General features: G+C 38.6%; 2 protein-coding genes across 4 annotated transcripts; one reads left to right on the top strand and one right to left on the bottom strand.

Annotated features, from left to right (window-relative positions):
• Positions 1 to 23,451: 23,451 nt before the first annotated feature.
• On the bottom strand, positions 23,452 to 92,969 carry PDHX (pyruvate dehydrogenase complex component X). 2 transcript variants are annotated; one of them, XM_082748947.1, is made up of 11 exons: positions 92,850 to 92,969; positions 75,260 to 75,340; positions 62,905 to 63,005; positions 56,844 to 57,043; positions 53,957 to 54,055; positions 44,500 to 44,680; positions 42,788 to 42,935; positions 35,529 to 35,587; positions 31,396 to 31,554; positions 27,170 to 27,234; positions 23,452 to 24,574 (listed from the first exon to the last, which is right to left on the bottom strand). In XM_082748947.1, the coding sequence occupies exons 2-11, from the start codon at positions 75,318 to 75,320 to the stop codon at positions 24,316 to 24,318; spliced, it is 1,332 nt and encodes a 443-aa protein (XP_082605073.1). In that variant the 5' UTR covers positions 75,321 to 75,340; positions 92,850 to 92,969; the 3' UTR covers positions 23,452 to 24,315. The 2 variants fall into 2 exon arrangements, with proteins under 2 accessions (XP_082605073.1, XP_082605072.1); XM_082748946.1 differs by lacking the exon at positions 92,850 to 92,969 and adding an exon at positions 92,391 to 92,643.
• APIP (APAF1 interacting protein) lies at positions 92,764 to 113,658 on the top strand. Of its 2 annotated transcripts, XM_082748948.1 has the most exons (7): positions 92,764 to 92,991; positions 102,829 to 102,929; positions 107,974 to 108,022; positions 109,114 to 109,231; positions 109,581 to 109,716; positions 112,547 to 112,714; positions 113,337 to 113,658. In XM_082748948.1, exons 1-7 carry the CDS (start codon positions 92,935 to 92,937, stop codon positions 113,434 to 113,436), a joined length of 729 nt encoding a protein of 242 aa, XP_082605074.1. In that variant the 5' UTR covers positions 92,764 to 92,934; the 3' UTR covers positions 113,437 to 113,658. The 2 variants fall into 2 exon arrangements, with proteins under 2 accessions (XP_082605074.1, XP_082605075.1); XM_082748949.1 differs by lacking the exon at positions 102,829 to 102,929 and having other exon boundaries at positions 92,781 to 92,991.
• Positions 113,659 to 131,244: the final 17,586 nt, after the last annotated feature.

Here is a 131,244-nt window from a genome sequence, read left to right as displayed (position 1 = left end):
TCTGCTTCTCCCTCTCCCTCTGCCTGCTGTTCTGCCTACTTGTACTCTCTCTCTTTCTCTGTCAAATAAATAAATAAAATCTTAAAAAGATCTATTTAAAAAAATTCAAAATAGAATTACCATATGATCTAGCATTTTCACTTCTGGGTATATACCCCAAAGAACTCAAAGCAGAGAATCAAAGAACTATCTGTACACCCATGTTCATAGCAACATTATTCACAAGAGTCAAAAGGTGATAGCAACATGTCCATGGAGAGATGAACTGATAAACAAAATATAACAAATGCTTATACAATGGAATATAACTCAGCCTTAAAAAAGGAAGGAAATCCTGACACATGCTCCAACATGGATGAACCTTCAGGAAATAAGGTAAGTGAAGTAAGCAAGTCACAAAAGGACAAATACTGTAGGATTCCACACATAGGAGGTACCGAGGGTAGTCAAATTCATAGAGACAGAAAGTAGGATGGTGGTTGCAAAGGGCTAGGGGTGGGGAGGGAAAAATGGACAGCTATCTAATCGGCACAGTGTTTCAGTTTTACATAACAGAAAGAGTCCTGGAGATGGAGGGCGATGGGTCGAGATGGATGGAGATAGATGGAGATAGATGGTGGTGATGTGGCAGAGCACCCTCAATGTACTTAATGCCACTGAGCTGTATGCTTAAAAATGGTGATATGGTCAACTGTCTGTTATGTGCCTCTTACCACAATTTGAAAAATTATCCAAGTATGCTCAACAGGAAAGTAATTCAAGAGGCAGAGGTTAAACAAAAGATCAACATAAAGTATTTCTACCCAAGTGCGAAAAAAAAATGTTTGTTTTTATTAAAAAGCATAAAAAATTTTTTTGAAAATTTACAATATGGCACAAGAAACAAGTGTTCAATTTTAGAAAATTTAAAAACATAGGCAAACAAAATAAGACAATACATAAAAGATCTGTGGTTTGCCATCCAAAGGTAACTGCGGCTAACTTTTTTGTATGTCTCCTTTACATATGATGTGTGTGTGTGTGTGTGTGTGTGCATGTGTGTATGTATATAAAATATACCAATGAGAGTTGTTATGTGTGTACAGATGCAGCTGAACAGACAATGGGGAGTCCTTTCTGTCCTGCAAATGAAAGCTACTTAATCTCCCAACATTTTATGAACATTTTAAAAAATTTATTTGAGAGAGAGATAGAGTGTGAGAGAGAACATAAGAGTGGGTGGGTTGGGGTAAAAGGGAGAAGTAGACTCCCTGCTGAGCAAGGAGCCTAATGTGGGGCTCGATCCTAGGACCATGAGATCACAACCTGAGCTGAAGGCAGACACTTCACCGACTGAGCCACCCAGGCGCCCCTGAACATTTTCAAACAAATAAGAAGTTGAAATAATTTCATAGTGACCACCGTATATCCACCACCTAATTCTTCCATTAACATTTTATTATGCTTATTTTTTTACATATATATCTATCTATTCTCTCCATCCATCGATCTTCCTTATTTTGAATGTTGCAGATGCCAACTTCTATCCTATTACCTCCAAATACTTCTTTGTGCATATTATTGTTTTGACATATAATTTATATACAATGAAATGCACAAATCTTAAGTGTGCATTCACTGAGAATTGACAAATACATATAGCCATTTAATCCAGACTTATCAAGCTATAGTTCATGACCATCACTCGAGAAAGTTCCCTCCTACCCTTTCTCAGCCACCACTGCCCTCACTCCCCAAAGGCAACTCATGCTCAGATTTCTTTCCACCATAGGTTAGTTTTATCTGTTGCAGAATTTCATGCAAGTGGAATCAGGCTTCTACACAATATAAGTAATATGTCTTATTCAAGAACTCAGATAGAGAGGATGAGGGACAATTTAATTCCTTCTGGTCTCCAGTGAAGGTGGGACACCCATTTGATGCTGATGCCATTCCTGCTGGCTACTTAATGTAGCAGCTAGCTGTGCGCAGGACTTACCACAGTCTATGAGATGGATGACTGTGCCAGGCCACCATTCACTGGGGTCAGAGGAAAATAGAAATCATGAGTTAGGTATTTACAAATGAAGTGTGGGAAATAGCAGCTGCTCAATTCTACTGGAGAACATCTATGGAGTAGTCATAATGGCCTTGTGCAGTGATTTTATCATTAATTATACAGTATAAATCTACAACCATTTATTTTATTGTTTGGCAATACTTTAATTTTGCAATAAATTCTTTTTTAAAGATTTTATTTATTTGAGAGAAAGAGTATGTATGTGTGTGTGAGAGAGAGAGCATGAGCAGGGGGAGGTGCAAAGGAAGAGGGAGAAGCAGACTCCCCACTGAGCAGGGAGCCTGATGTGGGACTTGATCCCAGGACTCTGGGATCATGACCTGAGCCGAAGGCAGATGCTTAATGGACTGAGCCACCCAGGTGCCCCTGCAATAAATTCTTCAGGTAACAAGAAGTAATAAATTTTTAACTAAAATGAAAGTGTATATTTAGTGAAAGATTAAATACTAAAATTCTGGGTCTCAAGATAATTGATGATAAGGTACACAAAATACGTTTGGCATCTACCCTCCATGAAGAGTGTCACAGCGAAATCACCAACCACTTGGAAATGGGAAGATACAACCGCTGCTGAAGCCCCAGCTACTACGTAATCCTAAGTGGGATTTAAAGGAGAATGTGCCCATGTGGAGAGATAAAAGGCTACTCCTCATCTACACTGCATGTGCAACAACATCGGCTGAGATGTGCCCACTGCTCTGGGCAGGGGTAGGAATTTGAACTTCAGTTGTGATTTTCATGGGCTGAGAGTCAAATCAAAGCCCAGACTACTGTGTTGCACTGAACTTGGAAGGAAGCATAAGTTAAGATATGCCCTGCATTGAACAAAAGCTGCTGGAATCTGGAAGACTCTTCTAAACAAGGATTGCCTTTGAGGTTCACTCCAAAGACTGAACCACCACTGGGCACAGCCGGTCTCATAATTTTGAGTATGTAAAGCACTGCGATTCCAGTCCATGGGGACTAATGCAATTTGTGAAAACAGTACACCCACAATTGGCAAGGAGTTCAAAACTTAACAAGATCTCGGGGCGCCTGGGTGGCTCAGTGGGTTAAGCCTGTCTTTCAGCTCAGGTCATGATCCCAGGGTCCTGGGATCGAACCCCACATCGGGCTCTCTGCTCAGCGGGGAGCCTGCTTCCTCCTCTCTCTCTCTCTCTGCCTGCTTGTGATCTTTCTCTCTGTTAAATAAATAAAATTTAAAAAAAAAACTTAACAAGATTTCTTTTCTACTAGATGCATTGTTGGCTAATTGCTCTCAGCCGTTACCTGGAAGAGACACACGGGAAGAAGCCTGTGGAGGCGCACAGAGAACCAGGTGATTTAATTTTTTCTCACATTTCTCTTTCCTTGGTAGTTAATTAGCCAAAACTCCTTTCTCTACCTCATCTCTTTGTTGAGGTCGTATCAGCAAATATCTGGTCCAATTTGTGCAAAACTACCTGATTAATTCATAATGCAGAAGAGCTTATCAGCTTGCTTCTATCTACTGTTGCCCAAGAATGATTAGCAATGAAGTATTTCAAACATACAGAAGAATAGGTCAATAAAATCACCTAGGTTTAACAGATGTTAATACTCCACTATACATGCTTATTGTAGTATTTTAACAAAGCTCTTCAGTCATTACTGCCCTATTACAAGAATGTTTGGCCTTTTGCGATAACATGTCGTATGAACACATCCTTATGTGAAAGTCAGTCAGATTTCTCTGAAGTACTTGCCTCGCTGTCAGCCCCGTGGTCTTTGCTGTTCCAGTATGGCCCCCTCTCATCTCAGGGATGAGACCAGGTGGTGTAGTGGTTGCAGCGTGGCTTTAGGGCCACACAGATCTGATTCCCAATCCCGGCAACCAGATTTCCAATCGGGTGGGCAGATGTCTGTACCTAGTTTCACATTTACAAGATGGGACTAATACTACCTATGTTGTAGAGATGCTGTGAGGTGATGTTGGTAAAGCATGGGAAGAGTACCTAGAACAGGGTAAGTGGCTGTTACCAGCTTGTGTATCTGTTGTATGTGCCAAGCAGCCCCATTCTTCTTGGGTCCATCTCTAACTGAGGTGGTATTTACCAGGAACCAGCCAACCACCATCCAGATAATTAACAACTTCTTATTTGTGGACTAATGGACACCAGCTTTCCACATGAGCCTAGATTTAGCCAGTAAAATGGCGGTCCCTTTTTTTCCTTTTCCTTTTTCCTTTTTTTTTTTTTTTTTAGCAGTTGGAGGTGACTTTGCCCCAATGGTATGATCTCAAAAATATGATGGAATTTTTAAAAAGATTTTATTTATTTATTTATTTATTTGACAGACAGAGATCACAAGTAGGCAGAGAGACAGGCAGAGAGAGAGAGGAGGACCATGTATATGCTTCGTTCCTCACCGGGCAGAGAGCTCGACATGGGGCTCGATCTCAGGACCCTGGGATCATGTCCTGAGCTGAAGGCAGAGGCTTTAATCCAGTGAGCCCGGGCATTATTTATTTCTGTGAGCATCTTCTAATCTTGTCCTTAGTGTATCTATTATTTGTCATTAAAGCAAAATGGCTTTAAAAGACTACATAGTTTGGGTGCTGGGTGGCTCAGCTGGTTAAGCGACAGCCTTCAGCTTAGGTTATGATCTTGGAGTCCTAGGATCAAGTCCTGCAACCGGTTCTCTGCTTAGCAGGGAGTCTGCTTCTCCCTCTGACCCTCCCCCCTCTCATGTTCTTTCTCTCTCTCTCATTCTCTCTCTCAAGTAAATAAAGTCTTTAAGAAAATAAAAGACTACATTGTTTAACATAGTGGTTCTCAACCAAAGCTGAGCCTCAAAATCATCAGGTTTTTTTTTTGTTTTAAATCGTTCTATCTATCTATCTACCCCAAGGTCCCCACCTAAAACATACTGGGAGTCCCTGAGAATGAAATCTTCATCTCCTGGATGAAGTGGAAGGGATTAATGTTCCACCCAGGTGAGGATGTTATAAACCCAGGGTTGAGAATCACACTGGGTTAACTACTTGAAGTGGTACCTATTTAAAGGGTAACTGAAAATTTTGGAATAAATCAGGAATTAAAAAAAAAAATTTGCAAGCAAGATGCTGCTATTCCAAGTCTTCTGTTGCAAATGACATCTTCCACAGGAACGAAGCATACACATGGTCCATCCAAGAACAATGTAAATCAAAACACATGTCCACAGCTGGACCAAAAGTCTTAGGACCGTCTGACTGGATTCCATTGGAATGAGTCTGCGTGACACCATGTCAAAGTAATTGTGCACAATTCCCCTAAAGAAAGCTACATGAAGGATAGCCAAAGCACAAAAAAGTTGGATTTAACTCAATTAAAAAAAAAAGGATAATGCACACACTATCTTTTGCAAACAAAAGCACATCAAATGTCAGAAAGTGATATAAGACCACATCATTTTCCAGACTTATATTGACCAGTGCTTCCAATAGTCACCTTTCCTCCCTCCTTCCCTTATTCCAAATAGCTGTCTGCTCTCTCAGGTAATTGGGCAGAGAAGTGCATCTAAAGATGGAGGCCATTAGGAAATCAGGCTTTCCTTTATTTATTAGTTTCCATGGCAAAAACAAAATAAAAGACAATTGTGTTTCAAAGCAACAACAGTAAAAGAAGCAACATCTCACTCAGGCAGACAAACGTCAGAGGGAAAGTAAAAGCTACACTATTCTCCATGCCTTTCCCCAAACCAAGGGGCATGATTTCTAATGGCACTGGCCACAGGTAGACACTTAGTCCAGACACTGAGAAACTACTCCTGGAAGCTACTATTTTTTGTATTTTCCTTGGGGATTCTGTTGCTAAGCTTCTCTTTCATTTGACTCCCAGAAATCTCAGGGGCTTTCCAGGCCACCTAATTCAAAGTAATCAGGAACCAGAGTAGGGTCAGGATGCTGGCTAACTTCTTTCAACAAACAGGGACCTAGAATGCGGTCTACTGAGGTATTTCACAGCTCTATCCCTCAAGACACAGTCAGCAGGTAAAATGCCCCAGAAGATTGGGTTTTGTAGTACCCGAAGCAGGGAACTCCATGGCTAGATCCCTCTTTTTCTGAGCAGCCAAGGCCACCACATTCATTAGTAACACAGTGGTCTACTCCTGCACTGCAACCTCATTCTTATGGGTCCCCTGTGCCTCAAATTCAAGTGCCTGGTCCAGATCAACTGCAGCAGTTTGCTTTCCTTTTCTAATAAAGTCTCCAGTATCAAATTGTTCGTTTCCTCAACCACCCAACACAATGACAGTATTCTTCTTGATGAGCCTCCATGGTCCCCTGTTAGAAGAGTGCGATATCAGGCAAAGGTAAAATGGTGAAAGCAGTAGTTTCTAACCCTCCCCCCCCTTTTTTTTTAAGGAAGGAAATTCCCTCAGTGGATAATCCACTTAGAGCAAAAAATGATTCTCACCCTTGGGCTTGCCCCTACATTCATTCATGTTGGTACTTTTTATTTAGGTTTTTATAGTAGGTAGGTTCCCCTCTGCCTAAAAACCCAAGGGAAAACACCCAATTCTTTAATTTACTCACTCCCCGCTGCTATGCTTTCTCAGGCTACTCATTTCCTTACCCAGCTTCATCTTCAGCTTCAAGAAGCTGGAGTTGGAGGAAAGGGGGAGGCAGGCCAATTAGAGGTTGTCCTGACCTCAGGGGGAGAGGACCCTGGTCATCAACACCAGGGCTGCCCTAGGCTATTTCAAAATGTCAGCAGGTTCAATTCCAGAAGAAAACACCATTTGCTTCCCAACAGGCTGGGGCTCAGTGAGGCATAAAGAATAAATTAAGTAAATTAACCAACAAAATTTGGCAATTGCCACTTCCTGAGAACTTGAGAAAGAAACGGTAAGAGGTATCCTCAACCTTCAGGGCCATGAGGAGACCGTCTTAATGTAGTAAAAATAAAGGAATGACGTAGTCTAGAGATTTGGAGAGGTCTTCCTCTCTGGTCCTGGGGGTGCCCATGTCCTTGGCTCTAGGAGACTATCCAACCCGCAACACTGACAGCTCAGAAAAGGAGTGTTGCTCTTCCCCACTTACCACTTGGGGCTGTGGACTGCTTTTATTCTAGTGGTGATTTTACATGCTTCTCTTCCTGCCATGGCTGTTGTACACTGTGACCCATCTCGATCTGTATATCCAGGTTTGATTACATGGAAATGAATTCTGAGCATCATCAAGGAGCCACAGATGGAGGAAGAGGCAGTAAAGGAGGGCCAGAATGCCTACTTTGGTTGACAAGGATAGTCATGATCTTGGGGTGGGCTGGGGGGATTTTGTGTAGACAATATGTGAGACAGGACCATAAAATAAAGGCACCCATGTCACTGGCTGGCTAGAGAAACCATCTTCACTACTGGGCCACCACACTGTATATGCTCATGAACCATACTGTATATGCACATGAACCACAGGTCTTTTTTTAAGCTCTTGCTGGCAAATCCACTTCTAGCTCCTCATAGGCAGGCTTCCTTGGTCACCACTGAGCCATCAGTTATCTCCAAAGCAAAGTTCCCTGGCCCTCAAAGTACGGACCTCTGACCACTTGCTATTTATAATATTGCTCCCTGAAATCTGTCTCCTTCTAGCTCACAATGCTTGGATTTTGGCATTATATTCTTAAACTATTAAGTCCCCCACGTTATGGCCATTCAGAAAGTCTAAGCAGGCAAGACTAGTTCTTTTAGTAAATGGCCAATTTAGTCCATGGAAATCTGTTCCCTTCATTGCCTAGGACCTGTGGATAGCTAGTTCTTAGTCTCTCCCTAATAGCCATTTGACTTCAGGGAAAGACTTGCCTTTTCTCTGGATTTTAGTTTTCTCCTCTTAACAAATGAGAAGCTGGGTAGATAGTATCAGTCATATTTCCATCAGCTGTATATTCTATGCTTTGTAACCCTGAGATTGAAGATTGGAGAATTCACGTATTCCCAAAGAGCATAAAAAATAATAGTGCCTAACACACACTTTCCATGTATTAAGTCATTTCATTCTCTGTAGAATCCTATAAGTATTATGACTCCTCTATTTGTTGGGTGAGGAAAAGGCCTAAAGAGGTTGAGCAGCTTAAATTGTGTCATGAAGTAGCAGTACAATGGGGTACGAACTCAGTCTGGCTCTAAGATATGTTCTAGAAACCATGTCAGATATGGGGGAATAGGCAGATTTAAGGACCGATCTTTCTTGATGTTTCTGTCATTAGGTGGGAATCATAGTTATCTGCCAGTCGGTAGCAGTTACAAGGAGCCAAGAGCAGAGCTAGTCAGCATCCTCTCTGGCACCTGCTGGATTTTCCTGCATTATTTAGGGCACACGTTACCATAGACAAACACAAGCACTTTGTGGCAGTGGTATAAATTAGGATGATCCTACCAGTGAAAGCCTAGAATCATGAAGATAAAATGAGCAGCTTGGGATCTCTGCCACCTACTGAACTGTCAGTGTACTGATGCCATTTGGGGTAGAAAATATTCAGAAGATCCTCGATGAAAAGGGAACACAAGAGACCAGGCAAAGAAAGCCACTCCAAAGACTAGTTCAGGGAAATAAATTGTGTGTCTAGGGGTCTGGAAACACAGCCACTCTGAGGTTCTGACTGCCCTATTCTGATGTCCTAGCTGTCCTCCTCAAAAGCAAGGAGCCTTAGCACCTTTCACAGAGGTCAACCCCAGTCCAGGGAGATCTTTGCACAGGAAAGACAACAGGCTCACTCATTTTAAAAATAGGTCCATTAAGAACCCCAAACTCAACAAGACTATCTACCAGGAGAGTTCTTGCCAGTTCACTATAGGTTAGTAATGAAAATTATAAGGCTGTCTTGATTCTAAACTCATTGCCAGTAGGGCCCACGGTCTTGAATTGGGCCTCTTTTCAATGCTTATTTAAACATTGCTGAGTGTTGAGTGTTGAATGTTCTTTAGTTCTGTGCCCTTCAGGTCTTTTCCATCTTTAATCCTCTTGGAGCAGGGTGGGGCTGAGCTGGGAACTAGTGTAAGTCAGCTTGCAACCATCCTTGTGCAATCTAGCACATCCACAAGGTAACAATGCCTCTTGGGGGAAACTAACACAATGGTGCTGTTTGATACAGCTTCTGGCTGTTCATGGTCACTGATAGGTCTATGGCCAACTGGGAAAGAGTTCTATACATTTTTTTTTTTTTTAAGATTCTATTTATTTATTTGACAGAGTGAGCACAAGTAGGCAGAGACACAGGTGGGGGTGGGGGGGTGGGAAGCAGGCTTCCTGCTGAGCAGAGAGCTCGATGCAGGGCTCCATCCCAGGCCCCTGAGATCATGACCCGAGCCAAAGGCAGAGGCTTAACCCACTGAGCCACCCAGGCGCCCCAAGAGTTCTATACATTCATACTTTCTTTGACCTTATCTACCAAATGGCTATGTGGCATACACGCTATCATGCGGAGCGAAATCCCTTTCTTTCCCTGGAGCTAAAATCACACTATTATAAGAAGCTATGTATTCTTGCCGCCATGTCATGATTTACCTACTGTACTTTGTAACCCAGAACTATGAATCATCCTTCCTAACTTTTCAGCTAAGAAAACATGTTCCTTTAGATACAATCTCTTCTTTATCTAGGTTTATTTGTTCTGAATCCTGATGCATTCTTACGGCATTATTTCTTACCAAAGGCAGCCCTCCCTCAGTGTTTGTTTAATGATAATTTTTATTTCAAGTTCTTCATGAGTAGTAGGCTTGTCCTTTCTCAAGGTTTTATATTCCTGGGACTCTCTGAGTCAGTTGTCCGATTTCTGGTATCTGTCAAGAACAGGCAAGGGGGTCATATTCCCTTGCCTCTCTTTCATGGGTCACTGAACAGTGCTAAAATTCTGAATTCCTTGGGAACAGAACTCAGAAGAGTTTCATTTATTCCTCCATTCTCTTATTCATTAGTTTTAATTTAATTTCTAAGCAATGGAACAGATAATTTATTCATTCCAACACGAGTTGAAGAATCATCACGTGTCTGGGGACACAGAGATGGTCCGCTCTCAGGAAGCTCACAATATGGTGAACACAATCAGGTCATGATTAGAAAAGCAGTATGTGCTCCAAGGTCTGCAAGGCATTTATAGGTGTGCAGATCCCAGAAAATCCATCCAAAAGCCAAGAGGTGCTGCTTGACCTGAACTTTGAAGGACAAGTAGCAGTCCTTTTGGAAGAGTCCAAGCAATGGGTAGAATGATATGCAGCAGAGGGACAGAATTAAGGGACTGACAGGAGAGTCACAGCCAGAGCATGAAGGGCTTTGTCCTTTGGGCTAAGAAATTTGAACTTTATCTTAAAAAAGAGAAGGAACCATTAAAGGGGAGAGGCAACAGAACTGTAACATAGAATGGTATTTTGTATGAAAGAATGAGAGCTCTAAGTTCACAAAAGTTAGTAAGATTCTGTGTCCCCATGTACTTGATCTGACACTGCTCCTTGGCCCCTGGGATGGCATACAGAGCATGTGGAGACTAGTCCGGGCTCAGCGCCAGTTCATGGTGCCAGTCTGCCTCTCCAGGAGATTTACAACCATGACCTTCTTCCCACTCTGAGAGAGCTGTGCTTGTTCTGTCCTCGGCCCTGTACAGTGATCATCTGGGAAGCCTCACTGGAACACAGCCTGTTTGCAGGAGGTCACGGAATAAGGAATCCAGACGGTGGACAGCAGTGCTAATGGCACTTGAGTACAGGAAGAGAATGTGTGTGCAGAGGCGGAGACAGTCAGCAAATACAGGGAGGCAGGGGGAAGAGGTGGGGAACATGGGGAAAGGGCAAGAAGGCCCACTGGTTCCCTTCCAGGAGAGTGGTGCTGCACGGAATATGAACCCACTTCCAAGTAGGAGAAGCTAAGGTTCAAAGAGAGAGAGCCTGAATTGTCTCAGCACAAAGGTGAGGCAGGAGCAAATGAACAAAACAAATCACATGGGTTTGCTTGCTTCTTTTGCCAATCTCTGTTCTCCGGACCCAAAGCCGTCTGCCTGTCACATCAGGTTAAACATTCTCCCTGGGAAATCATGCAGTTGCAGAGCTTAAGGAAGCCCACAAATGGAAATGTCATTACTTAATAAAAAAAAAAAAAAAAAGAAAAAAGAAAATAAAAAAGGCCCAAGTCCTGCCCTAATCACCTCCTGTTGCTGTTCCTGTCTATAGCAGTCCGCGCGTGCTAATGCATTCCAGGCTCACGAGGGGCCTTGGAAAATGTTCAAGGGAACAACCGGATGCCTAAAGATCCCTGGAAAATTCTTCTCACGTTTTTCTCTGGACACTGACTTTTTACATTTTCCTTGAGAAATTCTGGGTATGGCTAATGAACATAAACGTGATGGGTGCGCAGAACTGTTTAATTTGGTTTCGTGAACACTGGCTCCCTGTCCACAGCCAGCCATGGTTTTTTTCCTCTCACTTATAAGCTTTATGATGGATTTATGATGGATTTAAAAGAAAAGTTGAAAACTTTCACTTGAACTGAGGTTCCTCAATTTTCATTTGTAAGTTCATTGGCCAGGATGGGACAAGAGCGATTTCAAGATTGCGGGCCCCGTGACTCTCAGCGGAGCAAAGAAGAAAGTGTTTTGTGTTGTTTACTGTCCTCAAATATACCCTTTCTGCTCGGACGTCACCCCCAGTTCCTCTCCTTTGGGCCACATTTCCTATTTCACAGCTACAAAAAGACATGTTCTGGATACTGTCTTATGAAGGTAAGTTTCCTATGTGTAATGCAATAGGTGCACGTCTACAAAACATACGTGAACAAGGGTTTTGTGAGCACCATTTAAAACTATGTGAAGGGTATTTTCTAGGGAACTTTCTGTGGATGTTTCCAAAAAACAAAAAGCCCTATGGAAAAATATCCATCTCTACTTCATGTGGATTTCAGGTTTTCATGGACTAATTTCAAAAAACTGAAGGAGGCCACCCATCTTTCTCCTTTTATCAAGCAAGCTCCACATCGACACGAGAACCAATCATGCTTGGCTGTTAAGCTTTGCTAAACAAAGATATTTGCAATGTGGAGTACTGAAACAGAAAACTTCCCCATGAGTCAGTAGCCAACCCCAGCAAAAGACCTCATGGTTCCAACTAACCAGCCCACAACCTTTCGTATCCAGTTCTGCTTTTTCAGTGGTTTCTACAGTCGAGTTTCTAGTTAGGAACTGAAAAACTGGTTTGGTTTCAACTTCCGTAGGCTAGAGAGTGGTGCTAGCCACGATACACTGGGAGATCCAGGATCTCAAACACGTGCATGCTTCCCCACCTGAGGCCCCCACTCTAACCTCTACCCCACGGGGTTCCAAAGGGATATCACATATGAGCAGAGAAGGCGGCCAGGCAAGAAAGACATCTTGTTTGTGGGACTCCTGGCTCGAACCCTGGGCAGCTCACTTGGAGAACAAGCACTCTCACCAAAGGAATAGTTTCCAATTCTCCTTAAGCATCTTAATCACCTGGGGAGGTCTGGGTTTTGTGGTTTCAAGTCTTGCCCTGGACTGATCTTCAGGGGTAGGGCCCTGGATTCTGTATTTTAAAAGGCATGTTGGTGTATGTCTCCGCTGTTCCCACCACCACAGGCATGAAGGAAGGACAGGCCAGAGTTGGAAGGTGGAAAGCCAGGGGTGTGGAAAAGCTGCCTTATACCAGCTTGGGAGAACTGACTGTTAAAAACAGCAGACTGTTTCAAAACAATTTTGCAAGCCCTTACTAAATATTAAATTATATAAGCTTAACATTAAATAATTATCAAAACCAAAAATAATATCCACAGCTCATCACCTCCTACTCACTTCCTATTATCTATGTTCTTGAGGTTTTTCACATCTATTGTATCTGTACTAATGGTGGGAAATGCTACATAATGGTGCACAGCCACGTGCCTCTTCCCTGCTCTGCGTTCAATGACATCACATTGGTAGCTTGAGATCAGAGCATTTATATAACAGGCGAAAGCTAGATATCAAGGCTTGACTTATTATGTCCAGGCTTAAGATAGAAAGTGTAAATAATGCAGATTAAACTTAAAGATATGTCACAGGTAGAGGGTGTCTGGGTAGCACAGCCAAAGTGACTGACTCTTGGTTTTGGCCTAGGTTGTGATCTCAGGGTCGTGATATCGAGCTCCTGTCCCACCCGGTACTCAGCAGGGCATGTGCTTCAGATTCTCTGTTCCCCTCCCTCTACGCCTCCCACTTTTGCGCACTTCCTCTCTCTCTCTAAAATAAATCAATCTTAAAAAACAAATGTCACATCTATAGCTGGTATATTGTGAAGAGCACAAAATTTGAGGAAATATTCTTTCAGTATCTGAAAATGGTCCGATTTCAGTAAAGAAGTGACTCTCTTCATTGACAAGTGAAATTCCAACATATGTCTGTTGTGCTTTCATCTTAGTCTTTCATGTAAAGGAAAATACCAACCAACACTCATGCTGGGAATCATACTTCTTCATCAATTGCAACCATAGTTTGGCTACAGATAAAAGAGTTCCATAAAATCAACGAATGCATTCTGTGAGAATCAATGAGCTATATAAATTTACAATAAAGCGGACTGTGTATTCTATTATTATTTTTGAACTGTGTATTTTATTGCACTATATTATTAATGTATTTATACACTATTGTATTTAACAGTACTACATATTCTATTCAATTTGTTAATTGTATATTTAATTATTTGTACCTTAGTAAAATTCATAATAGACTTACACTGGGTTATATGTAACTATACGTTTTCTCCCAGAGAGCCATTGTTAAACATTTCCCAGTATACCGCTGCCTAAGCCAAGAACAAAAACAGGTTGAACAGCTTCCTTGGCTTCTATCCTATAGGTCCACACCCTTATCTCAGCCGTTTAGTTTACCACCCTCTCATGTCAAGAAAAACACCAAGAACTGTACAAGAACACAAATCAAAAGGTTAAAGCGATCTTCCTGAAGACTCAAAGCAGCTAATTTAATCTGCCTAATCCAACGCTTCCTAGGAAGGCTGCCTTCCAAGGAGGGACAGCTTTGGGTTTATCTAACTACACTTGCCACTGGAAAAAAACAAGCAGACGCTTCTCCAATGAAGACATACAAATGGCTATCAGACACGTGAAAAAATGTTCATCATCACTAGCCATCAGGGAGATTCAAATTAAAACCACATTGAGATATCACCTTACACCAGTTAGAATGGCCAAAATTAGCAAGACAGGAAACAACATGTGTTGGAGAGGATGTGGAGAAAGGGGAACCCTCTTACACTATTGGTGGGAATGCAAGTTGGTGCAGCCACTTTGGAGAACAGTGTGGAGATTCCTCAAGAAATTAAAAATAGAGCTTCCCTATGACCCTGCAATTGCACTCCTGGGTATTTACCCCAAAGATACAGATGGAGTGAAAAGAAGGGCCATCTGTACCCCAATGTTTATAGCAGCAATGGTCACGGTCGCCAAACTGTGGAAAGAACCAAGATGCCCTTCAACGGACGAATGGATAAGGAAGATGTGGTCCATATACACTATGGAGTATTATGCCTCCATCAGAAAGGATGAATACCCAACTTTTGTATCAACATGGACGGGACTGGAAGAGATTATGCTGAATGAAATAAGTCAAGCAGAGAGAGTCAATTATCACATGGTTTCACTTATTTGTGGAGCGTAACAAATAGCATGGAGGACAAGGGGAGTTAGAGAGGAGAAGGGAGTTGAGGGAAATTGGAAGGGGAGGTGAACCATGAGAGACTATGGACTCTGAAAAACAATCTGAGGGTTTTGAAGGGGCAGGGGGTGGGAGGCTGGGGGAACCAGGTGGTGGATATTGGAGAAGGCACGGATTGCATGGAGCACTGGGTGTGGTACAAAAACAATGAATACTGTTATGCTGAAAATAAATAAAAAAAATTAAAAAACAAAAAACAAGCACGGAACCTAAGAGATGGCAGTTTGGGCACTATAGCCTAATAAACATCTTCCCCCTTAAAGCCATATCAGATGGTTCCTTGGGAGCAGAAGTAAGGGGACTACGAAGTCATCCAAGTAGGGAACAAGAGGAATTTGAATTTTCCCATCAACTGTAATACACGTTTGGGGTACATAACAAAAGGATCAGTGAGGATTTCCACTTGTCACCAACCGGAGTACACAGGCACACCATGGCTTCTTCCATACTTAAATTATCATTGCTTGTGATGTAAAAATGTCTTTCTAGGGGCCTCTGGGTGGCTCAGTTGGTTAGGTGGCTGCCTTCGGCTCAGGTCATGATCCTGGAGTCCCGGGATTGGGTACCACATTGCGTTCCCTGCTCGACGGGGAGTCTGCTTCTTCCGCTGACCTCTCTCCTCTCATGCTCTCTCTCTCTCAAATAAATAAAATCTTTAAAAAGTGAAAAAAATAAAAACGTTTTTCTAAATGTGGAATAAAACTCAATTACCAAACCAAGATGTACAGAAATTTTAAAAATTCTGTTACTTGGGGGCATCGGGGTGGCTCAGTCAGGTAAGCATCTGACTCTCGATTTCAGCTCAGGTCATGGATTGAACCTCGTGTCTGCCTCCAAGTCAGACTCTGTGTTGGGCATGGAGTCTGCTTGAGATTCTCTCTTTTCTCTTCCCCCTCTCTCTGCCCCTCCCACCTTCATACATGCTCGCTCTCTCTCAAAAAAAAAAAAAGAATTCTGTTACTTGGTAGTTTTATAACTACCAACATATAGTACATCTTTAGTCTCAGATGTAGTGTTTAGCAATTTATCAGTTGCTTCTGAACATCTTGTATATGGTACTGCAGATGTAAATACAGAGACCTTTTTCGACCTTCAAACAGAAGAGGACTCTGCTACCAGATACATATCTATCCACCCGAAAGGGAGACTGGTCTCAGAACTCATCCTCTAGAGAGCATAATATTATGGGTGAGTCTTGCAGAATGTTAACATTTTTACTTCATCAGTATATTCTTGAAACCAAGGCGCAACCTGAACTGCTCCAACCAGATTCCCCAAGCCCTTAAAAAAAGGTTGTTGAAGGTCAGACGTGAGAAATCCAACCAGTCAAGAATCCTATAACATGTCAGCCTATGTTTTGAACTAACAGCCTTGAAAGCGATTATAAGTATGAGGGGTGCTGTGATAATACTTCAAACAAAAACATATCTAAGACACTTGCAAAACAAATCTGGGAAAAATCAAGAGGTTTCTACTTACCTAGTATCTGGCATCTTACCTGGTATCTGCATTGAAAGAACATGTACTTTCAAGTGCAAAGACATTTATTTATTTATTTATTTATTTATTTATTAAAAAAAAAAAAAAAAAAACAAGATTAGATAGTTCTTTTTCCTGTAACTTGTTATCTCAGAGAAAAACTGAAGAACTCTGGTTATCACTCAAAAACTTGCCCTGTAAATAAGAAGGGAGAGGTGTCTTCCTGTTTGACTAATTACTAATCCACATCAGCCACCACCCCTTCATGAATCAGAAGATTAAAGGAACACATCACTCATTAATATACAAATCTAGAGGGCACTAAACATCAGAGTACTGTGGCTTTAGCCAGACTCATTTGTATGATATTCCTGTAGGAGATGCTTCTGAGTTCAATAAGCTGTCTTCACTATTATCAATACAGAGGCATTTCTGCAACTCGTATCTTTGTCATGTGCTAAGCTCCAGAATTTCCCAATAGATGGTTTTGTGTTTTTTTTTTTAAAGAACTCTTTTGCAAGTCTCTGGGGCCAGACTGCCTGCCTTGACTCCTATCATCACTTCTTGCTAGCTGTCTGCTCTCAGGCATGTTACCTAATGTGTCTTCTGTGAAGTACTGATAGGACCGATTCCTATCTCAGGCGGTTGTGAAGATTTAATGAGTTAATAATACTTTGCAAAGCATTTGGGAGAATGCATGGAACACATTAAGTCACCTATTTGAATCATATTATTATATTTTCATGGTCAGCGTATGTGTAGTTGGAAGAATGGAAAAAAGGTCCATACCCACTTAAAGAGTATTAAGTAAGCAACTAGAAAAATTTTATTAAAATATCCACCTGGAAAATAAAAGTCGTGTAGAGGATTTCCCAAGTAAAAGAATACTCTGGGTTTTACTGATATGTTTCTTTTATCAGTTTTCCCATTTTTAAAACATTTTACAAAGCTGTTCTTCCCAATATTTCTCAAAGTCATGAGGATTCCTTCAGGAATTGAGGACACACACATACCAAAGCCCTATTCCCTAAAGAATACTGAGTTTCCAATTTGCCCAATTCATAGGCTTATATATTTTCTGCATAAAGGAATAATGGCTTCTGAAAAATGGCCAATATTGAAAATTTTTTTCTTTTTTTTTTTTTTAAAAGATTTTATTTATTTTTCAGAGACAGAGGGAGAGAGCGCGAGTGAGCACAGGCAGACAAAGAGGCAGGCAGAGGCAGAGGGAGAAGCAGGCTCCCTGCCGAGCAAGGAGCCTGATGTGGGACTTGATCCCAGGACCCTGGGATCATGGTCTGAGCCGAAGGCAGCTGCTTAACCAACTGAGCCACCCAGGCGTCCCCAATATTGAAATTTTTAAAAGGAGAGTTTGAGTCTGCTTTCAGGAACAGATAGATCCATAAAACTTAACATATTTTCATTCTTCTGAAGTTATATCAAAGCATTAAAAGTATAAGAGAATACCTGGAAACTTAGTTCTGATTAGCATTTAATTAACAGGTTGAGATAAAATACACTTATTACATGCCAGCTAATTAATAGATGGTTCGCTGCCAAAACGAAAATGCCCACAGACTGCATAATGTATTAAGTAATGGAATCAAGTTAACTTGGGGGGAGGGAGAGAGGAGGCTTATGGTGCTAGTGGGCAAATCAAGTTGGCTTCAGATCCCACTAATTTGATACTCAGCATCAAAGATACTGAATGGTAGAAATAAAGCTTGATATTCACTTGCACCCATCGTTTTGCTCAGCTAGCTGGAGAGCCCAAAGATGATCATGATTCTCTAAAAATAAATTCAACAGATGGTCCCCTTTGAGATGTGAAACAGCGAGCCTGAAGATACCTGAAGAAGTACGTGTCCTGACTGATGACTTACTCCATTATCAGAAGGCATCTGCACATACATCTTCAAAAAAGCAGAGGCTGGGCAAGAGGTAAAGGAATGGAGGTAATATTAAAATACATTTCAATTAAACAGCGCTTATTCCTAAACTAACATTTCTTTAGGCATGATGACCTTGGCAAAAACATCTTCTTGTAGATAAAGGGGTGTAAAGCTTTCTCTGCTCATGAACTGCCCCCATGGAGTAGCTTTCCTTCCAACTAACTTTCTAAGCAATGTTGGAGTTAACATTACTAGAACAATATGTACAGGTACCTGGGTCAGAGTCATACAAAGATGGACTGCTGACACCCATACATTAGGCATACAAAAGCGGCTAAATATTTAGCTACTGAAATTAGAGAAGTCAGAGGCAAAAAGGACGTGGGTTAAAACCAGTAAAAACCTGCTTCAGATGTTACCTCCTCTACAAAGTCTACCTCTCAACCCAGCCGCTATGCACATACTTTGAATACAGAAGCGACCGAGTTGCCCATCATTCATCTGGTTTAAGCTGATTGAGCGGATGGGCCATCAGCTGTAAATCCCGAGTGCTGATGCACAGATGCTCACCGCAACTGAATGAACACTGAATTTCACACTTTACTTCTGTTTCACACTTTAATAACTGTCTCGCCTAGAAAATAGGCGAACTTATTTGAAATGAAGCAACGATATTTTCAATATTACCTCTCTTTCAGGTAATTTCTACCCACAAAGCAGGTCTTACATAGACTGCTATGCCTGCCTAAGCTGTCTTATTATTTAGTATGATTTCAAGCAGTGACATCGCATTTTATTTCCCAGCCTTTCTGGTTGGGATGATTGTGCCAGTTATTAATTCACTGTCTCTCAGCTTCAAACTTACCCTTCAGTGCCTGGTCTAAAACAACAAATACAATTCTTGTAAGCGTTTCTCCTTTTACAGCAGGAACAACGTTAGGCTTTCTCAGAAGATGCATTAAGGAACAAGTGGGTGTCTTTGCCCCTGACGTATGTCCAGAATGGCCCTCCCAACACCATGTCCCCATGGCCGTCTCAACATCTACATACCATGTGCTCCAGGCCTCCCACCCACTGTGGCGCTCCGACCCCCTCAGTGGATCAGCCCAGTGGCTGAGGCTCATCTGTGCCCCAGAGGGCCACTTCCTATTTCCCTGGCGCATGTGGAGAGATCTGCCCTCGACAACCCAATGGACTCTGCCCGACAGTGAACTGCAACCAGGGGTCCCTGACTGACAAGATCGATACACAAGACTGGACCCTGACGGAGATGGCTGTCAACACAGAAGTCTGGAGCCTCCAGAGGAAAAATGGGTAACTACTTTTGCTTTTGAACTTGGACTAGATTCCAAGGTATTTATTAAAAGTGAAATGCTCTATATTTCATGTTTTTATCTTTAGAGGAACTAAGCTCCTAGTTTTTTAAGTTTCTATTTTTCTAAGCCTTCCATTCAGAGAGAGAATATAATACTTAAGTTCATCATTTCAGGTTAATAGGCATTGTCCATATTAAAACAAAATTCCCTCAGCACTTTGTGCATACAATTACCAGAAAGACACCAGGAGAACTACTATAGAAAAACTGTGAACTGATTTTTAGAGCGGTCATGTAGCAAACACATCAGTGTTAGGGCCAAGGAGTTACTCCAGGTGGAAAATGCTATGTGTTAATATGGAACGGTCTCAGCAACAGTACTACACCCTACAAACTGTCCTGCGCTGCAGCCAGCTTGAATTTGGGTGCTGCATGGACCTGGGTTCAAATCCTAGTTGTGGCACCCGAGCTGTATGCCTCTGGCCAAATGACATACTGAGTCTGTTGCATTGCGCTGTCTGGCAAGGATGAAGCTCAAGTCAGATATATTTACCTTAGAGAATTGAGAAGATTAAACAAGATCAGCAACTACCATGGTTAATTTTCCCTCCTGATTTCTCATTTTCTAGGTAAGAAGACTGAGCCAATACTGAGGCAGGAAACAAAGTTTCTACCAAGAGCACAGTCATTTATAGATAAAGCTGAAAGCAGGCTAAAATGTTCTTGATTTAAGTGTGCAAACTTGGGCAGCAAATTATGTTGCCATAACCAGTTAAAGACCAGTAACTCTGTTGAGGAGAGTAATGTATCAAGTGCTATCCTATACCTTCCTTTACCAGACTGTGGATGAGCCACTGAAAAGAAGTATAGAGTAAGGGCAATTTATGTGATTCAACATTGAACAACTTACATTTATACAGTACTCTATGTTTTATGAAGTGCTATGACTAATATTTCACCTGATCACAAAAGCCTTCTCTTCAGAAGACCGCTTTTTGGGATCGCCTGGGTAGCACAGTCGGTTAAACATCTGCCTTTGGCTCAGGTCACGGGTCCTGGGATTGAGTCCCACATCGGGCTCTTTGCTCAGTGGGGAGCCTACTTCTCCCTCTGCCTTCTGTTCCCCCTTCTTGTGCTCACATACTCTCGCTCTCTGACAAATAAATGCATAAAACCCTAAAAATAAAATAAAAAAAGATTGATTTTTAGTGATAAAAATTCTTTCATAATAAAAGAATTTAATCAAGAAATTTCAGAAAGAATAAATTTTATGTGTGAGTAAAGACAAATCATGACTTATTCATGATTTTATGAATAATTTCTCAACTTTTAGAAGTCCAGGTTTCCTTTAGTTATATATGTCATATGTAGTAGAGGGTAAGTTAGAGGTTTTAAAGTATCTGCTTTCCTGGGAAGAATAGGCAGCTTGAACTTGTTGCAAAAAATATAGATGAGTGATAAAAAGTGAAAGTAAGCTTTACATACAATCAAAGAAATAAAAGACTGCTACTAACAGTCTAATCATCATTTTTCAAAACACATTTTTATGCCTTATAATTTCATTCAATATTACAAGTCTAGACAAACCACATCTTTCCTCCAACACTCACCTCTCCCCATCTTATGAAACCAATGGAAGCACCAGAAAATACAATGTAAAAGTCCACAAAACTATTCAAAATTATTTTATTGGAAGACCACTGTTTTTTCCATATATAAAAAGTTTAAATGGAGATATACCAACTGGCGATGTGGGCCATGGGGGACTGTGTTCTGGCCTGGGAAATTACATCCTTCTTGCTACAGCAAACACACCTACCCCATACATTCATAATACACCACAGCAAACTGACATGTACAATATTCTTCATTCTCTCCCTTCTTTAAAGTCCCCTGACCTAGTGCAGAATCTATTCAACTCACACTCTCATTAATGCAAAAGCTTCCAGATGGTTCCTGCTGCCTGCATCCTCGTACTGTTTTGACCTACCTTGCACATTGTGGCCACACTAACCTTACAGTAGTTCTGCACTTTTACTTCCTTCTTCAAAAATCAACAGAAGTTTCCCATTAATAAGGCATATTTAAATTAATGGTTAATTCTTACCTGCAACATACTTGGTTCTTTCACTGACTCTTCACGTCACCTGAGACAAAGTCCATCGTGAGGCAGTGTATAATGAGGACATATTTCCCTTGAGCACGAAGATTTAAATGCCATGTTAATTTTTCTCCCACTCTCTAACTACAATCCATTAACTTACAGCACCACCTATCTTTCAATTAAAAGGTTAGAAAACTAGGTTTACTTTTAACACAATTCTCAAATGTCTGGCCTATATAAATCAGTGGGAATTAAGTCCAAAATGCAAAAAAGAAAAAAAATTCCTAAAAATAAGTTTCATTTGACACCATTTGTAAGGTACCCATTCCAGTCCATAGAAAAGACTTATATATGTTTCAAACAAACAGTTGAGCAAGCAGTATACTGATGCCACAAAATCTATCTGTAAATGTCAACTAGAAATTGCAATTGGAGAAACAGAACCATTTGACTTATGTCACCTTTTCCTTAGAAGTCTTCCCAATATTTTACCTTTTCCCTGTTTAAATGAGAAAAAAGATGACCAAACATAAAATTTCATTTTTATATTCTCTGTGTGATAACTATCAGCAGTACAAATAAATATTATCTATATATACACACTATATTTATTTATTTGTAAATAAATAAAAATAAACAAATAAAATGGGGGAGGGAGACTGCCCACGCAGCGCATAATTTGCTCTCTGCAGGAACCCAAGCCCAGTTTACCATACCTCTTTCTCAAATCAGTGCTATGGCAATTTCCTTACATAATCAGTATAAATATTCGAGAAAATGCTTTTAGTCCAGAACCAAAAACCATTTGTACCAAAAGCTGAGAGGTCAACCCATGAAAAATCAGAATGTCTTAAATGTACATGTCATTTCTCCTGTGCATTTTGCAACTTTATAAGGGAGGCTGTGGTGGGTATCAGCACCCATTTCACTGACAGGAAAACAGAGGCACTACTGTTGATGCACAACACAACTCCAAGCCAAGGCCTGTTTATGGCTAGCCTGCGTTCTGTTCCTCAGATATAAAAATTAGGAAAAAACACTGGGGTGCCTGGGTGGCTCAGTTGGTTAAGTGTCCGACTCTTGATTTTGGCTCAGGTCATGATTTCAGGGTCATGAGATCAAGCCCCATGTCAGGTTCTGTGCTCAGCTTGGAGTCTGCTTGGGATTCTTTCTCTCCTTCTCCCCTGCCCCTCCTTCCTGCTCATACTCTCTAAAAAATAAACAATTTTTTTTTATTAGGAAAACATTTCAGTTAAAACCAAAAGCATGTAACGTATAAAAAAAAAAAGTTATTTTGAAAACAGCACTTGTTTATAATTTTCAGTGTAACTGTTAACGTAACAAAAGTTTGGAAGACTACTTTGGAAAAACAGCTTGTTGAAACTGAATAATGAAGTTAAGTATATTCTTAACAGCTGATATACTGGGGCTCTAATTGTTTTAGAAGCTCTTTGTTTCAGGCCTAAGTCATACCACACACTTTATACCACACGGGTCTTTTTTTTCTGGCGACTGCAGGCAGCAGAAACCAACACAAGCCTTTCTGGGACTGGTTACTTAAATTACCACCCAATTTCAGTAGAGTTAACTTGCCAACTGTAGAAAAGTTGTTAAAAGAGAGAAATGAGCTCTTCTAATTTTTACAATAATTAGTGAAAATTTCATACTGTTGATGGAGTAAAAAGGAGAGCTCTTGCCTACTTCAAAAGTTTTCCCTTCCACTCTCTTTCAAAGTTTCACATTCCTTGTCCATTGTTTTCCTAATGTCATATGAAGTTTAAATTCTTTCTCTCTTCCTGTAGAATTTCTTATAAGTTGTTCCAAGCAAATTACCAACCTACTTGAAGGTTTCACTAAACTTCTGTGTCCTAACATTTAAAATACAATAGAAATTTTTATATTTTCTCACATTTTATTGCACAATACAAACGATTAAAATGCACTAAAAAACCCCCAACATTTTGTGTTTAAAGTAACAAAAATTTAAAATGTTTGGTATGAAATAGCATAATTTATTATACTGCAACTTAATATGAAGGTGAATAGTTTATTACAGAAAATTTAGATATTTTACCTATAGTTTATTACTGAAACAAATCTTTTGGTCTCTCTCTCTTGCTCTTATTTTTGACTTTTTAATTCTTCCTCTTTAGAAGTTCACAGTGTCATAGAAGTGAAAAATAAGACTGACAGAAACCACTCTAAGACCTATGGCTTTATATACATAAAAAATTCAATAATGTTGCCATAACCCCTAATATAATGTGATCCTTACTATTATCTAGAATAAACTGTACATATTAAATTGTTCAAGTAATAGCAGTGTTTATAAAAAGCGAGGTCCCATTAATTAAATCGATGGGCTTCTCTTTGAAGATCATGTCTAATTTCAACATTAATTAGTCCTAACAATTTTTCAATTTTACAATTTATCATACATTCTCAAATAGTCTATAATGCTCAAATGAGCCAAACATTTAATTTACATTGAGTTTAACTCCATTTTAGTTCAGCACCGAAGGTTAAAAAGTGATCTAACCAAATGTTCTCTTTCATTAGTTACAGTTTGTTATTTATTTCTACACCATTAAACCCAAACTGAAAATGAAGACAACTCGGGCCAAACTCATTCACCTTGAATAAATAAACAACTCACCCACTTCACGCTTACACAGCTATTTGTTTTCCTACAGTGTAAGTTCTGGTAACAGCTATATGATAAACTAAGCCAAAGACCAACTTCGTATCTTGGAGGACTAGGCCAGTCGGATAGGATTCTCCAGGTTTGCTTTAAAATTTTCAAGAAACCTGGTAGCCAATTCATCATCCACCACTCGGCTGTCACTTGACATGGTGACTGTTAGAAGCTGGTGCTGCTGCAGCCTGGGATTCCCCTCTTCGTCCTGCTCCAGCTTGAGCACAGGTCGGAATCTCCCAACAGCCAGAATGCAGGCCTGAGGAGGGTTGATCACCGCAGTAAATTCGTCGATGCCAAACATGCCCAAGTTGGAAATACTAGGGGAAAACAAAAGCTCTGAGAGCGGCATGTCCTCTATCAAAGAACCCTTTCCCAGAAGTGTATGTTTTGGCCCTACTGAAAAACTGTGACACTAAACCTTATAGCAAGTTATTCAAAGACCAAAAACAAAGATGCCAGGTACAATGGTATCAAAGAAACAACACACATATAAATAGTGTATCTAATATAAACATACATTCAACATGGACTGGAAGTCCTTGAGAGTGGATTAGGACAAGAAAAAGAAATAATAAAATTTAAGAAGAAAAGGAATAAAGAAATAAAAGTCATTATTCACAGATGAACAGACTGTATATAGGAAATTTAAAACTCTACAGATAAACTGATAGGATTTACAAGTGAATTTAGCTAAGTCACAAGATAAAAAGGTCAACATAAAAATCCAATTTTTATATATACAGATTGCTGTAGTTAGAAAATGAAATTATAAAACAAACACCATTATAGTAGTAGCAAAAAGCAAGTATGAAGAATTACATCTAATGAAACAAATTTAAGACCTCTATATAGAAGCCTATAAAATGGAACTCAAAGAAACCAAAGAACTAAATAAACAATGGTTTATACTATGTACACTGCCTGGAAGACTCAATGCTGTAAAGACTGAATCCTCAAACTGATCAAAAGATTTAATGCAATCCCAATCAAAACTCTGGCAAAGTTTTTTGATTTTGGCTCAGGTCATGATCTCAGGGTTGTGGGATCTGGAGCCCTATGTCAGTACCTCTGCGCAATGTCTGCCTGAGGTTCTCTCTCTCCCTCTGCCCTTCTCCCCACTCATGCTCCCTGCTCTCTCCATTAATAAAGAAAGAAAGAAAGAAAGAAAGAAAGAAAATCTTAACACACACACACACACACACACACACACACACACACACACACACACACACCCAAAAAGCTCCAGCAAGGTTTCTGTGTGTCTGTATATGGAAAGTGGTAAGTTGATTCTGAAAATTCATTTGGAAAAAGAAAGAGACATAAAAGACAGTCTTGAGGGTGAACTAAACTAGAAGATTTTCCTTACCAGATATTAAAAGTTATAGCTAGTGGTACTGAGCAAGAGATGGACAAATAGGTCAATTGAAAACAGAACACAGAACAAACCAAACATACACAGTCACTTTCTCAGTGTTATGGAGTAAGCTTTTCAATAAGTGATGCTAGGTCAACGTAATATCCATATAGGGGAAAAAAAGAATCTTGACCTTTATCTTCCCACCACACACTTTTAGATGGATGGTGATCTACATGTGAAAAGTTTTAAAGCTTCTAGAAAATAACACAGAAAAATAACCTCATGATTCTGGGACAGGCAATAACTCCACACATAAAACAAATAGTACCGGCTATTAAAAAAATACTAATAAATAGAATTTCATTATGGTTCAGAACTTGGGTTCATTAAAAACACCATAAACAAAGTTCCAAAGGCAAGGGACAGAGTGGGAAAAGATCTGAAGTAATATGTATGCTATAAAGGTCTGTGTATCTGAAAATAAGAATTCCTACATATAATTTTTAAAAATGGACACAAGACATCAACAGGTACTTTATCTGATAAGTTATCAGATATTCAAAAGGTTATTAAATGAAAACAGTATTAAACATCATTAACTTGCATTTCCCTGACCACAAAGAGTACCACTACACACCCCAACAACTGTTATAATTTAAACCCAACATTACTAAGTATTAGTGAGAATATGAAGCAATGAGAATTCTGATACACTGTTGCTAGAAGTATAAATTTGTATAACCATTATGGAAAACTGACATTATCCATTAACACTTTTAAATCAGGTATTTCACTTGCAAGTCTATACAACAAATATATTCTCCATAAGATGCTAATAATAAGAATGTTCACAGTGCCATTATTTGTAACAGCATCAAACTGTAAACAAAGACAAATGCCCAACAGTAATATGGCATACGTATACAATATACTATAAAATACCATATACTGCAATAATAAATAACTGTTTCATACTGCAACATGGTTAATCTTGCCGACATTAATACTGAGTAAAAGAAGCCAGACACTAAGGAATATATATTATTTATATAAATAAAAGGTAGCAAAAGAAATCTACGGTGATGATTTTCAGAAGAGTGGTTACCTTGGCAAGGGGGATACTTAGGAAGGGGGAAAGGGAAGCTTCTGGGATGCTGGTAATGGTCTATATCCTGCTTTGGTTGGTTACACAGGTTTCTCCACTTCTTGAAACATTCATACTGTACTCAGTATATTACACCGTGTATAAGTGACACTTCAAAATAAAAATAGAGCTGATGATAACTAAAGGCTCTATGTGTTAATATTTTCCTTCAAAGTAACTTAAATAAGAGATCATGAATAGAAAAAGTTGAGGTTTATAAATCTATTATATTTATAAATATATTTTTTTAAAGCTTCAGAACCTAGAAGTCATTCTGAGAATAACTGAATGGGTTAACTAGCTAATCCTAGTGGGTTCCTATGAGCCCTGACAGGTCGCTTCAATTAAATAAAGACACAGACTCCTAGATACCTGTTTGATGCTACTGATAACTAAGAGTTTAAATATTACCTGAAAGATCCTCCTTGGTACTCTTCAGGTAACAGTTTTCCATCTCTTGCTTTCTTCGACAGGACCTGGGAAAGAAAAACACAAATACAGCATGACAACCAACAACACATTACAGGCTGTTGCCACTTAAAATATTTGTAGAGGGTATACACTCATCTCTCACGTGCCTTGATTTGACTTCACTTTCTCTAATACAATTAAAAAATGAACAAGTTAGAGAGCAGATAGTCGTAAGAAGCTAAAGCTGTAAATTGATACTCTACAAAAACTGCTTTCCTTTAAAAATTCTTCCAGTACTAGAATTACTCTGTACCTCACTACCATGCAGAATGCTTCAGTGTTTTCTATAGAAACAGTGAAATTTATTGTGTCTATAGTGTTTTTTTCTTGTAAGACACGGTATTACAAGAAGCCATTCTTGTCCACCTGATTGCTTTTACATAATCGTTCAATGGCAATAATCCCACAACCAATGTATTAGTTTTCATCTTTCTTTTTCACATATACCATAGCTACATAACTACAGACAGTTGTAAACATTCTAAAGATGTTACGTCTGCCACAATTCAGTCACGTCCCCAGTGTTTTAATTTGGTTCGCTGGTTTTTCAATTATTTCATATAAAATTTCAGAAGTGGAATTACAAAGTCCTAGTACATAAACATTTTCTTGGTTCTTAATTTTACAACTGAGGCATTTCCTGAATGAGCTAGTCCAATTTGCACTGCCACGAGAAATAGAAGAATGTGGTAATTTTTTTATCACTTTAGCAAAACTGATTTCTAAAACCGATAGAGGGAAAGACAGACACTCTGAGAGTGACCTTAAGTAGTTAAATTTTCCTTTACTTGCATTTGCAATTAATCACACTTACGTTAACTTTTATTTTTTAATGCTTCAAAAACAAAGGAACGGAGATTGAGTCATTACATATGAAAAATTAATAATGAACTAATTCATGAGTGGAAGAGAAAAATTAAACTATTGTCATTTTGGGAGATAAAATAAATCTGATGCTTAATTTTCGGTACTATACAGCTAACATAAGTACAATTACAATCACCGTTGAAAACTGTTCAATTTTAAACCAGAGAGGATTTAATTTTTGAAAACCAAAAACATCCTTTAAAAAGTCATTCTAAATGACTTTTAAAAGTCATTTAGATCATTCTAAAAATGATCTCAATGTATCACTGTGACTTTCTTACAGTTGTAGTTATCTGGATGCAGTTATTTATAAAACTACTTGGATCCAAAATGACAACTGAAAAGATGAATTTAGACTTGTGTGGTCCTTGGACTATCAGAAATAGACAGGACAATCTACAAATGTGTTTTTTCTGCCTTAAGCAATGTGACTGCTCACATGATATAAACAGACATGTATCATATGAACTCTGAAAGGCATTTCTTTAAAGGCACATGATCTCAACAAACCTGCTGTTACCAGGCTAAAAGCAAATAACACAGACATTCTTTAAAAGATGGGATTGCAAGCCCACATTTAAAAAAAAAAAAAAACAAAAGTAAGAAAGAAAGAAAAGAAAAAACAAACAAACAAAACTCTGTAGATCCTAAACACATCAAGCAGGATATTCCTACCAATGAATTCTAAAAGCTTAGAATAAGAATAATTCTGAGGAGGATTATTGGTTTTGAAAATCGCTAATTCTCACTGGGATTTCCCAGCAATGCACACTTAAAATCAAAGCATATGCTATCCCAAGCCTCCAGCTGAAAGGATGTAATACAAGATGACCAGCAAATACACATTCTTTATTAATTCATTTAAAAAATTTACTGTGCAAACAGAGGAAAACTTGGCCTCTGTCTTTTAAGACTGTTATAATTAATGAAGAATTAAGAATAACATGGGTTCTAAGGCTTGTTATTGTATTACTTTTTATTTAGGGACTAGAAACTTGAACTCAGTTGAGACATGACTTTGGCACCACATAATGACATCCTTGAGGCTTGTTATGGTCAGGAAGTAAAAACTTAGTGCAAATATTCTTAACCTGGGTCCACAGATGGAGTTCCAGAGACCCACAAATTCCTTAAAAAATTAATCTTAGTAACATTTTTTATTGAAAATTTAAAAAATAAATTCACTGAGCATCTATGATCTTCCTTCCACGCACTCTTGCAGAATTGGTTATACGGCAAGAACAAGGCCCTCAAGGTCAGACAGAAGGGAGCAGAGAAGGACCAACAAATAAACAAGGTAACTTCAAAGACTGATCAACTGCATACAATAAAAAAACAGGGTAAGGCCAGGAAGCTACTTTAGCTATGGAAGCCACAGAAGACCTCAGAAAGTAGCACCTGAACTGAGAAATACCCAGATTTAAATAAATCCTCTCTTCTACTGCTTTTTAGATGGATTACCTTGGGCAAACGTGCTAAAGCTTTTACTAAAACTTCGTTTCCTCAACTTCAGATGGGGAAATTAAGGTTTCCACTATAACACGGGGCTAACAGAATTAAATAAAGTGTTTAGCCTAATGGTTGGTATATCCCAGGAACAAGAAAGAGTGGAGTGTTAAACACCAGCAGCAGGGTGGGAGAGAGAAGCAGAGAGAATGGGAAGCACAGGGTAGCCAGAGCGCAGGATTGCTGGGAATTAGAGGAAAGCCTCGAGGACCACCAGAGGCCCTGGAACATTCCAAAGGGTTAAGACTGCCCTTCTCATCGCTCAGAGGCTGCTCACGCTGCCTCCTTACCACCTCAACCTAGGTTCTTCCAGGATACAAGGAACAGACTATGCATTATCATATTAAAATTAATAAATTGGTCAATATCAAAGAAATCATCTTGAAATGGTTAATTTAAAAATTTTTATGTATGAAATATGCAAATATTAAAAATAAGAAAAATATATAAATATTTAAGAAAATTCTAACTCTATAGTTAAATGTGATCTCATTTGAATTTCACAAAAACACTAAAATACATGAATTCTCATTGCTGTTGAAAACTTTTGATGAACAAAAGGCATATAACTATCTTATTAACCAATCTAATTACTTGACTTTTCAATCAGTCAAATTAATACCACCACCCAATTAAGAAAAAGTTACATTTTTATCTATAAAAACACACTGCAAATCTTTTCAAAGAGGAGTGAAGATCTAAAAATGTTTACTCCACTAAGGTCACCCTTAATTATATCTGACTTGAAAATTCAACAGTATGCTTTTAAAAGTAGATTAATTTGTGTTCATGTATTTTGGGCAAGTTCATCGATATGTGTATATACTGTCAGCTCTCCAAAGAAATCTTATCTTCTACTTTTAATTCCTCCTTATAACTTTTCATCTATTATATATACAACTGGTCTTTGGTAAATGAAAGAGAAAAGAATCACTTATCTAAATGAATCTGAAATTTTCAGTTCTAACACTATAAGAGCTGATACTTCTGTCAAAAAAGTACCTTTGGAAATTATAGTGTTTGTCAGAGCTGACCTACTGTCTGGTTCCTGCCAATTCAATGGAATATTTTGGGGGAAATTGGACTCCTCCATATTGGGAGCTATAAAAACTGCTTTTAAAGAAACTTGGGAAAAACTCCATACTTTTGCTTCTATAATATTAAGTACTTTAGTGGTCTCAATTCTAGAGAGGAAATGAATGAAATCAAATTTGAAGAATAAAAAGCTGTGAATAGTGAGGTCTCTCCATTACTACTTTCATAGGAATATGGTTTCAGCTTTAACTTTAAAACCATCTAAAATATCCTTGTTAGAGTTGAATTCTAGACTTTGGGAAATAAAGCATTCACCTATAACTTGAATACAGTTGATCCTTATTTATCAGTATGTTTTTTTCTGAACTCTTGATGGTTAAATGTTCTTCTTTTTTTTTTTTTTAAGATTTTATTTATTTATTTGACAGACAGAGATCACAAGTAGGCAGAGAGGCAGGCAGAGAGAGAGAGAAGGAAGCAGGCTCCCCGCCAAGCAGAGAGCCCGATGCGGGGCTCGATCCCAGGACCAAGGAATCATGACCTGAGCTGAAGGCAGAGGCTTTAACCCACTGAGCTACCCAGGTGCCCCGATGGTTAAATGTTCTTAAAGTGGGTCATACCTAGGTTAAAACTTAAAAAACCTTCATATATGACTGATGATCATTTGGAAATACATCACAGTGTGACTAGATGATGCCACAACTTAACCAGAAAGTAAATACTAACATTCCAAAAGCATAATATTTCTTAAGACATACCTTTACAGAGTCAGCAATCTCCTGTATACCCTTAGCAGCAGCATCTTTTATGATTGGTGTAATTAAACCTTTATCTGTTGCCACAGCCACTGAAATATCAATAAAGGGCAACTGCTTTGGGCCCTCTCCATCCCAGCTTACATTAACATCTGGCATTTGCTAGGGAACAAACAGAAAAAACATGTCATTCTAAAGAAGCAGATTTATTTGTTTGTTTTAAAAAGCAGCTTTAGACCAAGGTGGTTACAGAGAAATAGCATTATTATGCATTTTTGAAAGTGAGCATAGGTAGACAGAAGCAAATAAATGAAGATTTGGTTTGAAACAATGGTTCGGATCTCTGTGTTAAATGGCTTCTATGTTTGGGAAGAATAGGCATACCATGTTTTTTGAAGCAAGGTTGAGGAAACGCTAATGTACGTGTTTTGATCTCTTACAATAAATAATGGTTAAAAAAAGGTCTCCCTTTGTTCAACCTGATTGCTAAAAAGCATTCGACGTTTGTTATACTTCCTGTCTCTTATGCTGACCGAGATGGCCTTGAGGAGAAGAGGGAGGGAACAGGGTAACAATTCAACCACATTATTTCCACTGGGAAGGTAGAAAGCCCAAGTTTCTAGTATAGCCCTGGGAGATCCATCCGGCCTTTAATAAGTGACTTCCCTCTTGAAGAAAGACTTCCTAGGCTTCATGAACATAAGATAAATGTATGAGCATGCTTGTACTGAACATACACAAAACTACACAGAGGATGAAAAGAGCAGAAGAAATCAGTAAACGCCTGGTATGTACTGTACAAATATTGTAGAAAAAATGATGGTGAAAAGCAGAAAGCACAAACTAATTTCTCTTCTCAAAAATTCTTTGCTTTAGTAATAGCCCACCTAACTGTACACTGACCACTCCCTGGAGATGCATTCCCCACTGTACTCCAGCTTCTCATCATCCTGCTATGCTCGCTCTCACTGCATTTTTTTTCTTTTTTTTTTGGGAGAGCACACACTCGAGTCCTGGGCGGGGGTGAAGGCAGAGGGAGAGACTCTTAAGTTGGCTCCATGCCCTGTATGTCGGGCTCAATCTCACATCGTGAGGTCATGATTGGAGCCAAAATCAAGAGTCTTGATGCTCAGCCAACTGAGCCACCCAGGCCCTCCTCCACAGCACTGCTTTCAGCTGCTCTGTGCACGGAGTTCTCCATCTCTCAAGGCTCAGCTGGTTCATTCAAAGTATGCAAAGCTCATTTATGTCAAAATAATAAACAGTGAAGTCCCAAACCCCGAGAAGATTTTAAGTTCTTCATGGAGAGCACTAAAGTAAAAGAAGAAAAAAAAAACCCTCCCAAGTGAGGAATATCTGGCAAATAAATGTAATTTCAGAGCTATGCAACAAAAACCCACGGGATCTGGCCTCAGTTGTGGTCAGAGGAACATTCATACTCTTAAAACCTCTTTTTCATATTCAAAATTATAATAATTACACATTCCCATTTCCTAACAAAGTATTTTCAACCAAAGTCTAAAATAATTCCGATCTAAAGCAGAAGGAAATAATGGAAGGAATACATAAGGCAATAATACAAATGAACTGAGACCACAAATGCGTAATAATAAGAGCAAGACAGAATTGAGAACAATGTGAGTGTTGAGGATTATTATATTAAAATATTGTATGAAGCAAATTTAAATGACTCTGGGCTAGCAAGTTTTTGGGAATCCAGATGAAATGAGTGATTTTTCTGGGAATATATGTTTCCAAAATTGATTCAAGAAAAAGCTGAAAATTAAACGCTCAATAATTATGGGGAAAAATGAGGCAGTTGTCAAAGCTCCCTCCTCAAAACAGAACTAGGCTTCAGATATTTTTACTGGTGGATTCTATGAAGCTTCAAGAAATAAAAACCGTTATAATACTGAAATATGCACAGAGAAAGGTGAGATGCCTAAATTATAACCATTACCGCTATTTCTGCTTCTGTACTTTCGCTTGCTAACCCATGAAAAGATGGAAAAATACCAGCAGACTTTCTATAGACACTCTGTAACCACACATCCCCCTCCCAGAATTGAACCTGACAGAATGGCTGCCCCCGGACCCCGCCCCCGGCTCTGGGCCAAGAGATAACAGCCATCTGACGCCCGAGAAACCCCCACCCGGAATTGGACGTAACAGAATGACTGCTCCCGGACCCCCCCATCCGGCTCTGGGCCGAGAGATAACAACCATCTGGTGCCCCGCGTCTTGACAGGAAGACCCTGGTCAATCCTGAGGTGACACATACCCTAGTGGCGCCAACTCAGCAGTTTGAAGAATGACCCTTTGTTTGAAGAGCCCTTTGCCCTAACCAATAATCCGTTCCCAGGCTTTTCCCGCTCTGTAGCGCGCCAGTCATATTATAGAGTTCCTTTTTGATTTTCCCGCGGTATGTGGTGATTTGTTACAAGATACTATGATGTATGCTAAGTCCCCGCCTCCCCAAAAATAGTGTATAAAAAGTGTTGTGATCCTGAGCTCGGGACCTCTTAGCATCACCGGCAAGGAGTGCGCGGAGGTCCGGGTTCGAACTCGTAATAAACGACCCTTGCTGTTTGGCTTTGACTCTGGACTCTGGTGGTTGTCTTTGGGGGGTCTCAAAATTTGGGCACAACAAACGGAAGGGAGGAAGTACCCAAATTCACTTTAAGAAGACATTGATTTTAAAAAAGAAAAGCACAAAATATAAATTATAATTACTTACAGCTCCTGATACAAAATTATGAAATGAAATGTAATAACCACTAGAGATTCACATAGGGAGGACAAGAATGATTCATAATTAGAAAATCACTAATATAATTCAAAATATTATTTGCTCAAAAGACAAAAGCCATATGAACACTTAGATATGAAAGGCTAAGAAAATGCAGGACTTTAAAATTCTCTATTATTGCACTGTTCAAGAAATAATAAATTCCTTATAAATATATATATTAAATATAGCACCTAACACACAGTGAACCAGAAAAATAGCCTAGTCATAGAGAGAAAGGACAGAAAATGGAGAAGAGCAAGAAAGCAAGAAGCCCAGGTTCCAGATCCAAGTCCAACTCTAGCCTCCTGCTCCTCTGCCACTTTCCCCACGTCAGCATGCGGGACTCCATCCCTCCCACTGCTTGGGCCAAAGTCCTGGTCCTTTCTCTCACACCCCACAGCCAACCCATCAGCAAATCTTTTTGGCTCTACCTCTGAAATGTATCCTAAATCCTGCCTTCACTCCAGCTTCACCACTAGCTGCTGTCTTAGCCCAAACCACTGTCCCATCCATGGCCTCCCAGGGGAGCGCACTGCTGCCCCCTGGCCTCCCTGCAGGCTGTGTTCCACAAACCACCAGAATAGTCCCTCCTTTTTCTTTTCCAAGTTTAAGTAGGATGTCAATCCTTTCTCAAAACCCTCCAAAGGCTCCTCCCCTCTCCTTCATAATAAAATCCCTAGACCTTACCATGGCCGCCAAGGCTTTACCAGCTTCTGGCAGCACAACTCCTCCCTCTTTCTTCTGTTTAATCCCTTCAGCTACCTCCTCTCCTCCAGAAACAGTATCCCCTGCTGGCCACCAGGTCTGAAAGGCAGTGGCCCCTCCCCCCAGCCTCCGTGGGCAGTTCCCTCCGCCTGGCACACTCTTCTGATAGCTCTCTCTTCCAGGCCTTGACTCAGTTACCACTGTGACAGAGAGGCCTATCTTGCCTAACTGTGTGCACCATGACACCCTGACTTACTCTGCAGCAGGGTTGCTTTATCCTCCTCCACTACACTTTCACTATCTGACAACTACTGGTCTCTCCCAACTATACTATAAGCTCCAGGAGAGCAGAGAACATGTCCACCTTCGTTCACTACCGTTTCTCTAAATGCCTATAATGTACTCAGCACGCAACAGGGGATCAGTTAGTATTTGCTGAATAAACTATAATTAGTTATAGCCCCCTTGATTCTTAGTTTCGTGTATAAAACTGAGGGAGTGAGATTAAATGGTATAATATTTTTAGCAATGAAATTACTTAATTTTCGTGACTTAAAAATGACAGTTCTATTTATCATATAAAAATCCCAAGACATGAGACCATTGTATAAGCCAAAATGATTTAGGGTCTGCTACTTACTTTAAGGGTAATGGCTGCTGCCTTGATGATAAAATCATTCACTGATACTTTAATGTCATCTGAAAGAAAAACAAGCATATCAAAATTAGCATTCATAATGAAACTTTAACAATGGCCATTATGATTTCCAACTTGTTCATTAACGAATTATAGTGAAAAATATTGTAGGTTTTTGTTTGCTTAGTCAGTTAAGAGCCCCCTCATTAGGGGTGCCTGTGTGGCTCAGTTGTTAAGTGTCTGCTTTCCACTCAGGTCATGATCTCAGGGTCCTGGGATCGAGCCCCACATTGGGATCCCTATTCAACGGGAAGCCTGCTTCTCCCTCTCCCACTCCCCCAGCTTGTGTTCTCTCTCCTGCTGTATTTCTGTCAAATAAATAAATAGAATCTTTAAAAAAAAAGTCCCGATTAGAAAAACTTTTATGAGATTCTGTAGAAGTAATATTGACCATAAATGTAAAAGATTACTTCTGAATTACAAGTCTTTTAAACTACTCAGATATACTCAAGAACTTGACACATTATAACCAGTTAGAAAGAAAAGAACCACTTCTATGTCTCTAAAAACACAAATGGTCTCTACCGTGATTCAACTGTCTCTCACCCTTTCCAAATGTCTTCATTCTGCATATGTTTTATGATACACTGATTATAGTAGAACAGTGGTAACATTACAGTCATTTTAAAGATATCTGTACCTATCTATGTATCTACCTGAATCTAGAGAGAGAGAGATTTTTTACTAATGAAGTGTGTACCAAAAAAATTTAAGACCACCAAGCTGTTTTTTCACTTAACAAAACAGGATATATAGCAAAAGCCAAAGATGAAGCAATGCTGGCACAGATCCTAGTGCAATGAACAAGACGAGGTTTTCTGTCTAGTTGTATGGTGATTCCATCTGAATCAATTTCCTCCCAGTATACATAATTATTTCAAGATAAAGCTAAGCTACCCTCCCTTCCCACAGAGCTGATCATAATGAAAGCATCTGATATACACTTTTGCTTTTCCCAATGGGTAGGAAAGTGTTGAAAAATGTAAACTACACTTGATTTTCTATTGCAAAAGCTTCTAGAAAAAGAATTTTTAAGATCAAGATTAGTCAATGGTATGTGGCAAGATACACAAATCCTGTTACTATAGTATCATGGAATTTTACATGAACAATAGCTCATTACAAAGGCATGCTGGGGATTTCAGAAAGACATTAGATGAATTACCATAAACCCAAATACTGCCAAACAGTCATGGTAACCACCACCTGCTCATCTAATTCATAGCTCTTTTAATTCAGATTTCCAGAGATATAAATATTTTTGTTTGCTTGTTTAAAACCCTTTTAGGAGTAGAAATATAAGTAGTTTCCCAGAGCTTACAGAATTTTAATGATAACATATAAAAGACATGGCCTGCATAAATTCAAATATGTGGACATATTTTATGACCTCATTATGCCTACCTCTTGTGTCTCCCTCACCCTCCCTCGTACTTTATATCTATAGGTATCTACAGTGAAGACTTCCCAAACCACCCCCCAGCTAATGATTCCCTATATACTGCTGGAGTCCCCATGCTCACCTAAATTCTCTGCCCTCATCATATCCAACATTTTCTACTTTGGAGCTGATCACTTTCTTCATTGTCGAACACTTTTTCTTACTGTCTTCTATGTCACGGTACCCTCCTGGGTTTTCTTTCTCTCTACCACTCACTCATTTTCTGTCCCTTCCTCTTAATGGTGGCATCTTCCCAAGCAAGAACCTTCTGTTCCAAGGTTTTGATACCATCCATATGCTGATGATTCCTCCAAATGCTACCTCTTATCATGATGCATCAGAAGCTTGACTTATATGTTCAATTTCTCACATAACATTTCTAACAGGCATTGGAAATCAAAAGAGTACAAAGGAGATTTTTTTTCAAGATCTTTTACTGTCAACTCTTTATTATGGAAATTTCCAAATAGTAAGGAGACTGTTGGTGACATGATTGAGAAGAATAGGAAGTAGTTTCTAAGGGAATATTAAATATTTTCATTTGCAAATCATTACAAAATATTGTAAACATACTTATCTAATGTTACATAACTATATAAGAAAGAAGATTGGAGACAAATAACGTGGGCTCTTCGGAGACCCCCTAGAAACTTCCTAGCTGCAAGGACATACCAAACTTGAACCATGAAAAGATACTAAATTAATCCATCTCTCCATTGAAATAGTACTGTTTCCTGCCTCATGAAAGGAAGAAACCAGAAAAATTATTCCCTTAACGATCTCTATACCATGACTAAGCAAGTATGCTTAAAGCTTGTAAGGGGAGTTTTAGGATAAACTTTTTGAATATTGTTAATTTTCTGTGAGGCAAGCTTTCCATTCATTTCCTTTAACTTTTAAAATCTCTCAGGCTGTCTTCATATGAATTCTTCAAAGTCTGTATTTAAATTGAAATATCAGTCCTGTTGTTACTTAAGATGTAGAAAGCCACAAGAGAATGTTTTTCCCACCCTAATAGAGTAGGGGGAAAAAGCAGGAGAAGTTACAAAATCGAAACTTCTTTTGAGTCTGTTAGGGAGTCGAGGTTACAAGACCAACAAGTGACTGAAAATCAAGGGTGATGATTCCCCTCTGAAGAAGGATAAACACATGTCAGAGTGCGGGAGTATGGGACAAAGCATGGAACAATGTCCATGAACAGATGGGGATATCAGCAGAGATGGAAACTCTAAAAAACATTCAAATGGACAGTTAGGAGGAAAAAATACGCAATTAAAGATAAATCATTTTTCGTTAGGCTTCACTGACTAAACATAGCTGAGAAAAGAGTCAGTGACATTGAAATTAGGTCAATGAATATTATTCAAACAGAAACACAAAGGAAAAAAAAGGATGAACAAAAAAAAGAACAGGGAATCTAAGAGCTTTGGACAATTCAAACAGTTGAACATTTATAATCAAGAGTTCCAAAAAGAAAACACATGGAGCAGAACATACTGTAAAAACTAATGGCTCGGAGTTTTCCGAAATTAATGAAAGAGAATACATCAAAAATCCAAGAAGCTGAGAGAAACCCAAACTGGATAAACGCAGTTTGTTTTTGAGAGAGAGCGAGCACGGGCAAGCAAGTGCACAAGCCAGGGGGGAAGGGCAGAGGGAGAAGAGAGAATTCCAAGCAGACTCCCTGCTCAGTATACAGCTGAACCTGGGGCTTGATCTCAAGACACTGAGATCATGACCTGAGCTGAAATCAAGAGTCAGATGCTCAACCTACTGAGCCACCCAGGTGTCCCTCATTTTTAAAATTCTTTAAAACACAGCTAATTTGCTAAAGAAAAAAAAAAAATCAAACATATATGCTGGTGCTTACACCATAGGCAGAAATAAAACATGATAATAAGAATACGAAGGGCAGAAGGAGGAAAATGTAATGTCCTGTTGTAAAGTTCTTACATTATACATGAAGGGATGTGATAAAAATGTGAAGGTAAATCATGATGAGTTAAAGAATTATATTGTAAACCTTAAGGAAACCACCACAAGAGAAAGAGAGAAAGTAAGATAGAATTAAAGTGGAATCAAAATTAAAAAATAACCAATCTAAAAAAAGGCAAGAAAATAGGAAAAAATTGGAAGAGATGGGACAAATAAAGACAAAGAACAAATGGTACAAAGGACAATAGTACAAAGCGAAAGAAAGGATGAAATTATTAAATGAGAATGGTCTAAATATTTAATTAAAAGACAGTACAGGATTAGACAAAAAACAAACAAAAATAATGTGTTATCTGCAAGGAGTCAATTTAAATATAAAGACACAGATAAGTTAGGAGTAAAAAGATGTTAGATATTAAAAACATTAAGCAAAGAAAATTGGAGTAATTGTAGCAAAACCAGATAAGAAAGGCTTTGGGGTAAAAAAAGATTACCCCAGGAGTGGACAGGGATATTCCATGACAGATCTATTCATCAGGAACACAACAAAACCCTAATGGTGTGATGTGCCTCCAAACAGATCTCCAAATGATGTAAAAACTGACAGTGCTCACAGGGGAATTAGACAAATCCACTGGAGGTTTCAACACTCTTCTAAGAATTGATAGAACAGATAGGAAGTCAGTAAGGACATAAAAGACATGAACACTACTACCAGCCAACTTCACCTGACATTCAAAAAACACTCCTGAAAAGTAGAACACACTTTCTTTTCAGGGGCTCCTGGGTGACTCAGGAGGTTAGGCACTGACTCAATTTCAGCGCCGGTCATGATCTCAGGGTCATGAGTTCAAACTCCACGTTGGGCTTTGCACTCAGTGCACAGCCTGCTTCAGATTCTTTCTCTTTCTTGCTCTCTCTCCCTTTCCCTGTCTCCCTGCTTGTCCATTCTCTCTCTCAAAATAAATAAAATCTTTAAAAAAAAAAAAAAAAAGGTAGAGGGGCGCCTAGGTGGCTCAGTTGGTTAAGCATCTGCCTTTGGCTTAGGTTGGGATCCCAGGGTTCTGGGTTTGAGCCCCGAATAGAGCTCCCTGCTCCAGGGAGTCCGCTTCTTGCTCTCCTTCTGCCCTTCTCCCTGACTCATGTTCTTTCCTGATTTGCTCTGTTTTCTCTCTCTCAAATAAACAAATAAATAAATAATCTTAAAAATAAAAAGTAGAACACATTCTTTTCGACTACACATGAAACATTCATCAAGATAGACCATATTACGATTATAAAATCTCAAAAAATTTAAAAATATTTCAATCATAAATACAGTGCTCTCTAAGCAAAATGTAGCTAAGCAAGAAATCATAAAAGAAAGGCTGAAAAGTCCCCAAATATTTGGAAACTATACTTACACCTCTAAATGACTCATGGATCAAAAAAGATATCTCAAGGAAAAATGGCAAACATCTTGAACTGAATGAAAAGAAAAATAAAACACATCAAATTTTGTGGCGTTCATCTAAAGTACTGCCAAGAGGGACCCTGAAAGCCTTATATGCTTATGTTAGGAATAAGGTTTATTATATTATATTGATCTCAGCTTTCCCCTTAAGAAACCAGAAAACAAAAGAGCAAATTAAACCGAAAGCAAACAGAAAAAAGTAATAAAGGTTAAGAGCAGAAATCAATGAGAAGAAAATTATAAAAATAGAGAAAGTTAATGAAATCAAATGCAGATTATTTGAAGAGATCAATAAAACTGAGCAATCTTCAGCCAGATTGATCAAGAAAGTAAGAAGACACAAATTACTAACATTGAAAACGAGGGCCTTACTTCAGATTATATAGACATTAGAAGTATAATAAGGTACTGTTATGAACAGCTTTATGCCAATACTGCATACCCCCTTATTCATGGTTCTGCTTTCCACAGTTTCAGTCATCCATGGTCAACAGCAGCCCAGAAGCAGATGATCCTCCTGACTTACCACCAGATGGCCAGCAGTAGCCTAATGCTATGTCACAATGCCTACGACATTTACTTCATGTGATCTCATCACATGGGCACGTAATCTCACAGAATCATGAAAACAGTGAGTACAATACAGTATTTAGAGACGGAGAGACCGCACTGACTTAACTTTTATTACAGCATTATCATTAAAATTGTTCTATTTTATTATTGTTGTTAATTTCTCACTGTGTCTAGCTTTTAAGTATGTAAACAGAGGAGGAACCAGAGTATATACAGGGTTTGTACCATCAGGGGTTGCAGGCCTCCACTGGGGGTCCTGGACTGTACTCCCTGCAGATGAGTGGGGACTACTGTAAATTTCATTACTTAGATAACATAAACAAATTCCTTAGAAGACAAAAACTACTAAAGCTCATTCAAGAAGAAACAGATAACTTACACCTATTTTTAAAAATTCATATTTAAAAATCTCCCCACAAAATCACTGGCCTAGAGAGCTTCAATGGTGAATTCTACTGGGCAGTTAAAAAGGAAATAAACCAATTCTACCCAAACTCTTTCAGGAAATAAAAGAGAAGGGAACATTTCCCAATTCATTCTGTGAGACCTGGTAACAAATACAGGAAAAAAAAAAATCTTTACGGGGTGCCTGGGTGGTCTGGTCATTAAGCATCTGCCTTCTGCTCTGGTCATGATCCCAGAGTCCTGGGATCAAGCCCCACATTAGGCTCCCTGCTCAGCAGTAAGCCAGCTTCTCCCTTTCCCACTCTCCCTGCTTGTGTTCCCTCTCTTGTTGTGTCTGTAAAATAAATTTAAAAAAATATATATCTTAAAAAAAATTCTTTAAGAAAACTACAGCTTTTCTCATGTACACAGATATAATGAATCTCAGCAAAATTTTATTTTTTTTTAAAGATTTTTATTTATTTATTTGTCAGAGAGAAAGAGAGAAAGTGAGCACAGGCAGGGGGAGCAGGAGCAGGAGCAGCAGGCTCCCCACTGAGCCAGGAACCAACTAAGACACCTGGGTGCCCCAATTCTTAGCAAACGTTTAGAAAATGAGATCAAGAAATAGGTGAGAAAATTAATGATTTTGGGGAATACAAGGTTAATTCAACATCTGGAAATTAACCAATATAACTGACCAAAATAACAGAGTGAAAAAGGAAAAGATTATTTCAAAAGATGCACAAAGTGATAAAATTCAACATTCACTTACGCTTAAAATTCTCAGCAAATTAGGAATATAAATTTCCTCAACCTAAAATAAGGAATCTACAAAAACCTATAACTGACATTAAAGAATGAATGTTTTTCCTAAGATCAAGAACAAGGCAAAAAGTCTGCTTTCACCGTTGACATTCATTAATGTACCAGAGGTCTTAGTCAGTACAATAAACCAAGAAAATGAAATAAAAGCCATACCGATTGGAAAGAAAGAAAGAAAGAAAAAATTTGTATGTCTCCCAGCAACCTTAGTTTTAACTGACTGCTGGGAGGTACACTGCAAATTTCATAACTAGGAAGTTCACTTGGAAGAAGAAATAAAAAATTAAAACTTGTATAAAGCACAGGAATATCTTAAGATCTATGTAAAATCTAAAGCATTCTTCAATCAGTTGGGATTTTATACTTTCTAAAATGTTAATAATTACTGCTTTGTTCAGATATCATACTAAAAGCATGATTTACTCAGTACTATGGAACCAGTTTGTTTCTCATAGGAAAAGTGAGCCAATTCTTTTCTCTAGCACTAAAATACACCCAGATGATGATACTGAAATAAAAAGTTATACAATGTACCTTTATAAAGTAAAGGATTTCGTGTGTATTGTATTAAGTAAATGTAACTTTACTAACCTCTGACCAGACTTTGTCTAGCTTTTAAAACAGCTCCAAGGTCACAGTCAGCAGTAGCGTATGAATGAGGTACAGTACTCTTAGATTCAGTTAACCTCTTGGCAATAACTCTTCGAATATTGCTAGCAGGGATTTCAGTGAATGTGCCCTGCAAAGAAATTGCAATCTGTTCATTAAACCATAAATATGGAAATGGAAAAAACAAACTCCATAACTAAAATCTAGTCTCAGTGACTTAGCTTTCGGTAATAATTAACAATTACTATAGGAAAAGTACAAGTAAAAATTCTTAGTATAAGGAGGAATATAAGAAATCCAAAGAGTTTTAATTTTATAGTACACAACTGTAGAAAATAGTACAATTCATGTTTTAGTTATAAATGGGTCATCTTATGTTACTATGTTTAAGATGATCAAAAAGAAATCTCCCAAGTCGTGAATAGTTCTCCCATGGGTGTCTGTGTGAAACAGAAACAGAGAGATAGACACACACTCATACCGCCTGTAAGCAGCTTCTGTTACAAATATCACTTCTTAATAAAACTCAAAGCATACAATAATTCAACAAACAGCAACAGACAATTCTTACTTACAAATGGCCTGCAGTAGAAAAAGGTAATTCAATATATTGGATAATCTGCCAAACCATTTCTTCTTTGGTTTGTTAATTTTAAAAGAAATTACATGAGTATCATATTTCCTAAAAATTCACAATATAAAGTATAGGTGAGATAATAAAATCTTCCTATAACTCTATACTGCAGCTTTTCTTCTCTGTTCCTTGAAGCTTTTACCAAAAGCAGGATGGACCTTAAACCACATGTGATCCCTTCCTTGACCTTCACGCCATTCTGGGACCAGATCAAAATCACCTCAGAGTAATAACTACGCAGCTGAAAATACACCTGATTTTCAAAACTAAACATTTTAGGTTGGCAGAGAACTTGTTCAAACAGAATATATGCTCTCTATATACCATAAAAATTTCAAAGTCAGGTTTATGTTCTTAATTTGAATAGTCTACTTCTTAAAAATAGAAGATCTGATTACACATAAATGTTTTCTATGTGCTATCATGAATCATGAATTTACACTAAAGAATTTTGTTTCCCAAGAAATTTATACTGTTTGCAACTATTCTGAAATTTACTGGGATATACTTCCCCAGAAGAAAGAGGAGGATACATTTGTGTGTTTAGTTCCCAAGTGCCCATTCAGTTTTTCCACAAACCTGATTATCCTGCATTTCTTCTGAAGCAAATGACATGAAATATACTAAGAGAATGAGGTAAAAAGAGGCAAAAATGGAATATTTTGACAATAAAAAAGGGTTGTTACACTGCCTGTATCCGAAAAAGAATGTCTAGCAGTGCAGTCTCTTAACAGTGAGACTATCCATTCTCTCAGTCAGAATCAAACAGCCACAGAAGAGGGCTAGTGGCAGCTACCCATTAATAGTGCCACACCCAAGAAAAGCTACATGAAAAGTATCATAATTACAGAACATACATATATAGCAATGAATTTGGAAGTCAACAACATACAAACAAATCAAGTTTGCGAAAAACAAAACATCTGGAGTATTTCCTCTTTATCACTTTCAGGTACTAGTAAAATGGATTAGTAGAATCACTTGTTAAGAGATAGTAATGGCTCTTGTTTTCTTTCTCACTGAAATCTGGAAAAAACTGAGTCTACTCAAATGGTATTACCGCTGCATTAGGTTGTCCAGGAGTTGACAGTGGTGGGATCATTGGCCGTGGATATGGTGGCGGTGGCGTGGCTGTGGCCTGTGAGGGTGGAGGCACTGTGGGAGTGGCTGGAGGGGTTGGGGTGGGCCTGGATTCAGTAATCTTGCCCGTTTCTTTCAACTGGACCAGTTTGAGAGCATCCCTTAAGATAAGAGATACAGAATCGTGATTAGAAACAAGGAACAGAGTGTTTAGAAAGCAGAGATGAGCTGTGGAGAGAAGGTACTGAACTAGAGAGATGTCAAGGCCAAAATAATGCAAAATGAATGGCTTGAGTTAAGCAAGCAAATCTTATCTGGTCTACTGATTCATATTATTCACCCACTACAATATTTGGACATTTTCAAAAACCAAACAACCATTCAAATTTATCAAAGTACTTGGTGTAGGTATCTTTAAAAAGGAAACTAATCTTTTTTTTTTTTTGAGGGGGGCTATCATCTGATAGATGAACAATTCATAAACCATACTCTTGTTCTTTATACTGGTCAAATAACTTTCACATGGCATTTAGAAAACATCAAATTTATCACAACTTTATTAGGATATTTACTAAATTATTAGATTTTCTAGTGCAGATTGCCTTGTTTATAGCCAGGATATCACACCATTTTGAATTGCTCAATATGTTGTCAGCACCATCTAATGAAATAAACCTAACCGAGAGCATCATTCAGAATGAAAGGTACTAAACTAGTAATAGACTTAACTTGCATTAAAGGTATCTTTGGTTTTTAAAGGGATTTAATTAGATTATTGTGTGTGTGTGTGTGTGTGTGTGTGTGTCAAGCTTTCAATCTATGCTAAGTTATAGTGGGTATGAAGTAATACATTCTCTTAAACAAAATGGCTTTTACAAAAATTATAATATTTGACAATTCAAAAGAACCCTTTCCAAAAACAACATTTTACAGATTAAAAGTGTTTTTAATCTAAAAAAATTTTAAAGGGTTTTACATAATCTAAAAACAACATCATGGTGACACAATTTAAAGGCCAATTACATTCCTTAACCTTCTCAAACACAGTTTAATTATTATTGTTTATCAAAAGAATTATGAGGGGGAAAACCTAGCAAGCTGGGCATATTTGAAATGACAATCAACCTCCCCTAAACAAAGCCTTTTACTTAATATCTTATGGCAACATGGTAGGCAGAATTCTGAGATGGACATGATGAGGGAGCAGGAGGCTGGCTGAGGACAAAGCAAAAGCTGGCACCTTGCGCTCCCCTCTCCACCCGCTCCCTTGGTAATGTGTGTGACATTCCTCAGGCACCCCTGACTGCCATAAACTAGAAACAAATAGTTAACTTGCAGAGATCACAATCCTGCAAGACAGGAGTCTCCCTCGGTTTACAAATGTCCTAGAGATCTACAAACAAAGAAGTTACCTTATCAATAGCACAATTTCCAGAGGCAAATAACTCAGTTCCTCAAACCCTAACTGTTACCCTCCCCTCCATAAACAAAACTTTAGGAGGCTGAGGTAGAAGGGAATATAAATATAGTTAAATCTCTTCTAAACCTAAATCTCACTAACAAAGATGACTGATAGCAGGATTGTGACATCCCACCAAGAATCTCCCAACTATCTTGATGTTAATGGCTGGCCTAAAGACAACATTGACCAAGCTGCAAGGGCAAGGACTCAGGCCTCTGATATCTTGGCACCTTGCAGGCCCTCCTTAGCATATGAAAACTCCTTTGAAACCTCCCTTCCCCTCACCTTTCCCCAACCGCAGGGTACATAACCTGCCATCTCTCACAACCTGGGGCAGGAGTTCTTCCTGCCCACGGGTCCTGTCCCTGTGCTTTAATAAACCACCATTTTGCACCAAAGATGTCTCAAGAATTCTTTCTTGGTCATCAGCTCTGGACCTCAGCACACCCAACCTCACCTAGGTTCTAGAACTTTATCAGACAGCTCCAATATTCTTGTATATACAGAATTTTACCGGGTGTACACAGCCCACATAATCCCTTACGAGTATGATGGATCAGCTCCTGATTAGGTTACATTACAAGGCAAAGGTGATGGACTTTGTAGACATCATTAAGGTTCTCAATCAGATGGCATTAAGTTCACCAAAAAGCAAAAGGTAAAATTACCCCGGTGGGATCAGACATATCAGATAAGCCCTTTAAAAGAAACCAGGAATTCCTAGAAGAGACCTGAAGGGAGAGAGATTCTCCCGCTGGCGCTAGAGGAGCCTATGGGCATTTGTGAAGATAAGCACAGGGCAAGGACCTGAAGGCGGCCTCTAGGAGCTGGCACCAGTCCTTGACTAAGAGCCAACCAGGGGCCAGAGTGTGAAAGACTGGATTCTGATAGATAGACTGAGTTCTGATAGAACTGAATTCTACCAACAACCATGTGCCTAAAAGAAGACTCCAATAGATGAGACCCTAGTCCTGGCCAAAACCTTGATTTCAGCCTTGTGACCAGGAGCTGAGAACCCAGCCATTCTGGTTCGCAATTTCTGACCTACAGAATTGTTAGATAATAAACGGGTGCTGTTTTAAGCTGGTATGTGTGTAGTAATTTGTTTTGCAGTAATAGAAAATTGACCCGGGCAGACATGTTTCAACTGGGAGCACATTATTAGAGGAATCCCCCCACGTGTACTCATACCATTTTTAGGAAGGAGAGTCCATGCTTTATACCTGGTCCAAAAAGGGGCACATGGAATTAACACTAAGTATGAACTAACTTGTTTCAAAATTAATAGCTGACATTTAACAAGAGGGGTCAGATTGACGAAGAACTCTTAAACGTTTTACCATCTTGGATCCCTAATAAGCATTGAAAGGGGAGTAAAAGTGAGAAAATAAGCCTCTTATGCTTGTATTGTGCTTATGCATCTTACACGAGCCCTGTAAGGGAGGTATTATTACTCCCAATCCATTGGTGACTAAGTGGGCTCAGAGAGGTTAAATTCCAAGTATAAGTTAGAATTTCTCAAGCACCTACTCTACTCTAGGTGTGGAGGATAGAGGGTTTAAACAAGACACTATTCTGCAGAACAGTCTATATTAATCAGGCAAACAAACGACAGATAATGACACATTATGAAGAAAATAAAGCAGAATAACGACATGAATGACAGGTGAGAGGAGGGGTTCTTTGAAAATAGGATGGATGGTCAGGACCTGAGGATGTGGTATTTGTATGGAATGATTTGAAGGAAGAAGCCACAAGAAGACCTAGGAAAGCATGTATCTAGACAGGGAAAATACAGTTGCTTCTAACAATAGAAGGCAGGCCAGTGTGGAAAGAGCAGTGCAGAAGGAGGAGAGGGTTAAAAGATGAAACCAGGACTGGCATCAAACCCAGGTGTGGCCAACTCCAGAGCTTGTGCATTTTCTACTTTTCTCATACTTGTGCACACAGCATGCAAATATAAACCAAGGCAGAGTCAGATCAATTTTTTTTTCTCACATGAACAGACTGGGATAGAATGCAGTACATCTAAGATTAACAGTTAAGTCTGAGATTGAGCAACAGAATGTGATCTACCTCATCTAAAGCCAAATGTAGGATCTCCTGACCATGGCCTCCAACCCATGACACAAAAATCAGCACAGGCGTAACTGGAGGCAGTGCTGGTTCTCGGAGCAGGTGCCACAACATGGTGATGGAAATGCAAAGAATAAGGGCAAGGCGGAGGTACGTGGCCTAGGAGGAAATGACCTTATGTACTGTTAAGGCTTTTGACAACTTTGGAAGTCAATTTTTAATTTACTCATATTTACAACCGAAAGCACCATTTTCCAGTTAATTATGATAATATTTACATGTAAAATAAATGGCTGCCAATAACATTTCTGGGGATTTATGCCATAAGCTAAAATCCTAGCCAGATAAACAAAAAAATGAGCAATGAGGGGCGACTGAGTGACTCAGTGAACTGAGCAACCAACTCTTGATTCCGGCTCAGATCATGATCTCAGGGTGGTAGGATGGAGCCCCATGCTGGGCTCCACGCTCAGCAGAGAGTCTGACTGACGATTCTCTCCCTCTGCCACCTCCCCACGTGCTTGCTTGAGCACTCTCTAAAATAAAATAAATAAATAAAATCCTTAAAAAATAATCATTGATATATAAAAAATAAGCATTGATATATTCTGTTGATTCAGAAAAAAAATGCTTTCAACAAAAGGTATCTAGCTTTTAAGAGCTCTTACATGTCATAGCCTAACATTACTAGTCTCTTTCCATTATATAAGGTAATTAAATACATCTAACAAAACCTATTACTAATCTGGGTTTTAAATCAAATTAAAGTTTAGCATAAGAATGTCATGCCCCAAACACACCCATTTCTTTTTTTTGTTAAGATTTATTTATTTATTTGACAGAGATCACAAGTAGGCAGAGTGGCAGGCAGCGAGAGAAGGGGAGGGAAGCAGGCTCCCTGCTGAGCAGAGAGCCCCATGTGGGGCTCGATCCCAGGACCCTGGGATCATGACCTGAGCTGAAGGCAGAGGCTTTAACCCACTGAGCCACAGAGGCGCCCTCCCCCAGCCCGCCCTATTTCTTTCTTTCTTTCTTACTTATTTACTTATTATTTATTTATTTATTTATTTGACAGAGAGAGAGAGAGAGAGATCACAAGTAGGCAGAGAGGCAGGCAGAGAGAGAGAGAGAGAGAAGGAAGCAGGCTCCCTGCTGAGCAGAGAACCCGATGAGGGACTCAATTCCAGGACCCTGAGATCATGACCCGAGCAGAAGGCAACGGCTTAACCCACTGAGCCACCCAGGCGCCCACGCCCTATTTCTTTATATGGGGATCACCAGTTTACTCTCAGGCATGAGTTAAAAATAAACAAAAATAACAGTTGTCTGAATACGTCTATTTAAGAAAAGACTGCTCACACTAAACTGACACATTTTTATTTCACTAACAGCATAACTACTATTTACTATTTTGTCAAGAAATAGGCAATTTGGCTTCATTCTTGTAGTAATTAAGATTCCTGGGTATAAACGCTCTAAAGAATAAAAGTAAGGAGAAGTCAATAATCATAACCAAGTAAACAGGAAATCAATTCTGGCCACTGCTTCACAGTAAACTTTCACTGCTGATTTTACACTTACATACGTCATAAAGTATAAATATTCATTCATGTTTAGTAACAGCCAACAATTTAGTTTCTATAATGCAGAGAATGCTTTTAATGATTTCTGTCCATGAAATAATGAGTAGGAGTCTACATGAAGAATTGGGTGGGCACTGAAAGCTGTAAAAATTAGGAGGAAAACAAATAAATCACATACTTCTGCACAAAAGCAGAAGAAACCCTGGTAGTTCATTCAGGGTAGAACCTTTTCTCCGAGGATCCTTAGAGAGTAATTCATTTGGGTGTGCTATGACTTAGTTTTAAAAAGAAACACCACTGCAAACATGCTACACACTTCCCTGTCACACCTATCAGAGCTTTTCATGCTATGATATAAACACAAACATTAGCTACAGCTATGACTTAAGACATAGATATACAAAAGATACTAGGTTACAGGCAAAGATCTTAAATGTATTCTGTTTCTAACTGTGGACCTGCACTAGCTTTCCTAAAACAATCATATAAAAGGCAAAGTCAGGTCTGTATGCTTTTGTGCAACATACATTCTCAGCAATATGTTTCAGCAATATGTTTGCTCTGCTGCAACATTTAAAATAGCAACCCTAACACTGAGTTTACTTCATAAACACAATAGATCAGAGGCACTTCCACAGCAGTTGGAACTGATTTTTTTAATTCTGCTTGCATTTTTAGTTGACAGTGGAAGGAGCAAAGACGTCCCTCCAAATTTCAAGAATTTGTGCTGAGGTATTTTGGGGGAAGCTTAGCCTGCAATTTTTCAGTCTTATCAGAAGATGGTATTTCTGTAGGTGACAGCAAGCCAAAGTATTTTCCCGAAGTCCACCTTAATATTAAACTTAAAACACAGGCATCTTTAGCAGTATACAAAGCAAAAATCCTAAATAATGCATGCCTTCAGGATCAACTTTTCTCATGAAATCTTTGGTAATGTGTCAGATTTTGAAGACCAAAGGCTGACTCTCTTCTGGTGCAGAGTTAAAGAATAAGGACAGGAAAGAAAACTGGAAGTTAGGAGGAGGAAGATGGCAAAAATATTAAAAATATAACTCTACTTTAATAGTGCTTCCTTTGGGTATACAGCAAGACAATACCATTTTGTTTTCCTTAATAAACATTACATTACTATTATAACTTCAATTCAGGTTTTAAAAAAAAGCGCTATTTGTTCGTCATAGATATATAGGAAACATGTGGCAAGAGAAGGGCGAAGGGAAGGAAGGGCTATTTCATTCCTCTGCTGTCACACCACTGCACTGCCTTCTAAAATATCACCTAATAACCGACTTCAAGATTTTTCTCGGATTATACCTTAACTTTTTATCCAGCTCCTAGATATCCTCCAACACAAGAAAAGTTGCCTTCTAAATGTTTACCTCCTGATTATTTCAATTATAACTACTGCTCTACTACCTATCAAACCTCCTCTCGACTCCCAAAATATCGCCTGCAAATAACCTTCACCTCACTGATCCTTATGCCTGTGGGCTTGTCCGCTCTGATGACAGGCTTCAGAGGTAACACATCACTCAATCCACCAAGACGAACAGTTTCCCAAAGCCCTTACTTGCACTTATGGAGCCAAAATTTCATTATCCGGACCAGAATCCCAAATTCATTCCTTGATTTGCTGCTATCCTGGTCTAGGCTCCCCATCTGATCCTTTATGAAAGCTTCTGGATTCTGTCCTTACAACACTGTCTAGGTCAATAATCTCCTTTCTACTTCTTTGACCTACATTCAAGCATTTTTTATCTTTCACCTGAATTACTTTATAAGCCTATTAATTTATCTCCTAACCTCAAGGTTTTTTCTGCTCCATTGTTATCTTCTACAAATCCATGGAATTAATCCAAGGTACAGCTATGATTACTATGATTACTTTACCAAAGATTTCACCAAATCTTGATCAATGATTAATGAATTAAATACAGACTCTTGGTCCTATCCCTCAGAAATACAGGTAAGTCTATTTGGTTACAAAAAAAGTTGCTTTATCCCATTTTTATGGAAAGCTTACTAAAACACAGACGGGTAGATTAATAAAATCAAGGGACAAATAGGATGGATGTGGGAGAAAAACTAGGCTTAACTGGCTATGAAGATACTTAATTTTAACATTTTATGGCTAAGTGAAACTTTTTAACTCCTTTAAAACTTCACAGTCTTGGGGCACCTGGGTGGCTCAGTGGAATAAAGCCTCTGCCTTCAGCTCAGGTCATGATCCCAGGGTCCTGGGATCGAGCCCCGCATCGGGCTCTCTGCTCAGTGAGGAGCCTGCTTCCTCCTTTCTCCTCTCTCTCCGCCTGCCTCTCTGCCTACTTGTGATCTCTGTCTGTCAAATAAATAAATAAAATCTTAAAAAAAAAAAAAAAAAAAAGAAACTTCACAGTCTAGGATACTACTTTTCAGTCATGGGGCAGGACAGCTGATTTACGCTGCATGTAGTACGGCAGAACTCACGGTATGCATTTAAGAGAACCACATACACGTCTGATGAATATATCGATACAGCTGTAATACAGGTAAATGAGGCTACCTAAGAATCAAACCTGGATTGCTCACCATAAAAAAAATGCCCTGAAATAAACCAATGTTTTATTTTTCTTTTAAAATTATTTATTTATTTATTTGAAAGAGACAGAGAATGAGTATGAGTAGGGGTAAGGGGCAGAGGGAGAGGAAGCAGCAGGTTCCCCACTGAGCAGGAAGCACTATGCAATCATGGATTCCATCTCAGGACCCCGAGATCATGACCTGAGCCGAAGGCAAACACTTAACCCACTGAGCCACCATGTAGGCACCCTAAATCAATGCCTTAATGAAGAGTAAAATAATCTAGTGGAAAAAAAAATGTCCCTTGGTCCAGCACTGCCACTTTATTTCATAACCTTTCTCAACTTAAGAAATGTTATCTGATATTACTGATCACTTTTATCAATAGTAAATGGGGAATAAGCATACTGCTTTAAAATGTTAACTCAATTTGAGTTACTACCACCAATAGAAATGTAACAGAGAGGCACCTGGGTGGTACAGATGGTTAGGCATCCAACTCTTGGTTTCAGCTTAAGTCATAATCTCAGGGTGATGATCTCAGAGTCTCAGCGATCTCAGCATTGCTCTGGGCTCTACACTCCGTGCAGAGTCTGCTTAAGACTCTCTCTTCTTCTCCCTCTGCCCTCTCCTCACACTCTCTCTCTTTCTAAAATAACACACACCACTATAGCAATTTTACATCAATCATATGTCTAAAGGATTAATCTTTGTCTTCACCGCTAGACTAAGTTTCAATAGAGCAGGGACCATCTGCTCGCATACACTTTCTTTTTTTTTTTTTTAAGATTTTATTTATTCATCTGACAGAGATCACAAGTAGGCAGAGAGACAGGCAGCGAGAGATGAAGGGAAGCAGGCTCCCTGCTGAGCAGAGAGCCCCATGCAGGGCTTGATCCCAGAACCCTGGGATCATGACCTGAGCCGAAGGTAGAGGCCTTAACCCACTGAGCCACCCAGGCACCCCTGTTCTTATACACTCTTAAAAGAAACAAAATGTAAACAAATAGAAAAACATATCAGTATTCTTGAATAGGAAGACTCAGGATCATCAAGACATCAGTCCCTCCCCAGGTTAATTGTAAAATGTGATACAATCCCAATAAAAACACCATCATTCCCCTGTACCATCAGGGCAAATGAATTGTTTAAAATTCATTTGGGAAGATAATAAAATAAGAATAAACCAAGAAAAGTGGGTCTATTGAAAAAGAACAAGGAAACTATCAAATTTTAAACCTTACTATAAAGTATTTATAATTAAGAGTGTGGTACTGAACAAATCAGGTGAAACTCATGGACAGTGGAACTAAAAAAAAAATCCAAAAAGAGCCAACCACATATGGAAATCACTTGGATCATACAAGTGACTAAAATCCAAACAGGTAAGAATGAAACTGTTTTTAAAAGTATATTTCCAGGTTTTAAAAATTTAAATGTGATTTAATCTTATTTCAAACAACCGTAAAATATAAAGTTTCATCACTCTGTACTCTATAATTTTCTGCATTTATCACTATTTCTAAGGATCTGGCTTAGTTACTGAATCAGAACCATTTTTCACTAATGTTGTAATTATTCCGAAATAAGTCTTGTATAGAATACAAGTCTGCACTCACAAAAGCAATTGAAAATACAAAAGAACAGTGTACGTCCTTTTAAATCTTAACACTGAATAAGCTCTTCTTTAAATACTTCCAGAAAAAGATGATCATGATAACTAATGGAATTGGTTATTACAAAAAGCACAAACGTACTCTTTGGTGAATATCCCCCGAGGGCCAGTGGCTATCCCCTGGCTAGCATCCAGGGCATGTTTTTCCAGAATATTACGGGCAGCTGGACTTAAACGGAACCTAAGAAGAAAACGTGATGATTCAGAAAATCAATAAACACTCATAATTTGAACCAAATATACCTAAACATCAACAATTCTACTGATAATTAGAAAAATAAAAATTTATAATAAAGTTAAAATTATTCCCATAGTCACAGGCAAATAAACTAATCCATACTAATTTGTTTATTTTACCACCCAAACATTTTCATACAAATTTAATTAGTTACTATTTCAAAATATTCTTTTAATAAGAGTATATATTCAAAAGGAGAGAGCTTCTATTTTAACTAATAACTTTTCACATGTCTCCTCATCAAACACATCAATAAGGAACTAACCACACTGCTCCTTCATTTTTTTGTGTGTGGTAAAATTTACAGAAAATTTACAATTTGCATACAATTGAGTGGCATTAAGTACAATTACCCTGTTGTGCAACCATCGCCATCATCCATCTCCAGAATTTTCATTCTCTCAAACTGAAACTCTGTACCTGGTAAACAGTAACTCCCCATTCCTGTCCTACCCCCCTGCACCAAGCAGCTGGCATTCTACTCTCTTTACTAATTTGACTACTCTAGGTAACTCATAAAAGTGGAATCATATTTGTTCTTTTGTAATTGGCTTATTTTACTTTAATTTCTTTAAGATTGTTCTTTTGTAATTGGCTTATTTTACTTTAATTTCTTTAAGATTCATCCACATCATCGTATGTTTGTCAGTATTTCCTTCCTTTTCAAAGCTGAGTAACATTAACATTCCATTCTATGTATATAGCACATTTTGGACACATGGGTTGTTCTCACCTTCTGGCCTCTGTGCATAAGGCTGCTTGCTATCCATGGCTGTACAATTATCAAAGTGAGTTCCTGCTTTCAATTCTTTTGAGTGTGTACCCAGAGAAGGAATTGCTGGGTCATATGGTAATTCTATTCTTAGTTTTCTGAGGAACTGCTGTACTGTTTTCCAAGTGACTGCACCATTTCACACTCCCACCAACAGTGCACAAGGGTTCATCCTCTATATCCCCATCAACACACTATTACTATTTTTAACAGGAGCCAATCCAGTGAATGTGCAGTGGCAGCTCACTGTGACACTGAGTGGCAATTCCCTCATGACTAGTGACACTGAGCACCTTTTTGCATGTTTATTGGCCATTCATGCATCTTCTTTGGACGAAATGTATATTTGAGTACTTTGCCTATTCTAATTGGGTTGTTAGTTTTGTGTTGCTGAATTTTATCACTCATGTATTTTTAAAAGTCATTATTATTTAAATGAAAGCATTTTTATTTCACATATGTCAGGAGAGTGAGTGGCAAAAACTTATGTTGATTGTTAGACATGGAAAGAGATACACCAAATAGTGACACAACTACTAAGTATCTACTTTTCAGGTAAGATGTTTAGATAAAGCAGCAAATACAAAAGACTATACAGTCAGATAAAGAAAATGAGTTAAAGGGGCTAAGTCCTGAACTTTATAACCAAGAAATGGAGAACAAATGTTGTGCTTGCTGTATTTCAGAGAAATAGCTCTCGGTGATGTGGTCTCACTGCTATCAGTCTTCAGATTTTTAAAAAGAAACTGAAATTTTAGATTTCTTAATGTAAGATTAACTACAACCAATGCAAAAATTTATTAAAAAAAAAAAATCACTGTGTGGGCCAACACTGCATAGTTCACAGGTCTGAGGAGGTTTTTTTTGTTTGTTTTGTTTTGTTTTAAGTAGGCTCCACACTGGATGGGGCTTCAATGCAGGAGGCCTGAACTCACGACCCTGACACCAAAACCTGAACTGAGATCAAGAGCCTGATGCTTAACGACTGAGCCACCCAGGTGCCCTAGGTCTGCTGCTTTTTCTATACTACGGGGCTGCACATTAAGTCTCTAGTGATGGATCTTCCAGAATGATGGAAGACATGCCATGATCTCTGCCTATGGAGAAGAGCAGTTAAGTACCTCCATGACTCTACCTTCTGATTTCCATGGTAAATGAAAGAGAAAATAAAGGGAAGTTAAAGCAACACAGCGAGAAATGCTGTGGGGAGGGGGATGGAAATTTACAACTCAGCACTTCAAAATCACTGACAAAAACTGACACTGGTAATGTAAGGAAAAACATTTTAAAATGCTGAAGGATCTATGTTTTAAGTTCAAAAGCGGTACTTAAGAGGACCTTTCTTAAGAACTTTTTCTTATAAAGAAAAAGTAATCTTGTGCAGAGAATATTAAATAAATGAACCTGTTAAAATTTTCCAAATCCATCAATTAAAGCTATGTAAGGCTGAAGTGAAATGGTGTTTACTAAGTCTGTGTGTTATCCAGGACCAAAACTGAGTTCCAGTCTCTGTCAGACATTCGAATGCAATATAGATGTAAAGGAATGCATGTTAGGGTGCCAATTCTATTTTATGTCAGTTATCCATTTAGAACTGGAATTCCCATTACGGTAACTAGAACACAGTATGAAGCCTGGTGTACTGAATTCCATCTTATAATCCTAAAACCTACTTCAAGCTCAAAATGGACACAGACTATTTGCTTTGTTCTCTACCAGGTGAGCAGGGTTTTCATACTACCTGGAAAGTGACAGGTATTCAATAACTGTTTATTGAATGAACAATGAGAGTAAAAGAATCATCCTAGGCCTCAGTTACCTAAGAGAAAAAGGGAAGATCACCTACTTCCTACGTAAGGTGCAGAAATGTTTTAAATATGACAATAATTAAAATATCCTAAAAGCTGCTGTAATTTTTTTTTTTTTTTTAAACATCAGCATCCAAATAAACATACTCACTGCAGTTTTTCCAGTGTGTGTTCCTTTTTGACGGGAGGAGAAATTTGTGGTTCGGGTGGAGGACAAGGCACTGCTGGTTTTGAAGCTGGTGATGGAGGACCTACATCTTTGGGGATTTCAACATGTTTCCAATCTTCTCCTTCTTCAACTAGCAAACCAATTAGTGAACCTAGTCGTATATTTTTAGATCCTTCTTCAACCTGTATTTTAAAAAGAAAATAATTGCAGAGATGGAAAGGCTCATGATCATATGAAATAGTTTAGGTAATTCTGTACTGATTAGAAAGATCTCTTAATTTGAGCTAAAATCTGCTTCTAAGTCAGCCTGCCTCCTCCTTCCACCCACCACTGTCCTTTCTTACTGCTATACCTGCTATACCGCTATACCCCAGGATACCTTCCTTCACTGCTCTTCCCATCCCAGTTATTAATGCTACATCCTGGGAAAACAAAACAAAACAAAACACGAGAATTTCTCCTCTGACAGCTTTCAAATATCTAAGAGCACTCATTACCATCTTCCTTTTGACGTCCAGCCGTACAAATCCAAACCAGGAGACTGTGGTTTACTTCAACTATTTGTCTTTCTCAGATAGCTTCTTGTTACAATAGCTTAGGAATCCCAAGAGCTCACAATGAATTAAGTACCCTAAATTAGTCCTTTTACTAACATTAACCTAATGTAGAATGTATTCTGTAAACTTAGTCTTTAGAAAAAAGCATATGCCATCACAGAAACAGAATTGGTTAACTACTCTGGTTAATGCTGGTTTCTGTCTTTCCTTACACCCAATTTTCCCCATACATATCTATTTACAAAACCTGACAAATAAAATAAAATCCCATGAATTTTTACAAGTACATCAGAAACACGGTGGTGTCTCAGCTAATCAATCTTTCATAGCTAATGTCAATTAAAAGGGTAAGTAAGATTGAATTCTAAAAAAACTTATATGTATTTCAAACATTTCAGCACATTAACTCATAGACAAAGGACTGATTTTTATTTACTTAAAGAAGTTCCTAGGGAAACTTCAGATGACAATGTTTTTAAAGTTCAGTACTGGAAGAAAATGTCATTCCTTTAAAATTTTTATTATTATCTTTCAATTACATTAAATAAAGCTCATTACAGATGTAATTTAATGAATAATAGAATGAGAGGCTGTAGGATGTTCGCTAATATAGTAATTATAACTAAGAACATAACTCTAAAATGGGCTTGACATTTCTGATTAACATTAAATTTGATGCTTATTAGTATGTATGCTATTCTAAAAATAAATAAGGCATAAACCATGGGATTTAGGAAGCTTTTTAAGTTTACTAATTACTGATGGAGAACAGAAATAATGCTTCAGTGAAGCAAAAAACATATATATAAGAAAAAAGTATAGAATATAGGGGTATCTAATGAATTTCAAGCTGTGAAAAAATAATAAACAGCTCAAGAACAATTTGTTTAGCTGTCTGTCAACACACTAAAATAAAAAGCTTTAGTTCTGTGTACTACTCAGAGTTTTTGTACTATTATGTCAAAAAGATGAGTTAATATGATGTTAAATACAAATTTTGTTAAATACAAAAACCAAACTCAACACAGGTCAAGAACGGACTTCAGAGGAGTGCTCTTTGGTAAGCGTTGGAAAGTCTCACCTCAAGGCCCACCCCAACTCCCCAGGCTGGCGGGACTGGGGAGTAGACAGCAACATGGGACAGTAGGACAGAAGCCTGAGGCACCTGCTTCTCCAAACACCCACACATGGGCTGAACTCTATCCCGAGGGACAGACGCCTAGGATGGAGCCTCTTTCTTTACAAGAGACATTCCATTAGGAGGACATGAATCACCTGCAAATGTACTAAAAAAAACAGCCCACCCAAGCTCAGCAGCGTCCCCCGAGGATGTGAGATGGGGGAAGTCGAGAGACAAGATCTGTACAGCAGAAATTCCCAACAGAGAAATTATTTGAGGGAGTTCACTCCATTTAAGGTGGTGGTAAAAAAACTGTGTTTTGATGTGAAGTTAAAAAATAATCAGTAAGTTAAGTATTTTCTTCTGTAAAATTGAATAGTGTGAGAGCTGCTGAGCACAGGAGTGTGCACTGTGGTGAGGGGAGAGAAGCAGACATATGACTGACTGATTGGGTTTGAAACCTTAGTAGATATTTTCCATCATGGCTTCAACCATCGTATAGTTTAAAACTGTCTATATCCTTTAAGATAAACATTTTAACTTAAATGCACAATGAATTTCGGTCTGAAAGGAAGATACATAAGAAACACTGAAGCTGAAACAAATCAATGACAAGTTAAAAATGCAGAGGGGGAAAAAAATGCAGAGGGGGAGCAAAAACACTCATTAAGTCCTTGACTAACAGTTTGACAGTGAAGTGCCAGGCACTGTTCTAGCACTATGTCAACTCACTGAACTCTCCTAACGACTGTAGGAGGTAAGTGATGTTAATATTCAAGTAGAGATAAGGAAACTGAAGCACAGAAAGATTAAAACGACTTGTTCAAAATCGTAAGACCAGTAGGTATCCAAGCCGAGACTCAAATGTAATCTGACATTACAGGTAGCATTCAACACACCAAGTACCAAATCTGTAAACTGCATTCACAGGACCAAAATTATCATACAGCAGTTCAAGATCATGCTCCTATTTAAAAAACAAGCTTAACAGAGAGGAAGATATAGACCATATTACAGTTCAGTCAGCTTTTAATTCAGAGGGAACACAGACTCATCTACCACTTTAATATGTCATTTATCCATTTCAACATGAAAAAATTAGAACTGAGACTATCTCTCATTTAGTAGAATTTCCTTTGAATTTTGAGGGTTATTTTGTCAATTAAAAATGCTATTGTCAAAAAAAATGCTATTGTCTACAGAGAAGAATCAATTGAAGGTCTCACAATGTCCAATTTCAACCATAAACTTTCAAACAATGAAATGCAACTTTGAAGTTGACTCAGGCAATTTAATGAAAAAAAAAAAAAAGGGTGAATGGGACCTAACAATAAAGTCATACTGAAAAAATACATTAAAAAAAATAGATTCTTTAGAAAAACACCAGTGACACAGTATTAGAGTGAGATGCAGCTAAGAAACTGAAGAACATGAATAGTACCAAAAATATTCTTTGTTACTTTTTAATTTTAGGATGATCAACAAAAAGAAGCATTTTTTTTCCTTTTTAAGTAAACTCTCCCGACATGGGGCTTGAACTCATGACCCAGAGATCAAGAGTTGCATGCTCCACCAACTCAGCCAGCCAGACATCCCTAAAGGAAGGACTTCTTAAAATTTTGCTTTAATATTCGTGGATTTTAGTTTTCAGAAAGAATTCTGGGTTTTTTTTGGTTTTTTTTTTTAAGATTTTATTTGTTCACCTGACAGACAGAGATCACAAGTAGACAGAGAGGCAGGCAGAGAGAGAGAGGGAAGCAGGCTCCCTGCTGAGCAAAGAGCCCAAGGCGGGACTCGATCCCAAGACCCTGAGATCATGACCCGAGCCGAAGGCAGCGGCTTAACCCACTGAGCCACCCAGGTGCCCAAGAATTCTGTTTTTGAAAATGATTTTGAAAAATAATGGTCTATCAATGCTATAAAAATCAATGAATGTTTTGACAGTCAGTACATTAAAATGTCAAAAAATTATGTACATTTAAATAATCTTAAGGTCATACAACCTTTTCATCCCCAAAAGTATCCTGGTTTGTAATAAAGTCAAACAAGACAATCTTTAATAAATTCTTCAAATAGGAGTTCCTGGGTGGCTCAGTCAGTTATGCACCTGACTCTTGATTTCAGCTCAGGTCATGATCTCAGGGTTGTGAGATGGAGCCCTGTATTAGGCTCCACACTAGGCGTGGAGCCTGCTTAAGATTCTCTCCCTCTCCATCTGCCCCCCCCCCAAAACAAACAAACAAACAAAAACCCCAAATATGTCATCCTAATATTCTACTTTATTACCATCACTTAAAATGCCTGCTGAATTAATTTAAGACTAAGCTTATGAATGGATACATGTGTAAAAATTTAAGGTTTTCTGTACAATTTACTAGTAATTAAGTAAGAGTTTAACAACTTTCTCATTAGCTGAACTAAACTGGAAATAAATCCTAAAATTATCTACACTGAGAGCAATTATTCTTTATTAACATTATTAAAAGCTTCTAAGCTTTTTTCTGATTCTAACTGAAACATAATAAATATTATTTCATATAAAATGGAAATCGGATGCAAAACTTACGAATGAGAACAAAGAGATATGAAACTGGGCAGGGGGAGGGGAAGAATACAAAGTCCTTTCAAACACTAGGCAAACAAATCTCCATGAAGAACATGATAGCTAAAATTTCTGATGGTTTAAAAAATGTGTGCAAGCTAAAAACTAGAGCTTTCTATTATCACTTGCCTTTTAATTTGATTAATCTCCAAATCCTTGATTCTGAAAGTAAAGATCTCGTATAAGTATTCTTATTAAAATCAGTTGATATGTACTCATATGAGAACTGTTCCACAATGAAAGACAAAGGTGCAACCTGCATGGAGGTGGGAGGGCTGAGAGTAGAGAGGGGTGAATGACTAAAAACCCCAGGGATATCACCGAATATCACTTTGATTTTTTTTCTCCATAAAACGGTTACATTGTGACATGCATATACTCCCATTCCTATTATTCAAAACGCATGTGGAATAATAATAAAGCCATAAAGCCCTAAAATACACACACAATCTTTTCTTTGGCAAGGAAGTAGCCATTTGTGCAGCTAAAGCCCTTATTAATCATACGCTCCCCTCAGCCCCCTACCTTTTTAGAGCATTAGGGCCCAGAGAAATAGGCACTACTGACCTCTAATACTGCTAGCAATTTGAAATGCATTACTAAGCAGCTAAGTGGGAAAAGCTATCAATTCTGGAAGCCTTTCATAGTCAAACAATCCAGAGCCAGGGCCAAGAACACAGCTTGCCAAAAGCATTCACAATAAAATGTAGCTGGGTTTATTACATATGGTAATTCAAACAATCTTTCCCTTTTTTAAAACGCTGCATAAATTAGTTGAAGAAACTATTCTTGGTATGAATATTTATATTTTCCTCATTAATTTTACTTTTCATTCATATTTCCTCCAAGGAAGTATTTTCAACACTGTTAATAATGTAGATGACAAGTAAAGGAAGTTTGATAATTAGAATTTAAAAAGCAGCATATAAATGATGAAAAGAGGGAAAAGGATTTTCTAGTAAGAAACACGAGTGAAAAACCCTGTCTAGATCTACATCTAATTAGACTATAACATTTGGGTGAAATGTACAAAGGAAGGTGCTGTATCCATTCCCAAAACAGAGGAGAGCCGGTATCTCAGAATTAAAAACATATCAACAATGGACTTCGAGCAGATGTGCAAACCAAACTACAGAGGCATGAATGGATATTTACTGTTCAGTTGCAAACAACCAATACAAATTATTAGATAAACATACAGATTGACATAGGGGCTAATGGTCACCAAGAGCTGAGTAAGTAATTATAATAATAATGAAAGTAGCAATATTTATTGATGCTTGGTGGGTGACAAGTCTTGTAATGAGTGTATATGTATTATCTCAATCTCTACTACTGCTCCATGGTGCATATATTATTATTGACTCTATTTTATTATGAAGAAAAAGGCACACAGAGGTTAAAGAGTTTGCCAATCACGGGGCACCTGGGTGCCTCAGTCAGTTGAGCATCTGACTTTTGGTTTCAGCTCAGGTCATGATGTCAGGTTAGTGAGATCAAGCCCCAGGCTGGGTTCCACGATCAGCATGCAGTCTGCTTGAGATTCTCTGTCTCCTCCTGTTCCTCCCCCTGCTTGTGCTTTCTCTCTCTCCCTCAAATAAACAAAATTTTTTAAAATAAATTTAAAAAGTACAATTAAAAATGATAAAAACATACTATGTAGATATAGATGAAACAACACTATAAATACAGTGGTAAAAATAAAAGGAACTTCACACTTAAGAGATCTTTATCCCGTTGAAGATAATCAAAATAAAAACTTACCACTATTTTGGCCAAGATGCCATCATCACTTGCATCTAAGGTAACCACAGCCTTGTCAGTCTCTATTTCACATAAGGCATCTCCAGCACTCACAGCTTCACCTACAAAACAAGACTGGGTTTGTTTTGTTTTTTAAAATATGAATGTTAATTATGTGGGCTGGAGTGTGTGCTAAGTGCATAAAACATGAATAATGAATACCAAAATATCTGGTAGCTAGCTCTGGGCTGTAGAACTACAAGTAATTTTCACTGTGTATGTGAGTGGGTTTGCATGTGTGTATGGTTTGTTGTATTTTCCAAAAGCTCTGTAATAGACATAAACTACATTTGTTATAATAAAAATAGCAATTACAAAAGATTATTAACAGATATTAAAAATGAAATCACATTTTAGAAACAATAGCAATGAATGCATAGACTCTTTAAACAAATCAATTCCCGACCTATTCCTTTCTTTTTAATATAGTTTGACTATTACTCCACAAGGAGAAAAGTTTTACAATTAATACCACTTCTGGGTTAACACTGTAGCATAAATTCAGAAACCCTGTTGGCACTGCAGAGCATAAATAAATAAAGCATATTAAACAAAAAAAGACAATGTCAAAGACACAACTGAGGTCAAATAAGAAACATTTCTGTACAACAGAAACAATATGGAAACTCAAAAATGTTGAGCAAGACCTGACTTGCTGTTTCTGGATCTAGAAGCAGGTGAGGGTGGAGGGGCTAGGAAGGGGGAAAGGTTAGCAGGGAGAATGCAGTGGTTTCCTTTGGAATAAAGAAAACGAAAAGTGATTTGCTGCAGACATGGTTGCAGATCAGAATGTCCTCTTAAAGCTTGGGCTGGGTCAGTTTTTCTACTCATAGTAGAAGCCAATAAAGGGGGCAATCAAGACCTGTAGAGTAGGATTATGGCTTTAATCAGAACTGTAGGTCTAGGAAGGTAGGGAATAAAACACTACCTCAATACCAGGATCTGAGCCAAGCCACTCTCTGGCTCCATTACTGCATCTGCTGATACTTCCAGTATCAACAGCAAAATTCCTAGACTGGGGGTGGGGAAAGGAAGAGTGGGGGGCAGGTGGAAAAACACTGAAACACAAATAAAAAGTCTTTTAAAAGAAAAAGAAGGAAGGAAGGAAGGAAGGGATAGTTAGTTCCAAAACATTTTAGGAAATTTAATGCTAAGAAAGAAAACCACAAAACCAATAATGGAAACAGAAATTTATTTCAGACGTAATTCATTCAGTGCAACCTGCCAGAGATTTTTAAGTAAGTATTCCGAGGATGTTCAGAAATACAAATGAAGGTAAAAGATCCATCATGAGAACAAGAGATAAAAAACAATGTACAGAAATGAAACAAATGACATCACATATGAAGGAAAAACCTAATTAGAAATCTTGGAAATGAAAAATACAGTCATTGAAATAAAGAGAAACAATCAATGGGATATATTCTAGACTGGACATAGTAAAGTGAATTAGTAAATTAAAGGCAGCATTAAGAACTACCTGAAACTTACTACGTGCAGAGAAGATTAAAAATAGAAGAAAGCAGATTGAGAGAGAGAGAGAGACAGAGTGAGGTTGCAATGTTTGTCTAATGGATTTTCCAAGAGAAGACTGGAGAGAATAATGGAAAAGCAATACATGAGAAGATAATTGCTGAGAATTTTCTACAATGGAAAATACATATCCTCAACATGAAAGAGCTCTGAATGAGTTTAGAGCATTGTAAACTACACTGTATTGACTAGGAAGGGGCACTGGAAGCCTTGTAGCTTGCTGGCAATATTATTAATCTTGACTAGGTGGTGGTAACCTGGTTATACGTGTATGTAAAAATTAATTGAGCTCATATTTCCTAAAATTTATACCTCACTAAAAAAATTAAGCAGAAAAAAAGTATTAAGACTGTATGAATCCACATTACATACACTGCAGTGAAATACCATACAATAATTCTATACAATAAAAACAACCTTAAAATCTATCAGAGGAATATTAAGCAAGATTATGTCAATGGAAATGACAGAGAGCATACTTCTCAGAAGCTGTAATAAAGGTCAGAGACAATGGAGTAATATCTTCAAAAAGTTGAGGAAAACTAACTTTCTAGAATGTTATACACAACCAAACCATCATTCAAGAATAAAGGAAAAGTGGGGCGCCTGGGTGGCTCAGCCAGTTACGTGTCTCACTCTAGATTTCAGCAGGTCATAATCTCAAGGTTGTGGGCTGTGCCATTGAGCCCTGTGTCAGGCTCTGCTCTGTGTGGAACCTGCTTAATATTCTCTCTCTCTCCTCCTCCTCTGCCCTTATTCCATCCTTTCTTTCATTGAAAAAAAAAAGAGAGAGAGAGAGAGAGATACTAAAGGAAAAGGATTCTTTAGACATAAAAGGCTAAGAAATACCACCTACTGATGAGCTATTAAAAAATGCAGTTCATTACGAAGAAAAATGGACACAGGAGGGGGTCAATGGACTACATGAAACAAGTTACTACAGAAATTGATAGAAGGGTAACTATGAATCATTTAAAAGCTAATTTCCGAGGGTTTAAAAAATGTAAAACTCAAACTCTAAAAAACAATGAGCTGGATAAGAAAACGTTTAGTTGATGGTTAGAGCATGCAAAGAACTTTTGATACAAATAGGCAGGAAAAATGCTAAATAACTCTAGATTTTATTACCAAGACTTAAATATGCATCCAAAATACTTAATGATGTACACCCCCCAAAGTAGAAATATATTCTACAGCATTCCGCAAAGCAGAGGAAAAATGAAATAAAAACTATCATCCAACTGAAGACAGACACGTGGAAAAGAAAAAAATTAAAAATACACCGAAATTGTAGAAATAAGTCCAAATGTATCAGTAATTGTAATAAATATAAATAAATAGATTAAAACAACCTACTAAAAGCAGCAGCAATTACCCAAATGAATAAAAAAAAAATCTGGATAAATGTGGCTTACAGAGAATAAAAATATAGGTACAGAGAAACATGTAATATACAAATACACTCCCTCCCACATATACCAAAAATAGCTAATTCAGCAGTATTCATAGGCACACTCAATAAAAGAACATGAAGAAAAATCTAAAACATTACGATAAATATACTCTGGAAGGAAGTTCACTGTACAGAAACTATACTGTACACCAAGATGGTCACATAGATGGTTATATTATCTTCGGTTAAAACAGTTTGGAACCGCCAATATAAACTATTTTAATGGAATCAACATTATCTGTTAGATGATATTTATGAAACACCTAAAAGGAGATTATTGGCCTAGCCCCAAAGAGATTTTTCTACTCAGAAAATATTTATTGAGACGCCTGGGTGGCTCAGTGGATAAGCCGCTGCCTTCAGCTCAGGTCATGACTGGGATCGAGCCCTACATCAGGCTCTCTGCTCTGCGGGGAGCCTGCTTCCTCCTCTCTCTCTGCTTGCCTCTTGCCGACTTGTTATCTCTGTCTGTCAAATAAATAAATAAATCTTTAAAAATATATATATTTATTAAAAATGCTCTAGGGCGGGCGCTTGGGTGGCTCAGCGGGGTAAGCCTCTGCCTTCAGCTCAGGTCATGATCCCATGGTCCTGAATCGAGCCCCGCATCGGGCTCTCTGCTCAGCAGGGAGTCTGCTTCCTCCTCTCTACCTGCCTCTCTGCCTACTTGTGATCTCTGTCAAATAATAAATAAATAAAATTTTTAAAAAATGCTTTAGGGCACTGAGGATACGGCAGTGGTGGGGGGAGGTTAAGATTCTAACCTCAAACTTGCTTACTATCTAGTGACAATTAACAGGAGATTATGGTGGGATTAGGTCAAGTTAGGATGCCAGAGGAACATCCAGGAGGGATATTTAATTTAGTTTTTGCAAGATGAAAAGCTTCCTAAAAAAAGAATATTTATTTATTTACAGAATTATGTGTATTATATACATACTATTATTTATACATATAGATAATCTGAGCCTGAAAAGATGAGAAGACAATCAAGTAAAGCAGTGATCCAAGCAGAAGGCAAAACATACCCAAAGCCCAGGAGGCAAAAGAGAACAGGAAACTTTGGAGGAGCTGGCTAATAGTACCTGAGAGAAGCAATGAGAGGTTAGGCTGGTGAGGTAAGCACAAATCAGACCCAAACGGAACTCTGTATGTCACACAGAGAAAGCAGATTATATCATCTTATACACTTCACAGATGTTTTCATAGTTAAAATAGATTGTAATTCAAAAAGAAAAAAAATCATACCCTTATGTTTCTGTTGTAACCGTGGAAAAAACAACTGAACTAGGCAACCTAGCAATTAAATACATCTTCTAGACACCTAGAAATTCTCCCCATAAGAAAACAGTAAAATGTTTTATCAATTATGCTCACCTACTGCAAATTCCAAACACCCTTTAAGAACCATAGATAGGCGCTTGCACACACACACACACACACACACACACAGAAACAAACCATAGATCAGCTATCAATCAATCTAGATGACTTTGTTCCTATGTTCCTTTGTTCCTTTGTTCCTATTCCAGAACTCCCACAACAGTTGTAATTAATTTGAAATGAATCACAAATTGCATTCTAAAATGTCATGTTGCTACTGTTACTTTTTGTTTTCAATTAAAAAACTGCAGTAATTTCACAAATCCTCATGTCATTATAAAGTATACACCAAACTATCATTTATATTTCGTTTGGTTCTAACATTTGATTTGTGGCATGCTCCTAACAGTTAATAGCTCAGGTAGCCTATTTCCTTTTTATGGTGTTTTAACTGTATATACACCTATTCATGTTAACACATATAGCTGCTATATGAGTATGGCAAGAGAGAGAAAATGGAAAGAAACATAGAAAAGGATCAATCCTTTACACAGTGAACTTTCCCCAGAAACCACAGCAAAGTTTGAAACATCGCGTTACTACATAAGGGCACATTATCCCTAATTTTATGAAACTAAGGTACTAGCTATCGATAAGTGAACATAACGTAAATACCAAAAGAAAATTTTGAGACTAATAAAAAGCCATGATGAGTCTAAATAGCCTCAGTTTTGGCCTCAAATAACAAGTTAGTGCTATAATTGAGAAAAGCTGCAAAGCAGAGTTGTTACAAGGAACTTTTCCAACTCAGACATAGGTCTGATTCTGTGCTCTGACACAAGTAATCTTGACCAAATTAGTTAATGTCTTTCTCAGGAAGGTTTTGAAAGCCTAGCTGTTAAAGAAAGATCATGGAACTAGAAATGTTAGGTTAACTCTTCATATATATCTTCAAACACTCCACAAGATCTTAGATAAAAACATTGGTATGTTATTGAGAACCATTAAGAACCAGGACTCATTCTCACTCTCTATCCCGTACTGTCCTTTCAAAGAGATCATTCAACACCCATTAGTATATAAGGCATCATACTAAGCACTGGTTATCAACACGAGAAGACGTGGTTCTGTCCACAAAGAGTTTGTAGTCCAAAGGAGAAGGCCGAGAAGCCGAGAGAATATCATGGATGGTGTGAGGTGATAGACGGTTCCTCAGCTGCCCTGTTGCAGGAGATGGCAGCTTTGCAGTGTCCCTGCCCCATCTCCTCGTGGCTTATGTCAGCAGCCGAGGTGGAGCGGGCCCGGAGCGAGAGTGCGGGCCCCAGGAGGGGCCAGAGCAGAGGCCCGCCCGGGGGCCGCTCCCCAGCACCGAAGCCAGCATCATCGTTGGATCCTCTGTCCAGATGGGCAGCTGCTGGAGCTGAGGCCTGGAGTTCCAGAGGTTTCCCTTTCTCTTTTTAAATTCTGGGTATGAAGTATAGTCTTGATAAAACACAATGGTCATGCTTAAGAAGTAAATAACAGCCTGTGACTTTAACAAAATAATTTTGTCCTGCCAAAAATTAAGAATAAAAGTCTTTATTCAAAAGGTATAAAGGTGTACATGGTCTTGGTAATGGGGAGAGCTAGCTTTTATCTGTAAGACCAAGTAAATCACATCTCCGTAAGAAAAAAACCTTTTCTCAGTACTAAGCTGAAGCATAATGACAGCTATGATTTGAGAAAAATAATTCAATGGTTTATACAACAAATACTTACTGGTTGAGTATGTAAATGACATTGTACAAGACAGTAAGGTAAAAAAATAATAAAATCGGATAGACCAGCTTCATGAAGTTCTTAATGAGACCAAAGAGTACAAACAAGCAGGCCATGGCCATCCCACCCAATCAGGGCTTACAGCAGTGTGGGAAGACAAAGGAGGGGCCTCTAGTCAGTGTTTGTGAATCCTGTTCACCTCATCATACACACACAAAATATTATTTGCATGACCAAAGACCCCAGATAACTGTGCTCCTGGGCTATCTGAGGCTATGCCCTGAGAGCTAAAGGCAGGAATAGCAGTTACCAGAAGGAAATGGCTGGGCCAAGCCAACCTCCCTTACATCCTCCTGACCCTTTACATTTTATTATGTTGCCTTTCAAGTGCTCAGCACACAGGTAGCTAGGGGTCACCCACTATATGGGACGGGGCAGACACAGAACATTTCCATTGCCACACAAAGTTCTACTAAATAAAGCGGCCATCAGTAACTGCATCCAACAATTCTAAAATCCTGACATGATAGCAATATTAACAATAAATGTAGAAGAGCACAGAAGGAGTGCTGTTCAATACTGAAAGGAAGACATTGCTGACACATGCTATGGCATGGATGAACCCCAACATCATGCTAAATGGAAGAAGCCAGTCACAAAAGACAACACCTTATAGGAGTCTATTACATAAAATGTCCAGGAAAGGCAAAATTGTAGAGCCAGAAAGCAGATCACACTACGGATGGGAGAAAGAATTGACTGCAGTCAGGCACCCGAGATCCTGTAGGTGACAGAGATGTTCTGAAAAACTGGACGGTGATGTCACACAACTCTTTCTACCTAACTAAAAACCATGGAATTGTGCACTTAAAATGAGCAAAATTTATGGTATGTAAACTATACCTCAATAAAGCTGCTAAAATAGTAACAGACTGAAAAAAATGGTGAAGCTATTTATGAAACACATGTTTCAACAGTTTTCCATTCTAGCACCACAAACATGGATACACATCCCCAGAAATAACAGATGTGGGAGCTCTTCTTCAGTAGAATTCAGAGACCCATGTGATTCCCCAAAGGTACCTTGTAATTACACTTTCAATAGGGAAGAACTCCTTCAACACAGTTTTACTTCAGAATTATACACTCTACATTAATGAGATGTTGTCTAAAGACTTATACCAAAGCTACTTGAGAGTCACAGTTTCCAGTCACATGACAGGAGGAATGTCCACATAACATGACAGTCTCTGAGGGCAGCAGCAGCAGCCAACATCACTGAGGAAGCCCGCGCTACGTTCCAGACACCGTGACTAAGGAAGTACTTTGTGCGACTACCTCCACCAACTTTTCTTCCAGTATTTCATGGTATGCCCTGACATATCCCAAGAGAGAAAACAGTGTTTTTCATACCCTTAAATATTCTCTCACAAAAGGGCGGACACACGACTATTTTCTTCCTTTTGTTATTTTAACAGATTTGATTTCAACTGACAAAAAAATAAGCTATATCCATGCTCATTAAACTGAAAATATCTGAAGCACATTTTTCCCTCCAAATAACAAACTTATAAAAAAAAGATGTGGAACTAGAGTTCAGTTTACCTTTCAAGAGATTCTGACATTGTACATGTTACCTATCACTTTTGAAGTATCTTCTCCACCAATTTTAAAATGCATATCCTTTACTTAATCCCAGACTAAAATTAAGTGTTATAACATTCATTAGAAAACTGCTTTGTTAACATTCATTAGATCAACAAAAATGGGAAAAATTTATATATTACTGTATATTTCCAAAACTGACAAAACAAAATGAAATTGAATTATCATAGAATTCTAAAAGTAGGAATATTACCTTAGATTTTAACTAGTTCGACTCCTGGATATTTCATGGCAAAGTGGGAACCCCAAAAGACAAACTGTGATTCTCAAGCCAGAGTTCCTTTCATTGAATCTTTATCACCTTCGCTTAAAACATACACCTTCCCAATACCCCTTCAAAGCATCCTAATAATAGTTGTGAATTAAAGGATCTCAAAGTTTCAAGAAATCATTAAAAGTCTGTAAAGCTGAACTGCTATCCATTAAAGGTTATCAGATCATTAGCCTTAAAAATAAACTAGATTTATAATTAGGTAAACACTGTTTTTTTTTTTTTTTTCATTCAATCCTCTTAACATTTGAAGGTCTAAACTCATTGTTTCAAATAACAGTGACTGCATTAAAAAGCATTAAAAAGATCTCAAGATCAAATTTTTTTAAAACACAGCTAATAAAACAAAATGGTATACATAAAATTTGATACAAGAACTGAAATGTTTTTAATACAGAATGACTGAACCAAGTTATCATAAACGTATCAAGCCCCACACATACGTAAATGTATAGTCACATGTGTACTGTACATAAATGTTAATGAAAAGGAAGACGGTGAATTACTAAAGACCAAAGATTTCAATTACTCTCAATTATTTATAGTATATTAGTAAAGGAACATTTCTCTTCAGTTGGCAGAACACAATTTGAAGAGCAACCTTCAGGGAAACATGCTCCAGGGGCTTACAGCATATCCTGGTTTGTCCTATGTGAAAATAGCACATTGTCATCAAAAGGAAAAAAGAACAGAATGATGAGACCTTATGTCTGCTGGCTCTTCATCATACTCTCTGTATTCTAATGGATGTGAATAAGTTATCAGGCTACCAGTGAGCTAGAAGTCTGAAAGATAAATGTGGTCCAAAGAATCCTTCTTATCTACTTGCCTCAAAATGTGAAAAAATTTAATCTTTTTATAATAACTCTAAAAGGCTGTTCTGTGTCTGAATCATTATGTAATGACAGCAACACTCTGTCATATTGAATGCGGAAACAGCCAAAGCTCTGTAATTCATCAGGAAAAAGACACCTAAAAATAGATTCCAATTGATTACATTATTTATAAAGGTGAAACTTCCTTAGATACTGGTAATTATTTTAAAAGATAGCAGCCATGCAGAGCCAACTGCTCAGAGTACTTTCTAATGAAGTGCTGGCTCTTTCATTTATGTGATCTGTGTCCTCCTCAAATTCTAGAAAATTCTCTGCCACTTTTGCCTTGAATATTACCTTTTCCTCATTCAATTTTTTCTCCTCCTAGAATTACTGCTATTGGATTACTGGGTGATTTTCATTTTATTCCTCATGTCTCAACTTCTAGTTCATATTTTCTACTGCTTTATCTCTCTGGGTTGCATGCAAACTTATTTTCTCAGGTTGAACTTCTGTTCACTAATTCTTTGCTCAGTTACACTTTAATCCAATCTTAAGTTTTTTGTTTTCTTATTTTAGAGACAGTATTTTTCATTCTTAGAAGTTCTGTTTGTCCTCTTCAAATCTGCCTAAACTTTTTGGATTTTTCTTTTCAGATTTTTTTTTTCTTTTCAGATTTCCAATTCCTTCTCTTACATGTGTAGTCATTTCAAACAGACAGTTTTATGTATATAGTAATTCTAATTAACTGAAGTTCTTGTAGGTCTGGACCTGCTGCTTGTTATGTCTCATGCCCTTTGCTCCTAAAAGACTGCTTCCATGCATATTATTAAATTAAAGACTATGAACTCTTCGTAAGTGGGACTTTATCTAGTAATCTTGTACGGCTTGGACTGGACACTGTGTCTTTCCAAAATAATGGCTTCTGCTAGGTAATCCAAAAATATTATCAGCTCAGAACCACTTTATCTCCACTGTGGGTTCCCAGAAAACGCAAGTATTATAAATGTGGACCTCAAAGCCTCATGAGGCAGGCTATGAAAGCAAATTTTCAAGGGAGTAAGCATTTTTTATTCCACAGAGATCTCAAGTCAAACAAATGAATTCACCTGTTATCTATGATATGGCATTCAATTCCATCCATACAATACTGATGACGCTCAAATTTCTATCTCTAAGTCAGTCTTCACTCATAAACTCCAAATCCTACAACGAATCATCTATTCAATACCTTGGCTTCAATGTCTAACAAGCATCTCAAATTTACCATATCAAAGCCTAAACCTAACTTCTTGATTTCCCCTCCTCCTGCTCTCTCCTTCTTCCCTCAAAAACACCTGTGCCTAATCTCATTTATTCTTTCCATTTCCGGTCACCACGGGGCACATGGCTCCTATTCCTACTCACCACTGTGGGTGCTGCTAGCGTTTGATGATTCCCCTTTCTTGTATTTTAAGTACCACCTACCATTAAGAAATTTGCTTTATAATTTTCTATTTAGTAGTGAGCAGAAGCCTTACCCCATTGCTTAGATGGTCATAGTGACTGAAAGTCCTCAGGGACCTTTCCAATGTGAGTGGGAAAAGGGGGCGATTAAATGACTTAGAGTTTGCTCTTGACACTAGATTGCCGTTAGGACCTCTCCATTCCGTGTAATGCCACAACAAGGCTCAAGAAAGCACATAGAAATCACTTCCTATAAAATAACCATGAGTGTGGCTATATCTTGGTTTTAGGATAAAGACCTTCACAACCTGACAAACTGATGACTAGTATTTAATATCCTTCCTATAATCAATATGACATCACACACACTATGCCCTTAATGCAGCCTGAACTACTTACTATTGCCAAAACACATGTCATGATACCTCACTTCCAACACTTTGCCAAAATGTTAACATTACCCAGGATGGCCTTTCACACCTTTTTATTTAAAAAAAAAAAAAAAAAAAAAAACCTACAAGGGCCAGGTCAAATAGTACCTCATCTCCAAAGCTTAGATCCCTGTCACATTTCCTGCTTTTGGCTTTTTCTTCCCCTGCCAATATATTTACTGATCAACCACTAACTGTGTTGCTGGGTGTGTTCCAATTATATGCTAGTCATAAAAGGAAAAGAAGACTATCAAGACATTCCCCACTGAGCAACAGAATTAAGTAGTGTTTCCAACCAGATGTGGTATCTAACATAGCAAGAACCAGTCATAGTCATCTACACAGCCTCACTGTACCACACCTCCTAACCTCCATATTGGTCTAATCCCTAGTCCCAAGTTCCTGCTGTGAGGTCCATTTTGTAACCTATCTTGCTGTGTTACCTAGCACCCCAATCTCCCTCAAAGAACTGAGGCCTCCTTGTAAACTCTCAAGCTTATTTGGCTACGGTTCAGAAGTAAATACTTGTAGTCTTCTTCCCAATCCCCATATCTCTCATCATTGGCAAAAGTGAAACCATGAATGGCTCTATCTCCTGGAATCAGAGGATAACTGTCAGACTGAATTCTCGTCCACTGCCTAAACTCTCTCAATGTTATTTTATAAGTGCTAGACTGGACCACTCAATACCAGAATTTGCCTGGATAACATCTGTGTCCACCAAGTCACATACAAGTCCTTGCCAGGGCTAGTCTCTGGAATCAGATATGGCATCCCAAGTCACGTCATACTAAGCTTTCCTCTTTCAGTTTTTAACACTTGATTCATCATTTTTCAAGCTGAAGCATAATAACGGCTGTGGGAACTCACATGGTCCATTTCTCTGCATATCTAACAACCTCTTTCCTCCACAAAAGTTAAACATGTTGCAGAATGAGTAAAGCAGAGGGAAACACAGCTACATCAAGTGCGGAAGGAAGCTGTCCCCAGTCAATACCTGTACCGGGGAAGGTTACTCTACTGCCACATGTGGCAATGACCAGAGGTGGTGGGTGGGGAGAAAGCATCAACCAGAAATACAAAGTCTCCTTCTCCAGATGGCTTCACATTAATCATTCCTTTGTCCCTCTGTATGATGGAGGCATAGTAATACATTTCACAATCTAGTAGGGCTAGAATCCTTCTCTACTGCTCTTGAGAGTTTTCTCTATTATTCTTATTTGTTCTTGCCAATGAAATTTATAATTATCTTGCTTAGCTTCAGGAAACACACACACACACACACACACACAAACACACAGATAGCATTGTCATAAAATCACAAATTAACTTAAGGGGATCAACAAATTTATGATGTTGACACTAAAAACTAAGTATAAAAACTAAAATTCAGAAAAACATGTCTCAAAATATTTAACCATTCTCTGCTTATGAAAAGATAATAGGTTGAACCCAGAAAACCTTCCCTACATTATATATTACCATGGGAAAAGTTTATTTGAGCAAACTTAAAATAACAAGCGGAGGATGTGATTTATTTCATGTGTTGTATAATACAGCTGATTAGAAAAGAACCCCAAACAACGGAATAACACAGGGCATTAGTAGTGTACTTGCTCACCTTCCTTTTTCAGCCATTTCACAATGTTTCCTTCTTCCATGGTAGGAGAGAGCGACGGCATCAGTATCTTAATGGGATCAGCTGAAAATGAAAAAGGAAAGATTAGCCACAAAAAAATAATGCAACTCATGAGGCATCAATGAAAAGTTCAAATATGCTAAAATCAAACTCAATTTGAGAAAGAAAATACTCTAAAACCTAAAAGACTCTCAAGTGGTCAAACTAAGTGTCTAGTAAACAGTATGGAAACATAAAGCTGTCATTTTTTTAACAACATAAAACTCTTATTGGAATACTTTCAATTCCTTTTTCATAGTTCCCCAGTCATGTATATTTTCAAGCCAGATGCATGCAAGATTTAAAAAAAAAAAAAAGCTAATTTATGTTTCACCTCCTTCATGTTCATCACTATAAAAAAATACAAGTAAAATGACCAAAGGAAAAAACAAATAAGAAAGAAAAGAAAAATACTAGGATTCTGATAACCTACAACAAAGTAATCAAATTAGACTTTAAGAAATTGATTATAGGGGTGTTTGGGTGGCTCAGTAGGTAAAAGCCACTGCATTCGGCTCGGGTCATGATCTCAGGGTCCTGGGATCGAGCCCTGCATCGGCTCTCTGTTCAGCAGGTTGCCTGCTTCCCTCTCTCTCTTTGCCTGCCTACTTGTGATATGTCAAATAAATAAATAAAATCTCAAAAAAAAAAAAAGAAATTGATTATATTTTTTATTTTCCTCTACTATTACACTATTCAAGAATCAAAGGTTCTTGCTGGTAAGCATGAAAAGAAAAGATTCGCTTTGTCAAAGAGGACCAGGAAAGTGAACCTGCATGGTTAAATTAATCTCAGACTGTTCCATACATTTCAATTAGGGATCCAAAAAGGTAGACTCAAACTAGGGTGACCCCTCAGGGAAGCAAAGCTACTTTCTCCTTGGATATCAAAAAAGACACACTATTCTGTATTTGTCCAGATGTGCTTCCCAATAGTCATCCAGTGTCCAGGACCATACTCAAGGAGTATCCAGCTGGTACATTAACATAATCCTATATGAATATATATATTCATATATATATATGAATGGGTATATATGAATATATTGAATATATATTCATGTATATGAAAATTCAAATCCTATAAAGCAGTTAATAGCATATACCAACTCCTAGCAGTAGCCATGGTAAGAAATTACATTCCCTGAAACCTTCCACAGAACCTATCCTCTCAGATCATTCACTCTCTGACCCCAAAAAGCAAAACACTATAAAAGCACATCTAATACATTTCAAATGTGAAAAAGTACAGGATAGGGTTCCTTTTTATCCATTGACATTTTAGGGTTTAAAACAAGGGATCTGAACACTAATGTTAAAGGAGGTTAAATATTTCTTTCAGGAAAATGAACTAATTTACTGTGACTTCAAGCACAGAGTTCTTACAGCTTCATGGTAAAGGAGTTTCGTCTCGGAAGCATTTGGAGAGAAACTTCTATCTTCTCTCTCCACCAAGCACACACACCTGCCTCAGCCCCTTCCTCATTTTCTCTTAAGAATTACGCACTGGGGTGCCTCAGTAAAGTGTCAGCCTTCAACTCAGATCATGATCCCTGGTTCCTGGGAATCCCTGTTCAGCGGGGGAGTCTGCTTCTCCCTCTGTCCCTAACCTCCCACCTGAGCACGCTCGCTCTCCCTAGTTTGCTCACTCTCTCTCGCTCTCTCAGGTAAATAGATTAAATCTTTAAAAAAAAAACATCGGGGCACCTGGGTGACTCAATGGGTTAAAGCCTCTGCCTTTGGCTCAGGTCATGATCCCAGAGTCCTGGGATTGAGCCCTGCATCGGGCTCTCTGCTCAGCGAGGAGCCTGCTTCCTCCTCTCTCTCCGCCTGCCTCTCTGCCCTTTGTGATCTTTGTCTGCCAAATAAATAAATTATATCTTCAAAAAAATAAGTAATAAATAAAAAGAGAGAGAGAGAGAGAATTGCCTGCCGTGAGGAACGTGCATCTCCCCTTCAACTCTTTCCTGTGCAAGGTGTAACTGGCCCTGCCTTTCAAAGGCAGATAGCAGGCCTACCTCTCTTCAGGCCATCAGGCCCCACCGGGTGTGAGGAGCAATTCAGGTATCTGTGTTTGCTTTATACATAGGAACACTCCTCAAACAAAAGCCCAAAGTCTCAATATGCGGTTAAACTGGAAAACACAACTTGCAAACGGCCACAGATAGAAGTCACATCCTCTAATCCAATAAAACCACCACACTGAAACTGGTACTTTGATCTCCAGCTGACTTTTTAGCCTTTCTCTCAATAGGTACCAAACTCAAAAAAGGACAGAAAAGCAGAATTTTTCACTCCTAATACCCCAACCATGGTGGGGCCCTAACTAAACTCTAAGTCAACACACCCATTTCATCCACGAGACAACTACAAACCACTGCTTAAGGGATTTGAATTCCTCCTGCCTAACCCTCAAGGCTATACTCGACTATACTGCACAGATACTTTTCATCATTAATTGATGATCCTTACAAACACAGATCATCAATTAATCACTGGTTATTCATAGTCTACTCACCCAGAAATCCAAACACAGCAAATCAGACATCTCAAATCCATGTGAACATATCTTCGGTCAAATTTCCCAACAAGCCCTTTCCCTACCTTGGGCTTAAAAAAATTCCTGTATCACAAAACCATTTTTACTACTGATACTGAATATTTTGAATGTAGAAGAAAGCAGGTAATCATTAAGTGCATTATATCTTGAAAATAAGGGAGGAAAAACAGCCACAACTGACTATCCTAATTCCTGATAAATCCTTATTTATTATATATTATTAATGTATTATTATTAACACATGTATTTGTTATTAAAATGTGATTTATTGTTAAAACACATTTATCACAGAAGAGACTGGCAAACACAGGTCATCAACTCCTGTGTACTACATCTCTCTAAAACTCTTACCGCCACAGTTTCATTTAATTTCCCAGCTCCGTCTAGTTAAGATTCAAACCATGAATGTAATACAGCTTAAAAACATCTGCACATTTTTTTCTTTAGTAAAATAAGTCCTCGTGGACTAAAATAGACACATTAAGACACTGAATGGGAAAAGAATGCAAACTACTACCCCTGACCTTAGCGCAATGCCGTCTATAGAACACACCAGAGTATCAGATTTTTAAGTGAATTAGAATTCAGGGACATGCACTTAGAGAAAACACAACACACACAAGGCAAACTTAACATTAGCAAACGTTAAGGCAAACAATATTAGTGGTACATCTCCAAATCTGAACTGTAAGAAGCCTATGCTTAATTCCAAGTGCTTGAAGCTGATAAACTAACCCTATTTAAAAACAATAAAATAAGCTTTCTTATCCCTTACATTACATTGCACGTGCCTTTCATTTTCTCATGGCTTGATGTAGAAAACAAATAAAAACAGTTGCCTTCAAAATGTTTGGCGAGTCTAAGCCTCCAGTTTTAATTTTTTTAAGTTCACAGTGACAAATGGGATTTTAAAAAAAAGCAAATAAAAAATTTACCTTCTAATAGCACCATGGTAAGAGGTCAGCCTCTTCTTGAAAAACACAGCTTCCAAAAAAGGCCCAATATATTGCTTCCTTCAAACAGCTCAAGGCTGGTATTATGAGACAGACTATTTCATAATCTCATACATATGAAATTTATATCAAATAGAGTTCCATTTCAAAGCAACAAAATAAATGGACTTCAGTGATTCTACGTCCAGATTCAAATTTCTGACAAACACTAAATCAAGTTTCCAAAACAAAATCTCCCCTCAGTATTTTTATACCTTGGTTCCAATTGCCAAGATAGAATCATATTTATTTTATGATTCTATCTCTTATTATCTCTCACCTATGAGACATTCACATTACCATTATTCCTGACATTAAGGACTATATTATGAAACTTTTGTATTTATTAAGTATTATTTTCCAAATTACCATATCACAAACTCAAAAATTTTCATATTTTAAAAATAAAAAGAACATAATCATTCTCCATGCAGCCACCCCTCAAGGATGAATTGAAATTTCTTCTCTGAATTACGACCATAAAATAGAAAAATTCTGTAATAGATCACCATCCAGACTCTGAAAAGAAGGTGACAAAAACCAAAGAAAGACATTTTGGACATCTCTCTTGTTTGGTAGTACCTCCTGATTGATTACACTAGTTTACTACAGAAATAAAGCGTGCAATGTATTTTCTGATTAATCCAGCCAATCTACCCTTCATACCAGAAAATCACCTCAAAACATAAACATCAATTTACTCATAATGGTACATATTTAATTCTAGTATATTCTCGTTTGACTGGAACATTATATATATCTTTTCAAATGTATTTTTCCAGTGGAAAACAAGTATACAATCATATCAGCTTTGAATGACAGGCTGCACATTATTAATATCTGCCCTTTATGGCTGTTGTCAATTCTACTCAGATAGTTTGGGCTTTTTTCTAGACTTCTTGGAATTTTGGCCTATACTTAATATTTTTAATTTCATTAGAGAAACTAAATATAGCTTCCCTTTTCATTCCAGTAAGCAGTGCATCCCACGACCTTCTTCCTGTCAAGTCGAGGAGGCCGTGAAATGAGCACCAACTGTATTTCCTACAAATAACTGGGCACAACTATGAATAAGAATAAAGGAAATGTGTTTTCTTCTCCACAAGTAATACCAGTTATTTTAACAAATACTCAAAAATACACCCAAATTTTAGTTAGAGTTTAACTCTTTGGTAGTTATTTTAGTCTTAGCCTTTTACTCCTTTCTAGCAAACTAACAAATTATAGCTAATTGCTTATGAAGTCTGTACTTCTGCAGTTAAAAACATATGTAAAAAGTTTTAAGATGACTACAGCAATGTACATTTCCAGTTTATATTTAAAATATGATTTTTAAAAGTGGAGTCTCAAAAATCACTAGAACTGTCCTAATCTTTTTTTTTCCTTCGACAGAATGACACAATAAATTAAAATTTTTTGCTTAGTGTATTGTTGTTTTACTTGTCCTATCAAGCACACAAGCAATTTACCAATCACTGAATTTTATAAGCTTCTCTAAGCAATTCCTGCATGTCTTCAAATCTGCTCTTCTAATCTTTCTGCAGAATAATTCTGTCTTCAACTTTAAATGTGGTATACTAATCTAATTCTACTTCTTGTTCCTTAAAGAACTTCTTTTATGCTAAGAACAAAACACTCATACTTCACATAAAATTGATTATATCAAACCTTTAAACTAATGTTCTATACATCACTTCAAAGAGATCTCCAGATTAAAACAACAACAACAATATATGCAAACTCTTAAAATATAAAAGCAGACCAAATTGCTTTGTGGTTAATATGAAGCAGATCTGAGTTCCATTACTGTGCCTGAGGAAATTAAGGAAACATAGCAGTTTACATATGATAACGCTTCAGCGTCAGGCTCTAGTCCATTTATAGTACCATTATGCAAATACATAAAAAATCGTGAAGATAGACCAAATGAAGAAGTAAATTATCCAATACTTTCTTAGTGTGCCTCCCTGTTCTTCACATTAATTTGCTTCTTCTCTAATAGGGAGAGATGCTGCTCATTTAATCACCTCTCTTTCCAATGCAGGAACTCATTAAATATAATTAGCCTTTAAAATACCTGTTAAAAATAAAACAATTCTGCCATCTGCAGGCTGGATGAAATAAAGCACAATGAAGAAGTACAGGTAATTTAAAAATCAACACCAGGGCACAAAACAGTATTAACACTGAGCTTTGAATAAAGGAGGCTAAAGCAAATTTTTAAAAAAATGAGTGCTTGCCCTATATATCATCTTTATTCAAACAGTGACTTTGGTGTACTACCAGTGTAAGAATAAACTGAAAAGGCCAAAGGACAACAGAAGATGCATGAATAACTTGTAAAAACAGCATTTACAGGTCTTGCCATGGTAAAAGATGGCCCACAAACACTATGTATGGCATAACGCATTTCCTACCTGCTTAGCTTGTACACACACACAGACTGAGAGGATATACTCCAAAATGGCAGAACTGGTTCTCTGGTTGGTGATATTGCATAAGCGCTTTTTATTTCTTTTGGTTCTTATAATCTACATTTTAGCAGTTTTCTCCCGTTAAGTTTATTCAATCTTACTCCCTGCCCAATACTAATCTAACATAAGGGAAAAAAAAAAAGGTAGTGTTGTTTTTTGTTATTTTTGGATACAAACCCACAAGGACAGAAAGGAAGGAATAACAGCACACAACTTTGAAAGTAGGAAAGTAAACGGATGAGTACTAATTGACTGAAGAGATTCTAGAAAGCTGAATCCTAAGCCAGAAGTGGGGAAGGCCAGGCTAATCACCTGTTCATACAACAGAATCCCCCAAAGACCCAGGAACTGGCAGTCCTGAGAATCTTTGGAACTGGGGAATGGGGGTGGGCCTTTGGGTGAATGCTATTTGAGATGCAGATATGCGGATCCCCTCCACCCCCTCCTCCAGTCCAGTGCTAGGTAACAGCTCACCCTCCTTCAACAGAACACTGGGACACTGGAGACTGTTTCTCTGAAGAAAGTAAAAGACCTTTAAAATGGAGGTTCAACTTACACATCTGGAGGCATGCAGAAACTGCAAAAAATAAATTAACTGAGAAATTATCTGATATGACTGACAATAAAGTCACACTGAGAAGCTATGAGATGGCGTGGGATGAATCAGCAATAGTGACAGAGGAAACTAGAGTAAAAATTTAAAAGGCAATAATGTCAGGAAAAGAAAAAAGTAAGAAAGGTAACAATCATAATTTGGGACAATACCGAGTTGTATATAACATTTATTGGGTGTAAATACTGAATATGGATTTAACCAAGAATTGCAAAAATAATTACATTGGCGGAACAAAAGCCTAGGGGATGGCCCTGTCCAGCACTCATCCAAAGGTAGTATGTAAAACAGAAATAGGGAGATGAGCACATGCTGGAATGAAGCTAAGAGACGAAGCTTGGTGCTTATAAGAAAGAAGATGGGGAAGCACTGATAATGCTTATTATAATAATGCTTATTATAATATATATAATGCTTATAATATTATATTATTATAATAATGCTTATTATCAGTGCTTCCCCATCTTCTTTCTTATAAGCACCAAGTTAATAATAAGCACCACTGATAAGCATTATCAGTGCTTATTAGAAAGAAGTAGGGAGATCCACTGCATTGCTATAAACCTCTTAGTACTCTTTGACTATTTAAATTATATGCATCTATTACTGTGTTAAGGTAAATATTTTATTATTTAAGAAAATGATTCGTTAATTTTATAAAAGTCCTAGTAAGCAGCAGCATACCGTGGTGATTCAGAGAACAGGCACTGGAACCAAACTGCCTAGGTTCAATTACAGATCCACTACTTAATATGTCACTCAACTACTCTGTGCCTCAGTCACCTCTTACGTAAAATACAGACTTTGTAAGGATTAAAGGAGATTAACACATACAAAGTCTTTATAGTGAGGCGAAAAGTCAGTCTCAAAAACATTCGCTATTTATTACTAATAGGTAGCATAGAAATGCTTAACAGGGAGGACTCTGCAGACATCCAGAATTGGCTAGATGTATCACAATATCCTGCCTTACACCTCCTTCCTCAAGTAATAGAAGATGGAATGACAGTTGCTTTCACATCCCCGGCCTAAAGGTGAAGGTTTCCTTTCTACTCTCTCCTTTACCTAATCTGGCCTTTGTTCTCACAGTTACAGTCTACTAGTTCTTGACCTCTATTTTAACTGAAGTGCACATCTGAAAACCAAACTCTCATTAAAATCAGCAGCAAATGTTTTATTTTCAGTGGTGCTGCCCATAACATTCTCTACCAAAAGGTAATGAGCCAATTAGGCCCTCAGTAAGTGCCTCTTGAGCTCCTGTTATCCTGGCCCTGGACCAATACAAGACCAGAATCTTGACCTCAAAAGGATTATGGTTTAATTGGGCAGTCTAGATACATACCTAAGTACTAGGGGATCTAGTACCAGTTGACTTCATATGCATTAGAATGGCTATTATCAAAAACCAAGAAAACAAGTGTTGGCAAGATGAGGAAATTGAAATCGTTGTGCATTGCTGGTGGGAAAGTAAAATGGTGTGGCTGCTAGGGAAAATAAAATGATTCCTCAAAGAATTAAACACACGATTACCATTTCATCCAGGCCTCCTATGTCTGGGTATACATCCGGAAGAAGGGAAAGCAGGAGCTGGAACATATCTGTACACACATGTTCACAGCAGCATCATTCACTTTAGCCAAAAGGTGGAAGCAACCCCAGCGTCCAACAACAGATGAATGGATAAACAAAATGTGGTAGAGACATACACTAAAACATGACTCAGCCCTAAAAACGAATGAAATTTGAATACCTGCAAGGAAACAGATGAAACCTGAGCCATTACGCTAAGTGAAATAAGCTAAACACAAAAAGACCAATGTTGTAGGATTCTGCCCTTGTGAGATACTCAGAACAGGCAAACTCACAGCGACAGAAAGTAAATGGTGGTCGCCTGGGGCTGGGGAGAGAGGGGAAAGGGGATGTATCAAGGAACACGGGATTTCAGTTTGGGATGATGAGAAAGTTCTAGACATGGATGGTGGTGATGGTTTCACAACAATGTAGATGTATTTAATGCCATGGAACTGAATGCACAAAAATAATTAAAATGGTGAATTTTACATATTTTTACCACAATTTTTCTAACTTAAAAAAATGTATGCCAGCCAAAGAAGAAAAGGTGAAGGAATGAGCAGATATTTCAGATGAGGAGAACATCATTTGCAAAGAAGGTGGGAATTACAGCTTAGTTTGGCTGGAGTGCAAAATATAATGAAAATGAAAAATAAGCATGTGAATTAAAAAAAATATGTTGGGACTATCACCTTGTGGTTGTCTACAGTACCTTACAGTACTATTGTAACTTAACTTTAATACCTCATTAATGGGTTTGATGTTATTTAAACAGCAATGGAAAACCCTGAAAAAAAAATTCTGAGTAAGAGAAATAACCACAGTTAAAAACAGCTTGGTTACAGTTCCACATAAACGGCTTATGTTCATAAATTTGTATCATTTACAGAAAAAACATTAAAACTGCATATGTTTGGAGATGGTAGCAACTACAAATGTTGCAGAAAATTTAAAATAATAGAATTTTAAGTACAAAGTGAAGCTACCCATGAATTTGTTACCTATTCTCCTTTATCTATTTAGACCATTTGACGTGAGAGACTGAACAGGCACCCAGAATCTTCCATTAGATCGTCCAAATGTTTGGCCTTCATTCTAGCAGTGGTAGAAAGAAATGAGTGGCATTTCTGAAGATAGGGCCTTGTATACTAGAGTCAGGACTTTAGACCTCATTCTGAGTTTAAAGAGAAGAGCTGGAGGTTTTCAGCAGAGAGCTGACATGATCTGATTTATAATTTAAAAGAACTCTGGGGGCGCCTAGGTGGCTCAGCTGGTTAAGCATCCAACTCTTGATCTCAGCTCAGATTTTGAACTTAGCGTCATGAGTTCTCAGGTCCTGAGTAGGCCCAGCGTGAAGCCTACTTTGAAAAAAGGTTGGGGGCACCTGAGTGGCTCAGTCAGTTAAGCATCTGCCTTCAGCTCAGGACATGATCCCAGGGTCCCAGGATGGAGCCCCACACTGGGTTCCCTGCTCAGTGGGGAACCTGCTTCTCCCACTCTCTCTGCAGCTCTGCCTGCTTGTGCGTTCTTTCTCTCTGTCAAATAAATAAAATCTCTAGAAAGAAAGGAAGGAAGGAAGGAGGAAAGGAAGCAGCCCGCAAAGCTGTATGGAGAACAGTCTGTACTGAACCAAGGGTGATGGTAGGGCTATGTCCTGGGACACTCCTGCAATAATTTAGAATAGAGGTAGTGGTAGCCTGGACCAGGCTGGCTGGCGAGGAGTGGCCAGATTACATACAAAAGCTAGAGCCAACAGGAATTTCTGATAGACTGGAAGTGCCATACAAAAGTCAGGAGTCAGGGATGACTCTAATCATGAGTACAAGTGAAATAACAAAAATGAAAATTAGATGCCACAGCTCCAAAAAGAAAATCTTTCTTCCTATAAAAAGTGCCCCAAGAGCCCTATAAACTACATAGATTTGGTTTCTATTCAGCTGTAAAATGCCTATACAAAAATAGGAACATCAGGTCAGTTATATAGACCCTGTGCTTACCCCCTTGAGCCTGGCCCTGGCCTTGGACCACAATCCAGGGAAACTACACTTGACTTCTTCCGAGTCTAACAACTATACTTGTTCTTTTCCTCCCTCATAGCACGAGAACCACCATATTTATAAACACTACAGTACTTGGTAGTCTCAGTGTTCACCTGAAGTGTAAAGTGTGATGACTGACAGGGAGGGGTCAGTCAGAGGGCACAGGAGAGATCTCCCATTCGCCCCTCTAGATCTACTCGTCAGCTTTGCCCATACCATTGTGTGTTTCATTAGGCTTCCCTGGGCACAGGCTTCTGCCTGGGTTCAGCCAATGGACAGGATAAGCAGGAGATGAAGGGAGAAAGGAGAGCAAGGTCAGGGTATTTATTTCCCCAACTCCCTCCCTACGGGGTCAGGTAGGCTGGTTGGATCCTTTAACTGAAGGACTGCACGTCCACCACAGATCCTCCCCTCAGGGATCCTCCTCTGAGGCTCCATCCTTTCTAGTGTGGCAACTGCTCTCTCCCCAAGCCTCTCCATGCTAAGGAGTGGGGAGAGCATCTCACTCTAAACAGCCCCTTAGTATAGCACCATCTCTAAACCCTGAATTCACAGAAATCGTTTAGTAAACTCTCCTCAAATCAGCCATTTTTAGATCGCTATCTATTCCCTGCCAGGACCCTACATAAAGATTTAGGAGGCTGGCACTCAAGTAATGAGAAAAATTTCAAACCACAGGGAAGGTCCCCCCATTTGAATAGTATGAATCCAGATTTCCAAATTACTGGCTTTCTATAAAGGTATTCTCTAGCCATTTGTTTCTAATGGGAACCCCTATAAAAAACATATATTTCTTGTTTTCCGAGAGGGCAAATATCCTTGCAAAGTAGCACCATTCTCTACAGGAAATGACAGACTTGTTTATGGAAATAGGCTGGAGACTAGGTAGTGTTCATAGATAAATTATAGGGAGATCCATGGGCTTCCAGGAACCACACAGAAAATTTTGTATGTACACATTTGTCTCAAAAAGTGGTAGAGCTTTATCATTTTTCAAATAGATTTGCACCCCCCTAAAAACCAAGACTAGGAGATTCCCAAGGAAGCTCTCCTGAATTATAAATACGTCAACCTTAATTCTCCCCTAAAATTTTTCATGTAATACAAGAATACCCTTGATTGCAGCAAAGTATTGAGCAGATCACTAGCTACAGTAAATGTACTGCCTACCAAGTACTAAAATTAAATTAAATTAAATTAAATCAAATCACCATTGCCCCCATTTTGTTTAAGGGCTTTGCTGATTCTTTCATACATGTAGTATCCAATGGTGCATCTGTAAGGAAGCTGGCCAGAACTGTAGGTAGTCAGTCTGTGGCTGCAGAACTACCTCCTCTGAGCAAGAAAAACCAAACACCACACAAGCGGTTTCAGCTTGCAACACTGGTCTTGCAATTAAATCATAAAATTAAAATTCTACTTGAATCCATTTATTTTGCAATCTTGGAACAGGACAAAAAGAAATCACCACTCACATGAGTCTCGCAAAAAAAGGAACACATGTGTAAGTTTGGGCATTTATGCATTTTACTGTAAAAGGCAAATGAAATGAAGCCAGAGACAAGGAGAAACACTTAAGAGTATAGGTGACCCTTGAACAGAGTACAGGAAACCCTTGAGTTTGAACTCTGTAGGTCCACTTATACACAGGTTTTTAAAAAATAAGTATACTGGGAAATTTTTTGGAGATTTGCAAAAATTTGAAAAAACTCACAGATAAATCATGTAGATAGAAATACCAACACATTTTTTAAATAATATTTTATTTATTTATTTGAGAGAAAGAGAGAGAATGAGAGAGAGAGAGCACGAGAGGAGAGAGGTAAGCGGGAGAAGCAGACTCCCTGCCGAGCAGGGAGCCTGATGCAGGACTCTGTCTCTGGTGTCCAGGATCACGACCTGATCCGGAGGCAGTCGCTTAACCAACTGAGCCAACCAGGTGCCCAAATACCAAAACATTTAAAGAAAAAATTACATATATAAGAATATAGTATATAATACATATAACATACAAAATATGTGTTCATCCACTGTTTATGTTATTGGTAAGGCTTTTGTCAACAGTGGGCTATTAATACCTAAGTTGGGGCAGTCAAAAAACATACATGGATTTTCAACTGTATATGGAGAGGTCAATTCCTCTAATCCCCATGTTGTTCAAAGATCAACTGTACATCAATTATCAATTAGAAACTTAGAGATGGGAGAACATTAACATACACTCTTAACTCTCTTAAATGTTTCTGCCACCCTTTATACAGTCTAGACTTGTAACTGTTAAACCGTATGATTATCAGGACTATTGCTGAAATACTATTTCACAGTGTAGCTATTACTAAAATATGTCTCACTTTATTTAAAAAAAAAAAAAAAAAGGACAGGTGTTCACACAGAATACACACCTGGTAAACACAGCTTCAGCGCACAGGCACTGCTCTGCTGATGGCTAAGGCCAAGCCACCACAGACACTGAGGTAGGCTGTGGTTACGGAAACAGGCTTTGGTGTCAGGCAGAGCTGGGCTGAAATCATTCTATCCCCAGAGCACAGCACTAACTGCTGTGAGGACTCGATGAGGTAAGTCATGTCAAGTGCTGAGAAGGGTACATGGTACATAGTAAGTGATCGATGCTACTTGTTATACTCAAACCCACTCCCCCAACTTCTTTCCTGCTGGAAGGGACCAAATTTTATTCACTTGTATGCCTTTCTTGTGAACATATGTTCTGAGTAAAGGACCCCACTGCTTGGTGTCTCAGTGCCTTCAGACTGCTATAACAAAATATCTGGGACTGGTGGCTTACAAGCAACATTTATTTTTTCACAGCCCTGGAGGCTGGGAAGGGCAAGATCATGATGCTGACAGATGTGAGATGGCTGATGAGGGTCCACTTCCCAATTCATAGACAGTGCTAAGCACATGGCATAGGTCATTACTCATAAAAATGCTGCCAACAAACACCACTTAAGGAAACCAAAACTCCAAGTGTGACTTCCATGGACAGACTTTAAGATCCTGGTTGATGTAGGAGTGTGGAAATTACTCAGGAAGTATACTTAATTCATATAGTCTATATATTACCAAATAGTTGCTTCGTTTTATGAAATTATAATTTCTACCAAGCTCAGTGAAAAATGAGGCAATACCATGTAATTCATGCTTTGTAAAACAAATAGTTCAAGGACTGCCACGTGCATTCACCATGGCAAAACAAAAAAATCTATATGTTAAAAGTCAGGAGACAAATTTGGGCTCAGTATTAGGGGAAAAAAATACACCCCAAGATTTCCTAATAACTTAAAGCTACCCAAATAACAGTTAGCTACTGGGTAGCAGAATAATATCCTTGCCTCTCTCCCACCTTCTTTCCCCCCTCGATGTCCCACATCCCAATATCCAGAACCTGTGAATATGTTATGCTACATGGCAAGGAGAAATTAAGGTTGAAGGAGGAGAGAAGATTGCTGAAGAGTTGGCCTTGAGATGGGGAAAGAATCTTGGTGGGACCAATGTAATCACCAGGATCCTTATACATGAAAGGAGGAGGAACTAGGAAACTAAGACGGCTTTCTTGGGATATAGTGTTCTCTCTCTTATGGATGACGTTCGGGCTGAGTTAGACATGTTGCTCATGGTACACAGTGGACTGGGTAAAATGTCATGCTGCTTCAGATGAGGATTGTCTAAGTGAGTTTCCAGAGGCAGGAGTCCTTAAATGAGGTCTAAAGAAAACCCCTAAGAGAAGATATTTGCAAATGACATATCAGATAAAGGGCTAGTATCCAAAATCTATAAAGAGCTTGCCAAATTCAACAACCAAAGAACAAATAAACCAATCAAGAAATGGACAGAAAACATGAGCAGACAGTTCTCCAAAGGAGACATCCAAGTGGCCAACAGACCCATGAAAAACTGCTTAACAACACTTGGCATCAGGGAAACAACAAATCAAAACCATAGTGAGATACCACCTCAACCCAGTCAAAATGTATAAAATTAACAAGTCAGGAAATGACAGATGTTGGTAAGGATGCAAAGAAAGGGGAACCCTCCTATACTGTTGGTGGGAATGCAAACTGGTGTAGCCACTCTGGAAGGCAGCTATGCTCACCACTATACCACCAACGCCCGCTAGGTGTAGCCACTCTGGAAAACAGTATGGAGGTTCCTCAAAAAGCTGAAAATAGAGCTACCCTATAAGCCAGCAATCGCACTATTGGGTATTTACCCCAAAGATACAAATGTAGTGATCTAAAGAGGCACCTGCATCCCAATGACTATAGCAGCGATGTCCACAATAGCCAACTATAGAAAGAGCCCAGATGTCCATCAATAGATGAATGGTAAAGAAGATATGGTGTGTATACATACACACACACACGAATATTATGCAGCCATCAAAAAACCCCTGAAATCTTGCCATTTGCAATGGCAATGACATGGATGGAACTAGAGGGTATGATGCTAAGCAAAATAAGTCAATCAGAGAAAAACAATTATCATCTGATTTCACTGATGTGTGCCATTTAAAAAACAAAACAGAGCATCACAGGGGAAGAGAGGAAAAAATAAAACAAAATGAGACTAGAGAGGGACATATCATAAGAGACCCTTAATGGTAGAAAACAAACTGAGGGCTCCTGGAGGGTAGGGGAATGGACAAATGGGGTAACTGGGCGATGGACATTAAGGGGGGCATGTGATATAATAAGCACTGGGTATTAAGACTGATGAATCACAGGTCTGTACCTCTGAAACCAGTAATACACTGTATGCTAATTAATTGAATTTAAATTTAAAAATGTTTAAAAAATAAATATAGGAGAACTGTAAGAGGCAGAAAAGAAAAAAGAAAACCCATGAAACTGCATGCATTTATTTGTACCTTTTTCGGTAGAGTAGGTCTAAAGCTTTCAAAGATTCTCTAAAGAATCTGGCTTACAAACAAGGTTAAGAATATTCTTCCTAATGCAAGCTGGTGCAGCCACTCTGGAAAACAATATGGAGGTTCCTCAAAAAGTTAAAAATAGAACTACCCTATTACCCAGCAATTGCACTACTATGTACTTACCCAAGGGATACAAAAATACAGATTTTAAGGGATACATGCATACTGATGTTTATAGCGGCAATATCCACAATAGCCAAAATATGTAAAGAGCCCAAATGTCCAATGACTGATGAATAGATAAAGAAGACGTGGTATATATACACTATGGAATATTACTCAGCCATCAAAAAGAAAGAAATCTTGCCATTTCCAACAATGTGGATGGAGCTAGAGTATATTAGGATAAGTGAAATAAATCAGTAAAAGAAAGATAAGTTCTATATTATTTCACTCATATGTGGAATTTAAGAATTAAAACAGATGAATACACAGGAAGGAAAAAAAAGAGAGAGGGAAACTAACCATAATTGACTCTAACCCATAGAAAACAAACTAAGGGTTAATGGAAGGAGATGGGTGGGGGACAGGCTCAGTGGGTGACAGGTGTTAAGGACAATTGTTATGATGAGCACTGAGTGTTATATGTAAGTGATGAATCACTGAATTCTACTCCTGAAACCAGTATTACACTGTATGTTAACTAGCTAAAATTTAAATAAGAATTTGAAAAAAAAAAAAAAACACTCTTCCTAAATTATTTCCAACACTGAGCTTTTACTGCTTCCTGATTTTTGAAGGTAGTGAGTGTCAAAGTGCAGCCCATCAAACACTAACATAAAACATCACAATTCACCAAAGGTAGTTTGTAAAATGAAGATGGCTGAGCTCCACCCCAGATGGAATATCTGGGGGCTATAGGAAAGTTTAATCTTTAACAAAATGAGGAAAGGGAAAACAGGGAATTCTATACACAGCTAAAATACTACCACTCCTAGAGGTATTTTATTAAATATTAAGCTGAAGAAACAAATAAATTGCTCTCATTAAAGATTTGGTTCTCACCAAATCTTAAAATCTCAGGGCACTCATCTTGTGATTCTTCGTAACCTACTTTCTTTCTGAGTCTCAGGTAGCTCTGAATATTTAAGCACTGCCTACTGCACCTCGTTTCATACTGTGGAGTGCCAGGATGACTGGCAGGTAATACATCACACACACACATAATGTTAGCCATATCCCCCTCCGCCCCCGTAAAGAAAAACAGTGCCTGGCATACTCTATTGCATCCTGTTAAATACTAAAAGAATTGTATGAACAGTGTTAATGTCATTACTTAACGCCAAATTTTTTCTAATAACTTCTTGGTATGATTCCCCTCCTAAATTGCCACTCTTTTAGGTGCATATTTTGCTTAAAATATTCTTGTACCCCAAGACTGTGATGCCGTAGGTATTTACAGATTAAGTCTTCTGGGAGTCGTCCCGCGGGGCAACCCGAGGGGCCTGGAAGAAAAGACCTCCCCATAGAGATGGGCCCAGAGAATGAATACGAACTGCTACCAGAGGCATTTGAATTTCAGCAACCTTGGGAAGCTTGACAGCTCTAGGGGAACCTGAGATATAACTGAGAAGTGGCCTGAAGAAAAGCGTTTAGGCCCTGTCTCTGCGCGTCACAAATAACCCAAATTCCAAGGCAAGGTCACAGAGAAGCCATACCAACCAGGGGCCCAGGAACGGAGTCAGGTTCTTCCAGCTCCCAAGAAAACCCTCCGCGGCATGCACTAGGCCATGTCGGCGGCCCCCTCCCCAAGAAAAGGTCTCAGGAACAGAGAGCCCCGGGCACCTTCAGACCCAGATGGGCCCTGAATCAAAAAGCCCCTGGCCCAGGCCCATTACTCAGCTACACAGAGAAGCTGAGCGACCCCGACCACTCACCCCGCAGCCGCTGCGTACTGTGAAGCCATCTCCAACTAGCTCCGCGCCCGACAGACCACCCGGAAGCGCCCTTCACCAGCTCTAGTCTTCGGCACCCGCCGAAGGCCAAGAGATAGCGCAGCACCCGAGGGTCACAGCCTAGCCTCCAGGAGGCCGCCATCTTCCCGGCCTTGTCACGGGCTGCCCGCAGCACAGCCTGATGGCCCCGTCAGCAAGACCCTCCCGGGCCCCGCCTCCTGTCATGTTGGCCACGCCTCCGAACTCCTGCGGCGTCTGTGCATCTCCGAGGCTAGAGGCCCTCCTTAATCCCGCCTCCAACCTCGTTCGCCCCACCTCCCGGCCAGGAGGCCGCGCCTCCGGATCTCGCGTCCGCGAGGCCCTCAGAGACCCGCTTTCCGCCTGGTCCGCCCAGCCCTCGGGCTGCCCTCAGCGCCCGTCCGTTTGCAGTTGCGGCCTCACCACAGACGGGTCTTCCTTAGCCCAGAGTGAGCGCGGGTTCCGAAGCCCGCGAGGATAGGAGGTCGTGGTTCTCCTCATCCGCGCCATGTCGGGCTGTCACGCTCCGGAGGGAGACTGCGGCTCGCGGCGCTGCGGCGCGCAGGTAGGGGCGGGGCCACGCTGCGGTATTAGCCGGGAGGTGAGGCGCTGGTGGCACGCGGCGGCCGGAGCGCGGAGCGCGGACCCGCGGGGCCTGGGACCAGTGCGGACGCGGCCCTCGCTCTCCGCCGCTTCGGCTCCCCGGGCGGACGCGAGGCCACGGCCCTGCCGCGGTCCCTGCTCCCGGGGCTGGGCTCCGACGGCGGGCGCCGGGCGCCAGACACTTTAAAGGGAAAAATAACGGAGGACAGCGCCGGGTGTCTTGAGTGTTTTGAAACAACTTTGGGGACACACAAGCCAAACAAGGCAACGGGAGACACTGGCGTGCAAATGGAGCTAAGGCTGTTTGCTCGCGAGCTTATTTTCTGCGCCCTTGGCGACCAGCCCGACGTTTGGCAGGCAGTGGACGCACTGGAAACGGTGGCCAAATCGGGGCTGTGCTCCAGGAGCCCGCGCTTTCCCTCTCTGCCTGCCTCAGTTTAGAGTGACTGTGGGATGATCGGAGAAGCTTGCTTCCTTGAGCAGGAGTCCAAGGAAAATCCACTCTCGGGCTGCATCTGCTTTTCGTTCACTGGGTATACTCCCCAACAGTTTAATGGAACACCTACGTGCTCAGGGATACGGCAGTGATTAAGACAAATGGCCTGGGGTCTGGAGGAAAACTAGACAGATAAATAACTGCAGTACACCCTGCTTCAGAGGCAGGGACAGCCTCCCTAAAATTAGCCTTCTTATTCCCCATGTTATTCTCTCTTAGGACTGAAGGTTCCAATTAAAAAGTAGTAACACGTGGGAGATTTTATTGCGAAATACTTGTCAGTCTCGTATGAATAAATAACTCCCCAGATGAGCAGAAACGACTCTGAGGAGGGAATGCTGGACAGGGAAATTTGGGTGAGAAGGGGAAGACGTTGGATACAGGTCAGATGGCCAGGCAGGTGTGTGTGGAAAGTGAGAAAAGCAACCTGTTAGAATCGTTGCTAAGACGATTCAATAACGCATATGTTAATGCCCCCAGTAGATAAATCTTGGTGAAATATAATCTAAATGAGCATCAGGGAGAGCCTTTATCAAGGGGGATGAGAATAAATGAGAATTCTCATACCAAACTTGGCAAGTTTAGTTCACTTCATTGTTCATAAAAAATTTGAGCCGACCTTTCAAAATGGGGAACACTTCAGACTTTTCTTAAAACTTTAGAACATCTGACGGCTCAGAGTCTAGAGCAAGCTGACCAGTGAGTACCACCTAAATGTGCTCGCCAGGTTACCATAGCTCCATACTCAACAGATTTGGATATGCACTTCAGTAAACCACTTCCTGTAAGTCTAGTTCAGGCCATGGGCCACCGGTTTGTAACCTGTGCCATAGGACTTTTCTTAATGTAGATGTGATCTTAACCCAGTGTTCATTGAGCAAAGCACTGTGGTAGGTATATTGATAGATCAAGAGCATGTTCCCTGCCCTTCAGGGAGCTATGCTTAGCTCGGAAGTAAACCAGGAACTACTTGTATTTTTTAATTATACCTTACCTATCACAGTGTCCTGGATGTGTGAACCCTGAATAACTCTTGTTCTTTGATATTACAATAACACAAGGTTTTTCAATACCCTTCCTTCTATTTTCCTTGACCTCATCAGATCTCTACCCTCTCCTCTGCTCTAGCAGCCTATCCCCACGGCCATATCCTTCCCTGCCCAACCACTACCCCATTAGCCCATCCTTTTTGGGGTGAAGGATTTTCTTTTCTTTACTCATACAGGTCTCTCTGTGTAGCCTCTATCATAGGATCCTCCATTAAGTAAAAGCAAATAATTGCCTTTACTTAAATGCCTCCCACTCAGAACTCCCAAGGGATGGGGAGGGTGTCACTCAAGGATACACATTTGCGTCTCTACAAATACTATTGTGTCCTACTGCAGCAAGCTCCTGAGCAACTCTGGGTAGTGCCCTGAGGGGCTTCCCTTCACATTACCTTAAGTGACTATCCCCAAACCTTGCCATCTCACCTTGTCCTCTCCTCTAAGCCTGTTTGGAAGAGGACTTTGCCTCCAAAATCACAAAGAAAATGAAGCTATTAGGTGTGAACTTCTTCAGTTTCTTCCTGTTCCCACCTACATTATAATGTAAATGTTAAGAACAAGACATCCACATTAAAATGTAAGGATTAAGAATAAGACATCCAGAATCTGACTGCCTGTGCAAATCTTGGTTCTGCCAGTTGCCATCCAAGTGCTCTTGGACATTAATCTTTTTAGCATAATACAGTTATTAGGAGTAAGTTAAATTGTGCATATAAAGCCTTTGGTATATGGTATAAAATAAATATTCAGTGAATGTTAACTATTTTTGTTATTAATTATATTATTACATATTTTCCGGCATCTTTCTTCCTCCTCCTGTCTAAGGTAAATACCTCCCTGGTCTAATTCCAGCTGCTCTGTCTGGACAAAAATTGACCTATTTTAGGCTTTGCTTTCCTATGTCATTAATCTCTCCCTCTCTCCTAATTTTACCTTTTAGCCTGTAAAGAAAATTCTGTATTAACCAGTTTCCCTATCCAGCCTTTCACAGCCACACTATTGAGAGAGTCCTTAGAATTCTCAGCTTCTGAGTTTTTTTTTTTTAAAGATTTTATTTATTTATTTTACAGAGAGAGATCACAAGTAGGCAGAGAGGCAGGCAGAGAGAGAGAGAGGAGGAAGCAGGCTCCCTGCTGAGCAGAGAGCCCGATGCGGGACTCGATCCCAGGACCCTGAGATCATGACCTGAGCCGAAGGCAGCGGCCTAACCCACTGAGCCACCCAGGCGCCCCTCAGCTTCTGAGTTTTATTCACTACTTCATCCACTGAGATCTGGCTTCTACACCCAGTCTATTGAAACAATTATTATTTAAGGTCATGGTTGACCTAATTTACAAATACAGTTGGCCTATCGAAACCCCAGCCCAAGATGAACCCTACTGACTATCGTTTTTGTGATTGCTCTGAGCCACATTCCTAGAGAAAACTACACAACTACATGGATCAGCGTCGCTTCATCTTCAACGTTTCCGCCTCAGATTGGCACTTACCACTGCCCAGCAACCATCCTGGGTTTCCCTAGTGATTTACTGTCCCACTCCCTGAAATTACTAGTTTATACCTTTTCAAGGTATTTATCTTTTATGTTATCTTTTTTATCTTTTCAAGCCTCCCATACATACCCTGTCCTCACCTTGTTACTCGGCTGATGACTTTGTTCATACTTGAGAAAATAGAAGACATTGGATGTGAACTTACTTTCCTCCCACCAAACCTACTGATCTGCCTAAACATGAACCCATCTTCTCATTTCTCAAGGTGGAAGAAGCCCAATCCCTCCACTCAGGATTTCCCTGCACTCTCACATCCAGAAGTTGTTTCTCCCCCTCTCCCTGTCTCTCCGACCATGAATGCCTTCCCTCTCAGCGAGACTGTTCTCACCAGCATGGCTTCCAGGCCCCTTTGTGATGTGGCCCCTGCAAATACCTCTGCACTTTCCTTGTCAGTACTCTGCTCTGGCCACCTGGCCTTTTTCCTATTCCTTAAACATGTAAAGCACTGTCTTCATTCCACAGCCTTCACATTCACTGTGCTCTTGGACTGGAGTGCTTGCCGCTCCCCAGGATAAAACCTTGCGTGAGAGGGGCGCCTGGGTGGCTCAGTCCAATAAACATCTGTCTGCTCAGGTCATGATCTCTGGGTCCTGGGATTGAGCCCTTCTCAATGGGGATCTGCTTTTCCCTCTGCCCCTCTCCCCTTCTTCTGTTGGTGTGTGCTCTCTATCTCACAAATAAAACATTTAAGAAAAAAAACCTTGCATGTACAAACACATTCATTACACTGTTTTTTTTTTTTTTTTCCACACTTTGTAGGCTTTTAGATCCTCATGTGCTCAGAGAGGCTATCCTTAACCACCTCAATCAAAGTTGATCTTTGCTATGTTTCTATGTTCCTAGTTTGTTTCCTTCTTCCTATGTAAATTTCTTTAGGGCAGGGACTTTGTGAAGTGTTCAAGGCTGAATTGCCAGGAAATGCTTGGCATACTCGGACTGTGCCTCATTAAGGCTTAGTTCAACCATCCCCTTCCCTGTGAAGTTTTCCCAGCTCCTGCTCCCTCCCACCACTAGCTCTCCCCGCTCCCCGCCCCCAGGAGTAACTACCTTGGACTATCTTGTATTATGTATTGCTTTGTCTTTTCCTAACTTCTTTACTAGATTGTGAGCTTCTCAAGAGTAAGGCTTTTTATCTTACTCATATTCATTTCTTCAGGGCTTATAGTAAAAATTTACTGAAAGAATGAATGAGAAGAAGGCTCTATAATACCAAAGGAGAGATACATAGAGCAAATGTTGTGGCACAGGATTAAAGGAAGGAGTGATCACTTCCTGCTGGGATGATGAGAGAAGGAATCCCAGGTGAAGAGGGTAGGGAGTCTGGTATAATGGCCAACAAGCAGGAGTCCCACAACTGGAGTTAGGATAATTGAAAATCCAGCATGAGCAATAACAGTGTGAAGAAAAAAAGATGCACTTGGAAACTAAGAAAATATGTCTTAGTTAACTAGTGCTCCATAACAAATACCCCAAAACTTAGGCTTAAAACACAAGCATGTACCATCTCACAGAGCTGCTGAGGATTAGGAATCCAGGAGCATTTGGCTCAAGGTTCTGGCTCAGGGTTTCTCCTATGGTGACCATGAAACCATCTGCTGGAACTGCTGTCCTCTCAAGGCCTGACTGCAGCTGGAGGTCTGCTTCCATGCTTTCCCGTGTAGTTGTTGGCAGGCCTCCATTCCTCACTGACTTTTACCCATACACCTCTTCACCACATGGCCTTCTTGCATAGGCCGAGTACCATTACTACTTAGCAGCTGGCTCGCTCCCCTAGAGCAAGTGAGCCAAGAGAGAGCAACCAAGCTCAGTGTTTTATAGGCTAATGTCAGAAGTGACCTACCATCTCTTCTGCCCTGCTACTGCAGTCCCTGTTCATGCAGCCCCACCCTGGTATATGATGAGAAGGACTGTGCACCAGGGTGTGAATACCAGAAGGCAGGGACCACTGAGGTCATCCTGGAGGCTGACTACCACAACTAGGTTGAATACCAACAAGAGATTTATATAAACATAAACTGAAAGAAAATATTTGAAAAGGTAAATTGGGGTAAGAAAGCAGAAGGACTTAAGTAACAGACCAAGGATGTTGCATTTGAGCTTTCTGTGGTTGGAGAAATAGGGGTTCAGTGATCAAAGTAGTGTATCCTTTTAGTACCAACAGGAGAGTGGAGGGTAAGCCAGAGAAGAAGGAGTGGAAGGAGAAATTGTAGACAAGGAGACCAAATAGGAAAAGATCACCCTATTCCTCCCCCAAATAGGAGTTCCTGGAGAGTTTTTACTCAATTATTGCAAAATAGAAAACTCAGGATAATGAAAAAGTGAATTTCACAAAATTAATGCATTCAATTTAAAGGACTACCTTTTATTCTGAGATGATCCTACTTTTTTTATGTTAAAAATGCCCTTTCTTTTTGGAGGAAGGTGATAATAGATGGTTAAATGACATAAATGCTCTAACTTATGTCAGTCGCTGAAATTTAAACAACAAATTGCTGGCCTATCTAGGGAAGTGTGGGAATCAAGGATTCAAGTTATGAACATAAGGAAACTGATACCCAGGAAGTGTCCCTGACTTGCCTGAAGGCACTCAGCTAGTGGGAGGGCAAAGCTGAAGCGGCTTCAGATCTTCTCATTTCTTCCTCTTTTTTTTTTTTTTTTTAAGATTTTATTTATTTATTTGACACAGAGAGAGAGATCACAAGTAGGCAGAGAGACAGACACAGAGAGAGGAAATCAGGCACCCCACTGAGCAGAGAGCCTGATGTGGGGCTTGATCCCAGGACCCTGAGACCATGACCTGAGCTGAAGACAGAGGTTTAACCCACTGAGCCCCCCAGGTGCTCCTTCTCATTTCTTCTATTTAGTGTTCCGTTGACCTGAAGAAGTATGGTAAAGGCGAAAGGGAGAAATAGGGCTCTGAGGGGAGGTGAAGTTGCAAAGAAAACTCGGTACACATAGAAAGGAGAACGAGACTGAGAGACTCTGCAAGCCCAGAGACAGAGAAGATGCTGACAGCTTGGCTCTGCCTGCATCCAGTCCTGCCTTAGGCCAGTGTCAAGAATTATAAAAGACTGAAATGACCAAAAAAAAAAAACAAACCCTCCCCCCAAAACAAAAAATCACTAGGTGTCTTAGGGCTATTGTGCAGCTCTGTAAACTGTAGAATGCCGGTAACAGTGCAGATGATTATTGATCAGAGAAGTGACCTGTATTCTGGACATTGGATTTGCTGCTGCCTGGTGGATATTGTCCAGTTTTTCCTTGTTTGTAAATCAAGGATTCCTGATTATTTTATAAGGATGTGTGTTTTGCATTGTCTTTGGACATAGTTGGATCATCTTTCTGGTTCTGTCTTTAGTTGATGGGTTAAATAATATCTTTGACATGTTTATTTTATAGTTGCGGGAGAGTCCTCCAGGTTCTCTATCCCAGCGGTACATGTCTTTCTTATGCTTAATTGAAAGAAAAGGGGGAGAGGGGCAGATTTAGAGTCATTGTTGGCTGGGACCAGGTATCTCGGTGACAGTAGAGCTGATTTCCTTAAAACAACTGGATTGGAAAATTTTTTAAAAAAGTATTGATTCAACAACTTTTTAGCCTTTACTGTTTTTAATATGCAAAAAATACTGTTAAATCTTTCTCCTTCATGGTATAGGACCTCTACTATAAGAAGCTGATTGTAATCCAACTTTAGAAATGTTTTTCAACATTCTTACTCTAATTGAAAACCAGACATAACAGTTAACAGACAAGTAATATTACTGACATTCCAGGGAGAAGTAAATGTTAACTTTTTTTTCTTGTCTGTTCTTACTGAAATATATGTTCTAATATTTATTTCCTTACCATTCTGAACAATTTAGATGACTGCATTTTACCCAATATATTTGTTAGTTCCCACTGCTCCTTGATTATTTTCCCTGAAATTGTAATTTTGTGGGTTTGAATGGTTGAATGAAACTTTATTAACAACAGCTGCCTTATCATTGTTATTCCTGTGGCACGAAGCGGGCTAATTGCTGTAATAACTCAGTACTGGAAAAGACAAAAGGAAAAGGGGAGAGACCCATAATAACAGACCATTTTCTATAATGTTTGCAACTTGCTATGCAAATTGATGGTTTTAAGGATTGGAAGACTGCAGGAGTCTTCTCATTAGCTGTACTTTAATATATAATTAAAATATCATTTGTATCACCAAAAAAGGAAATAGCAAATTATACAGGGCATGGATAATTCTGGCTATATTTTGTAAGGACAGATATAAGGAAAGGCAATACAGCGTTCTTACTATTTTTAATTCAAGAATTTTTAACACATTAGAATAGGAAAGAAAGTAAAACTTCCAGTTATAAAATAAGTAAGTCACAGGGATGAAAAGTACAACATATGGAATATAGTCAATAATACTGTGATAACACTATATGGTAACAATGGCAACTATATTTATTGTGGTAAACATTGGGTAATATATAGAACTGTCAAATACAGTATATTGTACACCTGAACTAACATAACACTGAAAAAAAAAAATGGGAGGAAAACTAACCCTGTGTCACATATTGTCCTGGTGGATGCTTTATCTTCATTATTTTCTCTCTTTAAAAAAAAAAACTTTTTCATCCCATACCTAGAATCCTGTAGCACTGTATCTCCTTTTAATCCTCAGAACGTTCTCATTTTATGGATTAAATTGAAATCCAAAGTCATATAAGCAATAAATGCTATAATGTCATTTTCACTTTATGTCCATTAACTCCTAAGCCTATGCTAACTCAGAACTTCAAAAGCATTTAACATTCCCATGTTCTTAATTTTATATTTTGAAGTCTACTCCATCAAATTATCAATTATACCGAAATACAGTGTATGTGTAAAATATTAACAATGAATTTTGGAAAACACCATAATTTCCAAAAGCCAGTTAAATAGCTGAAAATTTGGTCTGTTCAGTAATTCTCTTTGGACTCAAAGATGTTTTTTCCCTTTACTCAGTGCCAAGATTTAGCCAGGCAAGCTTCCTTGCTGTGCTTTTGTGCACAAGCACAATGTCTTGTTCACCCTTACCTGGAGGGTGTAGCTCCATGTCTGGTCACAAGCCTATGGAGGGATTTTCTATCAGGTATCCCATTCTGAGGCCATCCTAGGTTTTATCTCACGTTTCTCGTGGCTTATAGAGCTATCAAAATTGAAGCTTAAGCTCACCAGAGTTCTGCAAATACCTTCAGGGAAATTATGACTTCAGAGCTTCCCTCCCAGGTAGACTCACCCTGGGTTCTTTTATGGCTACTGTGAAACCTTACTTTCTTGCCAGCCTAGCAATTTGAAATGCTTTAAAAAGGGGCACCTGGGTGACTCAGTAGGCTAAGCAAGCTTTTGCTTTTGGCTCAGGTCATGATCTCAGGGTCCTGAGATCAAGTGCTGTATTGGGCTCTCTGCTCAGCGGGGAGCCTACTCCCCCTTCTCTCTCTGCCTGCCTCTCTGCCTACTTGTGATCTCTCTCTGCCAAATAAATAAATAAAATCTTAAAAAAAATGCTTTAAAAAGAAATTACTTAGCATTTTTAGTTGTTTTCAAGTTAAAGGTTGTATTTCACACTGCCAAAAGTAGAATTCATTGTATTTCTTTATTATTTTCATTTTCTTTAATTTTATTTTTTAAAAATGGGGAAAACATTGATTTTTTTTCCTAAAAAAGTAATCATTAGACTTAATAAAAATAAGCTCTTATTTTAACTAGACTTATTATACTCATCATTTCACAATATATACAAATATCTACTCTTTATGTTATCCACTACCATAATGTCAAATGTCAATTCTACTTCAATAAAAATACATAAAGCTTGAAATTTATCCCAACCTGCATACATTTGTTCCCGGACACACATACCTTCATCAGAATGGGCCCAGAAGTGATTGCTTCTTAGTGAGTCCTTTTCATGTTATTTTCTTGACTTTATACTCCATAGTGAGTAGATACTGCTTTTGTAATAAGAGGAAACAGTGTAATCACTGGAAAAAAGATCTTAGAATAAAAATAAAATTGAACCAACACAAAATATGAACACAAAGCTGTCATAGATCATGACTTAATTGAGTAATGTTTTGTGTAAAAAAATTCGCTGGACAGACAGAAGCATGTTCCTCTCAGCACTAGATTCTGTTTTATTTCAGCCATTGTGGTAGACACTTATATATACTGGCATCTCCCCACCTTGTTATTGCAGCCTGTCCCATGGTGTTGTTCTAAATGCTCCTATTCTGAATAATTCCACGTTGCTAAATAACAGTAGGAGATCCACCTTCTAAGCATTAAAAACAAAGCATGTCTTCAAATAGTTTTCCTCCCTCGTGGTACCTTCTCTATGTTAGATTTTCTTAAACTTCCTTCAGTCTTTTTTTTTTTTTTAAGATTTTATTTATCTGTTTGAGAGAGAGAGAGCACAAATGGGGATGGAGGAGGGGCAGAGGGAGAGGGAGAAGCAGACTCCCTGCTGAGCAGTTGGGGGGAACCCACTGCCAACCACGGGGGACTCCAGCAATCAATCCCAGGACCATGGGATCATGACCTGAGCCGAAGGCAGACGCTAAACTGAGTCCCCCAGGCACACCCTTACATAGGCTTCTTAACAGAGTTGTCAGCTAGAAAAGTCACTTGATAAATATAATGTCTCTTAGAAAAATCATTATCTTCTTTTTAAGGACAAAGAACATCCAAGATACCTGATTCCAGAGCTTTGCAAACAGTTTTACCATTTGGGTTGGGTCACTGGGACTGGAGGAGGAATTAGCTTGAAACATGGGTAAGTTTGGGGCTGATTTCACTTCTGGGAATTGGAATTATCCATATAAGTAGTCGAGTGAAAAGCCTAATATGTGTTATGTCAAAAGAACACCTGGTGCCAGTTTTTTGTGATACTAGAAATATTTAGTTTCTAAATGGAGAAATGAATATTTGCATAACTGAATAGTAAGTGTGCAGAAGTTGTAGACACAAAAAAAATACCTAAGGATTTAAGAACCACAATTTCTTTTTTTTTTTAAATTTAATTTTATTTTTTTTAATTTTTTATTTTTTATAAACATATATTTTTATCCCCAGGGGTACAGGTCTGTGAATCACCAGGTTTACACACTTCACAGCACTCACCAAAGCACATACCCTCCCCAATGTCCATAATGCCACCCCCTTCTCCCAAACCCCCTCCCCCCAGCAACCCTCAGTTGTGAGATTAAGAGTCACTTATGGTTTGTCTCCCTCCCAACCCCATCTTGTTTCATTGATTCTTCTCCTACCCACTTAAGCCCCCATGTTGCATCACCACTTCCTCATATCAGGGAGATCATATGATAGTTGTCTTTCTCTGCTTGACTTATTTCGCTAAGCATGATACGCTCTAGTTCCATCCATGTTGTCGCAAATGGCAAGATTTCATTTCTTTTGATGGCTGCATAATATTCCATTGTGTATATATACCACATCTTCTTGATCCATTCATCTGTTGATGGACATCTAGGTTCTTTCCATAGTTTGGCTATTGTGGACATTGCTGCTATAAACATTCGGGTGCACGAAGAACCACAATTTCTAATCAGAATAATTTGGTCCTCAGTACTTTGGAGTACCAAAGTTAAATAACATGCTGCCAAGTATGTTTATATGGCTAGAATTAGAAAAGGTCCCCGACCTCTAAGTGAACAGGATTTGTTTTAAAGGTTCAGATACATATTTTAAAAGTCCCTTAAATACAGATGACAAGCCATAAAAAATACTAAAAAATACATTTTATTAAGTCAAAAGACAGGCAATATGCCTTTCTAAATGCATCGTATGTCATCATCAATGGACAGCACCTGCTGGTCTTTGTTGCTCAGAGGACAAAACACGAGGCACTGGCTGAAGCAGAAGGAATGAATAGTATTTAATTGTTCATGAGATTTAGTCAGTGTCTTTCCTTCAAGAAGATGAAGTGGTACATAACCTACTAACGATGAAAATGCAAGTTGTGGAATCTCGTTCTTTCCAGTGTTTTTTTTTTTTTTTTTTTTTTAAATTTTATTTTTTTTTTAATTATTTTTTTTTAATATAATTTTTTATTTTTTATAAACATATATTTTTATCCCCAGGGGTACAGGTCTGTGAATCACCAGGTTTACACACTTCACAGCACTCACCAAAACACATACCCTCCCCAATGTCCATAATACCACCCCCTTCTCCCAAACCCCCTCCCCCCAGCAACCCTCAGTTTGTTTTGTGAGATTAAGAGTCACTTATGGTTTGTCTCCCTCCCAATCCCATCTTCTTTCATTTTTTCTTCTTGTACCCACTTAAGCCCCCATGTTGCATCACCACTTCCAGTGTTTTAAAAGAGGATGAATTTTTTTCTCCTGAAATGTTTTAGGAATAGTATTGTCTGGAGGCTGAATGTTAAACTAAGTAACTTGATTTATCTCTTTATCCTAATTCACTTTCTATAGCAAAATTGATTTACTATAACACTTGTATAATCTCAAATATATATAGTAACACCCCCTAGGAGGCTGCATTTCCTAGAAAGGAATGGAACGCAAAACTTAATCAGAACATCTAGAACAAAAGGGGTTTTTCGGCATACTACAAGATGATGCCAGTGAAATTTCACCTGTTTCAAATTGTCAAGTTACTCATAGAATATTAATTCAACTATGGGGCCTTAACTGTCACAGTTACATGTGTAGGGATATGCTCTGTCTGGAAGGGTCATGTTCCTCATGGGACATTGCACGTCCTCTGTGCCTCCCCTCTTACCATCACCCTGTGCTCCTGTCAGTTCAGCACTTTGCAGGTTTTCAGGTGATTTTGCCAGAACCTCCCAAGTTGACCTGTTCAGAGCAAAGCCCTATGATAACAACGTTTGTCATTGTTGTTTTCATTTATCCACTCATTTCATGGAGTTCCCAGTAATTTGGTTTCTCAGCTGTATTTATGATAAATTATACTCTAAACATTGTCTTTAGTTAACTGCTTTTTATTCATATATGCAGAAAGTTTATGCGTGTACACAATAGAGCTTTCTACCCAGCTCACTTAAAATAACTTTACTAAGTGACTTTTTAAAGAAACAGCCACATTTTTTTTTTATCATAAAGACATAAAAGACTGTGTTCTTTCTAGAAGAATTGTGTTAACCCATGCACTGAAATTGTGGGTGGTCACTCTAAAACACTCACTGGCACCTTTTAAAATTAAATGGTTTTTATAGCACTACAATCAATTAATGGGGACATTGCATCATAAGCATAAAATGCTTTGCCCTTAGTTAGATTCTTAATAGGTGAGGAGCTCCTCCTGGAGGTCACAGGTGGAAGCAGCCACAATTATATGGCATTGTTTGGAATCTCACTAAATTTGTGCTTTACAAAGATGGGTAATTTGTAGTAAAACATCCAGTTTTTTCCCTAATATTTAAATGACTTCGTAAGTCCCCATCATTAACTTTATCCACTATGTTATACCCATGCAGTTAGTAAAACTTCACTTTTCTTTGCCTGAAGCTTAAAGCAAATAAATTTGGAATGAAGGATAAACCCAATAAATAGATTGTGTTTGGGAACATAAAATTATTTACTGATTCCAAGGTTTGGCCAATGTGATCCTAGATTATGCTACTTGTGTGTAGTCTGTGTAATCCCAAAAGATGTATATAAAAGACAGTTTAAGATCCATACAAGTGTCAAATCAGAAGGAGGAAACGGAAGACCAAGAAAATGGCAGTAATCATAAGCAATTCCAGGATATTCGGCAGCCTCTGTGTTTAGGTTGGGTCACTGTCATTCACATTGAACATTTCCTGTTTTCATGTTATGATACCATCATGTGTCAGAGACACTAATCCTGTGGCATGTTATTAGAATTAAAATTAATCAATTCATACTGTAGACAAGATAACTGAGGTTTAAGATTTAATTTTTTTTTTAAATAACTAGACAGTAAATAAAAATAGAAGCAACTGAAAACAGATGTATTGGGAACTCTTGAATTTTGTCCCTTTCCTTACCAAATAGTGAAAGAGCAGGGAGTATGGAGAAATAAATGCCAAAATTTAATGCCTTCAAATTTCAAAATGCTTTTTGTTGGCAGCTTACAGCACCAAGTAAAAACTTCACTTTTAGTCCTTGGCATATTTCCCTCCTAAAATAAAGGTTCTATCATCTTCCTATTTTTATCCAGATAGCTCCTTCTTTTAGGTGTAAGTATAGTATGTTTTTTCCACAACCTATTTAGCTTATCTTTTAATTACCTAAAGTTGATCAGTCTAAACTGATTTGTTTTCAGAAGGGCAGCAGTAAAAACAGACTCAGATTGCCAAATCATTTGAATAACAATACCCTGGATTTCCCCACTTTGTAGGTAGATTTTATTTACCAGCAGACTCTTGAACTTTATTTGAGTCTCTTCCCAGGATTGCATAAATTTCTCCCCACACAAGAAGACTTACCCTACAAATCCACTGACTACGTCGTAGTACACATGATTCTTGAATTGCTTCCATGTTATCCAAAGACAAAAGATTTGGATCCCTGTTATTTGCAAAGGGCCCTTTTTCAACAGTATGACCCCTACCAATTCCACTGATTCCGAAGGAATGCCATTCCTTGTTTTCTTATGGAACAAAGCCTTAAATTGAGCTGTGGGGTGAAAACAAATGATTGAGATAGCTTGCTGTGCTTTGGATTTCTCTCCCATTTTCAGGCATTTATTTTGTAGACCTTAGATTACAAGTGGACCCTTAAAGGAACTTTCATTACTGTCAGTTGCAAGTCTGTAGGTTTATTAAAAACCCCAACTGGATTGATAGCTTGATTCAATATAGACCACCATCCTCATTTTCACTAGGACAGTTAATATTCAGTGTCCCTCTATGCATGCCTCAGAGGCAGAAGCTGGAGTGGGCAGGTGCTGGGATTTCCTTCATTTGCATGTACATGGCAGCTCTTTAATACCCTCTGGCAGGAGCTGAAACTGGCAAAGGAGGTAAAGGACCTTGTTGAGAGCAGAGAGAATTTAGCGAAGGTTCTGAAATTGATTTCCAAATCAAATTTGAGAGTACTTTCTGTTAAGTGGAATATATAGCATCTCCCTTAGGACCACAACATTCTGTAACAGGAAGATCTCAAGATGTAAGCATGCCTTTTATATTTTTAACTTTCTGCTGTTGTTTTAGCTTTATTACCAAATATTTTCACAAGAAAGATGTGCTTTTCAAATAGGAAGTGTGTGTTCCACCCAGAAAGTAGACCTGTTAATGCTGTAATTTAACAAGTTGTCCAGCAGGGGTCCCTGAACTTCGTGTTTTATAAGAAGAGCTTTTGAAGCAATAAAATTAAACTTGATCCCTTTTAAGATGGAGATCTACTCCTCATGAGTATATTTTCTTCTGAATGGATTTTATAATAAGTACTCCGTGTGTAATAAGATAAACTTCTTACTCACGCTTAAAGATGCTAAAGACTTGTGTTTTTAGAATTGTATTTCCCCTAACCAGATAGTTCTGATGACCATTGATTTTGCACTGTAAAAAGAAATATATGTGAAAAATTATACCTATTATAGTAACATATATAATATACATATTATATATGAAAACTATCAACATTTTGCTGCATCACTGGCATTATAAAGACATTACAGTAATTTGATATTCTTTCTATACAGCATATGCCATTAATTAAATCAAGCAGCTTTCTGTGTGACTTGATGTATAAAGAATATTGATGATTGGACTGCAAGAATACACTTGTCTTTGGTCAAAAGCAGAACAGTAGAGTTAAATAAATGCCAATTTCTATATTTTGTGTTACCAGCAATGAAATCTACATTGCTCCTTCAGGAGTGCAAAAGGAACGGATTCAGGTATGTTAAAGGCATCCTTCTTAACACCAAATGACTTGTCTTGTCTACTTGACTATTGTTTTATGAAATGGAATTAATTTCAAAAGAAGTTTTGAAGGGGGTAATATTGCTATAGTTTAAATAATCAACAAACATTTGTTAAGTGACTATTAACAATTTTTTAAGGTGATTCATCTCCATCCAGCTAATATGTTTTGAATTCTCATTCTACCTCTAGAGGGCACAAGTGAATAGCGCAATCTTTACAAAGTGATTCTAATTTTGCGGCATTATACCACCATCTTTATCAGGATAGTAGGGGAATCACACTGATAGTCTCAAATGAACCAAACTGGCTCATATTTAGCAATAGCCAGGCTATTCCAATATAAAGTTATAAAACTTTATTTCAAATCTTTGAGAAGTCTCATTCCACATTCATGCTTAGAAGACTCAAAATCTAGTTAGAACAAACATATAGCACTTAACTTCTAGCTAAGGCATAATGCTTCATTAATAAAACATTTAGACTGTAGTTTGTAATAAACCCTGGCAAGTCAAAGTCACAAGTCAGAAGTATGCCTGCCCTACTAGGAAAAATCCATGCATCTGCTTAACTCCTTGAACTTTAAAATAATATGCTTTATGGAGGTGAACATGGTTCTGATTACCAGAGAAGTTTCTCAAGAGATTAGAAATTCTACTCTAGATTTTTCCTCATGTCATGAAATATAAAAAAAAGAATTGTAGCACCCATCTCAGAATGATGACTTCTTTGTATAGCTTCCCTGAAATATAGTTGTGAAATTGCAGGGAAAATCTAAGAAGCTATATTAATGAAAACAGCAATCTCATTACAAACATATGAAATTTTCCACATCAATTGTTTCTTCAAATTCTAAAGGAAGAATTTTAGCTCTTGAGAATAGTTCATCAGTAGAAACATTTTTTTATTTCTCAAAATGGCTATAACATTTTCAAAGAGAAACTGTATATGGATATTTAAAATGTGAGTTAAGTATGCTCACATATATATTAACACGCACAAAGAAAGGGACACTTCTGATACTATATAAGCCTTTTTTTTTTTTTTTCCCCTACTCTATAAACAGCCTGAAGATATGTTTGTTTGTGACATCAATGAACAGGACATAAGTGGACCTCCGCCATGTAAGAATCTTAAAAAAAGCCAGTGTACTCCTCTTTTCATGAATGCTTACACAATGAGAGGTAGGCAGAAAATGGTACCATTTTGACTCTGATCTCCTTGATTATTACAGCTGTACTTCAGACCATCTAAAGCTATTTCTTGAGCCACGTGTAAAGTATTGAGCATTGTCCCAATGTAGATAAAAGTTAAATGCCTTTTGCTTTCCAGCTTCTCTGTTACTATTTCTCTCTTCCTCTTTCCCTTCCTACCCTCCTGTCTGCTGCCAACTTATGATTCCATGCCAAGAAAAACAAGTTCAAAATTACATACAAATAAATATATGTGTTGTATATATACATATACAGATATTTCTCTAAAAGGTAACATTTCGTTTTCACTGGGCATGTGACTTTTTTCTTCCTCCTCTAGGAGCAGGTGCAGTGATTCATACCCACTCAAAAGCTGCTGTCATGGCCACCCTTCTCTTTCCAGGACGAGAGTTTAAAATTACCCATCAAGAGATGATCAAAGGAATAAGGAAATGTACTTCGGGAGGGTATTACAGGTATTTTTTTTTCTATTTTTGCTTAAGTAATTTGAAAAGTATTTTTCTGTCTTCTGATAAAGAGGCTGCTGATCTTTTTATGCCTTTAATGAGATATTGTGGGATCTATGTTAAATAATAGCCCACTTACTATTATACTATTATATAGATCTGTTCTCAGTGACACAAATCAGACACTTCTCCTCCTTCCCTACTCCTGCCCCAACCTTGGTAAATTATTAGCAACATGAATAATGAAACATTTGTCAGAATAAAGCGAAAAACCCTTGGCTGAGCTTTCTGTAGAGATGGAAAGATTATGTTCCATATGAACTCACCCAGAGAGCGAGATCCCCTTACTTTCACTTGGTCTCCAGGAAGCTTCAGCCCTCACGAAGTTTCTACTTCATCCTGATTTAATTAAGTGTTTCCAGAACATTTTAGTATTTATAAACATTGGGCAATTATTTCAATTAAGTAGATCTCTTTATTTTTATAATTTTTCAGAATGGAAAGTGGCATAGATGGTTTAATAGAACCTTCTAGATAAAATCAAATCCACCAGCCCACAAAAATGTAGTAATTATTTGCCAATCTAGAATACAGGGACAGGAAGAAACGTGTTCTCAGTGCTCAGGTACAAGCTAAGCATTTCTTTTGAATGTATTGGCATTCTATTTCTGAGCTTATTAATTTGCTAAAGGGCCTGATTCTACCTTATCTTGCTTAGAGGAAATGGGTGCCAGTTTTTCTAAAGTGTTCTGATGGCAATATCTTATTGTTACTCCACGTCGTAGAATGTACAAGTTTAAACTAGTGTGCTGAGAACTTACTATGATTTGATTTTAGTTAATATTTATTGTATGCCTACAGCATTCCTTGGCACTGTGAAAAACCTATTTACAAAAGTTAAATGTTTAAATTATGGAAGTGTACATACTAAAGAAAGTATAGCTTCACATTGCCTTTTCCATTTTGGGTCTTGAAAGAGAAGCAATATGTGTGCTTTTAATTTCCTCAGCATTTGATTGCTTTGGTGAAGAAATAAAAGTAGGTCAGAAGGAGGTATAACAGGGTGCCTAGAGGAACACCACAGTAGAATTCCACAGCCTTTGGAATTCTGTGAGGAAAAGAATGTCATGAATGAAAAGATACCATTTCTTATGCACCATAACATACACATTTCATATATTATTTTAAATGTTTTGGAACTTAAAGAATACAAACTTTTTTGAAATGTTCTTTCCAGTTCTCTTTGAGCCTGGAAATCAGAAACAGGCTCATTATCACCACTCAGGGGGCAGAGATATGGCTTTTTTTTTTTTTTTTTTTTTAAGTCCATCTTGAAAAACAAAAACTTTCAAATACATACCTAATTCTCCTCAGGGAAGGTTCCCACATGTAAGTGTAATTGTCCTCTCTCCTGGCAGCAACACGCCTATGGTAGAGTGAAAAGAACACTATTTAATGATCAAAGGACCATCCTGGCTCTGTTCCTCATTTAACTCAGAAGAATTAGTTTTCTCTCTGTAAAGTGGGTGATTCGGATTGAATTTCAGGTCTTATTGTGCTGTAATACTATTTTACCCCTGAAAAGATGTCTGACTATTCAGTATAGGTTCAAGGAAGATAGATGTTTGTGATTCTCTTGGCAAAAATTAGGAAATGTTTGGGATTAGCAATTCATTCCTTCCATATTTAAGAATATTCTTTAATTGGAGCACCTTAGTGGCTCAGTCAGTTGGGCAACTGCCTTCAGCTCAGGTCATGATCCGGGAGTCCCACGATCGAGTCCGGCATCGGGCTCTCTGCTCAGCAGGGAGCCTGCTTCCCCCTCTTTCTCTGCCTGCCTCTCTACCTACTTGTAATCTCTGTCTGTCAAATAAATAAATAAAATCTTTAAAAAAAAAAGAATATTCTTTAATTACTTCTATTTTACTTAAATGAAATAGTAAACATCTCCTTACATGACAGCTACTTAACCTATTCCTGTCCTAAAGTTGCAGGTTGTGATAAAACTGTACCTAGAACTTCTTTGTTGTTTAGTTTGGCCATTACAAAGGTAGTGAAAAAGCAGATGTTATATTAACAAGGCAAGAGAAATTCATGTAAAAGGGAAAACATGTCCGAATTTGACTGGGTATAAACAACCTCAGAGATAGACTTAATTTTACCAGTAACTAAGTTATTCACTTAAATATTATCTTACACAAACAGAAAGGAAACACATGTGCCAATTTTATCACATGTATTTCCTGAAAACAAGGTGGAAGCTAAAGAAGTTCTAATGCCACAGACTTGAGACTGTTCTGAAAAAATTATCACATCATATACAGAGTTATTTCCAGAAGATTCTAGCTATCCCAGTGCCGCAAACCACACCTGTATTTATTTGCCTCAAACACTTTGGGGTCTTGCAGAGATAAAAGGAATGGATTTTGTATCTTTGGAAAATTCATACTTAATAAGTAGTTAAATTGTTAATCCTTTCTATGCTTCTGGTTATCCGATCTATCATTGTCTCATCACCTGTTGAAAATATTATGGTTGTCTCTGCTTCAAGGAAATACATGTATGATCTTGATCATTTCTTTGTTAGGTTTTGGTATCCTGTACAAATTTCTGCCACTTATACTTAGAATAATACCTGCCAAACTCCCAAGGCGTCTTTTGATACAGCTGTTTATGCAAGATATACAGAATAACATGCAACATCTTGTCTGTAATTTGGAGTGGCTTTCAGATATAAAGAGAATGTCTAACTGCTTACTTGAAAAAAAAATTATAAACCTAACATATGAATACCTTTATTTGTTTTAATGGGGAAAAAATGGCTTGTTTTGTCCTGTAGATATGATGATATGTTAGTGGTACCCATTATTGAGAATACACCTGAGGAGAAAGACCTCAAAGAACGAATGGCTCGTGCAATAAATGAATACCCTGACTCCTGCGCAGTCCTAGTCAGGCGTCATGGCGTGTATGTCTGGGGGGAAACCTGGGAGAAGGCCAAAACCATGTAAGTATCAATCATAGGACATTTGGAAAGTCACCACACTCGAAATGTGAAAGGGAATGAAGTATGTTTTGTGATCTGAAAGGAAGTATGATTTTGTGTGTGTGTATTATTGGTCAGATTGGCTTAAATTTAAGTAGCTTACTATTTCTAGATATTTGATTTGTATTATGTATTCACTTATTAAGAAATATTTATTGGACAAGCTATTATTTGGCAAGGCTCCATCATGCACTTGACAAAAAAGAAGGAAACACAGATCTCATTCTCCAAGTTTAAGGCTAGAAGGAAGAATAAAGCTAACCCAAGTTATATAATGATTTGCTACACTTTTTTTCAAAAAGTGACACATGGTAACAACAACAACAACAACTTAAATTTATATAAGTAGTATATTTTGAACTCCCTTTATATCCTGGGAAGCATGTAATATGATTGCATGATTCAGTAGGATTCCTGTCCATGTTTTAATAATGGGGGCAAAACGAGAAAAATTTGGCCTGGAATTGAGGGGGAAAAATGCACGAGAAACAAGGTTGGCTTTATGGAGAGGAGAAACGTGACTGGTAGGATTGGAGAACTCTGTTTCACTGAGACCTTCAGTTCTTTGCTTTTTCTTTTATAGGTGTGAGTGTTATGACTATTTGTTTGATATTGCTGTATCGATGAAGAGAGTCGGCCTGGATCCTACACAGCTTCCAGTTGGAGAAAATGGAATTGTATAAGCCAAATGAAAGTTTAACGATATACACAAAGTTTTTCTTAATTATGACTCAAATGAAACTTGACTATTCTTTTTAATGAATTGAACATTTCTGTGATACTATTAATTTGTCACTAAGTACAAGATGGCCACCCTGAATCTCTTCTGACATTGGATGATATTTGCTTATATTTTTGTAATTTTAAATGACACTGCAGTGGAATAAAAATTATTTCATAATGAATTTTTTTATGTTTACTTTAAAATCCTTAACAGCAAAATATTCCCTTCTCAATTAATTCCTTTCTTACATATACTCCCAGAGAATTCCTCTTGTTCTTTAAAGCTACTGATAACATAGACATCATGAGAAAATTTCCATTCATTATGAAATGAGCATTTTTCTTATTTTAGTATTGGCATCGTAACATTGATGTGAAGAGTTAAAATCAAATGCATCTCTCAATATTGATGTCAAAGCAATTTATAGATTTCCCCTCTATGCTGTATTGCTTCCCTCTGATAAAACAAAAGGCACTCATTTTATATTGGAACCGATTGTGAGGTTCCCATTAACTCCCACTCTCCAAGCCAAACAAAGCCCGACCAAACCAGTGATATAATCAGAAAGTGCTTTCTTTAGGGCAGCCAAAAGCAACATCAGCTTGATCATAAAGGTTTCACTTGGTTAAGGCTCTTTTCAGTTGGGGGAGAAAAATCAGTAACGCATCAGCTCCACAGTCTGAACCTCATATACCCCCTCTCAGTTTCCTGTCCTCTACCCTTTGAGTTCATTTACCCCAGTTCTTTCACTCCAGCCCTTGGATCATACTCTTTGTCACTATCCAGACCCCATTCCTGTCCTTGCTTCCTCTCTTACGAAGCCGAGGTGGCAGCCCCATATTTGCACCACTTCATAGCAAACATCCTAACTGTGCTCCCTCCATCACGCTCACCTGGACAGCCCTCCGTGCTTGTGAAGCCACTTACTTGGCACCTGCACCCACACAGCAAGGTCTGATGGGGGAAAATTACACAACTCTGTTGACTGATCTCACTTCAGAGTTAGGACCACAAATCTCCGGTGGGCACTCGATCCTGCCAAACAAACTTCCTATAATTCCTTAGTAAATTCATTTTCCCAACCTCGTGACAGTTTCTCCTCACCCTTGTCTTTCCTCAGATCTCCACCATTCCCCCCCAACCCACTGCACCAGATGACAACCTCTCATACTTGAAGAGATAAAATAGATTCATTGCAAAGAGAACTAACCTTTCCAGCTCATGGTTCTACCAGCCTTCCTGCCTACAGTCTTCTTTGCCACCTTCCTTGTATGGAGTTGGTTCTAAGGCCAATTCTGCCGCTTCTCCCTTGAATCCAATGCCCTCTGACCTTCTCAAGGGCTTTGCTTCTACAAGGATGCCCACATGCCATTTTTCTCTTGTATTGACATTTTTTCACCCTGTTAACTGGATCTCTTCTATTGGTATAAAAACCTACTAAAATATCATCTATCTTACACACACACACACACAAACTTGGCCTTCAACCTTCAGCTCTTTCAGCACCTTCAGAGCAAACATTTCTTTAAGAGTTGTCCACTTCTCTCTCAGCTCTTCTCTCACTTGTTCCTTGACCCACTCCTTCCAATCGGCACACCAGGCCACTGAAACAGATTTACCAAGAGTAACAACCCCCCAGCCTCCTTGAATGCTTCTTTTACTTCTTTGCTTAGAATGAAACTTGTCTCTCCCAAAGACACAGTTTCCCCTGAGGCTAGCCTCTCAATTGATGGTAGTTCTCACTTCCTGTACCCTCAGGCATGGGGTGAGTGAATTCCTTGAACATTAAAAGTCTTTCCCTTTCTCATTCCATTGTACTCAGCAAACCTTTGGTCACAGCTAATTCCAGCTCTTCTGACTCCACACCCACACCTGTGTGCCTTAAGGTGGCTGAAGGAAAACTCATAACCATGTTAAGGTCACAAGGTTGAGTGGGTTTTTAATGCTGCCTGGGCATTTTACTTCACTACCTCATCCATTCATTCTCTCACTCTCTTGACAAGTGTCTCTGCAAACTTCAAACTCCTCCTCCCTGCATATTCACTCTTGGCTGACAACCCTGAGAGCTATTTCACTGAAAAAATAGAAGCCATCAGGAGAGAGCGTAGTATAATGTATAAAGTTATTGAATGACTGTGTTGTACACCTAAAACTAATGCAACATTTTGTGTCAATTATACTTCAATTAGAAAAATAATAATTAAAAAAAAAAAGCTTGCATGGGCTTGTACGTCTCTGCTGGGATTCTGATGATGAGCTGTCCATGCTTCCCACTAAGGCTAGCCTCTTCACGTAAATAAATCTCCACCCCCTTCTCATGTAAGGACAATATCCATGGCAGAATTTCCAATTTCCTCAAGTCCTCCCCAACGCAGTTAATGGTAATGCCATCTTTCCAGTTGCTCAAGTTCATAATCTTGCTATCATGTTTGGTGGTTTCTTCAACAGGCTATACATCTAGCTAATCAGCAAATCCTATCTGCTTTGGATTCCAAGCCTATCCAGAATCTCTCACCTTCTCACTAGGTTCACTGTTAACCCCCTGGCCCAAGGGCCACCATTTCTCACCTAAACTCTTGCAGTTGCCTCTTAAACAACTTCTCCACTATAGTCTTTGCTCAGCTCCCGACTCCTGCCCCCATTCATCTATCTATTCTCAACACAGCAGCCTGCACAATCCTGTCAACACGGAAGCCAGCCAGTGTCACTCCTCTGCTCCCTGGCTTCCGGTCTCACAGTAAAGGCTCCACAGAGCCTCCCCTCCGCTCCAACCCCATTGCCTTATTCAATTTCCCTCCTCCCCACTTCCTCTGCTCCAGTCACACTAGTATCCTAGTGAGTCTTTAAACTTTTCAGGCAATTTCTTTGGCAGGTGTTCTTTCCCCCCTTAAATGTTCTTCCTCCAGAACACCTGCATAGCTCATTCATGCCCTCTGCTCAGAGAGGTCTTCAAATTCACCTGTGTGGTTTTCCCTGACCACCCTATTGTAATCACAACACTTCTCTATTCCCCTCATCCAGAATTCTCTCCTACCTTGTTTTAGTTTTAGTTGTAAAGCCCTTATAACCAACTAGCATGCTATTGTGAAAATTAGTAAGGGGGATAAATAAAGTCAGGAGCTTTCCACAGGGTGAGCGATCACACCTACCACTCAGTAGTCAACTGCAGACCCAACAGGAAGAGATGGATTTGACCTTGCACATAGGTGGTAATCTAATGCTCCAGCTGGAGGAGGACAAGCTTTCCTTGTGCCCTAGCAACAGCTCAGCCAATGCGAAGCCACAACGCTTTGAACTCCCAGTTTACTCCGGTGGACTTTTAGTTCCTAACAGCCTTTTCAAATTACTCTTTTTCTCCTTAAACCCACGTGCCTATGGTTTGCTGCAGCTTGTTTGTCCCAGATTACAATTCTTTTTTACTCCCTTGCAAACTTATGTTTTGCAGGTAAAATCACTGGCAATTTTTACTTTTATGGTTAACACTGTGATTTAACTGTTCACCTTTCCCCCCTCACCAGAAAATGATCCCCCTGAGGACAAGGACTTTTGTCTGTTTTGTTCAGCGGCCCCTCGAGCGTATCTAGTACAGAGTTGGTACTAAATAAAAATTTGCTGAATAAAAGAGCAACTTTTTGCCAAACAAAACTCGTGATTAGTTCTCCGTATTTGCGAGACTTTACAGTAGCATGACTAGTGATTATTTCCCCTTGAAACGTTTTCCTCTAGGCTTCCACGACCCCAGACTCAGGTCATTTTCCACTCACCTCATTGGCCATGTCTGCAGTTCTTTTCCTGAGTATTTGTCCTTTCTCAGACCACAATGTTGGGGGGCCCCAAGGCTGTCCACCCTTAACCATGTTCTCCATCTTTATTTTTTTCCTGGGAAATCTCATTCAGTGCCACAGCTTTAAATATTATCTACATGCTGATGACTCAGTGTTCTATCTCCAGTCCAGACCTCTCCTTTACATTCCAGACTTGTCTCTACCTCCTACTCCTCACCACTTGGATGTCTAACAGGCATCTAAAAGCCACTGTGGCCCAAATAAGTGCTATTGATTTTTCTTCCCTATAAACCTTCACCCTCCCCTCCCCACTTCCAAACATTTTCTGGAGGTTTATGCTAAAATCTCTTTGAGACTGACCTGTCTTGTTCTTTACAATAAGAAAAATGCCTGATACATTTTAAGCATCCAATAACTATTTGTTTTTCTAGGTTCTAGGTTCTATCATTTTGGTTACTTCAGCTTCATTTCATTCTCTTCATTTTTTTTTTAATTTTTTAAATTTATTTTCAGCATAACAGTATTCATTGTTTTTGTACCACACCCAGTGCTCCATGCAATCCATGCCCTCTCTAATACCCACCACCTGGTACCCTGACCTCTCACCCCCCGCCCCTTCAAAATCCTCAGATTGTTTTTCAGAGTCCATAGTCTCTCATGGTTCACCTCCCCTTCCAATTTCCCCCAACTCCCTTTTCCTCTCTATCTCCCCATATCTTCCATGCTATTTGTTATGCTCCACAAATAAGTGAAACCATATGATAATTGACTCTCTCTGCTTGACTTATTTCACTCAGCATAATCTCTTCCAGTCCTGTCCATGTTGCTACAAAAGTAGGGTATTCGTCTTTTCTGATGGAGGCATAATACTCCATTGTGTATATGGACCACATCTTCCTTATCCATTCGTCCGTTGAAGGGCATCTTGGTTCTTTCCACAGTTTGGCAACTATGGCCATTGCTGCTATAAACATTGGGGTACAGATGGCCCTTCTTTTCACTACATCTGTATCTTTGGGATAAATGCCCAGGAGTGCAATTGCAGGGTCATAGGGAAGTTCTATTTTTAATTTCTTGAGGAATCTCCACACTGTTCTCCAAAGAGGCTGCACCAACTTGCATTCCCACCAACAGTGTAAGAGGGTTCCCCTTTCTCCACATCCCCTCCAACACATGTTGTTTCCTGTCTTGCTAATTTTGGTCATTCTAACTGGTGTAAGGTGATATCTCAATGTGGTTTTAATTTCAATCTCCCTAAGGGCTAGTGATGATGAACATTTTTTCATGTGTCTGATAGCCATTTGTATGTCTTCATTGGAGAAGTGTCTGTTCATATCTTCTGCCCATTTTTTGATATGATTGTCTGCTTTGTGTGTGTTGAGTTTGAGGAGTTCTTTATAGATCCTGGATATCAACCTTTTGTCTGTACTGTCATTTGCAAATATCTTCTTCCATTCCGTGGGTTGCCTCTTTGTTTTCTTGACTGTTTCCTTTGCTGTGCAGAAGCTTTTGATTTTGATGAAGTCCCAAAAGTTCATTTTCACTTTTGTTTCCTTTGCCTTTGGAGACATATCTTGAAAGAAGTTGCTGTAGCTGATATCAAAGAGATTACTGCCTATGTTCTCCTCTAGGATTCTGATGGATTCCTGTCTCACATTGAGGTCTTTTATCCATTTTGAGTTTATCTTTGTGTATGGTGTAAGAGAATGGTCCAGTTTCATTCTTCTACATATAGCTGTCCAGTTTTCCCAGAACCATTTATTGAAGAGACTGTTTTTTCTCCACTGTATATTTTTTCCTGTTTTGTCGAAGATTAATTGACCATAGAGTTGAGGGTCCATAACTGGGCTCTCTACTCTGTTCCACTGGTCTATGTGTCCGTTTTTATGCCAGTACCATGCTTCTTGGTGATCATAGCTTTGTAGTAAAGCTTAAAATCAGGTAACGTGATGTCCCCCGTTTTATTTTTGTTTTTCAACATTTCCTTAGCGATTCGGGGTCTCTTCTGATTCCATACAGATTTTTGGATTATTTGCTCCAGCTCTTTGAAGTTAATGAATGAGATAAAGTACATAGAAGAACAGACCATAGTGCTCAACCTTTGGCAGGTATTCAATACTTCAATAAATATTAATTAATGTTCTTTCTATAAGTCCCATCGAATTCTCATAAGAGTGTTTGGAGGTAGGTATTGTCCTTTTTTTTTTTTTTTTTTTTTTTTGAGTGAGGAAATTGAAGCTCAGATAAGAATAATAACTACGTAGAATATAAGAAGTCTATAAACGTCTTACCGTGGTGCCTCAAACTAGAAATGCACCCAAGGCATTCAACTCAACCTCTTCAATTTCTCTCCTAAATAGCCCTCACTTAGCTATCCTGGAGATAGTTGTAATGCAAGAAGTCATTGATGTCTGGCTGCACCATAGCACCTCTCCTTTTATGTGTTTCTTACCCCTGGAAATGCAGAAAAGATTTGCAAAACCTGAGGTGGAGAAATGGTTGCTGAAAGTCTGTATGACCCAGTATTTTTTTTTTTTTTTTAAGATCCTTACAATGTGGATTCTAGGAGCTGAGGTCCAAAAGTGAATGCAAATACAGCTGTGGGAGGGTTTATTCTCAGTGTCTGACACATAGGTGTTGAGTGAAGATTTGGGGGGGTGGGCGTGGACGGGCATTCTTCAGTTGCCCTTGTGATATTCTCTCAATTATTCCTACTTCCTTAAATAAGGAAGGGAAAGGTTTGTTACCAATGAAGGATTAAACTGGTAAGAGATCTAGATCAAACACTTTTATTTCATTAAGTGCAGGACATTCCATTCACGTTCAGATTGAATAAAGGATTAACATAGTTTAGTCAAGAGTATGTCATCTGTTTTTCAACTGATTTTAGAGCTGTTTTGTCCCACCCCCTCTCTTTTGTGAGAAGCACCTCAAAAAATATAGTTCCCCAGAGAATGTCCCAAACAAGAAGAAAGATAAAGTTTCATCTTGTATTTCAATTTGCTCAAATACTTCCCCTTGCATGAAGAAAATGGGTATCTCATCAGGAATTCTAGTCAAGGTGGTCAGATATGGGAGTCATGATTGGTCGCACTTTTCAAGAAGCAATTAGAATTCTTCCTCCAAGTTTAAGACAGAAAGAGAATTTGGCTTTATTTCATTGATCTATAATCTATAAGCATTGAATCATCACATTTTGGATGATAATCACTGAAATAAGTAACTTCTTATGTGGTTATAAGTTATAAGCAGTGTTCCTCTCTTACTCTGTCACAATTCTTTTTTTTAAAAAAATATTTTATTTATTTGTTGGGGCACCTGGGTGGCTCAGTGGGTTAAGCCTCTGCCTTTGGCTCAGGTCATGATCTCAGGGTCCTGGGATGGAGCCCTGCTTGGGGCTCTCTGCTCAGCGGGGAGCCTTCTTCCCCCTCTCCCTCTGTCTGCCTCTCTGCCTACTTATAATCTCTCTCTCTCTCCGTCAAACAAATAAATAAAATGTTTTAAAAAATATTTTTAAAAATATTTTATTTATTTGTTTGACGGAGAGAGAGAGAGAGCACAACCAGTGGGGGGGGGGGGTGGCAGAGAGAGAGAGAGAGAGAAGCAAGCTCCCTGCTGAGCAAGGTCCCCCCACCCCCACCCCAATGCAGAACTTGATCCCAGGACCCTGAGATCACAACCTGACCTGAAGGCAGATGTTTAGCCAACTGAGTCACCCAGGCGCCCTGTCACAGTTCTAACTGTATAATTTTTCTCTTTCCATAGTTTGGCTATTGTTGATAATGCTGTTATAAATATTGGGAAGTATGTGCCCCCTTTGAATCACTATTTTTGTATACCTTACATAAATACCTAGTATTGCAGTTGCTGGGTCATAAGGTAGCTCTATTTTTAACTTTTTGAGGAAACTCCATACTGTCTTCCAGAGTGGTTATACCTGTTTGCATTCCCAACAACAGTGTAAGAGGGTTCCCCTTTCTCCACATCCTCAACAATATCTGTGTTTTCTGTGTTAATTTTAGCCATTCTGATAGATATGAAATATTTTTGATTTGTATTCCCTTGATTATTAGTAATGCTGAGCATTTTTCATGTGCCTGTTAGTCATCTGAATGTCTTTAGAAAATTTTTATTCATGTCTTCTGCCCATTTCTTAACTGGATTATTTGTTTTTCAAGTGTTGAGTTTGATAAGTTCTTTATAGATTTTGGCTACTATCCTGTTATCACATGTGTCATTTTCAAATATCTTCTCCCATTATGAAAGCTGCCTTTTAGTTTTGTTGATTGATTCTTTCTCTGTTCAGAAGCTTTTTATCTTGATGAAGTCCTAATAGTTCATTTTTGCCTTTGTTTCCCTTTCCTTCAGTGATATGTCTAGTGAGAAGTTGCTGTAACTGAGGTTAAACAGATTTCTGCCTGTGTTCTCCTCTAGAATTTTGATGGACTCCTGTCTCACATTTAAGTCTTTCATCCATTTTGAATTTTTTTGTGTGTATGGAAGGAGTCCAGTTTCATTTCTTTTTTTTTGCATGTTGCTGTTCAGTTTTCCCAACACCATTTGTTGAAGAAAATTTCTTTTCCTTTGGATGGTCTTTCCTGCTTTGTCAAAGAAGATTAGTTGACGATATAATTATGGGTCCATTTCTGGGTTCTCTATTCTGTTCCACTGATCTATGTGTCTGTTTTGGTGCCAGCACCATATTGTGTTGATGATTACAGCTTTGTAATAGAGCTTGAAATTTGGAATCATGATGCCGCCAACTTTGCTTTCCTTTTTCAGAATTGCTTTGTCTATTCAGGGTCTTTTGTGTTTCCATACAAATTTTAGGATTGTTCGTTCTAGCTCTGTGAAAAATGCCGATGGTATTTGGACAGTGATTGCATTAAAAGTGTAGATTGCTTTGGGTAGTATAGACATTTTGACAACGTCCTTCTAGTCCATGAGCATGGAATGTCTTTCCACCTCTTTGTGCCCTCTTCAATTTCTTTCATAAATGTTCTATAGTTTTCAGAGTACAGATCCTTTCCCCCTTTGGATAAAGGTTTATTCCCAGGTATCATACTGTTTTTGGTGCAATTATAAATGGGATTGATACCTTGATTTCTCTTTCTGCTACTTCATTATGATATATAGAAATGCAACAGATTTCTGTACTTTGATTTTATATCCTGCAACTTTGCAAAATTCATATATGAGTTCTAGCAATTTTTTGGTGGAATCTTTTGGGTTTTCTACATAGAGTATCATGTCGTCTACAAATAGTGAAAGTTTGATTTCTTTCTTGCTGATTTGGATGCCTTTTATTTCTGTTGTCTGATTGCAGAAGCTAAGACTTCCAATACTATGTTAAATAGTAAGGGTGAGAGTCAACATCCTTGTCATGTTCCTGACTGTAGAGGAAAACCTCTCAGTTTTTCCCCACTGAGGATGATAGTATCTAGGGGCCTTTTATATATGGCCTTTATGATGTTGAGGTATGTTCAATTTATCCCTACTTTGTTGAGGGTTTTTTTTTTTTTAATTAAGAATGGATGCAGTGTTTTGTCAAATGCTTTTTTTTTTTTTTTTTTGCATCTATTGAGAGGATCATATGGTTCTTATCCTTTCTTTTATTAATGTGGTATATCACACTGATTGATTTACAAATACTGAACCACCCTGCAGCTAAGGAATAAATTCCACTTGATCGTGGTGAATAATTCTTAATCTACTGTTGGATTTGATTTCGTAGGATCTTGTTGAGAATTTTTGTATCCATGTTCATCAGAGATACTGGCCCATAATTCTTCTTTTTTAGTGGGGTCTTAGGTTTGGGAATCAAGGTAATGCTGGACTTGTAGAAGAAGTTTGGACATCTTCCTTCCATTTTTATTTTTTGAAACAATTTGAGGAGAATAAGTATTGACTCTTCTTCAAATGTCTGGGAGATGGGTGCTTTGGTGGCTCATCAAATAAGTGTCTGACTCTTGATTTTGGCTCAGGTCATGATCTCAGGGTTGTGGAATCAAACCCCACATCAGGCTTTGAGCCCTGGGTTCGACTTCATGCCCCACAGAGAATCTGCTCAAGATTCTATCTTTCCCTCTACCTCTGCCCCTCCCTCTCCTCCCTCCCTCTCTCTCTCTCTCTCTCTCTTTCTCTCAAATAAATTAAAAATATATAAATGTCTGGTAAAAATTCCCCTGGGAAGCCATCTGGCCCTGGACTTTTGTTTGTTGGGGATTTGTTGTTGTTGTTGGGGGTTTTTGATTACTGATTCAATTTGTCTCCTGGTTATGGGTCTGTTCAAGTGTCCTATTTCTTCCTATTTCAGTTTTGGTAGTTTGTATGTTTCTAGGAATTTGTCTGTTTTCTTCCAGATTGCCCAGTTTGTTGGCATATATGGTAAGAACCTTTAAATACATTATATTCAATTTTTATAGTAACTCTTGAAGATATTATTACCCCTCATTTTACAGATGAAGAAAATAAAATCCAGAGGTTAAATTATCCAAATAAAAAATCTACCAAGCCCATTCAGTAAGCTCTCTGCACTTTCCACATTAACTAACTTGATCTTGTCAGTGTGATATAATTTTACTCTTATGGCTATAAAAAGAGCTTGCCTCTTAAAGTATATGTGGTTTCTGAGATAGGTCTTAGAGACTTAGGAACTTAAGAACTTTTAATATGTTCACAAAGAAGCATCTTTGGTGTTACTGACTTAATACTTTCCAAAATTTCTTTGGGGACCATTTATTGATGGTACATTGAGTTTCCATTTATTATTCAGCTGTATGATTAATTTTTATTCCTTTAAATATAAATATAGCATTCTATTCCTTCTATTAGTTTACTTATACTTTTATTAACTAACTTTTACTTTCCTACTTGATATTACTTTTATCTCAAGAGGGGCCACATCTTTGACAACAAAACTAAGGAATCAATTTCTTAATGTACAGTAGAGCTACATCTTAGGTTTGAAAGTTGATTAAGTGAAAACTTCCAAATGTCAAAATTACCTTAAAAATTCTTTCAATCACTTATAAAGTATAACATTATATATGTGATTTGTGAATTTAGCCTAGTTTTTTTCATTCTTTCATTGGTAAGTATTCACATATGGCCCTCAGTCATAAGTATTTCCCATCTTGAGGATATGGACTAAATTATTACCAACAATTTTTCTTCTATTTGAGTAATGTGTTTTAAAATCACTCAAAAATGTTTTCCATTGGTTTCACAAATGTTCATTGTTGGTTTCAAGTTTCATTGCATCCATCACTTTTAATATAAGAAAAAAGGGTTCTTGTTTTGGTATACAACCTCTTTAATTACCCTGAACATGATAAAATACTACTGTAACAGGAACTCACTAGCTAGTTAAGGTTCCTTCTCTTTCTGGTATGAATGAACTATTCAGTTGAAAAATTTTCTTTCCTATGTTCTAAATATAAAAAGGTGTGTGTGTGTGAGTGTGTGTAATCTTATGCTCATTTTGGCTTCCATTATTATTTCCAGTTTTATGAAAACTGGGTAAAAAGCAAAATATCCTATCCCAAGGAAATACAATATATCAGTGTAATAAGTTCTCTCTGGAAGCAGGCAGTTCTTTGGGTGTCCAATATAAGGTTCTCCCAGTTGAAGTACTTCTGGCCATCTGTCAACTTACCGGTTTGATATAAATGAACTAAAAGAAACCACAAGAAGGATACAGCAAAGGAATGAAATAGATCAACATTTCCAGAGCACTGAATGTTCCTATCTAATACTGGGTGGGAAATCTTGATCTTTCAAATGATATGGCTGCAAACCTAAGATAGTAAGTAGATGTCAATAGATCTTGAATGAATGACTCTTGGGCCCCTGCCCCATAAATATTAAAGCAGCTAGGAATTAGGAATGAAATGAAGTATTGGTCTCACCTCCTCCTCCAATTCCATTGGGAGAGAAATGAGCCTAAGAAGAATGAATGCTGTATTACTGTATTAGCTTTTATTTATTTATTTTTAAGATTTTATTTATTTATTTGACAGAGAGAGATCACAAGCAGATGGAGAGGCAGGCAGAGAGGGAGATAGAGGGAAGCAGGCTCCTTGCTGAGCAGAGAGCCCGATGCGGGACTCGATCCCAGGACCCTGAGATCATGACCTGAGCCGAAGGCAGCGGCTTAACCCACTGAGCCACCCAGGCGCCCTGTATTAACTTTTATATTATGGACAAAATTGGCCATGGTAGTTAATGGAGTAGGACTGGGAAAGTCTTAAATCCCTGCTTGGGACAGCACTGGAAGGGGGAGTTATAGGTAAACAAATCAGTCATATATTACATCACAAAAGAAGAGATTAGAAAGAATAGGATTCTAAAATCTTGAAGCAATAGAGCTTATCTAATCTTTTTATTGAAATGTCTTTATATTTTATGAGTCTCCCCATTAACAAACTATGAGTCACTTTAGTCATTAACTATGCTTAATAACAATAATTGCATAAAATCTTGTAGTTTAGCAAACACTTCCACTCTCCTAGTCATTTTCTTGACATCCCTGTGATTGCACTGTTATCACCATCTGCCCACACACAGAAGCTTCTGGGGAACTGGCACCCTGTCCCACTGATTCCCATAGTCCTGTTCTTACACATAGCAGACAATCAAAAAGGTTTTTTTTTTTTTTAAATATTTTAGGTATTTATTTTATTTTATTTTATTAGTTAATTTGTATATTTTTAAAGATTTTATTTATTTATTTGACAGACAGAGATCACAAGTAGGCAGAGAGGCAGGCAGAGAGAGAGAGAGAGGGGAGGAAGCAGGCTCCCTGCTGAGCAGAGAGCCCGATGTGGTGCTCCATCCCAGGACCCTGGACTCATTACCCAAGCTGAAGATAGAGACTTTAACCCACTGAGCCACCCAGGCACCCCAGGTATTTATTTTAGAGATTGGGAGAGAGAGCGAGCAGGGGGAGGGGCAGAGGGAGAGGGAGAGAAAATCCTTAAGTGAGCCCAATGCTGGGCTCCATCCTAAGACCCCGAGATCATGACCTGAGCTGAAACCAAAAGTCGGCCGCTCAACCAACTGAGCCACCGAGATGCCCCCCAAAAGCTTGTTTTTGTTTTTGTTTTTTTTAGATTTATTTATTTATTTATTTGGCAGACAGAGATCACAAGTAGGCAGAGAGGCAGGCAAAGAGAGAGGGGGAAGCAGGCTCCCTGCTGAGCAGAGAGCCTGATGCAGGGCTCTATCCCAGGACCCTGGGATCATGATCTGAGCCAAAGGTAGAGGTTTTATTTAACCCACGAGCCACCCAGGCACCCCCAAAAGCTTGTTTTTTAATGTAAACCTCAATATTACAGATAAAAACATAGGTTTCAAAAGGTTAAATTGCTCAACACCTGTGAGTGGCAGGGGTGAGAATTTGTCCCAAGCCTTTGCCTCTAAAGTCTGTGACATTTGTCCAAACTAGATGAACAATTATCTCTCAGCAAATACAGCAATATGCATTTGATTTGTAATGTTTTTAAATTGTTCAAGACTTAAAATGCAATAGGGACATTTTTTGGTTGCCATCTGTTTTTGTTCCTTACATAAATTTCAGGTATATTCTCTCTGACATTTTAGTAAAACTGCATGCATATTTTAACAATATTCATAGATGTGATAAACATCACAATATTAGAGTATTAGGATGTTATTACAGAAACAATTATATTCCTTTCTCTACAATTCCTAATAATGAACTTACACTAACTGATAAGTCTGCACATTTCTCTTCTTCCTGCTTTGTTCCAATATTTTTTCAGGGATATGAGGATCTTGATAAGCCTCTGTCTCATGGTTTTTTTTTTTTTTTTTTTTTTTTCAGAACAGTGTTTCAGAATAATCTAACTCTTCATTTATTGCCTTATTGTGTCCTTAAAGTTTTACACCAGATAGTGAGCATTTTTAGTTAGAACATAGATTTATACTCAACTTTCCCCTAATCTTAAATTAAGACTAACTCATTAGGAAACAATGAAGTTATAAGAACAGCAAGAGGAGACAAAGTGAGTGAAAATTCAAACTGGTACTCCTCCCCTATTTTTGAGGTCCTTTGAGGTCTTTCTCCAGAGTAGTGTTAAGTTGGGCCTTGCCTGCATGACCAAGACTGGAAGCATGAGCCATTTATATCCCAGCACTAGGGAAACAGGACCAAATGGATAACTTGTGGGGTCCAGTGAAAGATGCAAGGGAGGGGTCCCAGCCTCTGTCTCATGTAAGTTAGAAATAAATGTGTTGATTCTGTTTTAAGCTCAAACTTCTAAGGGCGCTGCACATAAGAGATACTTCCCAAAGGTACTTTCAAAACCATTCGTTTTACAGGATATCAAATCGAAGTCTGTTCTTTAAGTTCTCTTCACAGCCATTACTGCAGTTATTTATTTATTTATTTATTTATTTTTAATCATGCGGGATCTCTAACTGGTGATCTTATCACCCAGTGGAATGAATAAACTCAGTTCAGTCTACTGCTCCTCAATGTCACAGCAGCAATCACTGGGTGCTTTTTATAGAAATTCTCTGAAAAAGACTTCTTTCCTCCACTCTCCTACATTTCAGAACCTCCTATCATCTTCTCCTTGACGCCTTTTTATCCAGAAAGCAAAATTGAGCTCTTACTTCGTGTTGCTGATTTCCCTTCCCAGCCAAGAATGATTGTTAAAAAAAAACCCCGCTCTGTTGTGAAAACTGGCTGCTGTGAAGGAGACTCCTTTGGCCTCGAGTGACTTCCTAAGAATTACCTTTTTGCATTTACAATGATTCTGACTCACCATGCTTACAAGTAAGTGTGATTTTTAACCCAGGCCTTAACTACTTCTAGCTGTTAATCTTCAATCATTCAATGCCATTCACATAGTCTTCAGGCATTTTTCCTATTTACTTACAAAACACACCACCACCTGAAGTCCCAATATGAAATGAAAACTTGACCCTTACCCCAAATCCACAAAACACAAAAGTATGTATTATCACTTCGAATATTTCGCAATGCTTTCACACCCTGAGAATGAGGCTTTCCTGCACGTTCTCCTTTTCTTTAATTTCTTCTGCCCACTCATTATCAAGACGTGAGGCTTTATTGGTTGCTTTATTCCCCCCCCTCCCACTTTTTGGGGAGGGCTTTTTCTTGTTTCTCTTCTTTTTTATTCGTTGAACATGTATCTTTTATTCTATTCCTTTCATCTTCTGTCTTGACTTCTACTGTCTCTCCTGATGCTTAGATTCTCAGCCTATATGCTAGCTAGCATATAGGTATCTCAACTGATATCATGTGTCAGTAATAGCAGAAGCTATGCAGTCATGTGAGAGGAATGGCTAACTCACATGAAGACTGAGGAGACATAGGTTTCTGTGTGCATGATTTTGTAGAGAATTAGCAAACAGAGAAAGGTTGTTGGTGTCCCAGTGTGTCTTGGAAACTGGGTTGGTTCAGACATAGTTTTTCTCCGCACATTGTTTTAAAGCAACCAGGGCAAGCTTTCACAACTAATGAGAGTGTTTTAGAAATACATGGAAACCTTGGGGAAAAACTGAAAATCCTGCAGAAGTTCATTCTTGAAGTCAAAGGATAAAAGTGGTGCAGTGGGGTGGGGAGTTAGAGTGGGGCTGATCTAATGATCTCACGAGCTGTCACCGTTTTCACTTCATTGCACTGACTGGGGCAGGTGTGCATGAAGACCCAAGAAATTTCCCCCAACATAAAACAGTGGATTCATGAGGAAGGCCTCAGACAGGATCAGATTCTAAATTTGATGAAAATAGAGTCTTCTAGTAGGAAATGCCTCATAAGAACCACATCTTAAAGGAATTCTAAGGAAATAAATGATTAGCTAATGGTGATGCTCATTCGAACACTGAAGAGAGTTAACCATGCTGGTGTTTTTATTAGTGATATTATTATTTCTATTTGTGCTCTGGTGTCATAGTCCCATAAACATGGTAACACGTTGGGTGGTCTGCCTCAGCCCTGTAGATCCCATATGCCATTTATATATCACCTACCTATACGCATTCTAAAAAAGATTGAGGACCATGTACAAATTTACATCATAAGATGATTTGTGGGATAAGCGGTGGGAAAGGAAGAAATATAGATGTAAATATTAACATTGAAGGCTAACGTTAAGGCTAAAAAAAGAAAAAGAATGTTTAAAGCCTAGTGTTGGTGGATATACTGTTTAGATTTTGTGAAAAATCAGGTGGCAGTTCCCTAACACCTCAGTTTAATATCACCATTCATCTTGTGCTACCCAGCACATGTAGCTATCGTGGTTTAGCTTGAAAAACAAGAACATTCACATTCAACTACGTTGGTTTAGATTGAAAAATAAGAACTGAAATATTTTTACCCATTTGGTTATCAAGAGGTATGGTAGACTTCTAGATCTGTAAATATGAAGGTTTTATCTAGCTTTACCTTAGCTCAATAAATATTTGATAAATGAGTGCATTTTTTAAAGACATGAGGTACCTGGGTGGCTCAGTAGGTTAAGTGTCTGCGTTTGGATCAGGTCATGATCCCAGGGTCCTGGGATTGAGCCCCATGTTGGACCTTTAAATTTCCCCCTGTGTCAAGCCTCAGAATCTAGTTTATCTCCCATCTGCCCAAGCAGAAGCTAGTTTCTTTTTGCCCCTTCAGCTCATTCAGCATAATGTCATCAAATCTCTGTAAGATATGCAGGAAGTCAAAATCTCTCTGGACTCTATGATGGGAGTGAGAGCTAACACAGTCCTGGAGGAGAGCTCTAACTATTGCCCATTGAGCATGAAGGCAAAGTCTTTGTGACCCTCTTTTCTGATAGAGAAATCAATGTCTCCATAGTATCTAGGCCATGCCAATCCTTTCTAGCAAAGATGTTGTATCTGATATGGCAACTGCATTTGTTTGTAACAATCATTCCCCTGGCTCCTGCCTATACCTATAGATGGTGTTGTGGCTCCCTAAGGGTCTCTTTCCTCTCTTCTGGGGCCCAGTACAACCTTGGCTGGATTATTTAAAAGTCCAATAGTTAGGGGCATGTTAGTATATCTCATCCAAAGTGAAAGACAACTTATTACATCTTGTACTTCCCACTAAAAAGAAGGAGGCACAATGCCTAGTAGATTCCTTTGGGTTCTGGAGGCAACATATTCCACACACGGAAATACTATTCCAGTCTATATGCTGAATATCCTGGAAGGTGCCAGCTTTGAGTGGGACCCAAAGCAGGAAAGAATTCTGCCACAGCTCTAGGTTGTGGTGCTGGCAGCCTTGGTGCTTGGGCCACATGACCCAGAAGACCCTCTTGTATTGAGAATCTGTGGTGAAAAAGATGTCATGAATAGTTTATGGCAAGTCTCATTGCAAGAGTCACAGTGCAAGTCCTGGACTTCTGCAGTGGAAAATTACTCGCCTTTTGAAAAACTTTAGTGTGTTTCTGGGCCTTTGTAGATATGTAGAACTTGGGACATTGATAGTGATGGTTAGTTTTATCTGTCAACTTGGCCAGGCTCTGGTGCTGAGACGTATGGTCAAACATCAGCCTAGATGTTTCTCTGAAGGTATTTCTTTTAGATATAACTAACATCTAAATCAGTAGACTTTGAGTAAAGCAGATTACCTTCCATAATATGAGTGGGCCTCATCCAATCAGTCAAAGGCTTTAAAGGAAAAAATTGTGGTGCTCTGATGAATAAAGAATACTGCCTCTGGATTGCTTTCAGTCTCAAGATTGCAATATTAATGTTTCCTTGCATCTCTGGGCTGTTGGCCCATTCTGCAGATTTTGGACTTGCCAGGCCCATCGTCATAGGAACCAGGTTCCTTAAAATAAATCTGTGTGTGTGTGTGTGTGTGTGTGTGTGTGTTTAAAATATACAATATATAACCAATTTTTCTGTCTTATTGGTTCTGTTTCTCTGGAGAACCCTGACTAGTATGTCACACGATCATGCATCCAGAACAACCATCATCCATCATC

This window comes from Mustela nivalis (assembly GCF_964662115.1).
Source record: "Mustela nivalis genome assembly, chromosome: 9".
Classification (NCBI taxonomy): Eukaryota; Metazoa; Chordata; class Mammalia; order Carnivora; family Mustelidae; genus Mustela; species Mustela nivalis.
The sequence above is the reverse complement of the archived record's forward strand: the minus strand, read 5'-3'. Positions and strand labels throughout refer to the sequence as shown.

What these genes read in the sequence shown, in the direction of transcription:
- PDHX (XM_082748946.1), bottom strand. Translation starts at nt 92,550, where the DNA reads ATGGCGGCCTCCTGGAGGCTAGGCTGTGACCCTCGGGTGCTGCGCTAT. An exon ending in GCATCTTGGCCAAAATAGTG is followed by an intron (nt 57,044 to 62,904) that starts GTAAGTTTTTAT and finishes TTTAAAATACAG; the next exon opens with GTTGAAGAAGGATCTAAAAA. An exon ending in TACCAAGGAGGATCTTTCAG is followed by an intron (nt 24,575 to 27,169) that starts GTAATATTTAAA and finishes GTTTTCCCCTAG; the next exon opens with TATTTCCAACTTGGGCATGT.
- APIP (XM_082748948.1), top strand. Translation starts at nt 92,935, where the DNA reads ATGTCGGGCTGTCACGCTCCGGAGGGAGACTGCGGCTCGCGGCGCTGC. An exon ending in GAATGCTTACACAATGAGAG is followed by an intron (nt 109,232 to 109,580) that starts GTAGGCAGAAAA and finishes TTCCTCCTCTAG; the next exon opens with GAGCAGGTGCAGTGATTCAT. An exon ending in TGGGAGAAGGCCAAAACCAT is followed by an intron (nt 112,715 to 113,336) that starts GTAAGTATCAAT and finishes TTTCTTTTATAG; the next exon opens with GTGTGAGTGTTATGACTATT.